This window comes from Cydia amplana, chromosome 21, assembly GCF_948474715.1.
Source record: "Cydia amplana chromosome 21, ilCydAmpl1.1, whole genome shotgun sequence".
NCBI classification, from domain to species: domain Eukaryota; kingdom Metazoa; phylum Arthropoda; class Insecta; order Lepidoptera; family Tortricidae; genus Cydia; species Cydia amplana.
Genome location: NC_086089.1, coordinates 6,265,619 through 6,373,518, shown reverse-complemented (window position 1 = coordinate 6,373,518; position 107,900 = coordinate 6,265,619). Strand labels below are relative to the sequence as shown.

General features: G+C 40.3%; 7 protein-coding genes and 1 non-coding gene across 10 annotated transcripts; 5 read left to right on the top strand and 3 right to left on the bottom strand.

Annotated features, from left to right (window-relative positions):
* Positions 1-4,720: 4,720 nt before the first annotated feature.
* Positions 4,721-39,129, bottom strand: LOC134657864 (far upstream element-binding protein 3). Its single transcript, XM_063513444.1, has 16 exons — positions 38,924-39,129; positions 38,464-38,582; positions 37,794-37,951; positions 32,901-33,039; positions 32,380-32,560; positions 31,566-31,694; positions 30,639-30,809; positions 28,268-28,398; positions 21,777-21,852; positions 17,742-17,892; positions 16,766-16,926; positions 15,661-15,819; positions 13,816-13,948; positions 10,976-11,160; positions 7,393-7,562; positions 4,721-4,840 (listed from the first exon to the last, which is right to left on the bottom strand). Exons 1-15 carry the CDS (start codon positions 39,005-39,007, stop codon positions 7,395-7,397), a joined length of 2,145 nt encoding a protein of 714 aa, XP_063369514.1. The 5' UTR covers positions 39,008-39,129; the 3' UTR covers positions 4,721-4,840; positions 7,393-7,394.
* Positions 39,130-43,139: 4,010 nt separating this feature from the next.
* Positions 43,140-68,430, top strand: LOC134657805 (protein DEK). Of its 3 annotated transcripts, XR_010097648.1 has the most exons (17): positions 43,140-43,287; positions 45,455-45,605; positions 51,149-51,252; positions 51,532-51,630; positions 52,258-52,364; positions 53,271-53,403; positions 54,365-54,493; positions 57,738-57,900; positions 59,591-59,749; positions 61,042-61,127; positions 61,579-61,743; positions 62,601-62,717; positions 64,448-64,553; positions 65,060-65,235; positions 66,724-66,876; positions 67,396-67,544; positions 68,157-68,425. XR_010097648.1 is itself a non-coding variant. In XM_063513370.1 (16 exons), exons 1-16 carry the CDS (start codon positions 43,246-43,248, stop codon positions 68,169-68,171), a joined length of 1,905 nt encoding a protein of 634 aa, XP_063369440.1. In that variant the 5' UTR covers positions 43,140-43,245; the 3' UTR covers positions 68,172-68,430. The 3 variants fall into 3 exon arrangements, 2 of the variants coding, with proteins under 2 accessions (XP_063369440.1, XP_063369441.1); XM_063513370.1 differs by lacking the exon at positions 67,396-67,544 and having other exon boundaries at positions 68,157-68,430; XM_063513371.1 differs by lacking the exon at positions 67,396-67,544 and having other exon boundaries at positions 45,455-45,524; positions 68,157-68,423.
* Positions 68,431-72,353: 3,923 nt separating this feature from the next.
* Positions 72,354-91,421, bottom strand: LOC134657859 (uncharacterized). Its single transcript, XM_063513438.1, has 15 exons — positions 91,286-91,421; positions 86,801-87,001; positions 85,986-86,160; positions 84,631-84,750; positions 83,426-83,562; positions 82,067-82,157; positions 81,377-81,540; positions 79,928-80,073; positions 79,368-79,456; positions 78,659-78,737; positions 77,711-77,834; positions 75,230-76,047; positions 74,494-74,590; positions 73,161-73,260; positions 72,354-72,523 (listed from the first exon to the last, which is right to left on the bottom strand). The coding sequence occupies exons 2-15, from the start codon at positions 86,972-86,974 to the stop codon at positions 72,387-72,389; spliced, it is 2,451 nt and encodes an 816-aa protein (XP_063369508.1). The 5' UTR covers positions 86,975-87,001; positions 91,286-91,421; the 3' UTR covers positions 72,354-72,386.
* On the top strand, positions 82,601-82,673 carry Trnaa-agc (transfer RNA alanine (anticodon AGC)). The gene has a single exon. It is a non-coding gene; the product is annotated as a tRNA-Ala (tRNA).
* LOC134657992 (protein SREK1IP1-like) lies at positions 87,335-89,301 on the top strand. The gene is made up of 3 exons (XM_063513586.1): positions 87,335-87,514; positions 88,701-88,876; positions 89,093-89,301. The coding sequence occupies exons 1-3, from the start codon at positions 87,404-87,406 to the stop codon at positions 89,247-89,249; spliced, it is 444 nt and encodes a 147-aa protein (XP_063369656.1). The 5' UTR covers positions 87,335-87,403; the 3' UTR covers positions 89,250-89,301.
* Positions 91,369-94,170, bottom strand: LOC134658189 (uncharacterized). The gene is made up of 5 exons (XM_063513798.1): positions 94,128-94,170; positions 93,629-93,834; positions 92,917-93,081; positions 91,949-92,088; positions 91,369-91,741 (listed from the first exon to the last, which is right to left on the bottom strand). The coding sequence occupies exons 1-5, from the start codon at positions 94,168-94,170 to the stop codon at positions 91,615-91,617; spliced, it is 681 nt and encodes a 226-aa protein (XP_063369868.1). The 3' UTR covers positions 91,369-91,614.
* Positions 94,171-103,052: 8,882 nt separating this feature from the next.
* On the top strand, positions 103,053-104,638 carry LOC134657999 (uncharacterized). Its single transcript, XM_063513594.1, has 2 exons — positions 103,053-104,015; positions 104,363-104,638. Exons 1-2 carry the CDS (start codon positions 103,059-103,061, stop codon positions 104,582-104,584), a joined length of 1,179 nt encoding a protein of 392 aa, XP_063369664.1. The 5' UTR covers positions 103,053-103,058; the 3' UTR covers positions 104,585-104,638.
* A 1,405-nt stretch (positions 104,639-106,043) lies between these two features.
* On the top strand, positions 106,044-107,169 carry LOC134658060 (uncharacterized). Its single transcript, XM_063513662.1, has 2 exons — positions 106,044-106,462; positions 106,942-107,169. The coding sequence occupies exons 1-2, from the start codon at positions 106,340-106,342 to the stop codon at positions 107,161-107,163; spliced, it is 345 nt and encodes a 114-aa protein (XP_063369732.1). The 5' UTR covers positions 106,044-106,339; the 3' UTR covers positions 107,164-107,169.
* Positions 107,170-107,900: the final 731 nt, after the last annotated feature.

Genomic DNA, 107,900 nt, shown 5'->3' with positions numbered 1-107,900 from the left:
GCATATTCTATTCCTGCCGTTATTTAAACAGGTAATAAGGTCGTTGTAGATTAAGATTAGTTAGGTTAGATGTTTTTTAGTAGGTGCCTATTTATTTAAGCAACTAAAGTAATAAGTGTATCCCAAAATTGTCTGATCTCAGGTAGAATGAAGGCCTTACTCCAATCTGGCCAATAGGGATGTTGACATTTTTTTGGAACTGGTTTCATTTTGTAGACAGACACGTAATAATTACAGAAAAAATATAAAAAAAATATATTCATTAATTTTGAATAAAAAAACATGTATAATAAGTTTCGTGTTTAAATTTCGCGCCTAAACGCTCCAAACTGTCACGTGACCTTGATGACGTAACGGCGTTTTAAACAAACTGCTGTCAGTAATTTTTTTAAATTCTTTATATGGCAACTGACAATTTTTTTAAAGCCTTAACACACTACCGCATCGGACAGCGACCTTCTTTCTCGCTCTAACTTATAGCTGCGTCCTTAACGCACCACCTAACACACTATCGATTCGTGCGCCGCACCGCACCAAGATCGCGTTTCGGTACGATAATCTGTATTCTGTAGACACTTAGGCAGGTTTTATAACTTGTCTTTGGTGATTCCACTATGATTACGTCACGCGCTCCGATTGGCGTTTGCAGTCACGTGATACTGGGCATTATTTTATAGTAGTTTATGCAACAGTGATATAATAAGGGTTCTTAAAATTCAAGGGTCGAAGTTACAAAACGAGACGTAGTCGAGCTTTGTAAAAAAAGACCCGAGAATTTTAAGAACCAATTATGAGCTGTTGCATACATTACTTTTTCTATGACAGCTGCAAAAAAAAAAAAAAAAAAAAAATAAAAAAAAAAAAAAAAAAAAAAAAATTATTAAAAAAAAAGAGTTATTATTTAAAAAAAATTGAGTTATTATTTAAAAAAAAAAGAGTTATTATTGTAAATGAAAACACCTCTTTCAATCAAGATGATCGGAACTTGTATCTTTATGAGCCTATAGACAAAGCATTCAAATGACATTGCTTTAGATATCACTGTCAGTCATTTAATTGACACATTTAAGTGCTGGAGTAGAAAAAATACTTTTGATTATTTTTAATTAATTTATTACGCATATTTACACTTGCAAAATATGATTTTCCGCGTTCTAATATTGCCTGCTATGGTAAAAACATAACATATTATATATTCGCGATACATGTCAACATCCCTATTCTGTTAATGTAGCGATTAGTACCTAATGTATGCTTAAATCTATGATATTAAGAGTTTCAGTAAGTTATTATTAACAAATATATTTTATCTGGACCATTCTATCGAAATAAAACAATCAATATTATTCACAATATTTTATTCCCCGGACTGCACTGGTAAAAAGTCAATTGGAAATGCAATAGAATGGGCAGCATAATATGTAAATAATGTACGCGAATCAAGATCAAATACATACACTAGATCATAAATAAAATATAAAAAACCAAATATCTGCATAAGTTACCAAACTGTTTCCTGAATGAATTGTTATTTGGTAACTAAATATTTATATTAAATCAAATGAGATCTTAATGTGTTAGCTTCAGAACAAGACATATTTGTCTTTTAGAATCATGGTGTACCTAACCTAAACATGTTGTTAGAAGTACTAAATGTAGTAAACCAATTTAAGTAGAGACCTAGGTATTGTAACCACTCAAGACCAATTAGACTAAAAAGTGACAGAAGGTGACATGGCCACTATGTAGCTATGGTATAATGGCAGTGTCATGGCTAAACTGTCACCATATTCCTTTCAAAATTTGGCCGGGACTTCGCCCACTGTCACAGTAGCTGTGTCGCATTCTCAGGTCGAATGGGTCCCAAAAAATTGGATCGAATCCTCAAGGATTGTTTGACTAGTTACAAAGACCCGTTTCCATATCAAAGATAGGAACTTCACCACGAATATTTACTTTAAAACTAGATTCTTGCTTGAGGTAAGTACTTTAAAAACTTTTCAGGTGATTTAAACTGAAAGTGTTATGAAATCTTTGAAGATTCACCCAGGAATCCTTATGGGATCATTTATTAAAGAAAATGTCTAATAAAATGTAGATTTATTAATTTTCATTAGTTGTTTCCTAAATAAAATGATTAATTTTGTCAATATTAAAAAATTCAGTGGTAACAATTTTCAAGTATGCTTTCATTTCAATTTGTCTTTTGATTGCGTAACTGCAGAATTAATAATTATGTATAATCCTTGTCCAAATAATCAGTGTTTATTTGAAATTGTTACCACGAGATTAGACGACGTTGTTCGCCAAAAGGTTTTACGTGTGCACGAAAGTAATTTGGTTGCGAAAAAGTCTGTTAAATGTTCCAACCCTAATAAATATAATTAACAAGAACATTTTGAAAATTTAGCGCCAAGGGCAGCTAAGATAAAAAAATCTTTATTTTGATGATTGTCAAAAGACGGACAGTTGATTATTTCAGTGATAATTAAATACTTTCAAGCAACCAATGGTGTGTTTTCATAAGACTTACCCGTAGCGGAGTTATATCCATCATTACCACTCGTGTATCTTATCACAGATTCGCGTAGGATCATCAGCGAGATACGATTATTATGTATTTGAAGTAAATAAGGAGTGGCCAGCATCTCCCGACCTTCAACACGACAACAAGACAGTGATGCATCAAGGGATGAAATGCGAAGACATTTTAAAATAACAGATCATATCAAAAATACACAGGCATAACTAGTGATGGTTAAGACTCGAGTCCTTTGACACCTCTGCTTTAAGACTCGACTCAGTTTTTGAGACTGTTATAATTATATGTAAACTAGAGAAAGGAACTTTTAAACTTGTTAAAGTCCTGACACTTTTGTAGATATTTAAATTTTTTTTTACAGAGAACTGTCAATATGTTATAAATTATTTTTAAATGCAGTCTTTATGTAAAATTCATGGGTTATTATTAGGTACATAAATCATGCAATAACGCCTATTTTTATACTGTTAATTTAGATAAAACCTTATGAAGTAGGTGGAGTCTTTATTCGGAGGCTCGAGTCCTTTTGAGTGGCGCTTAAGAAAAACTCGAGGACTCGATTGGGCTCTTAAAAGACTCGAAAGTTTTATAAGCGCCGAGTCTCGTAAAAACGAGTCGAGGTATTTAAATTTAGAATCAAAAGACTCTAGTTCTTACCAACACTAGGCATAACACAAAGAGATGTACAAAAAATAGCAACTAGAATGGTATGTGAGCCTCGTCGACTTGTTGGTCATAGACACCCACAGGTACCAACGGCCGGTCTATTATTTTTGGCTCTGTGTGCGACTTCGTCGTTCGAACCACTGTGAAATGGAAAGAGGCAAATATCAACAAGCCATAGATAAAATAAAGACCATCACATCGTATCGTACACATCGTATCGTACACAGCGTAAATAATAAGTGGCATGGACATATAAAATTAACCGAGCATAAGATGTATCGGCCCTAAACACGTCAGTTCATATAAATGCACACAAATTTCATCAAAATTAAATCGATAATATCAAATCGGAACACACGTCAGGACATATCGAATAGTGCAGAGATTTGGATCGAAAAAGATGGAGAGATCTGTCACAGGGGGACTTACCTCCGAGGTACTGTGGAGAGAAATCATGATTATAAATAAAATGCACACGCATATCAATCAACATACACTTTATATCTTAAATATTAATACAATGACTCGGGGTTATCCCGTGAAGCGATCGCACCGGAGTAGCTCCTTTTGCTGACCGTACAGAACGTTTCATAGCAAACGATTTTACTGGGTTTAATCCATTCACATATAAAATTCATATTTGTGTAATTTGATTATTCCAATAGTGTGCATTTGCCATAGAACGTTCTTTACGGAATTAACGGAGCGCAGCTCACGCAAGTATAGAATTGAACAATTTTATAAAGGAATGTAGTCCAACTTACATTACCTTCGTTACACTAACACCGAATCTCCATTATTCAAAGCTAATTTTTAATCGAAAAATACATAAAATATGTATGTTTATTTTTATCCGCCGACGTGAGCCCTAAATCGAGAGGAGCATTAATTCACAATCGTAACTTACTTGCTAAGACATAATTACGAAATCGAAAGGAGATTTTCCGATTGACCTAAACTATGTAACGCTTAAACGGAGCGTAGACTGAAATTGATTTGAATCTAGAATGTACATATAATATATAACACGTAAAAGACATGAGATAAACATACTATTCAAACTGTTACCTCGTTATCCGCAGCGGCGCGAGGCTGGCGGTTCTTTACGCTTTGCTTTCTCTTATAGCCCCAGCTGTTGTCTCATTTAAAAGGCAGTGTGGGTCTATCCTGGACAAACTGGCACATCAGTCAACATACAAATACACTTCTAGAACGTTCACGTTATAGACCACACAGCCGAAATGTACACAGTTAAATTATACCGGTAATGTAATCTCATGATTTAACATAGGTTGACCCACAAGAAATAAATGCTTGATATGTCTTAGACGTGTTATTTACTGTGCTCTTTTATTTATTGTGGGGATTCTGAATTAGTCGTGGTTTGGCTTAAGGTTATTGGCCTATTATCCCAGCTGAGCGGCAAAAGCGACGCCATTTTTCTTTAAAACACATGGCAATTAGTAATTGTTTATCTTTTTGTCGTTTTGTCACTTTTGGACTAACTCTTAACAGATTTACGCGATCACATAGCATCTGTCACGTGACTTGTGACTTTTGTCGCTCAGTGTGGACAGGCCTTACAGTCTAGAATGAAGTGTCGTCTCGTCGGTGATCGGTGCGCCGCGGCCTCTGCAATCACAAACAAAGAACATGGCAAACGACATACTAAGAGGAACTTCCGAAGCCCGCCGAGCCTATCTGCAACACTACACACACTAAACAGTTCATAGTCTTACAAGGCCGTAACTTTTTGTCTTGAAAGTATATCCGAAAGTTAAGGAAATCGCATATAACCCTCCGACTACAGCAGTGGGCCACACCAGCAGATATACCTCCCAATCCCAACTGTACAAACGATTTGGGCTGTCATCGATCTATCCAAAAAAGGGTTAGAAACTTCACAATTTGATTTACGTATTTATAAACATAGCATGATAGCAGGTTTCCTGACGATTTAAGCAACTCGTTATATCAGGTCGGGGTGACATACGCGGGGTTGACAATGGTTTTTTAATCCCCGTTTATTTTTTTAATTTGTAATATTTGGTGCATTCTTAACTAACGGAAAGTAGGAAGACAAATAGAAGATATATATGTTCACGATCCAAGTGCATTATACCCAAACTTAATTAACAGCTTATATCTGTAATGTATCAAACATATTTCATGCGTAAACTGAAAAAGATGTAGATGAAATTAACACATGCTTTTAGCAAACAACTGTTAATTGTATAATACCAAAATTCCTGTAAAATAAACATATTGCAGCTATTCTTAAAATTCAATAGGTACATCTATAGAATAGACATTCTAGCGGCGAAATTAAATGGGTATAACATAGAAATTGAAATACATATCATGCGTACACTATATTAGTTAAGAAGCAGAATATTTAATTTTGACATGTGTATAAAGTAAAATGATTAGAACACTGTATCGTATTAATATACATTTTTAGTTACGTTTAAACGAACTATTTTTAAATAAATATATGTTAGTGCTGGGTTGCCACTGATTAACTGCCAATGTTAAGATTTAGTTTTTAAATGTCTAAAGATATAAATATTAACGTTATAGAAACTCAAATCCACCTTTTAATATTGAAATTTTGTTATGACGTGTTTTATAGTATGGTTGTTTTTAGGACAGTTAAATGGTGCTGATGTCCTAAATTTACCGTATACCTACTTATTTATTCATTAAAAAAATAAACACAATTTCATAGATATATCGTCGAGAGAGGGATGTTATACTTACACTTTCTCTCACACTTTATTATTAGTGACTAATATCATAATATCTATACATGCTTTAAAACTAGAACATGAACAACTATGTTAATATAATACATATAATATGTGCTCTCGGGGTACAATATATGATAAGCTGTGAAACCGTTGTTGAACAGGCTAAAATTACAGCAAAAAAGAAAAGTAGGATTTTGTTTTAGAAGTAAATTCTTTTTTGCTGTGAGAATCCACACAAGTATATATCAATCCACTGCTAAGTAACTTCCAAATCAGTTAAATTATAAATGCGTATCGTATTTGAACGAGTATATTGACAATTTTGACGTAAATTTCGTATGTGATATCTATTGTATACGAGGCGCATTGTTTTCGTTTGAACTTTTAAAGAGCCTTTTAGGTTTATCGGCGATAAGATTAAATTTTGCAACAATAGAATAAACAAATATAGCTTTATGGGGATAGCAAATGGGCCATTATATTTAAAGTTGCCCCCTAAATTTTTTTTTCACAATTGGCATTTTTTTATTTTATTTCAACTCAGAATCATGAGCTCTTTTGATTCTAATAGAAGAAAAAAAGTGACCCAAGATTTCCATACATTTTTCTTCCCATTCTTTTCAATCTTTCCATTACGAAACCGCCATACAAAGTCTATGAAAAAATGGTAACGGAATGGGACACTTTTTTTCTCCTATTAGGATAGAAATAGAAAGAGCTCGTGATTCTGAGTAGAAATAACATATAAATTCACAAATTAAAAATAAAAGTATAGGGGATAACTTTAAATAAAATGGCCCAAATACAGATCCAGTCTAAATACTACACCGGGAAATGGCTGCCTAAAAACGTAGACGAACGCCATAGCATAGAGAAAAAAATATATAGAGTGCTCACTCCATACATCAGTTTTAATACCAAAAAGACTATTAGCATCTAGCATCGAGTAGCTGAACTATCAGTACTGCTACTTGACAATAGATGTAGCACCGACCGGAAAGTCTTATGCTGTTGAGATAAGACTTTCCGGTCGGTGCTACATCTATTGTCAAGTAGCAGTACTGATAGTTCCGCTACTCGATGCTAGATGTAAACACTGAAATTAATAGTCTGAACTGATGTATGGAGTGAGCACTCTTGTCTTATTATATTTCTCTATGGCCATAGCAACCTTGGAGGATATAAGATATAATCAAACGGAGACGCCATGTCTGTAATTTTCTGTACAAAACAGTCTGCCGATTTTTGCGGGGGAGGGGAACGTCAAATGTATGCGTAACGTAAAAATAGCCATGTCAGATAAACGTCAGTCCATACATTGTGTATGACCGTCGGCCGCCTATTTTCGACAGAGGGGAAAGCCTGTTAATGGCTACTCCGTTTAGTTGTATCCTCCAAGATAGCAACACATCAGGCAACAGGTAGTATACTCACGTTCACTGCTGGTGGTCGGGCTGCTGGTACTGGTAGGGCTGGTAGGGCGGGTAGGCCTGCACGGGGTAGCCGGGGTACTGGTACTGCTGCGGCATGACGGCCGCGGGCGGCGTGGCGGCGGGCGCGGGCGCGGACGGGGCGGCCGCGGAGCCCGGGGCCGGTTGCCCTTGCTGGGGGGTTACACTTTATTTTAAAAACGAAATGTCTTTGTTGTTTGTTCGAGCGCTAGACTAAGCATAGTAACGCAACCCCCTCTGCCACTATATACGGTAGTTTTACTCCATCTTCGAGTCAAAGTGTCAGAATCCCGTGCCGTGATTGGTTCGTGTCTTTGGACGGACCAATCACGGCACGGGATTCGCTCACCTCGTCCCCCGCACCCCCGTATTTTTGGCAGCATCGGCTTCATGAAATAATTGCTCTAAACTCCGTCTAGAGGATTCCTAGTCTATGTTCGAGTGATCCTATGAATTTAGTTAGCAATTGTACGCTTTCGATTTTCTTTGATGGAAACGACATAAAATGATTTTCTCCAATATGCTCGGAAATGTTCACCTTATTGTAGCAAAAATAGTACAGGAAGTTCTACGTTATTGTCAAACTCTAATTTAAAAAATCAAACTATCGCTGTCCTGTTCTAGCGGACGGGAATGAAGAAAACACTACAGTAATAACTTATTACTGTAGTGTTTTTTACTTTTTTTAAATAAAAAACGCAAACAGTCAATTATTAAAGCCGCGAGCCGCGTCTACACGACCCGATCAGCTATCATTTCAAGCTATAGGATAGAGTGAGATAGTAAGGCCCCCCCCACATCTAGCGTCTTTCGAGCGTCGGCGTCTCGTCGGCGTCTACAACTCTATGGCCCTGCTCGAAGCAACGTCGACGCAACTGCGCAGCGACGTCATTTTCCATAGCGCTGACCGACGCCGACGCTCGAAAGACGCTAGATGTGGGGGGGCCCTAAGATAAACGACCTTACTTGTCTCGTTCTTACAAGACCGTTGTGCTCGTGTATGATCGTGCGAATACTGCTTAATAAAATCAAAGATTCTTTTTATATTTTTTTAAGGATCTCATCCGTGTACATAAAGTTTATATAGTTTGTCAAAGGACTTTCTCATTTCAAACATAGACAGAGAGAATCATACTATCTTTGTCTTACACTAGTACTAGTACCCAAAAGAAAAGGATGGGTATAGTTTTCCTGGTTCTTACTGACTGACAAATTGGTTTGACCAACTATATTGCACAATTATATTGAATGAACGAATATTGAATGGTACTGAATGGCAGAATAACTTTGTGCCCTTAACTTTTAAAAATTAATTTTAGAGGGAAATTGTTTTTGACATTTTTGATGTGAAGGTTCGATTTGAGTCATGCTTGATGCTTAAATAATTATTATTTTACCTTATTTCCTCGCATGTTTGGAGAAAAGCACTATATATGCCTCGGCAGGAATAGCAATTCGTGGATTCGTCTTCTTTGTCGATCGAAACTCATCCACGAATTGACCTTTCCCGGCCTCTGCAATAATGTACTATTTCTATATGTAACGTTTTCAATTAAATGGTACCACATTGTCGGTTGTTGATAAGGTTGATTTCAAATTTAAGTTTTATATTTAGAAATAGCGCCTTCTTCATAACAGACAATAAGTACCCGTTTGGCTGAAAATGGCACATATGTATACAAAAATACTATGCACAGAAGTTGACCAATTTTAAAACGCACAATACACACATTATTCCCCTTTTTCGGTTCACATCTACTTTAGTGTTTCGAATTGTATTTTCGGTCGAATAAAATATCTCACTTCGCCGGAATACTTGGCGGAACTATAAGGTAGTTTGAAACTTATGAATCGATTGATGTTTAGGCCGCGGACTGAACGCCTGCGGTGCCAAGTTTGAGGGACGATCAAAATTACGACTTGAACTAACCTATTTTGGTGGATAGCGATGGCGTCTTGCCTCACGATTCGCCCGTATGTTCCCTTTGTAATTTTTTGTGATCAGGTCGGAAAGAACCCGAACTGTTTTAGAAGGAAACGAGTTGGGACTCATTTGGACGGTGCGAGGACTCACATGCGAGTTTCAACACATTGCGTCATTTGATCGGTCGGCTGAATCGATGCAACCTCAATGGTCCGCAATGTAACTAAAATCGTATACGAGTTCGCGCGCCGTTTAAATGAACCCTTAACCCTTAAATGCATAGTGTTGCCAAATTTCTACAAAGCATTAGATAGCTCACAGATTAAGGGTTAAACAAATTCTATTTGTTCCTGTATATTATTTTAATAGTAAAACTAATAAATTTTCCGAATTATTACATAAATTTACGCAGTATTTTGATTTATAAAAATTACATAGTATGTGAATTTTGGGCAGATTTTTCGGGGTTTGTAATTATTTTATATTTACAAACTTCATCATAGGAACATCATAAATAGTGTACCTTTCCGATGGCAGTTAAGATTTTTCCTATAGCCTTTACTAATAGCTATATATTTCCAAAAATATGATTTAGCCTATGCAACTTTTAACACTGATTTCGCAGTGAAAATCGATGATATATTTTTTTTTACTATTTTTCCTAGAAACGGCAAACAATTATGTGATACATATATTAATTCTGGGCAAAAAGAAAAAATCCTGCATTTAAGTGTAAGGCCTGAGTGGACGCTCGAAGCGGAGCGTTCGGCGGGGCGTGCAGCGTGGCGTCCAGCTCCCAAGGGATTTGAGCAGCGTGCACTAAGGCCGCTACTATACGTTTGCAATTGTTTAACATGCACGCCGCACGCCCCGCCCCGCTGCACGCCCAACTCGAGCGTCCACTCAGGCCTTACACTAAGGGTTAACCATGGTATAATAATATACTCCGCCTGGTACTCTCTTCCGAGATTCGCGAATGACCTAACTGTCACTTGCCTACGTCATCGTGCTGTTTACAGGTTCTCAAACTTTAAAATGTGGGAGAATTTTAACCAACGGAGAAAATTATTTTAACGGCATTAATTTTAAGTTATTCATGTAGAAACATAGTAAAATAAAACAAATCTATACTGTCCTTTTCACTCCTACTCTTACAGTTCCGAATAGAACAGCCAACCATTTTCGTAACAAAACATTAATTACCAAGCTAACGACGTGAAAAGTTTGGAAAACACTGCGACTGCTGACACTGAGCGAGAAGGAAATAACAATTAACACGCGTTCGACAAGGATGACGGTCAGAGTCAACATGGCGGATTGTCAAATGTGACAGCGCTATCCTGTGTTGCCAGTAGTGTAAACAGAATTACCCGAACGTCTGAAATTTCTTTCGTGAATCTGAAGATATCGCTAACGAATAATTAAAAATGACGTGTTATTGTAAAATTTAAGATAAAATACATATAAATGAAAATTATAAAGAAATATTTTAACTTATTAACCATAGATATCATTTGTACCCATGTAACATGTTATGTTGAAATAAAGTGGCAATGTTATTGTGACGTAGGCAAGTGACACTCTGGGAAGAGAAGACCATGTTTTATTAGACCATGGGGTTAACGTAGAAAGAGTAGTGTACCTTCATTTTGATCTGCTGCTCGATGGCCTCGGCCTCCTTGAGCTTGCCGATGCTGCGGTAGTACTCGGCCCACTGCGCGCTGTAGTCCGCGCCGGCGGCCGGGGCCGGGGAGGGCGCGGGGCCGGGCGCGGCGCCGGGGCCGGGCGGGCCGGCGCCGGGGCCCGAGCCGCCCGCTCCGCCTCCTCCTGCACACACGATACCTAGGTTAAGCTTTGGATTCCTCCGAAAACGGCGCCGTCGGTGCCGGCTATATAGCGGCCGCAAAAGACGGCCGTCTTTACGGTGGCGACATGTGGAAAGTACCACGGCGTCATAACACACCGTCAACCACCAAGGTCAAAGCGGCAAATTTGAAAAATGTAGGCGCGATGGGATAACGTCCCATATAAAATTTGAATTTCGCGCCTTTTCCTACTGACAAAATTTGCTTGATCATCTATAATTTACTTGGAGGATGAAATATCATCAGAAGAGGAAAATAATCGTAGTACGGAATCATTTATTCAAATTTCGTGTCATTTATTCAAAATGGCGTCACCGCTATCTAATAAAACGTCCACGAAACTATCGACACCGTCATGACGGCCGTCATCTTACGTTACGTTGACAATCAACGTAACGTAACGCCGTCTAGGAAACCGCGCCATCTTGTTTACATAGACAACGTTCTAGTGACGTCAGTCAACGCTATATAGCGGCCGTAATATGACGGCACCGTTTTCGGAGGAATCCAAAGCTTTAGACGCCGGTCTCCAGAGCGAACGCAGCGTACAGCGTAAAGCCGGCCACACACGCTAGGTTTTACGTGTCGGTTTTGCGTGTGCAAGCAATACTAACAGGCACGACCGTTTTTTTTTTTCATTTATTTATTAACACAAAATATTTACATTCAAAAAATTATGACAGCGAACAAAGCCCCCTGAGGCTTAACTGCCGCTGTAATAGCTCTTATATTTACTCTTAATATATTATATTAAACTATGGAGTATTTCATTTCACGAAGTCGGCATTCATGTCTCATATAATGAGGTGTTAGAGTCTAGATTCCGCATGCACCCCGTCTTCGTGATATGAGACATTCCTATAAGTGTGACGTAATATAATTTACTTAACTAAGATAAAGGGCTCCATAGGGCACACACACGTAACGACAAACCTGCACAAACTCTCAGTTCAAACCATCATGGCACCGGTAGCGGTGGTTGACGTCGACGCAATAGCGCTATTAATAGGTTTATATTTCGTCAGCCATACACGCATACAAACCGTGAATCCACTCCACACTTAAAAAAATAATAAAACTGGCCAAGTGCGAGTCGGACTCGCGCACGAAGGGTACCGTACCATTATCTAGAGATCACTCTTTAGCGATAAGACCGCCTGTTGTCTGCCTCTACATTTAATCAATTGTTCTTTTCTTTTGTATATTTTTACTGAGGTGTGCCAATAAAGAGTATTCTATCTAGAAAAATGGCAAAAAAAATCATCTGTTGTATGGGAGCCCCACTCCGACTCGCACTTGGCCGGTTTTTTTAGTATTTGTTGTACTAGCGGCAACAGAAATACATCATCTGTGAACATTTCAACTGTCTAACTAACATGGTTCATGAGATACAGCCTAATGACAGACGGACGGACGTACAGTGGTCTTAGTAATAGGGTCCTGTTTTACCCTTTAGGTATGGAACCCTAAAAATCTACTAAAAATCCTCTCATTTCGTTTGCGAGACGCCATTGTTGCACAGTGACGTGCGACCTATCCCCTCCGCAATCACTGGATGACTGAAGCCTGAAGGCTGCCAGCCACACACATTCAGTTATGCCTTCGCAAGCGAAGTGCGCAAGCACAACCGAGCGGCAAAAAATATAAATTTTCATATTTTCAATTTTGCTTGCGCAGGCAAGGAGTCATGTCGTACACGAGCGTTTTCCAAAAAAAGTGTACATTTCATTCATGTCTTCAAAATATTGACTTCTTGGGCTCATTTTACTCAGAATCATTTGTACATTCACGCCTCATACATAAAAAATGGGTCCAAAAATTTCCTTTCCTGATGGTCACATTCTTGAATGAAATTTTTTTTTATTTGTATGAACGTGACGCACTGGAAAAAATTTTTTTCATACAAAATTTTGGGACACATTTTTTCATGTATGAGGCGTGAATGTACAAATGATTCTGAGTAAAATGAGCCCAAGAAGTCAATATTTTGAAGACATGAATGACATGTACACTTTTTTTGGAAAACGCTCACACACGTTCAGTTATGCCTGCACAAATGAACTGTGCAGGCATAACCATCGGTTATAACCTAGTGTGTGTGGCTGGCTTAAGCGAGCACAAATAGGCAGACACTAGTTAAAAAGGCAGCAAGAATATAACATGTCATTGTAAATTTTATTACAATGTAAGTATGAATTTAAGTTCTAGCTATCCTTTATAAATCGACAGACGATTATTTAGTTACTCAAAAAAACTGAACATCGAAGTGGCTTTCCCCGACTTCGGACGCATTATATGGTGTCCAAACCATGGTTGATCAGACATACATTTTAAAGAAATTGATCACAAGTACGGTGAAAAAAAAACATGTATACAAGGTCAGTTTTGGACCATTAGCCATATTGTTAATTTTTTTTTGGGATTTCGGGGTTAGTCCCATAGAAAAAGTTGTTCAGTATGACCTACCTAATCACCTCGCACAATATGGCTAACGGTCCAAAAATGACCCTGTATAGTAAAGAACACACACATCAGAATGTTTGACAGTGCAAAAAGTAATTGGCACGATCATCAACAATAAAAACTTTTTTTTTTTTTTTATAATAATGAAAATCACCTTGCTGCTGTTGTTTAGCCTGCTGCTCTATCGCCTCCGCTTCCCTCATGAGCCCCAGCGAGCGGTAGTAGTCGATCCACTGTTGTGAGTAGTCGGGCTGGCCCGTACTCGGGTTGATGTTCACTTGTTGCTGCTGAAAAATGGAATTATTAAAGTCTATTTTTTTATTCCGTAGACTGAAATGACAGTTAATTGTATGAACATGAAATGTCATTTCATACTATTAACTGTCATTTCAGTCTACCGAATAAAAAAATAGACTTTAGTTGTTTCTTGACAAGTTCCACTCGGACTACTAACTGTATACATGACGAGGTAAAAATAATAATAAGACCGAATGGGATGGTCGTAAGCGACTTTCAATAGTAATCCAGAGGCCGTGAGTTCAAGTCTCACCCAAGACAGTAATTTTTCCACTTTTAAATTTATTCTAAGCTTAATAGCACCGATCGCAGACGTTTCTGCTTGTTAAAAATTAAAAAATAGTAATAACCGGGTTGACACAGATCGAGTCACCTCTTGAGGAAATTGCCGCGCATAGCACCTCGTCGAGCTTCGGGCGAAGCACTTCTTTCCAGCGCGATATTTTGATACCGATTTAATTCGTTCTGTGTGAACCAGTCTGATGACAGATTTTTTTTAAACAATTTTAACCCCTCGGAGTTCAAACCAATATCAATAAAAAATAACATACAACCGAATTGATAACCTCCTTCTTTGAGATTTGGAAGTCGGTTAAAAATCTCTAAGTCTAGGTGTTAGACGCGTCGCGACGCGCTGACACACGACGTAACCTTTCTTCTAACTGACTAAGTAGTAAGTCAAAATAGAATTATATAAATATAAATTAGATTAAAAATAGTAACAATAACGTCATTGATGTAATTAAGGGGAAACCTCTCACTTAGCTAATAATCTATTATAGTGTAGATTAGGTTAAGTTTCCGAAAATATTGTACATTCTTATTTATAGTAGTAGTAGTAAACTCTTTATTGTACAAAAAGACATATTAAAAATAACATACAATTAGTAAGAAGTACAAAGGCGAACTTATCCCTTTGAGGGATCTCTTCCAGTTAACCTTTGAGTAGATGAGAGGAGAAAGTGAAAAGAGGGTGACAAATGCAGCAAAATGTACAACAAGGTACCAGAAAGATAAAGGATATAAATACATACAAAATGTACAGGATAAACATACATATATTACACAAAAAGGAATGGGGAAGATACACTAAAAATTGGAAAGAATTAGAAAGATATAAAGCAACTATACAATAGAAATATAGACAAATTAATCAGTCAGATCAGATAGCCATATAATAAACAGTATAATTTTTTTTTTCTGTCAGTACCTGTGGCGGCTGGTTGTTGGGCTGGTGCCAGTGCGGGTTGTAGCCATATAATAAACAGTATAATTTTTTTTTCTGTCAGTACCTGTGGCGGCTGGTTGTTGGGCTGGTGCCAGTGCGGGTTGTAGCCATATAATAAACAGTATAATTTTTTTTTCTGTCAGTACCTGTGGCGGCTGGTTGTTGGGCTGGTGCCAGTGCGGGTTGTAGCCATATAATAAACAGTATAAATTTTTTTTCTGTCAGTACCTGTGGCGGCTGGTTGTTGGGCTGGTGCCAGTGCGGGTTGTAGCCATATAATAAACAGTATAATTTTTTTTTCTGTCAGTACCTGTGGCGGCTGGTTGTTGGGCTGGTGCCAGTGCGGGTTGTAGCCATATAATAAACAGTATAAATTTTTTTTCTGTCAGTACCTGTGGCGGCTGGTTGTTGGGCTGGTGCCAGTGCGGGTTGTAGCCATATAATAAACAGTATAATTTTTTTTTCTGTCAGTACCTGTGGCGGCTGGTTGTTGGGCTGGTGCCAGTGCGGGTTGTAGCCCCAAGCGGCGCCCTGCGGGCCTCCGCCGCCGTAGTAGTCGCCGCCGCCGTTCCCGTTGCCGTTGCCGTTGTTGCTGCCGCCACCGTTGCCGCCCTCTTGGATGAAGTTCACCGGCTGGACAACACAATTTAAATATCAGTGGATGAAAGTGCGGAACGTCCCGAAGACGACCGAAAACTTAATGTAAGTAGTAAATAACAAAAACCAAGTAAGTAGTAAAAACCAAGGGATGAAAGGCAGCCATTTCTTAAGCCACGTCTCCATATCGCGCGGCAAACCATCGAACATTGGCTCGCGCGGCAGCCGCGCGCAATGGATACCGGGTTCGATAGCTTGCCGCGCGATATGGAGACGAGGCTTTACATGATATCTCTCATCCCATGCTAGTGCCAATAGTTACGAAGACAAGAACATCATTTTTACGATTTTTCCCGCCTCACATGGCGACCCTGCCAATGTCAGCTAGATGTACAAAGAGTTAACAAAACTTTCTCCATGATGATCAGCTTGCAATGTTTCACAGCGTCTGGATGTCCCCGGTTATAGAAAGTGCGGTTATTATAAGATCCGCTCAATATCCTTTACCTTACATGACGACCCTGCCAATATCAGCTAGATATACAAGGACTCACCATGCCAACTTTCTCCATAAGAAGAAGAATTTGTTTATTGTTTACCGTGTCAAACAAGATGTTAAAATGATACATAGATCCGTAAATGATCCGTTTGCAGTCTTCAACCGCGTCCGCTGGTCCGCGGATGTAGAAGGTGCGGTTATTACGATCCCCGCCCCTATCTATCTAGTTCGCCTGTTTTATTACTACTTCCCGCCTCACATGGCGACCCTACCAGATTGATACTAAACATACAAGGACTCACCATGCCAACTTTCTCCATAATGATCCGCTTGCAGTGTTCAACCGCGTCCGGGTGTCCGCTGATGTAGAAGGTGCGGTTATTACGATCCCCGCCCCTATCTATCTAGTTCACCTGTTTTATTACTACTTCCCGCCTCACATGGCGACCCTGCCCGATTCATACTAAACATACAAGGACTCACCATGCCAACTTTCTCCATAATGATCCGTTTGCAGTGTTCAACCGCGTCCGGGTGTCCGCGGATGTAGAAGGTGCGGTTGTTGCGATCCGCGCCCTGTGCGCGTCGGTCTAGCTCGCAGTGCGCGCCCGATTGCGCGTTAATCTGTTTTATTACTTCGCCGCCTGCGAATAAAATCATAGATAAGTAAATAGAATAAGAACAAATTATGTCAGTTTTAACGTAAACTACAGGTTAAAATTTCTAGAAGTAAGCAGAGATGGCTACCAAAGTTAGTTTTAGATTTTGAATGGTCTACAGCTGATTTTAACCGTCCGATACTCTTTTTTGTTGGGGTATGTCTAAAAGCGTTCTGTCACATTTTCCGATGACGAGTCCAAATTTCAGATTAGACACGGTGGCAGGACCACTGCTGGAAGTCTCCGCGGTCGTCGTTGCACTGCCCTGATCGCACTTCTTGACCCCACTTCAGTAACAACATGTCCAAGGGTTCCCTCACCTCTGCCGATGATGAGTCCACACTTCAGATTAGACACAGTAAAGGTGACTCGTATCTCCTGGTCCTGCCATTGTTGGAAGTCGCCACGGTCGCCGTTACACTGCCCTGATCGCACTTCTTGACCCCACTTTAGTAACAACATGTCCAAGGCTTTCCTCACCTCTGCCGATGATGAGTCAACACTTCAGATTAGACACGGTGAAGGTGACACGTATCTCCTGATCCTGCCACTGCTGAAAGTCGCCGCGGTCGCCGTTGCACTGCCCTGATCGCACTTCTTGACCCCACTTCAGTAACAACATGTCCAAGGCTTTCCTCACCTCTGCCGATGATGAGTCAACACTTCAGATTAGACACGGTGAAGGTGACACGTATCTCCTGATCCTGCCACTGCTGAAAGTCGCCGCGGTCGCCGTTGCACTGCCCTGATCGCACTTCTAGACCCCACTTCAGTAACAACATGCCTAAGGGTCTCCTCACCTCTGCCGATGATGAGTCCACACTTCAGATTAGACACGGTGAAGGTGACGCGTATCTCCTGGTCCTGCCACTGCTGGAAGTCCCCACGGTCGCCGTTGCGCTGCCCGGAGCCGCCGCGACCGCGCCCGGATCGCACTTCTTGATCTCGCCTCTGTTAGGACATGGTTATTAATGTGATGTTTTCATAGTTACTTCAACGTGGCCCAAGTATAGTTTTAGTTTGAATACAGTTACCCGAAGGCCACGGAACGTACGCTCTGAGCGTGCTCGTTTTAGCTGACCGTGTACATTCGCAGCGTGCGTTGCGTGGCAGAGGCGTTCAGCTTACCGTCAATCGCTTTAACGCGTAGTCAAATGATGCAAGGAGCTATACGATAGGCGGTAAGCTTTACTGCGAATCCACGCTAAAGATGCAAGCACACAGACAGGCATTGGCCCAAAATCTGCTGAGAGGCGTCACAGAAACTAATTTAGATATGTCATATTACAAGCGTAACTCCGTCGCGTGTCTGTGCGTCTGTAGTTTTAGTACGATACCGCTTACTTTACTTTATCATCCTGAATGTTACCCTTTTATGTTTTATATTTTACATCATATGTAAACGATACCGTGCTTCGGAACATGTAAGGACACCCGTTAAACACTAACAAGTAGTAATATTGTGTAAAACAGATGAGAACCCGTTATTTTTCAAACGCCACATAACTTAAAAATAACTATTCCTAGAGATATTCCCAAATCTAACAACCCTATAATATAATGGATTGAAAAATAAAATGCAAGAGACCGAAAAAGTATTAATTGCTTAATTACCCACATAGAAAGAAACACACACCTTTGCAAAACATGAATGAAATAATGTCTTGTCTGGTAACCCAGTGGAACGGAAAAATACTTCTTAAATTGAAAGAAAACCAAATTGCGATTTTTATTTGTTAAGCGTATTTATACGCACTGTTTTTTTACCACAGTTATGTCTCAGACCTCAAGTAGCAATGTAAAAATGCCCAGTTTAGTAAGAAGAGCTAAGAACCCAAAGGCCATTGTCTATGAAGGAATAACGAGAAAATATTTTAATAAACTTTTCATTGGTTCAAAATCGACACGATCAGGGCCCCGTTTCTCAAAAGCATGTAACTTGTAATACAAGTGGAAGTCCCTTTCTAACAAATGCTGTCAAAAAGTGACATCCGCTTGTATTACAAGTTACAAACTTGTGAAAAACGGGCCCCTGGCATGGCAATATGCGGGCCCATACAGAACGAGCAGCCTCGCAAGGAAATTGCCGTTCGAAGCTGGAGTCTTGTAAAACTTGCCTCGCCCGAGGCATGGTGGCCACGGGTGCGTTTTGCCTCGTCTACACAAAATTAACGATTCATGTGGTTATTGTTTGTTTCGCGATCTGGGAACCATTTCATGAAAGTATTTAGTACTTTAACCCTTAAATGCATTATTTTTTTGTATAATTTCCTAATAAATTGAAATAGATGGGAAATGTTGTTATAGATTGGGGGGAAAATAAAGAAAAACAAAACATAGTAATTAAAAAATATATATTAGTTTGACAACGTAAAAAGTAATAAATGTCACTTTGGATACCTGCATATTGAGCCAGGGGCCATCAAAATATTTGATGTAGATCTAAATCAATATGCATTTAAGGATTAAATATAAGCGAAGGCCTTTCTCATTAACTTCTTTTATTAAAATGGAAACATGAGCTTGTATTACATGATTTCATAGTATAGTTTTTAATCTATACTTGGTCAACCACATCTTGTCAGTAAAAAAGGCGCGAAATCCAAATTTTCTATGGGACAATATCCCTTCGCGCCTACATTTTTCAAATTTGCCGCCTTTTTCTACTGACAAGATCTGCTTGACCATAAACTCGTTATTCCAACAATGCGCGTCAGACCACAGACTAAAGACAGTGCATGCACAACACAAGTGGTGGACATAAACATTTCTCACTTGCGATTCGCGTTGGTGCGAGACCTGCACACAGTTATTATTACTTTTATTATTTGTAACTCGAAAGAGTACTGAATCAAACAAGGTCACTTTTAAACTCCATACAACACCTGTAAGTGGCGCTATTTTTTTTTTTTCATTTCTTTTCAGCTTTGTGCTTACGAAAACTGACATCTTATGGTTATTCATAATTAGGGCTTGCAAATATTCGAAACTTTCAGATATTCGAATATTCGACTTTTTCTGACGACGTATTCGAATATTCGAATAATTATTCGAATATTATAAAAAATAAGAAAAGGAACGAGAAATCGGTTTATTATCGTTTTATTCAAAAGCTTTTTTCACATATTGCTAAAACTAAGGATATTTGGCAGAAATCCACTTAATTGACTAGATTTTATCATCCTACTATTTATAAGATGCCCACATTTATAAAAACAAGTAAAACGCCAAAATTAGACGTATTTAATATTTCTAGATAAAACTTATTATAAATGCGTCGTTGCGTGAAATAATATAACTTTAACCATCCAAACACCTAGGTACCTATGTAAGATATTTTTTTTAGTAAGTAATTATTTTCCGATTTAAATTAACTTGTAATCACTCAGAGACCTGTAAAAAGGCCTTTAATTTCATTGTATTTGGAATCTTTATTGACTTTATTTGTTTTGGCAAGTTATTATTCCTAATGGTGGCTAATTATATAATATTGGAATATTTAAGGGAAAAAGTTAGTTGAGTACTGGGTGGATTATTCGTCAGCTAAAGGTGCATGGTTAGATTACCAAGTTGGGCAGGTTTGGTATGATTAAATTTGAGAATTGCGATAAGTGCCAAGGTTTAGACTTCAAAAATTCGCTTAACGTACGCTTGTACTGAATAAACAGAATGACCCTTTAACTTAAAACTTACGCACCGTAAAAATAACATACTTTTTGATTTCGTTTTCTTTTAAATTGAGTTAGGTTTCACTGTATTCACGAAGTCTATCGAGAGGAATACAGTAAAAATATTATTTCCTTCGTGTTTGGGTACCTACCGTTCCTCATTCACTGTAAATACCCGTAAAACACACAGAAACTGTAACTACAGCGGATAACATAGATTTTTTAATAGTAATAAAAAATATTCGAATATTCGAAACCTGAGCGGCCGAATATTCGAATATCAAAACAGGTCGAATATTCGACAAATTCGAATATTCGAATATTCGAATTGCAAGCCCTATTCATAATAGGCTACATGACTAATTTTCATTTATGGTATCAATCGATCGGGTTTGTTTTTAGGATCAAATGTCTATATCGCCGCTATACTTACTCAACCTCGTATCTGCAACACTCATTTGATGTGACAAAAACACCCGTATTCCGAATGAAAGAAAAGCGACATTTCCATCAAATGATTGTTGCAGATATGAGTTTGAGTAAGTATAGCGACGATATGGGACCCATTGCACAAGTAACACAAAAGTCATAAATTGTAGTCAAAGGCCGACAAGTCGCACTTCACTCGCGAAATACCCTAAACAAAACGATAAGTGAACGTGACGTCAAGGTCTCTGAGAGCCCATCTTGTAGTATGGACAAAACAAGAAAATTGCGTTTTAGTCGGTGAAATATTGCTTTTATGTATATTGGTGTTATACAATATTTTTTTGGATGAAATGTAAGGAATCGAATGGTACCTTTACTTTTATCGTTTTTGGAAGTTAAAAAAAACTTAAAATTTTGAAACTTTCAGGTCCTGTATTTTTGTAACATTCGCATATTTTATTTTAATATCCACATTATTTTGATAAATTGCTCGTTTGCTATCTATTTTACTAGATTTTGTTATAAAATTCAACATGTGTCATCATCCCTATTCCGAAACGTAAAATTAGACTTGCTAGGTCGCTGTCACAGACACGTTAATAGTAGCTCTCCCATATACACTTGGCAGCATCGGTTTCATGAAATAATTGCTCTAAACTCAGTCTAGAGGATTCCTAGTCTATGCCCATATAACATTAGCATTACATTATGTTATGCAATAGTAAATAGTGTACTTACGTTGACGCTGGCGATTAAATCTTCAATCATTTGACGCGCTTGGTCCACTTGGTGAGGTTTGCCTTGTAGGTAACATCTAAAGGAACAAATAAGTTGTCAAAATTTCATTTTCTACTTCTCTGTTCCTATCATCTACTACTCATTAAGACATCTTACAACCCAAAATTAAATGAGGCTAAAGAGTGCAGCAGGATAGCCTTTGAAAAATTGCCCCCAGAGCTTTTGGTTCGAAACTATAACCAAACGATGGCTTTTAACCTTCTCCACGCCGTGTCAAACACAAAAGCTGTCACTCAGACGCCACATCATTGAAGTTATGGCAGACTGGGGCCAATATTGTTATCAGAAGGTTAGTAATATTCAAACGCTTGTTTGTAAGTACAAGAATAGAATAGCATTTTATTTACAGAATACACGGTATATATACAAAAATCAAAGAAAGAGACATATTTACAATAGAGTGAGACAGAGATAGTTCCCCGCGCGGGGCGCGCGGAAGAGTGTGCGCGCGCGCGTGCCACTGCGCATGCGCGGCGCGAGTCGCTCTCAATAAAACTGAATTCTGCGCCGGCTGCGGTCCTTTCGCTCGCCGGCCGCCGTGGAGTCAACATCGTCTCGTCGTGCGCCGTGTCTCGCTCCGCTGCTACGCTCTCGCTGGTTGAAGACACGACGAGTCCGACGGGGATGCTGCAGGCTCCGGATATTAAACCGTCCTTCTCAGGACGATATAAAACTGCTCTTTTCAGAGCACGCAAACTGCCCTTCTCAGGGCACGTCCTGTTTCTCTGTTTAATCGCAGAGTTGTCAGTCGATCGCAAACTGTTCTTATCAGAACAATTCTGTGTTTCCGTTAAAACACACGATGTCAATCTAGTGTTCCCACAGGGTTCCCCCTCAAGCGAAGCGTACCGGCAGGCGAATAGTGCGGCCTCGGCGTGTTGTGCTTGTAGGTACTTGTGTGGTCGTGGTTGTGTCTGGTTCATTTCTTCGTTTCAGGATTCCTTTTTTCTGTTGTTGGTTGTTGTTGTTTTGTTGTGATGTCGGTAAACTCGGTGATACAATCGGTTGCGTAGTTTTGTTCGATGTTGTAGCTGTAGGTATACTCGTAGTTGTAGCTGTAGGTATTTTCGTTGCGATCGTAGTTGTAGTTATGTTAGGCGTTTTCGTTGAACTCGTAGCTGTAGGTATATTTGTTGCGGTCGTTGAAGTTGTAGGACTTGTAGGTATGTCCGTTGTACTCGTAGTTGTAGGTATTTCTTGCTCGGTGTCGGCGATGATGAAAGCGGGTTTTAGGCGGTCGATCGAAATATTCAACTGGCGATTAGGTAGCTGCAGTGTGAATACTTTGTCGTTGCGTTTTAGTACTCGGTAGGGTCCGTCGTAGGGTGCTTGTAGTGGCTTCTTTACGGCGTCGACTCGTACGAATACTTGTTCGCAGGTTTGAAGGTCGCGGTGGACGAAAATGGGTTTCTTGTTGCCATGCGGGATCATTGCGGTCGGCGTTAGGCTTTGTATGGTCGCTCGTAGTTTTTCGACGAAATCGGAGTCCATGGTGACATCTTCGCGCGTAGGTGTTAATAATTCGCCGGGTAGTCGTACGCTGCAGCCGTAGGTGAGTAGGGCTGGGCTTACACCGGTGTCTGTTCGTAGGGCGGCTCGTAGTCCAAGTAGAACGCTAGGTATTATGTCGATCCATGACCTCTCGATTTGTAGTCTGGCCTTGAGCGCAGCCTTGAGGCTTCTATGGAATCTCTCGCAAATTCCATTCGCCTGAGCATGGTACGGCGTTGTACGGGTTCTTTCGACGCCGAGTAAGCGGGTGAGTGACGCAAATACTCGACTCTCGAATTGCCGTCCTTGGTCGGTCGTGATGGTAGCGGGGCAGCCGAAGCGGGAGATCCAGCCTTCGTATAGAGCTTTAGCGACTTCTTCGGCGGTGATCTCGCATAAAGGTATCGCTTCGGGCCATCTAGTTGAGCGGTCGATCATGGTGAGTAGGTATCGGTGTCCGCTGGCGGTAGTAGGTAGAGGTCCTACGAGATCGATGTGAATGTGTTCGAATCTCGTAGTTGGCGGGAAACTCGAAATAGGGCTTGTGGTGTGTCGTTGAATCTTCGCACGTTGGCAGTGTACGCATACTTTTGCCCATTTGCCTACATCGGCATTTAGTCCGGGCCAAAAGTAGCGTTGAGCGACGAGTTTTCGTGACGTTTTGATTCCAGGATGACTTATGTTGTGTACTGCGTTGAAAGCGGCACGGCGATGCTCTTCGGGTACGTAAGGTCGTAAGTGCGGCGTCGATGTTTCGCAGTAGAGTTTGACTGTAGTTCCGGGAATTGTGACTTGTTTCATCGATAGGTTGTCTTGCTGTGCGAGTGATCGGATGGTGTCGCTATCTCGCTCTTGCGCTCTTGATAGTTGTTCGTAGTCGATAGGAGATGGACTTGCGATGGCTTCGATGCGAGATAGGGCGTCTGCAGCGGCGTTTTGCGTTCCGGGTATGTGTCGTATATCAGTAGTAAATTCACTGATATACAACAGCTGACGGGTGCGGCGCGGTGATTCGTTGTTATTGCTGGTTTTGGTGAATGCGTAGGTGAGCGGCTTGTGGTCGGTGAAAATGATAAGTTCTCGGCCTTCGAACATTTTCCGGAAGTGCTTCGTACTCAGGTATATTGCAAGTAGTTCTCGATCGAAGGTACTGTAGCGAGTCTGGGCGTCTGAGAACTTCTTGGAAAAGTAGCCGAGTGGTTGCCACGTGTCATTGATAAATTGGTTCAGTGAAGCTCCCGCGGCCTTGTCGCTCGCGTCGCTGAATATTGCTAGCGGGGCGTGATGGGAGGGGTGCGCGAGCAAAGCGGCGTTTTGGATGCTCGCTTTGCACGCGTCGAACGCTTCGTCAGCTTCGCCGTCCCAGCTGATTTCGGTCTTGTCGCGCTTTTTCGCATTGTGTAAGTATTTGCAGAGTGGTGCTTGAATTTGTGCGGCGTTTTTTATATTTTCGCGGTAAAAATTCAGCATGCCGAGGAATCTTCGTAGTTCATCGATGTTTTTCGGCTTAGGGTAATCGATGATTGCTTGAACTTTCTCGGTAGGTGGTCGAATGCCGTCTTTGCTGACTTCGTAGCCCAGGAACTTGACCGATGGCTGTCCGAATACGCATTTCGACGGGTTGATTGTGATACCGTAGTCTTCGAGTCTGCTTAGTATGGCACGTAGATGTTTCTCGTGCGTGGCTTCGTCGGACGATGCGACAAGTAGGTCGTCGACGAATGGGAACACGAAGTCGAGGTCGCGCAGTACTTCGTGAATGAAACGTTGAAACGTCTGTCCGCAGTTTTTGAGTCCGGGGCACATTCTCGGAAATTCGAATAGGCCGAATGGAGTTATGATGGCGCTCTTTTCGACGTCTTGAGCTGCTATTGGTAGTTGTTGGTAGGCGCGGTTGAGATCCAAGGTCGAGAATGTTTGCTTGCCGGCGAGTTGGTAGGTAAAATCACGTATGCGTGGGATTGGGTAGCGGTCGGGCTTAGTGATTGCGTTAAGCCGTCGGTAATCGCCACACACACGTAATTCGCCATTCTTCTTCGGTACGACGTGAAGAGGTGATGCCCAAGGGCTTTTGCTTGGTCTGCATAGGCCCTGTTCCATCATGTTGGCAAATTCTTTCTTCACGAGTTCGTAGCGGTGCGGTGCAATCGGACGTGGTCTGCAGTGAAGTGGTGGTCCGGTTGTTTCGATGAAATGTTCAACGTTGTGTTTCGGGCTGAGCTTCATGGAGGTGAGACGAGTTGTACCAGGGTAGTCGGCAAGTATGTTGTGGTACGATTGTTTCACGTCTATACTGCGCACGGTAGGTATGTTTGCAGTACAGAGTTGTGCGTCCGTATATAGTAGGGTCTTGCCGTCGATCAGTCGTCTCCTGGTGATGTCGACTATGATGTAGTGGTAGGCCAGGAAATCTGCACCGATGATGGGCTTCGACACTGCAGCGATGATGAACTTCCATCGGAATGGTCTTCGTAGATTGAGATCGAGCTCCAGCGTCTTCTCGCCGTAGGTAGGTATAACTGTATTATTGGCGGCGTACAGTTGGAAAGGTAGAGCTTGCGCCTTCGTGCCGGGTGTTCTTGGTAGGACGGAGATGTTCGCCCCAGTGTCTACCAAGAAGACGAGTTTGGTAGCTCGGTCTCGTACGAAGAGGCGGTGTGATTTGGTGGTAACGCCGGTTTCCGCCGCAGCCAACGTTACGCTAAGTTTTCCGATGTCGGAGTTGCCGGGATTGGTTTGAAACTGCACGGCTGTGCACATTTCTGGGCGTCCATACCAAATCGACGGTGGTAATGGCAGTACGGCATCGGCGAGCTTCTGCGGCTTCGTGGGCTTCGGTCTTGAGATTGGTTCCGTGAACGTGATGGGAAACGGCGGTTTGAGCGGCTGTAGCGTTGATTATAGTTTTCGCGCGGTCTCGAACGGAGCTCGGCGACTTCAAGTGATAGCCTTCTTATCTCGCCGATGAGGTACTGGGTGTCGAGAGCTGACGTAGACGGTTGAGGTGGTGGTGGCGGTAGCAGCGAAGGTGGTAGGACTGCGGGAGAAGAGACTGCGGCGATCTGGTGCGACGATGTTGGCGTGTGCTCCAACATTTTGTCGGCGAGCAGCGCGAGGTCCTCCAACGTAGTTTTAATTTTGAAAGCTTCGCTGACGGTAAGCACGGAGCGTATGTGTGGCGGGAGATGATCTAGCCACATCATCTGTATGGTAGTCTCGGGAAACTTTTCTTTGTTGAGCGTCTTCATGCGTCGTAACAGCTGACTGGGCTTCTGCTCTCCGAGCTCGACTTGGGATAACAGCTTCTTCGTCTGGGCGCTGTTGCTCTCTTCGTACACAGAGATAAGCCGGTTCTTAATTACGGTGTAGTAGTTCTCTTCTGGCGGGGAGTAGATGAGATCGCTTATGTTCTGTATGTCTTGTTTTTCCAGCTGCGCGATCACCATCTGCGCGAGTTGCGCCTGGCTCCTCTTCAGCTCTGCAGTGGCCGCCTCGAAACTGCAGAACCAGAGTATTGGCTGGTCTCGCCAGAACGGTGGGACACGCAGAGAGAGTGATATCGCCGCTACATCGTGAGATAGGAGTGCTGCTGCCGGAGATGGGCTGGTTTCTTCCGCCGGGGCATCGCTTTTTTTCTTGTCATCGGGACCCATGTTCTTGGTTGTGATCCTCTTCTTTCTTCTTATCCAGAGTCGGTGGTCACCACTATGGCAGACTGGGGCCAATATTGTTATCAGAAGGTTAGTAATATTCAAACGCTTGTTTGTAAGTACAAGAATAGAATAGCATTTTATTTACAGAATACACGGTATATATACAAAAATCAAAGAAAGAGACATATTTACAATAGAGTGAGACAGAGATAGTTCCCCGCGCGGGGCGCGCGGAAGAGTGTGCGCGCGCGCGTGCCACTGCGCATGCGCGGCGCGAGTCGCTCTCAATAAAACTGAATTCTGCGCCGGCTGCGGTCCTTTCGCTCGCCGGCCGCCGTGGAGTCAACATCGTCTCGTCGTGCGCCGTGTCTCGCTCCGCTGCTACGCTCTCGCTGGTTGAAGACACGACGAGTCCGACGGGGATGCTGCAGGCTCCGGATATTAAACCGTCCTTCTCAGGACGATATAAAACTGCTCTTTTCAGAGCACGCAAACTGCCCTTCTCAGGGCACGTCCTGTTTCTCTGTTTAATCGCAGAGTTGTCAGTCGATCGCAAACTGTTCTTATCAGAACAATTCTGTGTTTCCGTTAAAACACACGATGTCAATCTAGTGTTCCCACAAAGTGTCAAAACTGAAATTGAACTTTATGCATATGCATCGTAGGTCTATGTTGCTCTGTGGTCTGTGACCGATTAATCGGTCTTTGGCGTTGAACCTACGGTGCGGATATATCGGTCATTGGCGTCCAAAAGGTTAAGCAGGCCACAATTTTGTTTTGACGTACTCCTGAGGATCACATCGGAACTAGTGCCTCTCGCGATTTTTGACAATTATAATGCGAGATCTCCCTGCCTTTTTAGGGTTCCGTACCCAAAGGGTAAAAAGACTCCGCTGTCCGTCCGTCCGGCCGTCTGTCACCAGGCTGTATCTCACGAACCGTGATAGCTAGACAGTTGAAATTTTCACAGATGATGTATTTCTGTTGCCGCTATAATAATAAATACTAAAAACAGAATAAAATAAAGATTTAAGTGGGGCTCCCATACAACAAACGTGATTTTTGACCGAAGTTAAGCAACGTCGGGCGGGGTTAGTACTTGGATGGGTGACCGTTTTTTTGCTTGTTTTGCTCTATTTTTTGTTGATGGTGCGGAACCCTCCGTGCGCGAGTCCGACTCGCACTTGGCCGGTTTTTCTAACTGCATTAGCTACGGGTAGTCTACTCGCGGCGCTCTTGTGCTAGACCTACTGTTGGATAAAACTACACATTAGTTGGTAGACATACCTCTTATCTCCGGGCCCGTCATCTCTCTCCTGGTGGAATTGAACTCGGCACCCGGTCTCCGCCTGGATTTTCTTGATCATGTCTCCGCCGCGCCCGATCACAACGCCCACGGCTATTTTTGGTACTAATACCTGGACAGAAGCATAGAGAAATATAGTAAGACAAGAGTGCTCACTCCATACATCAGTTCAGACTATTAATTTCAGTGTCTACATCTAGCATCGAGTAGCGGAACTATCAGTACTGCTACTTGACAATAGATGTAGCATGTACTGATAGTTCCGCTACTCGATGCTAGATGCTAATAGTCTTTTTGGTACTAAAACTCATGTATGGAGTGAGCACTCTATGTATTTTTTTCTCTATGACAGAAGTAAGCAAAGTTGAACTGCAGGACTTTTAAGTTTCATCAAAATTATATAAAAAATACATTCCTCTTCTTGAAAAAATCCAAAAGTCATTTATTAGGTATCTCTACTGGAAAACACATGGGTACTATCCCTACATGTATCCCACGCCATTTGTGTTGGGAATGGTCTCATATGAAAGTCTTGAAGTACGTAGGCAGCTTGCAACAGTAAAATACTTCTATATAGGCTAATACGTGGTTCAATATTTAATCAGTTGCTACTAGAATATGTTCATTATAAGGTACCATCACCATTTGTTAGAACCACTCTCCGACCTCGCATTTCACCCCTGTTCGTAATTCCCAAGACCAGCACAATGACACTAGTCACTGACTCTATATGTCGCACTTAACCATATTAATATTAATTAATTTTTGTGATAAGCATATTATAATTAGTTTTAAGTACATACGTTTGTAACCCATAACTTGCATGTTTGGTTTAACTGTCAATGTAAAGTTGGTTAATTAAAATAAAATATCATATTTAAGCTATACTACAAGGGGAAGCTGAAATATTCGCAGCCTAAGCTAGAAAAATTAAAAAAAAAAAACTATGTTACTTTTTTCGCCGCCTCTTTGGCAGTTTAAATATTGCCGCCATTACAAACGATTATTAACGATGCTTCCGGTCTCCAGCGTCAGATCAGCAATTCAGCAATCATAAATACGTTACGTATATTTCGTAAACTCGTTGAATACTCATCCGAAGTGAAGTCAGCACGTCATGAGCGTCAAGATAGTGTGTAGACTTTTTTAACATAAAGGTACACCTCCCTCTGTATATTTTATTGTACCTTTTATATAATCAGTGAATCATTAAAATAACTTACAGGCTTAACTTAACTTAAGGCTCACATCCGCGGATGCGAATGTCAGGATAGGTACATAAAAAACGTCAAATATTACATTTTAGTCATTTTTATTTCAAAAACCCGGCCAAGTGCGAGTCGGACTCGCGTTCCAAGGGTTCCGTACATTAAGTCCCACTCACGCTTGACTGCTAATTTCTAATAGGTTTTTTTGGCTAATGACTAAATTATCTAGCAGTCTAGCACTTACGCCGATGCTAAGACGTTCCTGTACCGACTTGTTCCACATCCGCATCCGCATTAAATCCGCATCGATTTTATGCGGATGCGGATGTTGAAAATAATGCGAAAGTTCCGCGGTTGCGGATGCGGATATTCGCAACATCCCTGCTCTTGAGCACACTCCCCGAAGTGCAACCTGTAGAACCTGTTGGTGTACTAACCTCAGTTGGGAAGAAGAGACTGGGTGTAGACAGTCGAAGATGATGATCAAAGGGTTAGACCACAGGAGAACCAGGTATCTCTTGAAACTAGGTAAGAGCAGTCTGAGACTACTGACAGGTATCATTACAGGTCACAATACTCTCAACAGACACCTTAAGATAATGGAAATTAGTAGAGACGCCTCCTGCCCACACTGTGGTAAGGAGGAGACTAGCTTACATTTACTAGCAGAATGTACTATGTACGCGGCACCGCGATATAATACATTCGGTAGAGACACACTGAAAGAACACGAACTAAAGGACGTCGAACTCAAAGATGTCCTTCTGTTCTGCAGGAAAAGAAGATTCGAGGAGAATAGTCCAGGGAACAGGGCTGAATGAACGCGACACGCGATCGACAGCCCGCCTGCATCCGGCCGGGCGTCCCTACACTACATCTACATCTACATCTACGCTTGACTGCTAATTTCTAATAGGTTTTTTTGGCTAATGACTAAATTACCTAGCAGTCTAGCACTTACGCCGATGCTAAGACGTTCCTGTACCGACTTGTTCCACATCCGCATCCGCATAAGCTCCGCATCGATTTTATGCGGATGCGGATGTTGAAAATAATGCGGAAGTTCCGCGGTTGCGGATATTCGCAACATGCTCTTGAGCACACTCCCCGAAGTGCAACCTGTAGAACCTGTTGGTGTACTAACCTCAGTTTGGTTGCCGCCCATATGGTTGCCCTGGTCTTGGGGCGAGTACACGTCGTCGTACTGGCGACCGCCGCCGCCGCCGCCGGCATCCTTGTCGGCTAACAGCTCGAACACAAGCTGCTTCGCGTGTTCCACTTTGCTCGGGTCGCCTGAGATACGTAGGGGCTTCTCCTGCGAGTAATAAAACAAGATGTTTAACTATTCAGCTCCCACGGCTCATATATGAGCCGCAACGCTTATGGTGACGTCGCATCGTGGGATTTGACAGGTTAAGGGGCTACCTGCGGTTTTCATCGATTTTTGACAAGTTTTGAATCGTATCTCCTACTTTTGCACCACATATAGAATTATAAGACAAACGGCTATCAGTTCTTCAATCTTTTATCTCCATTTTTGTTAACCCGATTTTGAAAGAAATGAATGCTTATTTTTTTAAGTTTTTTTTTTAATCATTGTCTAAAAAAACACTTTTTTCGTATCTAGTTTTCTGTGAAGGATCTTAGATACATGAAATCTACATATTTGGGTTCGTCTTTGACGTCTCGAAAAACGTGTAAAGGATTTTAATTTTAAACTAATTAACACAAAAGTTATGGCCAGAAAACCAGTTTTTTAGCCTAAATTTGAAGTAAATAGGGGATACTATATTGCTCAAAGCCGTTGCTGTTAATATGATAAGCTACAAAAAATATTAGAAAACTAAGGCATTCAGATGGAAGATCATTGGAGTGGGGGAGCCCCTTAAACAGTTTTTCATTCAAAATGAATGAAAATGTATGTTTACTATTTTCTATAAATTTACTATTGGTGTCTCAACGCTTCCGTCATAGTGACATCACTAGTAGTTAGGCATTCGATGTCGGGCCGTGAGCGAGCGCGGTCGTGTCACGTTTGTATTGGCGAGCAGTTATATAACAATAAACTTACATATTCCGTGTTGGGTCCGTCCTGGATGACGACCATCTTGGCGCCAGACTGCTCCTGCAGCTGTTTGATGGTCTTGCCGTTCTTGCCGATGATCAGACCCACTTTGGGACCGGGTAGCATCACTTCTTCCTGTTAACAAAATTAAGGATTAAAACAATTAAAAAACGTAACTTTCACACAGAAAATGCATGGAAAGGGTATGAGAAAATTGGCAAAATCGATATTTTTTATTTTTATTTAATGTTTAACAGGACCTTTATACGTTTGTACATATCAGCCCTAAAAATCGATATTTAAACAGAGGCATTTAAGAGAAATTGGGTCACGATCCATAAGACTTTTAAGAGAAGTGTCTTCTCTTAAAATTTAGGAAAATTTCTACTTTCTTGGGTTTTTGTGGCTTATGATCACATTTCGGTATCTCTATTGCATAATTGTTGTCCCATTCAGAACGATTGATTTTTAGCTGCTGAACTTAGAAGGTTACATAATTACAAGTAACACTTACAGCAAGGTACTTACTTAAAGGTGCGGGACGTGGGTGACGTCATTGCCAAGCTTAAGTGGAGTTGGGCGGGACATGTTGCTAGGCAGAGTGATGGCAGGTGGACCAAAATGTTGACGGATTGGTGGCCGCTTACGGATGAAAGAAGCGCCTGGCGTCCGTTGGCTCGTTGAGTGGATAACGTTCGAAGTATCGCGGGGCACTTTTGGATGAAACTAGCACAGGACCGGGACAAGTGGCGTACAAGAAGAGAGGCCTATGCTCAGCAGTGGGCGACCGAAGGCTAAAATGATGATGATGAACACTTACAGTAATCGCGAGGCCACCACCACCACCACCACCGCCGCCGCCGCCGCCACCGCCGCCGCCGCCCCTCTGCATGGGCGGGCTGCCCATGTCCCCGCCGCCCATGCCCATGCCCATGCCGGGCCCGTCGTGTTGAGGCGCGTTTTCTCGCCCGCGATGGTTCACTATTTGGTTCACCAGTTCCCTGTAAAAAAATCTTGTTAGTGACTAGCATATTATACAATTTCTAGCCCCAAACGTAACGTATGTGGGTGAATCAACTTTTTCATGTCACTCGTTGATTTTTAGGCATTTAAATTCACCACACACGCTTTTTTGTGATACGTATAAACCCTTTCCATTGAGGGTCGTCTACTAAGCGTGTCAGGAGGAGGTGTACAATGTCTTCTAACAAACTATGCTACTATTGTCTCTTGGCTGACCGGACAGAATAACAACAAGAAATAGTTGATCCACCCATGTAAGGGTGTGTCCTTGTTGCAGTATCTTACGCAGGAGCCTGTATTTGTGTAAATGTCACTAACCTGGCGCGTGCGATGGCCTCCCTGGAGCCAGTGAGAGTGCAGACGCGGTCCGGCTGACCACCGGAGCCGGGAGCCATTTGGATCTTGCAACCGGACTCGGCTTGCAATCGGGTGATCTGCTCACCGCCACGACCGATAACTGTGAACAAGTTATATTGTTAACACTGTTTCTTTGGGCGGATAATGACTTTCAATGTCTTTTTACAAGACTATTACTACTATATACCTACTATATATATTTTGTTTGACATGTATTCCGTTATTTATTTACTTATTCTGAAATTTCTGAACTTATCTTATAAATTGTTAGTGTTAATAGTTTGTATTGTTTTTTGATTATCATTGTTGACATTTTATAATCATACGTTTGCATGCTACATTATTGACGACCATAATGTAAATTCATATAGATTAGCGTAAGAATAATTTATACTGTAATTTATCATTATGAAATAAATAAACTAAACTAAACTATTATTAGCGAATAATTTCTTATTTGTGTTATTCAAGCTGAATTTTATTTCGTTGCAGATTTCGGATTTCCATAAATCTTTGGTGAATCTAATAGGTAGATAGCTCCCTATTATGTACAATATACCTAGGCGCAATTTCACCGCATGCCCTAAAACATTTCCCCTTAATATGAAAACGTAAGGATATTTCGTAACCCAATGGATAGACGAAAAAATCGACAACAAAATGCTAATCGACCCATTCACTCAATACCAAATCCAAAGAGTAAAGTACAGTTAAATTGTTATTTGTATCATGTTATGTATTGTTAATTGTATCCGAGATACTAAAATGACAAATTTTTTTTGATGATGTTTGGGCAGTTAATTGGCTAATCGCGTTATTATGGGATATAAACACAATCTATAAGCCATTTTATCCTGAGTAAGAGACTAGACTAGATTATAGTATATCTCTTAATTCAGTGTGCGTATGTGTGTGTATAAAGGCCTCTAAATCTTTCCACCGTAGTCTGCCATGGGCCACTTTATTCCATTTTGGACCCGCCGTTAGTTTAAGATCATCCTTCCATCTTGCTAGAGGCAGGCGTGTCTCACTCCGCGATTTCGTCGCTTTGCTACAGGTAGCTAAAAGTACATCCGTTCGGCCCCAATTTTGGGGAGAGCCATAAGCCGCGCGTGGCGCTGTCGCCACCTAGCGACCATATCTGTGCTGATCGTAACAGACGCGTTTTGTTAGAGAGTGAGTCTTCTGTACTTAGTACTATTATTTATTCTGTGCTAGAGGTCTTCTCTAGCGCCGTTAGCAGATCTTGGATACTAGTGTGTTAGGATTTGGATCCACTTTTCCCGTTTTTCTCTAAACATATGCCCATACCATCTCCACTTCTGCGATTACCTGTCCCTTCAACAAAACATCAATGTCCCCCTTTTCTTAAATCCCTCACAAAATGAGCCGCCTGCTAAATGATTGCCATTTAATTTGATGAATATCTAATGACATTACCAATCTCATTAGTTCATGTCATTAGTCAAGGCAAATTAGTGAATAATTCAAGCATTGAGTGACATTTAGCTCTAGACTAGTATGGCAAAACGCCAGGTGTTGCGAAAACGTGCTCAGGACATTTGTTTGAAATAAATCAATTTCTCCTGCGACTATACGTACTTACGTTTTTAGGGTTCCGTAGCCAAATGGCAAAAAACGGAACCCTTATAGATTCGTCATGTCTGTCTGTCTGTCTGTCTGTCCGTCTGTCTGTCCGTCCGTATGTCACAGCCACTTTTCTCCGAAACTATAAGAACTATACTGTTGAAACTTGGTAAGTAGATGTATTCTGTGAACCGCATTAAGATTTTCACACAAAAATAGAAAAAAAACAATAAATTTTTGGGGTTCCCCATACTTCGAACTGAAACTCAAAAATTTATTTTTCATCAAACCCATACGTGTGGGGTATCTATGGATAGGTCTTCAAAAATTATATTGAGGTTTCTAATATCATTTTTTTCTAAACTGAATAGTTTGCGCGATAGACACTTCCAAAGTGGTAAAATGTGTGTCCCCCCCCCTGTAACTTCTAAAATAAGAGAATGATAAAACTAAAAAAAATATATGATGTACATTACCATGTAAACTTCCACCGAAAATTGGTTTGAACGAGATCTAGTAAGTAGTTTTTTTTTATACGTCATAAATCGCCTAAATACGGAACCCTTCATGGGCGAGTCCGACTCGCACTTGACCGCTTTTAGTCTTTAATTTTTGCGTTCATAGTTTTAGGCATCCATACCGGAAGGGTGACATAGAATCCTATCCTGTATTTCAATCGTAATAGGAAGTCAGTTAAAACTTTCGACGTTTTTAGGGTTCCGTACCCAAAGGGTAAAAACGGGACCCTATTACTAAGACTCCGCTGTCCGTCCGTCCGTCCGTCTGTCACCAGGCTGTATCTCACGAACCGTGATGGCTAGACAGTTGAAATTTTCACAAATGATGTATTTCTGTTGCCGCTATAACAACAAATACTAAAAACAGAATAAAATAAACATTTAAGTGGGGCTCCCATACAACAAACGTAATTTTTGACCGAAGTTAAGCAACGTCGGGCGGGGTCAGTACTTGGATGGGTGACCGTTTTTTTGCTTGTTTTGCTCTATTTTTTGTTGATGGTGCGGAACCCTCCGTGCGCGAGTCCGACTCGCACTTGGCCGCTTTTTTTTGTTTTAGGTTGCTGACTAGGTTGCACGCGATTGGCGGGGCGGTGCGAGCAACCGCTAACGCGACTCGAACAAGATGTATAGACTGAAATGAATCTGTTGTGGACGACAGCTGCTGGCCACTCCCCCATCAACAACCAGCCTGTTCATCATCATAATGTATACTCACTTAGGTCAAAACTTGTTGGGCACCCGGATGGGCAGTCATGTACACTCAGCTTCAGAGAACTGACCCCCTGCACAGGCCCGGATCTAGGGTAGAGCGAGTGGAGCGGCCGCTCTAGGCGCCGGATGGCAAGGGGGGCGCCAAAATGGCAAATGAGAATAAAAAAAGTTTTAAAAGACGTGAGTGTGGCGGGGGCTCAAAATACGCTTGAAAATTTCAAGGAAGGGCGCCAAAACCCGATTTCGCTCTACCCTGATCAAGGCCTCGGGCCGGCACTGCCCCTGCATAAATTTGTTTGCATGGCGGGTCAACTATCTCTGCAGCTGACTGACATGTTGAGGGTCTGGGTCATCAGATGTGACCGGGCCTGGCTCCTGTATGTCTAAGATATGTGTATAATAACTCACTCAGGCCCATCATCTTGTCCGGAACTCGGATGTACTCATTGAGGATTTGGTCTTGCATCGGGCCAGGCAGAGCAGGTGCCTGTATGTCTGTAGTAGAGATGGGCCGAATATAGTATGCCGACAGCGAATATTCCGCCGAATGTTCGGTTCAAATCTTACCGGACCGAATATTCGGCTGAATTATTCGGTTCATCTATAACATTCTGATTAACCATTCGAAAACGCTTCAATTACCTACATTAGCAGCTAAAAATAAGCCGCTTCTTAGGAAACAAAAAGGTCAAAAGTGTAAAGGCAAGGGACTTGCAAACAAATTTTCAACACTCGTCAAATAATTAAAACAACCCATGAATAGGGTATACTCCTACTAGTTAAATCAGTTTCTTAACTGTCAAAACGATTTGCTAATATGGAATTTATATGAAACATTACACAATGACGTCACGATCAACTCGCCTACTTTTTATATTTCTATCCGATTTAATAGACAAGTCTTTTATAACTTAAAAGAATTTTATAACTTTGTAAACCTAAATGTGTATTAAAATTTAGTTTAAGATAGGATATTAAAACTTAGTTTAAGAAAAAAAAAGGGTAAAACTGTTGATACTCACCAAAAAATGTACCTAGTTATACTTCCTGTACCTACACAGTTTATACAATAAATATTTCTGAACTCTGATTTATTAAATTTGTTAAACTTAAACTTGTGTTCAAAAATAACTGCTATCTGTTTTTCAAATAATTATCTGGTGGTTAATTTATTTTAATTACCTACAGTCAAATACCCTATTCAACATGTCTCATCGTGAGTTTTAATTACATACACGTAATCTGGAAGACAATAACTACCTGAAAAGTTTTGGAGGAGTTTACATTTTACAAGACAAACATAATAAAAAGTATTTGCCGAATATTCGTCACTTTAACCGAATTATTCGGCCGAATACGAACATTGTAAAAACTTAAAACTTTCACGATCTTTACTCTTAATTATTTATTACAACGGGACTTAATCGCCTAAAATTAAATTTTACCTCCAGCGTTTCCTGGTCTCCTCCGAGAACGCCGTCCTCGAAACGTCAGAGGTAAATTTAAAACTAAACGCGATTAAGTCCCTTTGTAGTAAACAATAATTGTAAAAGCTTGCCGGATACCGAATAATTACCGAATATTCGGCCCATCTCTAGTTATAGTATGTTTATGGTCACTTACTCAGGCCAAATTTGTTTTCCGGAACACTGAGGGTCTGGTGATGAGCAGAGGCAGATTGCCTCCTGTATAACGTCAAAGACAAAAGCCACATTACAGGCTAGCATACACGGGGTCCAAGATAGAGCGGCTTGGAGAGCACTGGTGAAGTGTCCACAGTCACGACCCACAGCCATGAAGATACCTGTATGATAACTTACTCAGGCAACAATCTTGTCGGGTACCCGGGATTTACTCATTAACCTGTCCTGTCCCACGAGCATTAACTTAAAATGAAAGTTGCTTTAATAATGTACATATGTCCCTATCCTTTTTCACCCAGATTTGATCCTTTGGGAGAGGACAGGTTAAGGGTTCTGCATCAGGTCAGATAGAGCCGAGGCTGGAATTGCCTCCTGTTGTATGTATGACTCACTTAAGCCAACCATCTTGTCCGGCACCCGGATGTACTCGTTCAGGGTCTGGTCCTGCATGAGGCCAGGAGGGGCCGGGGCTGGGGGTGTGGGGTTAGCCGCGGCGATGCGCGCCGCAGCCGCCGCTGCCGCTGCAGCAGCCGCCGCCGCCGATGATGAACTAGTGATTGAATTTTTATTTATTAAGTATGCATTAAAATATAACACTTTACACCCTTATTCATAAACATTTACTAAAGTTGACAAGCCGATAATAATCATATGTCCCTTTCCGACATATTGGTATGATGGAAAGGGACAAACAATTATTATCGACTTGTCAACTTTAGTAAACGTTTATGAATAAGGAGTTTAGTCTTTATAGTAATGTAGGTAGGTGATTTTATTTGCTTTACATTGAATTCTACATATTGGTATTTCAAAAACCCGACAAGTGCTAGTTGGACTCGCCCACCGAGGGTTCGATACTTTTTAGTATTTGTTGTTACATTGGCAACAGAAATACATCATCTGTGGGAATTTCAACTGTCTGCAACTAGGTGCATGAAATACAGCCTGGTGACAGACAGACGGGCAGTGGAGTCATAGTAATAGGGTCCCGTTTTGACTCTTTGGGTACGGAACCCTAAAAAGTGAAGAAAATTAGTTTTTTATTGTAACTTCGATTCTTACCTCATTGCTGCGTGTTGTTGTTGATATGCCGGGTCAATTGAAGCCAATTTCTTTGCGCTCGGCTCAGGTCCGTCTTCCAAAGGTCTCTTGCTACCACCACCCTCGATTTTAGCAGCAACCTAACATCAACACAATTTAGGTGAATTTTCCATTTAAATTTGACGTTTCAACCAACTTCAACTAAATTGACACTAATTCGTGTTAATTAGACGTTTGAATACCTCTTATTTTTTTAAAGGAAGTAAAATCACCACGAGAAAGTTCATAATTTAAGTAGGTTATAGTGAATTTAACGTTTTTTAGCGGCTACTAAAGTCATCCGCCAATGAAAAGAGGGTGGATTATGTCAGGGAGATACGTTACAAGTTGCGAATAAAGGAGGTAAACAGACATTTTTGCATTAACTATACGGACGTTACCAATACACCAATAAATAGGTACAAAATGCAGTTTGTCTTACCAATTTAGCACGTTGTAGAGCAGCCGCAAATCCCGCCGGTTGGCTATTGTTTTGAAGCGTAGCCATAGAAGAATAATCACTCATGTTTGATTTAAGTACACATTCAGTCGTTATACGGCAGCCATTAAAAAGGATCAAATAACCCAAAATAAATTTATTCGGTTGTCGCAACTCGCGTCGCGAGAAAAGACGCGGCGTACCAGAGACACGAAAACTCTAGGCAAGAGTATTTTATAGTTGTGCGTACATTTCGAAATATTTTGCAATACTAACTATAAGATATGTAAAGTTTTATGCTTTTATTACTAATCTTTTCCAATTATCCTAAAATAATACTATATTTGCTATATGATCATGTTTTATGAATATTGTTTAATTTCTAAATGCGATATAAATAGAAATTTGCTCGATTAACGCCTATAAAGAACCTAAAATGCTTGTCTATGCCATTTTTCAATTCGCGTTTAGTTTTTGCATAGCGAAAACTAATTCCTATTAATATTGATAAGTACAAAGGTTGAATAATAAAAAAATATATATCATCATCTTCCTCGCGTTGTCCCGGCATTTTGCCACGGCTCATGGGAGCCTGGGGTCCGTTTGGCAACTAATCCCAGGAATTGGCGGCACTAGTTTTTACGAAAGCGACTACCATCTGACCTTCCAACCCAAAGGGTAAACTAGGCCCTTATTGGGATTAGTCCGGTTTCCTCACGATGTTCTCCTTCACCGAAAAGCGACTGGTATCAAATGATATTTCGTACATAAGTTCCGAAAAACTCATTGGTACGAGCCGGGGTTTGATTTGAACCCGCGACCTTTGGATTGCAAGTCGCACGCTCTTAGGGTATGCGCGCACGGGCAACTTAGTCGCCAGGCGACTTATTTGTCTCTTACGACAAATTAATCGCCTCCTCGCCGTGATGCGCGCACGAGAGCGACAGCAACACGACTTTTTTCTACGCAGTCATCAACATGGATTGCGAAGAGACGGCTGTGGTCGTTGCACTCGTATTAATTGATGGAGTTTGTATAAACAACATCAGCTATGCAGACGACATGGTGTTGCTCACGCCATCTCTCGGCGCAAAAACTTGCTCGGTGTCTGTGAGAGGTATGCAGTGGACCATGGGCTCAGATACAATGCTAAGAAGAGTGAATTCCTAATCTTCAAGGCTGGTGCTAAGACGTACGAGGTTGTGCCACCAATTGCTCTGTGTGGTACCCATTTAAACCGAGTTAAGCATTTTAAGTATCTGGGCCACTGGGTCACTGAAGACCTCTCTGACAATATGGACATAGAAAGGGAGAGGAGGGCGCTGTCTGTTCGCTGCAATATGTTGGCTCGGAGATTTGCAAGCTGTACTAGAAAAGTAAAACTAACGCTATTTAGGGCATACTGCCAGTGCTTTTACACCTGCAATCTCTGGGTCAATTATACGCAGAGGACGTATAGCGCACTCCGTGTGCAATATAATAATGCATTTAGGGCGTTGCTGGGGCTTCATCGGAGGTGCAGTGCTTCGGGCATGTTTACGGAGGCGGGAATTGATGGCTTTCATGCGATCATGAGGAAGCGCTGCGCCTCATTGTTAGAAAGGATGCGGGGGAGCCCTAGCAGCCTTCTAAAGGTGTTCGCCGACAGGTGGGATTCACCCATGCTGAAAAGATGGATCGGCCTTCACTCGACATTGGTAAATTTTAATTGGTAATATTTAAATTTTAATTGATGACATGTTTTTTATTATAATTCATTTTTTATTATCGACCGATTTACATTTATTTTTATTATATTAATGTTTTTATTTATTTCTGTAATGAATATTTCAATTATGTCATTTTATAATTTTACCTATTTCTGAATTTTATTGTACCATTGTAGTTTTAATATTTTATTGACAGTATTAATGAATGTGTGCTCATCCGGTTTGTCTGTGTTTTGTGACTGTATTATTTATTAACAATAGTCTTAAGTTATGCTTTAATTGTAAATATACACTAACACTTTTATGGGCTTTGCCTGAAATAAATGATTTTATTATTATTAAAAAAAACCGATAAAAACGTCGAAAAAATCAATATTGGGTCACATTGGGTGCATCCAATTATGACTATGTTGTTTAAGTTAAATAAAGGAAACTACTTAATAAATAATTATTACAAAATATATAGAGGTCTCCATTCCACTTCTTCAATTAGCCTACTATTATCGATTATCATCTTCTACGACCGGCATTTTACTTCGTATTGAATGCGGGTGCGTATCCGTACATGTACACATACAGGGTTACTTTTTAGTCAGTTAACAAACTTCGTATAAATGATCGCTAAGGTAAATGAAATATACGTTTTGTTTTATTTTTATCCCTTCTCAAATGAGAAAAAAGAAAAGTGCACCCAAATGATTCCACAGAAACAGTAGAAGACTTGGTCACCCTACTTTCTGACGGCCGTGGCGGGGGCGAGGAGTGAGCGGGGCACCCGCTCGCGGCCAGTGGCAGCGCTTGCGCAGGGGGTAAGAGTGGTGGGCGGGCGGGGAGCTTTGCGGTGTGGGCAGAGTTCAAAGATGGCCGCTTTTGTTCTTCGCCGCGCAGGCGGAGGGCCCCCCCCCCCTGTCTTGGACGGGTCGATGCCCGGCGGTTTTAAATTGATTCCAAATCTTCCTTCATACTTTCACGGGCTTAGGACCGTCAAAACCCATGTCGATAGTCAATAAAAAACAAACATTTAACATTTTAAGACAAATTAATTCTCAGATCATAAGAAGACGATAAAGTGAAAAACGACATGTGCTTAGGCGTATTTAAAAATTGGAATCAGCTATTTACAATAATTGTTTAATTTACTTACAAATGGAGTCCATTTCTCCTCACTTTACTCACTTACACTAATTGTATTTTAATAATTGTTAAAAATGCAGTCCATTTTGCTGCAAGCACAGTCTAGCACGTTTTAGGACATTTCCACTAATGTTCCTTAACACGCGTTGTTCATTTTTCACTTGATCAAATGCTAAAATAATTTTGTTTTTCAAATCATCGATATTCTGAGCTTCTTTGACGTAAACTCTACGTTTCACTTCACCCCACAAATAAAAGTCACAAGGAGTTAGGTCAGGTGATCTAGCTGGCCAGGGCACCGGTCCACCGCGCCCTAACCAGCGGTTTCCATACCTCTCATCGAGGTACTCGCGCACGATACGGCTGTAATAAGGAGGGGCGCCGTCGTGCATGAAATAAAACTCGCGTAGTTAGCGCAGAGGCACGTTTTCCTCGATGTGGTCCTCAATTACGCCCCGGTATGTACAACCGGTATTTCTTAACACAGGCAGAATCTCTGCCTCGTACAACCTACGAGCCGCTCGCAGATTGTTATCGGCTCTGGCGTACACTCTCACCATTTCATAAAACTCGCGGTTTGAGTACATCGTTTCGCTTTAGCTCAGCGGCGAGCGAGGAGAACATGAAACGACTGTCCGTCAGAGAGCGCGGCGTGAGACTGAGCGGCGCGCGCGGTGGCTTTTGTGTGGCGGCGCGCGCGCTCCCCCGCCGCGCGCACTCCCCCGTCGCACACACTCATGCGTCGTGCGCCGTCCATGACCAGCTGTTTGGTGTAGGGTGTGCGTAAATTGTAAAAATTATTAGGGATAAAAATAATAAATCGTAAAAATAAAAAGTACATGTTTTTTTATTGAAATGGGTTCTATTAACGATACTGAATTCAGGGTTTTTTTTTGTAAGCTGACTAAAAATTAACCCTGTATAAGCTCTCGCCGCGGCGGTCGAGTGGCATCTGGCCGGCCGGCGACTTATTTGTCGCCCGTGCGCGCACTAGCATTTAAACCAACAGGGAAGGAGACAGTTGCGTCGCGTGCTTGTCTCCGAACCCGCGGACAAAAAAGTCTCCCGCGAGTCGCGTCGCTACGTGTGCGCACTTCCATACTAACCCATAGACTTCACGTGAGAGACAAAATAGTCGCGGCGACAAAAGTTGCCTGTGCGCGCATACCCTTAAATTGTCGAAAAATTGTCTCGTCTGGACATCACTTTAGAGATTGCGTTTGTTATTCAATTCGAAGTTTATTTATAAAAAATCTAATTATCCCAGGTTTATTCTAATTTACTGTTTAACAAAATTTAATCTTAGAATATTTGAAAAATATAATTTCATTTAATAGCATTTAAGAAATGCCGCCAATTCGAAGTAAAATGAGAGCTATATCGATAACTAAACGCCAAAACTTTTTTTAATGGGTGCGTGCATTTGTGTTGTCCGGTGTTTGAAGACGCTTTGAATTCGCTTTCAATTTCTTCGTAGGAAAAATGTCGGGTGATACCGATAAAGCGAAAATCAGTGACAATCAGGTATAGTTGTGAAATATGTTTTTGTATTATATTTCTATGCAGTGGTGCGCGTCTATTAAGAGTATTTTTAGTGGTGAAGTGATGTTATTTCCGTGTTATATCACTAATGTTTGTCTGCGTCTCAACATGGCTGACAGAACGTTTGCTTCCCGCTAAACGCGGGAACTGCGCCACGGAGGGTTGTGATATTAGTCAATATTTCGCAAGAAAAACTGTGAATGCCATCGTGATCGGTTATCGAAACTGATGCTGATGGGATTATTTTCCAGATTTCGCATATTTTTGCCACCCCCGCCCCTTTGCATTTAGGTGCAGGCCTTTGTTAATGTACCACGATATATGTACATAATGACATTGATAGGAAATCCGCATGACCTTGATATTTGGTTTTTGCGATTATTTTTTAGACGTAGAGTGATAATGTTGTCATTCCAATGCCCCGCCGCTTGGCGCATCGCTATTTCGCTGCGGAGCTAGGCCGTCGATGTAAATAAACATGCTTTCTTTCAGGCATTTATTGCTGACCTCGGTCAATTTTCCTACTGTTTAGTTTCCGATCATGTCGTAGTTGTATTTATCGTCTCGATAAAGCAATATGACAGAGGTCGATTGACCCTAAAATATAAGACGAGATATAGTTCCTATACGGCCTATACCTATTCGCTATATGTACACAGCTTGTATATTTGGGTATGTATAGTGGTAAGATTCTAAGTCTGTAACGTGAAATGAGCCTTGCGTGTATGCAATAAGGTTCAAATTCAAATGACGGGAACTACGAACTGACGCTTGGATCTTCAGTTGCAGATTTGCCGACTGAAATTTCTGAATTGTAATTTTACATACGAATTGGAAATAGCGTTTTAAGTTTAGTTGGTTCAATATGGGAAATATTGCAATGAGAAGTTGTATTTTTATATCCAGAACTGTTTTCTTAAACAAACTGCTTATGAGAAATTCATATTTTGTATGAAAAACTTGTCAAAAATTATCCAAATACCATGCCACCATAAAATGTATGTATGAACTGGTGATATTTTAAAATAATTATATAACGGTGTAAGTTAATAAAAGTATTTAGTGTAAAAGTTTTCCTTCCACAGTACATAATAATACCATACAGGAAATATGAAACACTTATTAGCAACTTACAATATCACCAGATTGATATTTTCAATACCACAATCACAACTTCTGAAAAAAATGATGGCATTTTATTAAACAAAAAGTCTAATTTTCCATTTTTAGCTACTATGATTATGGTCAAAAAAGTCAATCTAATCAGAATATCAGATTGTAACTACTACATACTATGATGAATCACTACTTAAACTGCACATTTGAAATAATATGTTAAAAAATACTAAACACAAAATAATTGCACACACAGTCACGATTTAAGATAGATACAAACAATTTATCACAAATAAATTTGTAAACAATTCTACTGCCCCATTATTTATATCATGTATACATATTTTTGGCTAATTTGTTGCATAAATAAGTAAATTCTAGCTTACAACTCTTTTTGTTCCCTGAGATTTAAATTAAAAAGATATTAATTTCCACAGCTAACAATGTTAGTATGTATATACCTACTAGTAACAACTCTTTACATGTTCAAATTTTAGGTATAAAGTAACATAATAATCAAGAAGATCACACTCGTAATTAACTAGGGTCGCCGTTGCCGATTATGGCGGTATCATCTTGGGTCGTCCCATTAGTTTTTCGTCAAGTTCTTAAATTAGTCCTATTCTGTTTTCGTCACTCATTCTACATTCGTCACAATCGTCGGTGGCTTTCAATGTAGAATGAATGACGAAAGCAGAATAGGACTAATTTAAGAACTTGACGAAAAACGAATGGGACGACCCAAGATGATACCATTACGGCATGGATAGCTATATCAAAGTAACATTTGGACATCTTAAAAAAAATCCAACTTTAACTACACATTCTTGAAATATCTCTAAGAGGTATATGTGATATTTGATATACCAACTCAGTACTAAATTATTTTCTATTCAGATTAGTATTACATCTTAACAATTTTTAATTTTTAATTACCAGACACATGTCATTATACAGAAATATACCTTTTACAGATTCAGATGTCCTATTCCTTATAAATACATGCTTATTCTAAACACATTTTCATATACAGGATGAAGACAAGAAGTCCACAGCTGGCGACGGGCATACTACAGAAGATGAGTCGTCCCAAGACTCCAAGGGTGAGTCGGTCCCAGTCCAGGCCGCAGGTAACACCGATGTAGATCAACCTAGCGACGCGCCCAATAAAGATATTATTGAAGGTCAGAGTTGTGTGTTGGGACGGCCTGTTCATCTACATTGCACTTAACCTGTGTGGGGTACTAACTGCGGGTGGTTTTCATTTGTCCAAAATTAGTAGACTAGTTAGTAGTTACTGTTAATGTAAGGCCTGAGTGGACGCTCGAAGCGGAGCGTTCGGCGGGACGTGCAGCGTGGCGTCGGGCTCCCAAATGATTTGAGCAGCGTGTACTAAGGCCGCTCCTATACGTTTGCATTTGTTTAACATGCACGCCGCACGCTCCGCCCCGCTGCACGCCCAACTCGAGCGTCCACTCAGGCCTTACACCTAGGTTTAAAGCTTGGAGCACAGTTGAAAAGGAATTTGTATGAAAACTTAATGTGGTATTTTTCAAAAAGAACTTGCACATCAATAATAATCATTATTAAATAAGTACATTTTAAAATATTGACCTAAAATAAAACATATCATACAACCAATGCGGATGTACCATCTAGGAATTTAATTTCAGTACCACTTTGTACAGTCAAGTGTAAAAATAAGGGTGTACACATGATACTCAAAAATATGTCCCGTAGCTTTTATGTCAGTGAATTAAGAACTACTTATGGGATGGGACATATTTTTGAGTAAGTTATATGCGCCCATATTTTTACACTTGACTGTACCTATGCAGCTATGTCACAATGCCAATAGTATGAGGTCCCGAGGCCCCTAGCTACTTTCATATTGATTGTCACTGTAATAAAGGTACAAAATGGTACTGAAATTAAATTCTTTGACTGTACCACAATTACAGATAACTGCACTAAAATAGGTCAATCCAATTTGAAGATAAATGCTACATTTGTTTGCAACCTCTTACCATACCGTCTCCACCTATCGTGTGTAATGATAAAATAATTTAATCAATCCTTTCACATCAAATTAGTGCACCTAATTGTCCCCAAAACGAGTATATTGGTCACAAATGGATTTCAAGGATTTAGAATAGAATAGAAAAAGCTTTATTCAAAAACGCTTAATTTAAACTTAACTAATAAAAACACTGACATAGATTGGTTATAAAGCGTTCCTGAAATGGTCTCCACTCAGCTTCATGTCAAGGAACCTTTGAAGTCCCCGACGCTGGTCTTCCGTGGAAACCCTTTCGAGAGAGCGCAACTATAAGCTATACAATTTAAATTAAATATAATACTACAGCTATACAAATTAAATTAAATATAATTTAGTTAAATTATTAAGACTATTGATCCACAATAAAACTGTAAAAACTATTGACCCGTACAGTAACACTAAGTCATACTTGTGTTTGTGTTACTTGTAAAATTAGTTTCACAAAGAAGAAAGAAACACATAGGCACACAAAAAGAAGATTTCAGACGAAGCCTCGCCAGATTTTTTCTTGTTAATTCAAATGTGGTATTGTATTAACAGATGTCTCTGCTTAATACGAAATTAAGGTTTCGGTAGTAAATTAACACCTAAGATGTATTAATAGGACAAATGGAAATCACACATTACTCATTATATTTGCGTTTGTTCTAAGGGATAACATTTTTGAATGTTATCATCAGAGAATGTTTGTCCTCTCATTATCATCATTTGCGTTATGAATTGATCACCATTCATTATGATTTTAATACGCCGTGCACATCATTTGCTAATAGCTAATTAGGTATATGTAGCGTGCGTGCAGTGCGCGAGCGGTTCGGAAATGGTGCGCGCGCGGCGGATCCGCTATATTTGGATCTGTACCCTGTTTATCAAAAGCTTTTAACTCTCGCCTTAAGGAGCGCTTGTGCGGTGCACTCCCATAAATAATCAAAATGAAATTATGGTACCTATTTAATATATTACTATTTAAGATCTATCGTAAAAAACTCAATACCAATTAAATAATAAACTTTATTCATTATAAGTTTATAGACAGCTCACCACTACCTACACGGCGTACTCCTATAATTTCATAGAAATCAAAGGTAACGCGCGAAGCGGAGCGCTTTGGATTGCGCTCCTATGGAAAAAGATTTAGTACATTCGATCAATAGGAAATTCAATAAGAGCGAAAGAGAAGAATCGCCATAGCTTCGCACGTGAAACAAAAGATTTTCTATGAGGGAAGAGGCAAAATCGGTGCGGCGCTCCGAGCCCGGTTGATCTGCGCGCGCATCCCGCGCGCCATGTTGATGTTGTTTCTAAACAGACCCTAGCCAATTTTAAAGTATGTGCGGGAATGCAATTTTGGCTTTTTTTCATTCTAAATAATGAAACAAGAGTTTAAACAGTTAAAGCACATAATTTGTTTGTTGTCAGGTGTTTAAAAATTAATGAATTTAACGTGAGAATGTGAAAAAGTTTACAAAATAGACTTGAGTTAAATTATGGACGACCTTGAACTTTCGTAGTAATGTTAGTCAAAAACAAAAACTTATATATTTTTTAAATCAGATCAATATGCAAAAACACCGTGGTTGTGTTGTGTTATTGTGATAAAAGTAATTAGCTTATTTTGTTTTTCGTGTTAACTATATGTTTTGTGTTTGGCGCGGGCGCGGTCGACGGCAGTGCGGTGAGTTTGGACCGAAACAGGTGTGTTAACAATTTAGCACATCTTTCCATAAAATTTAAAAAAAACCTTATATCCATTTGTAAAATGGACTGCAGTTGGCGTCTATCGGTCGTCAAGATATTCGTAATACCGAAAACCTATGAGAGAGTTCAATGACCGGGTGGACGGAAACCGACATCTAGGTACTTTGCGACGGTTAATTGAATGTGTAGGTTTAGTTTTTGTTTTCTATTGTGAGTGAACACCCATAATACATAGCTACCAGCCGTTGCTGGTTCTAAGGGATAACATTTTTGAATGTTATCATCAGAGAATGTTTGTCCTCTCATTATCATCATTTGCGTTGTGAATTGATCACCATTCATTATGATTTTAATACGCCGTGCACATCATTTGCTAATAGCTAATTAGGTATATGTAGCGTGCGTGCAGTGCGCGAGCGGTTCGGAAATGGTGCGCGCGCGGCGGATCCGCTATATTTGGATCTGTACCCTGTTTATCAAAAGCTTTTAACTTGTAATACAAGTGGAAGTCCCTTTCTAACAAAAGCTGTCGAAAAGGGACTTCTACTTGTATTACAAGTTACAAGCTTTTGATAAACAGGGCACTGGGGGCCGTTTCTCAAAAGCTTGTAACTTCTAATACAAGTGGAAGTCCCTTTCTAACAAAAGCTGACAAAAAGTGACATCAGCTTGTATTACAAGTTACAAGCTTTCGAGAAACGGGTCTCTAGACGCACTTTTATCTAGATCTAGACCAGCGGTCGGCAACCTTTTAGCAGTCAAGGGCCACATAGTAGTTAACGAAGTTGACGCGGGCCGTACTTTGTTAATATTTATGACTTTATCAGACATTGTCGTAAGTGACAGGTTCACGGGCCGCAGGTTGTCGACCGCTGATCAAGACGAAGAGAAGGTGCCTAAAGTATTAAAAACGTTAACCTGATGGTTTCGAATTAAAAAGTTTTTTTTTCTGTGTAGGTTTGGGTCACAATAATGTGGGTTTCAGTCACGGTGTGGTTTGTGTCTATGTGTTCATTTTTGTGTCGGCTAGAGTTTGTCGCAGTTCATCATTCTGTATGTTTTCGGGCATTTGATCAAAAAAACCTAATCAAGTAATCAGTGACATGTATAAGGAAATAATGGGTTTTTGTAATGTGCATATTGCATTATGGGTAAGTGGGAAAACCAAGGGTTTATTGATTATTGTACCATTAACTATCATACTGTATTTTATTGACTTTCCTCTAGTCTATTGTACTCAGTGCTATATTTGTCTACCGTTCTTCATCAATCCTCATCTACTCAAAGGTTAACTGGAAGAAATCCCTTTGTAAGAAGTTCGCCTTTGTACTGCCTATCCTGTGCCATAAATTTGTGTTTAGTGTTTTGTACAATAAAGAGTTTATACATCCATACATACATACTACACACAACGACTATAAATACAATATGTGTTTTACTGAAGTCGTCTAAAAACCATTTCATTAAACCGGTTTCAATAAAGCTGGCGTGAATTTGCTATTTTTATAAAAAACCCTGACATTCGCCAAGCCTCCCCGCAGTTCTGATAAAGGATCAAAAATCCTGACATGTCAGGGGAAATCCCTATTATACTATACCCGGATACGAATCTCGTTTCCTTCCTACCACTAGGTCACAGACAAGACATCCTCTAGACTGAGCATAGTAACGCTACCCCCTCTGCTACTTATACGGTAGTTTTACTCCATCTACGAGTCAATCCCGTGCCGTGATTGGTCCGTGTCTTTGAACGGACCAATCACGGCACGGGATTCGCTCACCTCGTCCCCCCGCACCCCCGTATTTTTGGCAGCATCGGTTTCATGAAATAATTGCTCTAAACTCCGTCTAGAGGATTCCTAGTCTATGCCACTAGGTTACCAGTGTGCTGGGCACTACCGGTTTCCTTTATGACTTAAATTATTTAAAATCAAGGTCAGTTGTAGAAGAATATTTATGAGGTTATTGAATATGCCGATCGTTTTCAATTTTACATAGACAGCTTTATTATTTCGTAAGTTCTAAATGTAGACGTGATGTCAATTTTCTTTTTAAGTTAGGACACTTAGGGCTTAGGTTTAGGTATTCTACCGTAATGCCTGAGGTTCCTCGTTTTAATCGATATTAAATGAACGGAAACGTGTTGAAAATATCGAAAGTTGTTTGTTACGGAGATTGATATGGTTAGGCCGTCTCAATATGACTCCTAACGACAATTTGCACAGTAATCTTTAACCAACTCGCCCGCTCCGTGGAACCGCGCCAGCCAGCGGACGCCCTTAGGGAATGTACAGTCACGCTCCATGATTGTTACGCCATTTAGGGTTCTAGCTAAATTGGACATTCCATAGCGTAAGTATGGAAAACCAATTTAGCTAGGACCCGTAACAATCCCGTGTGGTGAATGTATAGCACTATATGACTATACTAATGTAGCGTCACAGACAAGACATCCTCTAGACTGAGCATAGTAACGCTACCCCCTCTGCCACTATATAGTTTTACTCCATCTTCGAGTCAAAGTGTCAGAATCCCGTGCCGTGATTGGTCCGTGTCTTTGAACGGACCAATCACGGCACGGGATTCGCTCACCTCGTCCCCCGCACCCCCGTATTTTTGGCAGCATCGGTTTCATGAAATAATTGCTCTAAACTCCGTCTATACGTCTTTTTAGCATTAGAAATAAGGTAAACAATCTTGATGTGTCTTTTAATTGAAAAACACATTTTAAAAATAAGTTACTGTAAATATGTAACAATTATGAATCTAATACGATCTTTTATAGTCTTCTGCTTTCATAAGTAATAGTTATTGATTTTTAAATAGTGTTTTTCAATTAAAAGACATGTCAAAATCGCTTACCGTCTTTCAAGTTCTTTCTAATGCTAAAAAAAACTCCGTCTAGAGGATTCCTAGTCTATGTGTAGCGTACATTGACATATGTCTTTATAATGGTTTCCTTCGGCGCAGGTGACGGCAAAAGCACAACGGCCAATGGAAAGGAAGATGACGCGGGCGGTGATGACTCTAAGGACGAGAAGAGAGACGCGAAAGCAGAGGGCGATGTAAAAAAGGTATTATCATCAATTTTTATTTTATTTCATTCATTTATTTTCTTCAGAGCAATGTTCTGAGCAATCTGAAGATAGCGGCATGTAACTGCTTCGAAATATCGGGAGCTCGAGAATAATACAACAGGTAATCACGGTTCATATCCCGGTCGAAATAAGTCTAGTGTAACCGACCGTGAATCATTCAAAACTGTTACGTGAGTTAGTCGTTTTCATATTTTTAATATGGCTCTGTAATCTGGAGTCTATAGAGTAGAGTTGACGATATAATGTTTATCGCAGGAAGAAAATGGTGAAACACACGATGACGATGAGAAGGATGACGTGAAAGAAAACAACAGCACTAAAAAACCGCCGCCCAAGAAGAAGGCTAAGAAAGAGGTATGAATTTAAATACACGATTTAAACTAGCGACCCGCCCCGGCTTCGCACGGGTTAACAAATTATACATAAACCTTCGTCTTGAATCACTCTATCTATTAAAAAAAACGCATCAAAATCCGTTGCGTAGTTTTAAAGATCTGAGCATACAGACAGACAGACAGACAGCGGAAGCGACTTTGTTTTATACTGTCGTGATATTCCATCCTTCAGGGTCTACCTGATAGATCTTTGTCCCCACAGCTTATAATTGGGTGGATCAATTATTTCTTGTTGTTATTCTGTCCGGTCAGAGAAGACAATAGTAGCATAGTTTGTTAGAACTGTTAGAAAAGATTGTCCACCACCTTCTGACACGCTTGGTAGACGACCCTCTATGGAAAGGGTATATAAGTTACACAAAAAAGCGTGTTTGGAGAATTTAAATGCCTAAAAATCAGGTTTTAAAGTTTGACCCAGGGGAACGTAACCATGGCAACGAGTGACAAGATAAAGTTGATTCACCCAAGTAACTGGACTTAATATACTTGAAAATTTTAATACTTGCACACATAACAATAATGTCTGCTATTTAACATATTTATAATTACTACAGGACTTAGTTTAACATATTTATAATTACTACAGGATACGGAAGAAGAAGACGAGGATGAGGAGGAAGAGGAGGAGGAGGATGAGGAGGGAGAGGAGGGCGACGAGGAGGGAGATGAGGACGAGAAGAAGCCCAAAGAAAAGTAAGTCTAATAATTATTTAATTTTTATCTTAGCATGTATAATTTTATGTGTCTTGTTAGATAGCACCAATTTAAAAGATGAATTTTCAACCGAATTATTCTGAATAGCAGAATCCGGCACTCCTCAACGCAATAACACCTGAACAATTTAAATATCGCCCGTGTCACAAGACAAATACCTTGTCATACCACCATTGGATATAGTATAGTACAATATTTTATTTTATTTTTATTTTTTTAATATACTTTTAAGCCTTCATTAAGGCAAAAAAAAATACGACAAGATTTTGAACTTTATTTCAAAGTGATAGGGTTATTAGGGTTCAATTTTGCATATTTCCTGACACCCTTATGCCTTGTAAGAGAGTTTTTATAATTTCTCCTTATAACTATGAATTTTAAAGTAAGACTTATTTATTTATAATTTAACTGGAGAACTCGAGTTGTAGATGTAGGTGCCAAGACCGCTAAGCTTAAGTGGGACTGGGCGGGACATGTCTGCCGCATGCACCCTGAAAGGTGGGCCAAAATGGTTACCGAGTGGGACCCACGGGACACCATCGATGGTGCAGGCCGGGGTTCAGGCAGACCAAAGAGGAGATGGCGGGACGACTTGGACGCATTTAATCAGGATTGGCGGGAAAATGCAAACGACAGGATTGAGTGGAGGAAGGGAGGGGAGGCCTTTGCCCAGCAGTGGGACACTAAACCAGGCTAACAAAAAAAAAACTCCTATGTTAGCACGATTTGGTACTTTAACTTACAATTCTTACAAAAATCTCTGGGGAATAGGCAATATCGGCTCTTACGCCCTTTACACCTGGGTCCTAGGCATCTTCGTTGGAGTTTAACAGTACATTAACACCTTTAATTAGCAACATGATAGAATTGTTTCTTGTTCATCAGGGTAAAGAAGCCAGCAAAGAAAGCCAAAGATGGCGACGACGAGGGCGATGAGGAGGAGGGCGACGAAGAGGGAGAGGAGGAGGAAGAAGAGGAGGAGGAGGAGGAGGCGCCCAAACCTAAGCCCAAGAAAGAGGTAAGATTTTTCATAACTTTGTTTTTTTTTATGGGGAACGTGCGTGGACGGCAGTGACAGCGCAAGAAAACTTCATTGGCATGTTAACACATTCATTGCCACCCAGCCAAACAAGACGTCCGCGCCAGGCCACAAAAATTTCGTCATATAAAGCTGTAATGCCACGATCCCGACTATAGGGTCGTCCGGCCTGGGAACGAAATAATAAAATACCCGATATTTGGACGGCCTATTAGCGTGGAGCGTTAAACCCTTAATATGGCAGTGTATTTCCTGACGTACATAACTTTTGACCATCTTTTTGTTTTTTGGTTTTTAAATCAGAATCATTAGAACTATTGAGTGTGAAGTTTTGAACTAACTACCTTGGTATTTTGTACCAAATTGACCGCTCGAGTCCCAGCACCAAAAATCTCTAGTCTCTGGATTTTCAGGATCTGGAGTTACAGTTTGTAACTGCCTTCATAACTCATTTTCGCCATTTTGTCCCTTACGCCCTTTGAGCCTACGGTAGTCGATATGTAACTTTTTACCGACACCATATCGCGTTCGCAGCACTCGGGGTTAAGGGTTAATGTTCAGGTTAAGATAAAAAAAAAATTACCTGGGCAGACTCGTTTGTACGTGCACCTATAACTTGTGAATATGATAACCAATTGACTTCTATCCAACTTCATACATTTAAGAACAAATCTTTCAATCAATCATCACTTGTAGCCAAGCAGTAAGGCTTTCTAAGTATACAACAATACACAACACTGATTTAAACTTTCACGATTTTTACACATTATTAAATTATACAACGGGACTTAATCGCGTATCTAAGTTTTAAGATTTACCTCCGACGTTTCGAGGACGGCGTTGTCCCCGTGGTCGTCGGAGGTAAATCTTAAAACTTAGATACGCGATTAAGTCCTGTTGTATAATTTAATAATATACAACAATACGTTTGTTTGATCAGCCCACGGAACCGCCCGTGCCGCTGCCGGCGGGTAAGGGCATCCCGCTGGGCCACATCAACAACGTCGAGATCTCACTGTCGCGCTTCAAGACCCAGGATCAGAAGATTCTGCACCAGTTCCTATACGGGGTAAGTCCAACCTTAAGACGATTGGAAGGCCCAATGCCCTTGAGCGTCAGGGCGGAGCTAAGCGCTCTGTACCCGCACCACCCGCTTACCCCGCTCGCTGCGATCGTACGTGAATTTTGTATCGCTGCACCGCCACGAGGTTCAAAGAATAAGATACAGCCCAGAGGCGTGCAGTTGGCGCTATACTCGTATACCTTTTGTTTGCAGATATTTTGTTGTTTGAGTATGAGTAGATAATGCATTTAGTGGAGGTCGTAAATTACATTTCACGGTTAATACGACTCGCGTCCTGTTTAAAACGCCGTATAAAATTATATTATTATTATATATTACTTACCCATCCCGTTACGCACCATGCTGCACGTTTGTATAATTGACATAACCGTCGTATTGAATTGGTAGAGTGTCATTCGATGGAACTTGCTAACTATGTAAGTAATCAAACTTGATGAATGAATTTACTAATGACTTTTGTTGACATACCTAGTTAGTTCCATAGAATGATACTTTATGCAATACGCCGTCAGCCAACATTTTTTAATGTGTTTATTACCTACCTTAGGTTTTTTGTTTTGTCTAATATATACACATATCATAAAGAAACACATCTTCATTCATACTCACATCGTACATCGTAGTGTACCTTTACTTTACTACCTACTATTTGTAGGAACTGCAACAGTAACTTTGTAATAGCAAATATTTATATGGGATTACAAACTTACTTATGCAGTTCTTAGATCTTTAAAACGTGACTGATATTGCAATATTTTTAGGTTTTCTATGGCTTGATAAGCTGAAAACTACTTATGTTTAAAATTTGAAGCTTGTACTACTACTACTGCTACTGTACTGTTTGCTACTGTACTGTGCTGTTGTACTGTTTGTGCTTGTTATACTAGAAGTACCTTAGAATTATGATGATCGTAGATGAGTGAGTGAGTGAGTGTGTCAGTGTCGAAAATAAGGAACTTTGACGTACAATCATTCTTAAACTACTAGTTCAAATTGAATGTTTTTGAGAATATATCTTAAGCATGTTTAGCCCTATATATTACTGAAAATTCAGGGTTTTAGCTTCAGCCAGCACAAAATTACAGGACGTCGAAAATGGCCTGAATCGCTTCGAGAAAAGGATGGTACGGCCGTGCCTCTTTTTTTTGCTCGACTTGGCGGGGGCACTGCCGTGCCCTCAGATTTACTTAATAAACTAACATCATTTTAATGGGTAACAATCCTAAAAATGTTTCTGAAATGGTTTCTGAATCAAACTATATAGTATATACCTACGACATAAATTGCCAATGTTGATCAATTTTTTTTAGAAATTGAACTTTATTAAAAACGTTAAATTTTAATGGCAATATGTCGGCGCATGTTCGAAAACATTTTTTATATATTTCAAATGAAGCTTTCTCAAACATAAGTGGAAATATTGTCATTACGTTCGTAATAATAGGCTGCGAAACACCGTGTTGTGCGCGCTAAAGCGCGTCACAACCAAATCAACATTCTGCAGTTATTTAATCTTTGGCCACAATAACTCCAATTTTATTGCGCCTCGGCTCAGAACAAGCATGCAGAATACAAGGAAGGCACGGAGCGACGAGCGACACAGCCTCCTCGTCTCAAAGCTAGCACACGACTGCCGGCCACGCCTTTTTCGAGCTACATACGCACAAAATGTTGAAAAATATTCGATTTCTTAAAAAAAAAATTATTTATTAACATTATTCTACGTTGCATTTGTAGTATCTGTTAAAACAATTATTCTAGTTTAAAAATAACTTTAATCGAATAAACCGTTCACTAGAAATAGGCAAAGTTAGTCGCAAAACGGCCTGTCGTAATGTTCCTTTTTTGGAAAAACTATAAGTCATAGGGAACAAGTCAAACGTTAGAAATGTTGTACATAAAACGTAAAATCATATATATTTTTTTCATATTTTTTTGTTGAACCGTTAAGAAGATATAGACTCTAGAATGTTAGAGTTTTCGGCCAAAAACGGCGTCTAGCGCCTTAAACTAAGTCAACCTCTCAACTTCCAGTGGTCTAAGTTGGCCAGACAATAGGGTATTTTCCTGTATTTGAAATAAATTATTTCACACCATCCATGAAATAAAGCATCAGATAATTATTAGAAAAACATAGATAGTAGTTATTTTTAATCACAAGTCTTATTTAAAAAATTTGTGGTGAGTTGACCGTGACGTCACGATGTAATGTTTCATATAAATTCCATATTAGCAAATCGTTTTGACAGTTCTAAAAAAGAAACTGATTTGACTAGTAGGAAAATACCCTATTCAATAACAACCTTGAAGATGTTAAATTAAAATTATTATTTTTTTCGGTTCCCGAACTCCAACACTGCGTGAGACTTGCATGTGTCTTGTATCTTTGTATTCAAGTTCAAGGAAAAAGTCAGTTCCAACACAAACTCTCGTGGTTTATTTCGTTAACGCGAATGGATATCGCGAAATTGACACCTGGCTGTCTAGCATGAGTTGCGTACACGCGCGCGACTTCAAGCTCATTTAGACGGCGCGAGAACTCGCATGCGAGTTTCATTACATTGCGTTATTTGATTGGTCGGCTGAATTGTTATAACCTCAATAGTGCGCAATGTAACTAAAATCGCATGCGAGTTCGCGCGCCGTCTAAATGAGCCTTAGGACCACCCCACATCTAGCGTCTTTCGAGCGTCGGCGTCTCGTCGGCGTCTACAACTCTATGGCCCTGCTCGACGCAACGTCGACGCAACTGCGCAGCGACGTCATTTTCCATAGCGCTGACCGACGCCGACGCTCGAAAGACGCCAGATGTGGGGTGGCCCTAATGCTATACCGCCTGAGCCGTTGACAACATTTCGTGCTAAAAATACGTGGGTAAAATCAATTGTTAAAATCTCGAATTAAGAAATTAAGAATTACTATTTAAAAGAGTTGTTGTTAATAAAGGAGAGATACATTTTAAATTTCTGTAAATCTTGTAGAGTCACGCTCCGTGATTGTTACGCCGTTTAGGGATCTAGCTAAATTGGATATTGCATAGCTTAAGTATGCAACAACCACTTTAGCTAGGACCCTAAATGGCGTAGAGTATGTGCGGAAAGAGAAGTCGTAGAATGTATTAGGTTCCATACATTTCACGACTCTTCTCTTTCCGCACAGACTCTAACAATCACGGAGCGAGATAGTACAACGAGATAACAATATATTTATGGACATGGTTATTCTGCAGCAACTATGCCTCGACCGCAACGTGAAGCGCAACATCAAAAAGTTCCGCGGGTACGAGTGGGCGATAGGCTCCGCCGAGTACAAGGCCAAGCTCGAGGAGACCACCAAGATGGAGCCCAAGCAGGTGCGCACCATGTGCGAGATGCTCGACTTGGACAAGAAGGGTAAGCTTTACTTACTTACTGGCGCGATAACCCAAACGGGCTCGTCCATTAACATCACACGTTTTGGGGGGGGGGGGGGTTAAGAAAATGTGACATGTTGTGACAAGGGGGAGGGGGGACTCACAAAATTTGTGACGTCATTTTAACTAAATCTGTAACCGAAAAGGATTTTGAGTTAAATAACTAGTTGTTGCTATGATAATTGTTTTTATGGATGTATTTTTATTCCTAATCGGATTCGTGTTATAAATTTCTAACAATGCTTTTGTCAATAATGTTTATTTATTAGTTGAAAACGAAATAGCCAGATCAGAGATGGGCATCATTCGAATAAACTTTTATCGGAATAATCATTCGAATAAACAATAATTCACGATTTTTTTATTCGCGGATGATTCATTCGCGAATAATTCATCCGCGGATGATTCATTCGCGAATAATTCTTCCGCGGATGAATCATTCGACCACTTTTCAAATGACGAATGATTTATTCGTTATTTCAAGCGAATAAATCCACGAATTATATTTAAGTTTTTTGGCTTATTCCATTCAAATAAACAACATGAATAATAGCACGTTTCATATGACTTGTTTTTACTGTATGTTCAGAAGTTAAAGATTGTTAAGGGTTAAAAGATAAGCCCAGGTAGTATAATAAAAAAAGGATTAGCGTGAACAATGAATTACTCACACACAAAGTTAGTAACTTTCTGGCCTGACCTAGAAAGAGATAGCTGTATAATAAAAGAGTGATAACATCAAATTTTCTTAGCAGTTGTTTGCTTCAAAGCGAATCTCACAATGTATTATATACATACATAACTATTTAGGTAGTTGCATTGCGCATCACAGTTGCTAATCTTTCTAAACCGTGAAAAGTTAATAAGGTATTCGAATAAACTAATTATTCGCGGCAAATCATTCGAGGAATAAATTATTCGCGGATAAATTATTCGACGAATAATTTATTCAAATAAGAATAATCTTCCGACATTTTTATTCGTCATTCGCGATAAATTTTGTTATTCTTATTCGTTATTCGTCATTCGAATGAATTTTGTCCATCTCTGAGCCAGATATGTGACTCCACACCATTAAAAAAAAGGGGGGGGGAGGGGTAACCCAAATGTGACCAGGTGTGACAAAGAGGAGTCAAAAAATCTTCAAATTCGTGTGATGTAATTAATTATTATAGTGGTAGAACGGAACGCATACACTTGCGACGGCTGCCAGCGGCATCTGGCCTACGTGTATTATAAGTGAATGTGTATGCAGGGTCTCAGGCGGACCTTTACTTACCTGGCTTTTTTTTTTTGCTGTATGTAAATTCCATATTGACGTGTAAAAGTGCCCTTGTGGCCTATTTGCTGAATGAAAAATGAAAATGAAAAATGAAAAAAGTTTATTGTATAAATTTAGACATACAGTAAATCACGTCCCTGTGTCCTGATCTAGGAAACCCTGTGTTACAGGACCCAGTTTCGTTACTTATACTAGTTTCTTAATCTATATATTGGTAGGTACAAATTGTACAGAGAGTTACACTGTGTGTGTGTGTGTGTGTGTGTGTGTGTGTGTGTGTGTGTGTGTTAGTGTGTAAAAATGCATACTATAATATTTATGATAAGGAAGTATTATTTCAATGTTATTATTATAAATGTTGATATTTGATATTTGAATGTGTATGCAGGGTCTCAGGCGGATCTAGCGGCGCGGCTAGTAGGGTTCCTACAGCAGCCGGTAGCCAACTCGGTGCACGCGCGCGGCGTGGCGCGGCCGCCGCCCGCCGCCGCCGCCACGCCCGGCGGCCGCCCGAGACGCTCCGCCGCCGTCAAGGTGCACAACCGAGGTAAACACACTACACAAACTCTTAACCCTTAAATGCATAGTGTTGCCAAATGTCTACAAAGCATTAGACAGCTCACAGATTAAGGGTTAAACAAATTCTATTTGTTCCTGCATATTATTTCAATAGTAAAACTAATAAATTTTCTGAATTATTACATAAATTTACGCAGTATTTTAATTTATGAAAATTACATTTGGGTATAGACGAAATGTCGGAAAACTTGGAAAAACCTGGAAGTTGATGATTTTTAGTAGGGATGTTACGGAGCTCCGTTTCCGTTAAGTCGGAACTCCCGTTTGGTATTACACATCCGTTTCTGTTCCGGTTCCGTTACTTTTGAAACGGAAGTTATATCGGATGTCAATGCTTAGCGCGGCGGCGGGACATGAGCGGTGTACATCAAAAACAAACAGGTTTATACCAGTCATTCGCTCATAGCCCCGCTTGCCACGTGCTGCAGTAATTAAATGTTCTGGTTTATCCGTGTTTTTGAATTTAAAGTACGTATTCGTATGTGTCGTGTTGTGTAATGTATACCTACTGATAGTACTGACTTAGGCTCCGGTTCTGGTTCCGGTTCCGTTTTCGGTTCCGATTCCGTTTCTGGTTCCGATAAACTAAATTTAAAACATCTGGTTCCGCTTTCGGTTCCGATAAAACCACATCCGTTACATCCCTGATCAATACTACATTATAACCAGCCTTAGACAGCCTCTCACGTGATGTTGGAGTGCAGCGGAGCGGCCCGATACAGGGCAAAAACTCGGATGCCCGAGAGATCTCTCCGAGGTTCTACTCAACATCAAAGGTTTGGTGGGATTCCTCGAGGAGTTGGTCTGGCAGGACTAGCCTCTATCTCGCAAAATAGGCGCCAGACGAGTTGCGGAAAACCGTCCGTACTACAATACAATAGTATATTATTATGGGGTCCCTTGGTTTCCCATAAAGTTTTAAGTCATAATGTATTGTTCGTCATATTATCACTAGTCATAAAACTGAATCCGTTAACTTTTCAGGATTTTCGTCAGGTTATCCTATAGATGGGTTAGGTTAGGTTAGGTTTGTTTTATGGCAATACTGAAAAGTGACGCGTTTCTGAACCAAATGAATTATGAACTAACGAAAATGCGGGCAAACAATACATTATGACTTAAAACTATTTGTGAAACAATAGATACCCATATTATTATAATATATGCATTATAAAACACAAAAAAAATAATAATAATATGTTTTCGATCATACTGTATTTTTGGTAAAATACCTAGTAAGTAATGAAATATTTTGTGTAGGCTATTCCGATGAGGAGTACGAGACGGACCCGGAGACGAAGGTCAAGGGTCCCAAACCAGCAAAGGATGGCTCAGAAGATTCAGATGTAAGTATCATTGAATCGTATTTTTTTATTTTTCTTAAAAGTAGGTGTAGGTGTGTTGTGTGTGAATACAATTCATATATTTTTAACAATATCAGGAACTGTTCGAACTTGAAAAATAAAAATATGTAACAGTGTATACCATTTATATATAACAGACAGTGTATCAGAATGAGTTTAGTACAATATAGATTTCTACAACTCTGTCTTTCCCTGGGACTCCATTTCCATACCAAATATCATCTAAATGGAAGTCAGCGCTATGGAAAATGGCGGCGCTGCGCAGTTGCGCCAACGTTGCGTCGAGCAGCTGCCATAGAGTTGACTAGACGCCGACGCTCAACAGATCCGAGTGTGGGGGGGCCCTTAAGCGTATACATAGGTATATGCATACTCTTCACGCTTCACTATTCTATAATTGTGGCAAATTGTGTAGAATAACGTTTGTCCGTAGGGTTCGTTCAACCCTAGCGGGTCCGAGGAGGCGGACTCTGACTTCGACCCCGAGGGCGGCGAGAGCGCGGGCGGCGCCACGCGCAAGCGCAAGAGCACCGGCCGCCGCCGCTCCAGCGGCAAGCCCGGCAAGCGCGGCAAGCGGCAGCGCGGCAAGCTCACCAAGGTGACTAACACTTCGCACTGTAGGGATGATGACACATGTTGAATTTTATAACTAAATCTAGTAAAATAGATAGCAAATGAGCCATTTATCACAATAATGTGGATATTAAAATAATACAAAAATACAGGACCTAAACTGAAAGTTTCAACAACTAAATTTCTATTTTAACTCCCAAAAAGGAAAAAAATAGGGATACCATTCGGTGTACCAAAATGTAAGGAACATTTTATCCAAAAAAAGATTATATTATGGCAACTATATACATAAACGAAATATTTCACCGACAAAAACGCAACTTTCTTGTTTTGTTCATACTTCAAGATGGGCTTCAGTGACCGTGACGTCACGTTCACTTATCGTTTTGTTAGAAGCGTTTCGCGAGTGAAATACTACTGTCGGATTTTGACTGTCATTTCTGACTTTTGTATTGCTTTAATGCAGTGGATCCCTTAAAGACATTTGATCCTAAAAACAAACATGAATGAAAATTTGTCATCCAGCCTACAGTTTGGTGACCCCTTGTTTCATTGTCAGTTCTAGTCTGTCAAGCTGGATATGTCAGTAGCAATGTAAAGCAAAGCAAAGTATGGTATCCCTAGGAAACGAACAAAAAGCAGCAATGTACATCGAACAACGATGAAATGTAAACAAAACAGTTCCACAGATAAGATATAAATGACACGCGATTTTCGAACAATTCAAACGTAGTGTTGCTAACCCGCGATTTTTCAAATTTGCCGCCTTTTTCTACTGACAAGATTTGCTTGACCAAGTAAGTATAACTATGTTAATCCATCCTCGACTAATCTACATCATATTTGGGGCATTCAAATGACTAATAACCAATTTGTTACCAGGGCAAGAAGGGTCGCGCGGCAAAGCGAGCGCGCTCTGAAAGCGATGAGGAGAGTGAAAAGTCGGAGAGTGAAAACGAGTCCGAGTCTGGCGGCGGCAGCGACGGAGACGAATCCGATGTGAGTTGCTTCCCCTCATTCTACTACTTCCTTTCTTGCCAAACTAAATTGAACCTTATCACCGAGCAAGACAAATGATCATAGGAGACTAGAGTAAAGCTTTGGATTCCTCCGAAAACGGTGCCGTCATATAGCGGCCGCAAAAGACGGCCGTCTTTACGGTGTCGACATGTGGAAAGTACCACGGCGTCATAACACACCGTCATCCACCAAGGTCAAAGCGGCAAATTTGAAAAATGTAGGCGCGATGGGATAACGTCCCATAGAAAATTTGAATTTCGCGCCTTTTCCTACTGACAAGATTTGCTTGATCATCTATAATTTACTTGGAGGATGAAATATCATCAGAAGAGGAAAATAATCGTAGTACGGAATAATTTATTCACATCTCGTGTCATTTATTCAAAATGGCGTCACCGCTATCTAATAAAACGTTCACGAAACTATCGACACCGTCATGACGGCCGTCATCTTACGTTACGTTGACAATCAACGTAACGTAACGCCGTCTAGGAAACCGCGCCATCTTGTTTACATAGACAACGTTCTAGTGACGTCAGTCAACGCTATATAGCGGCCGTAATATGACGGCACCGTTTTCGGAGGAATCCAAAGCTTTAGGGCTCATTTAGACGGGGCGAAAACTCTCATGCGAGTTTCATTACATTGCGTTATTTGATCGGTCGGCTGGATTGATGTAACCTCAATGGTCCGCAATGTAACTAAAAGCGTATACGAGTTCGCGCGCCGTCTAAATGAGCCCTAATAGTTTCGAAGGAGAGCGTCAAACCAGTACGGATATGATGGTCGTTCTTGTCTACGTGACAGCGTGATAAAACGGTGTCCGTCACTTTCTTTCCCACGGTGTTAAACAGTGACAGTTATTTTATCACGTGGATAAAGATGGATAAAGCTATCCATAATAGGCTGGCTGAGCGCTGTGACTCACTTGGACAAGTTACCGTATGAGATGTTTAATTTCATAATCAAATGGAGATGCAATGGTTTAGTTTGACTATTACTAAGGTCACTTTTTATCGTATAGCTCCTTTGGCCAAGGACAGTCTTTGAACACTAAGGCAGAATAACACATTCATTGCCACCCAGCCAAACATGGCATCCGCGCCAGGCCAATAATAAGCCAATAATAAATAAGGAAGAAAATTTCGTCGTAAAGCTGTAGTACCACGATCCCGACTATCGGATCGTCCGGCCTGGGAACGAAATCATAAAATACCCGATAGTCTGGTTTTCGGTGCTGAATGTGATAACAAATGGTTGCCTTCTGGGCTTTACTATAGTTCGTATTTTTAGCATTAGAAAGAACTTGAAAGAAAGTAAGTGATTTTGACATGTCTCTTAATTGAAAAACACCGTTTAAAAATCAATAACTATTACTTATGAAAGCAGAAGACTATAAAAGATCGTATTAGATTTATAATTGTTACATATTTACCGCAACTTATTTTTAAAATGTGTTTTTCAATTAAAAGACACATCAAGATTATTTACCTTATTTCTAATGCTAAAAAAAACGAAGTATAGGGCAAGAAGATACGTAACTAATTGCATCCCCTTAGGGATAAATTCCGGGAGTAAAAATGTCCTTTGTCTTATTCGAAAATATTGTATCACAAAAATCCGTACAGCCGTTTTAGCGTAACTTGATCGACAAACACTATTATTTCTCATTTGTAGGGTTTCCACTTATGTTAAACTATGTTCCGCAGGAGCCAAAGTCCAAGCGCGGCCGGCCTGTGGCCAAGGGCCGTAAGGCAGTCGTCACTAAGAACGCCAAGGCGACGCCGGTTAAGCGAAAAGCGCCTACGCCACCAGGTAATTTCAAAATTCCTAACAAAACCCACAGAGACAGAGTTGCTGAGACGAAACTGTGATTTTAATTTTTCCTCGTGTTTACGCGCGACACGCACACATGAAGACTGCAGCGGTATCATGGCCGCGTTTTTATCACCTGTCATGTCATGCGTCACTTTCGCACTTAAATACTTGTTAGAATGTGACAGACATGGTGACAAATGATAAAGAGCCCTCAGTGAATGACTCAAACCCAATAAGTGTCTTGAGTATGTGTGTGTATGTGATCGGCTAGTCATGATGGCATATAGTTTGGTCAGGAACTGTCTCATTTTAAACATAGAGAGAATACTGTCTTTGTCTTACGCTAGTAGTAGCACTCATAAAAAAGGGATTAGTATAGTTTTTGTGCTTATTTACTGATAAATTTGGTTAGCCGGACTAGTTTTGATTGAGCTATCCCTCTGTCTATCTGTCAACTTTGTGCTATATTAGGAATTCTTATAACGTTCAAATTTTTCTCTCAGCCAAGAAGAAGCCAGTGGGTAAAGCGGCGGGCCGACCGGCCAAGAAGCCAAACAAGAAGGCCGCGTCTTCTGAAGAGGAGTCTGGAGAAGGCAGTGAGGAGGAGGAGGAGGGGAGTGAGGAGGAGAGCGCGGGAGACAGCGACGCGCCCGTCGACAAGAAGAAGCGCCCGCCCACGGTATGTACCATAGAGTATCGCAATCAACTTGTAGGCCACTGCTGGTATGTCCAGCCAAACAAGAAGGTCGCGTCTTCTGAAGAGGAGTCTGGGGAAGCAAGTGAGGAGGAGAGCGCGGGAGACAGCGACGCGCCCGTCGACAAGAAGCGCCCGCCCACGGTATGTACCATAGAGTATCGTAATCAACTTGTAGGCCACTGCCGGTATGTCCAGCCAAACAAGAAGGCCGCGTCTTCTGAAGAGGAGTCTGGAGAAGGAAGTGAGGAGGAGGAGGGGAGTGAGGAGGAGAGCGCGGGAGACAGCGACGCGCCCGTCGACAAGAAGCGCCCGCCCACGGTATGTACCATAGAGTATCGTAATCAACTTGTAGGCCACTGCTGGTATGTCCAGCCAAACAAGAAGGCCGCGTCTTCTGAAGAGGAGTCCGGGGAAGGAAGTGAGGAGGAGGAGGAGGGTAGTGAGGAGGAGAGCGCGGGAGACAGCGACGCGCCCGTAGACAAGAAGCGCCCGCCCACGGTATGTACCATAGAGTATTGTAATCAACTTGTAGGCCACTGCTGGTATGTCCAGCCAAACAAGAAGGCCGCGTCTTCTGAAGAGGAGTCCGGGGAAGGAAGTGAGGAGGAGGAGGAGGGTAGTGAGGAGGAGAGCGCGGGAGACAGCGACGCGCCCGTAGACAAGAAGCGCCCGCCCACGGTATGTACCATAGAGTATCGCAATCAACTTGTAGGCCACTGCTGGTATGTCCAGCCAAACAAGAAGGCCGCGTCTTCTGAAGAGGAGTCTGGAGAAGGAAGTGAGGAGGAATTCTTGGCCGCTCCTATACGCTTGCATTTGTTTAACATGCACGCCGCACGCCCAACTCGAGCGTCCACTCGGGCCTTACACTTACACTTATTGGACGCAAAAAATACGCTTGAGAGGTCCTAAAAACTTTGTTAATAAGTATTATTTGTATTTGTATTTGTATTTGTATTTGTTTTGTATTCATTTAAAACGGACGATATGGGAGTACGATTATTTATAAAATCATCCGAATTCCGAAAGCATTCAGTTATAACTTACATAAATACAACTCGTTTCCTTTAAACTCATGAAAATATTGTTTTCATCGTTTTAAGTCCATGATTATTCTTCTAAGCATTTTTGATCCTTTGTCATGGAAAAAGACATTCATAGCTGCGAGTCATTTGCGTTTCACATCGTTACAGTGTTACTGGACACTATGTATTTAAATGCTGGTATGAAATAGTGAATAGTTAGTATAGTATGAATTATCTCAGATGATTTTTTCGGGCTCGAGCACTAATCTGTTAAACAAAAGCCTTTGTTTCTTTTAAGAGCGGTCTTCAGCACGTGCCAAAGTAACCATTAAAAAGCAGTACAGGCTTTTATTAAGTTAGGTTAGCCATCTGCAATTAGCAAATTGCAGTTTTAACTCCATTGTGTATCCATAAATAGCCGTTTAACTCTCTAATATTGTGACAGGACGACGAGATCAAGAAGTACGTGAAGCAGATCCTCGAGGGCGCAAACCTCGAGCAGATCACCATGAAGACCGTGTGCAAGCAGGTGTACAGCCACTACCCAGACTTTGACCTGGCGCACAAGAAGGACTTCATCAAGGCCACAGTCAAGTCGGTCAGTGTCATATACACTTTACATTAACTGCCTTTACCATAGCAACCTTAGAATAATACATTTTTCACCACACACACTGGTAAAAGGCTCTCTTGATTGTCCAAAAACTGATAGCAAAGTTGCATTTTATTCACATGTGAGGCAAAGTAATCAAATGCAAATTTTGAGTTGTTTTCTTGTTTTTCCTGGTAGTATTGACTTTTAAATGATTCATATTTAATAACATTAGTTTGGATTTGATTTGATTTTGTTTGATATCTTACAGTTAATATTTATTTCGGGTTGGTGTGGTGAAAATTTTTGTATTTCACTCAGGGGCAAATTTTGTTTAACCCTCGTAACGCTCAAGATTCCATTTTTCGAACCACTCTCTACACTCGTGGTTCAATTTTGGAATCTTTCGCTTGCTCGGGTATCAATATTCGCACGAGCGCTTAAAAAACTTTTGTGACAATAAGTTATAGTAGTAATTAAGTTTTTTTTTTTTATTTGACTGGTTTGTTTTCTGTTTTGTTGCAGTGTATTTAAGATGTTAGGAGTTAAGGCGGAGTGTAGATGTCTTCATAGTATACCTATAGTTTATAAAAGGACATATTATATATTATTACAATAATAATATATTATGAGAAATAAATATCTGAGGCAGTGGAACACCCGCTTTATCAAAGGTAGACTTTGCTTTTTAAGTTTTTTGCATGTTTATATTATTATATTAATATTTATTTATTAATACCCTTTAAAAATAATAAATAATTTACTGTATTATCATGTTTTTGTGTTGATCCAGTTGACATTATTGCAGTTTATGAACTATTATATGCACATAGTTTAGGAAAAAGGATGCAACCCATAAAAACCAGTTAATAAAACTTTCTATCAAATAGAAAAGTCCTTCATTGAAATGACACGTTTTTGAGAATGGATCTATTCGCTAAACTAAAAGTCTATTTTTTTATTCGGTAGACTAAAATGACATTTCATAGTATGAACATCATGTGTCATTTCATACTATGAAATGTCATTTTAGTCTACCGAATAACTGACCGAATAAAAAAATATACTTTACGTCCATTTTAATGTTAATCTAATAATTTGTTGCCGGTCCCATATTGGGATACCCTCCTCCAATTGAGATGGGATTTAAATCTTCTCAGGGCAGAGGTGTAGGGTTGGAGTCGGTGTAGCTTTATTTGAAGTTCATAAGCGCATTGTAATATGCCTACTTGAATAAACTATGTTTTATCTTATTTTATGTAATCTTTATTCAATTTGTATTTCAGCTCATCTCTTCGTGAGCAGTGAGTACTCGGCCGCAAACACATTCATAAAAGTTAAGGTACACCACTTAAACCTAGACTAATGCCGCGCCGCGGCCCCGCTCCTACACCGGGGCTAATCATCCATTCATACAATTACTATCGTCAATTTATCGCCTATGGGGTAAATCACATCCACCTTTCCTATGCATGCTCAATCAGTCACATTAGAGCCAATTTCGCACTTTGAGTTTGCCTATAAATGGGTCATTTACCTGGACGAAAACGGATTTTAAGGCAACTTTGAGAAGCCAGTCTAAGTAATCAGGTACCCTTGCTTGACGGGATATTATTTTAAATTAATTCGTGCTCGTTTGAGCCATGACATTTTTGAGGCGAACATTAAGATAATCATATGTCAATCAATTTGCTTATCTACCGTATTGTACTAGATCAGCCATACTCTAAGTGTTCCGCAGAACCCTAGGGTTCCGCAAGAATTTAGAACACTATGCTTTAGTCGCCTCGAAAAATTTTACTATGCCGCCACGTATTGTAGGGTTCCATCAAGTATTTCGCTTTCCAAAAGGGTTCCGTCAAAAAAAAAGATTGAGAACCGCTGTACTAGATAAAATGGACGAACTATAAAATGTCAATGAATTATACATATTGTTTTGTCTATATATATTTAAATCTGGCCGTATTAGTGCGTCGATTGGTCTATACCCCTTGCTCGGCCGGGCAGCGTCGCGGCGCGGGCCTATGTAATTTTATGTTCTAGGAATAATTTCCACTAGAAATAAGTATAACGAAATAAGCAGCTCTAAGTTTTTACATGTTGTTTTCACTGACCTGTAATTATTATTGTGGTGTTTCGTTTACGCCGTTTACCGTTTTGTTGATTATTGTAAGCGATCCTGCCCAGTCGGCGTTAAGTTCCACAAAAATAGATATCCAGTACGTTTTTAACCATATTCAGAAGAAAAATAGCATTTTGGGACCATTTTAAGTTATGACCTTAACGCGCGAGATATCTAAGTCACTCATTTAAGTACTGTTTATTTTTAACATCGAAAACATTGTACAAAGTTCAGATATCCCAATTTGTCTTTATGTTAAAAGTTGTTATTGGTTTTTATGAAGAAAAATAATCTCTCGGAACGTAAGTTTATTTTTTTAATACGAACGTAGATTTAATGTCGAAATTTCTCGCAGTCTCGCACTATCGCAAAAGTAAAACTATTTCGGCTAAGAATTGATTAAGTGTACTTTTAGAATGTGTAAATATACACAATGGTTTGGGACGTGTGATTAAATATATATTATGTAATCTGAATGTAGTATGTCATATCTAAGAGAAACTCGCTATTATATAGGATATTTAAAGTCGAAAATATTTTGGCCTTGACTATACCTGAAATCCATCGGTCTAGATCTAGACGGAAATTATAACAATACATAAGATATGTAAGAATTAATTTATGCTTTCGAGTCCCGTCGCCGTCTCCGTGTATTTACACTGACATTTACTAATCACTGTTCACTATGGAACATAGTGTTGACATGCATTTGAAATCGGTATGATTTATTTAAGTTTGTCAAATAATTAGTACAATAATGTTATAAGTAGAAACTTGTAAACGGAACGTTACTAACCGGGGACTCGGCGCAGCGCTAATAAATGTACAATATTGTTCTCAGTTTATAAAGTTACGAGTATAACGCCACGAGCGTCCTTCAATGTTGTCGTACACAGAAATGTGTTAAGTGAAGTCATAGAGAAATATAATAAGACAAGAGTGCTCACTCCGTACATCAGTTCAGACTATTAATTTCAGTGTCTACATCTAGCATCGAGTAGCGGAACTATCAGTACTGCTACTTGACAATAGATGTAGCACCGACAGGAAAGTCTTATCTCAACAGCATAAGACTTTCCGGTCGGTGCTACATCTATTGTCAAGTAGCAGTACTGATAGTTGCGCTACTCGATGCTAGATGCTAATAGTCTTTTTGGTACTAAAACTGATGTATGGAGTGAGCACTCTATGTATTTTTTTCTCTATGGAGAAGTGAGGACTTGTTTGAGCGTTGGCGTCGCGTCCCCGGCGTTCGCTGGATGTTATGTAATCGCCTACAGGTACACTACGGTGTGCAGTCTCGCTTCGTGTTGTTGGGTGCTCCAGCAGTAGTTGTGTGTGGCCGACGTCGCTCCGCGGGTGTAGGTGCGGACGCTCCGGGACGCCTACATCGCGATATACAGGGTGGCGCATTTAGATCGGTCAGTATGGGAAAATCTGAAACTATAAGACATACGACGATCTCTTCTTAGGAACCATGTCATCGATTTTAGTAACAAGAAAAACTGCATTCATACATTTAATTTTTTTTTATGTAAAATGTATTGAAAAAAATGGTGGCCGTTTCGAAAACATACTAAAATAAATTAAAGGATATGAAAACAATGCATTTTATTCATTTCAGACATCATGTTTCATAGTAACATTTACTGCTTAAGACCTACACAATCGATATCTAAATAGAAATAATTTTAGATTTTTTTTTTTCAAAACGTCCGGGTTCGATTCCCGAGCTGAGTACACATTTTTTTAAATGTATGATGCAGTTTTTCTTGTTACTAAAATCGATGACATGGTTCCTAAGAAGAGATCGTCGTATGTCTTATAGTTTCAGATTTTCCCATACTGACCGATCTGAATGCGCCACCCTGTATAGGGTCTAATGTGGCATCCTCTATATCACGATGTATTGGACACATCTAGATCCCTATTCTGTTATTTTCCCCGCCTCCCGGCGCGCTCGCATCCTTATTAATAAGCTAGCTCTAAACGACATTAAATGTGTAACTGTGAATTTTTAACCTTATTTGGTTGACGTTTTTTTTGTGTAAATGGCTAAAATGGCTGATCTGTAGCGCAGTAGTGACACGGTGTGAGCGAGCGATTGGTTCCCTTTTACAATTGGATTATAGATAATAAAGTAAATAAAAAGTTTGATATGTCTGTTTTATTTCCATCCTTGACGTCTCCTGCTGTATAAAATATACAATATCTTACAAAATGTTTAATATAATTTACATAGCTTATCTATTTGAATATGACACCGTAAGATTGTGAACCCGTTAGTTTACAATCTAACGTAGGTTAGGTTAGGTTAGATTATAATCTCCCTACCGTTCGTTTATAATGTAACTAGCGAGATTATAATATGACGAGTGTTTACAATTTTACGGTGACATATACACTTAATGGCGTTATTCAAAGTAAAAAAATTCAAATGAAGTAGGTACATAAATACATTTAATTAATAGAGATTAGACAAGTAACGTAAACTTATAACTACAAGGCGTTTTGTGACTTGAGCTTTGCCATTCTTTACATACTAAATACATAAGTACAAAGTTTACATCAAAAATAATCCATCGCTTATTGACGTGGTAATTTCTGTACAATTATAGTATGTATGTTAAAACTTTAACTTACTCAAGAGTTACAACTTTGTAAAATACCTAATACCTATTTAAGATTCTACACGAATTTGGCATAGAATTACTATGGAATGTTATTAGTCTACGTATTCGTTTTCCTTACAGGGGCCCATTTCTCGAACGATATTAGACTAATATAATTATTAGTCTGTCAAATCGCACGGGTTGCCATGACAATACACAACATTAGACGTTCGAGAGATGGGCCCCAGCTCACACTAAGTACCTATATTCGGATTTACGGACGAAACATCGGAAAGCTTGTCAGTAATCGGATTCAACTGCTGTTACTGAAAAAGGTTTCAGCAAGCACAGTGAATTGGGGTCCACAGAGGTATGAGAGTGTGCGTTTGAACTCTACAGCCTGGTCTTCGGCTTGGGTTTCCGTCGATGGTCGTCGAGCGCTAGTGTCACCCAGTAGCTCTGGCCGATAAGTAGCGATCGCTGCATTCACTAAAGCTTGGGAATGGATTTCCGCCGCCGGCGATGGTCGCCGAGCATTAGTGGCGCGCAGTAGCGCTGCCCGCGTAGTTGCGTCGCTGTATGACTTGGTCTGCGGCTTGGGCATGGGTTTCTGTCGCCGACGACAGTCGTCGAGCGCTAGCGGCGCGCTGCAGTGGTGCCTAAATAGTTGGAGCGGTCGCTGTATGGGCGGCTACCGCTTGGTCTCCAGCGTGGGCATCGGTTTTCGTGCCGATGGTTGCTCAAATAGCGCTGCCCGAGTAGTTGGGTAGCTCTATGACTCGCTACAGCTTGGTCTCCGGCTTAGGTATGGGTTTCCGTCGCCGGCGATGGTCGTCGAGCGCTAGCGGCGCGCAGTATGGTTGTCGCGCTGAACAGTTTGAACGGCGGTCGCTGTCGTTATCGCCGCTGTCTACGTCACCTGCGGATGACAAGATATCGTGTATCTTAGGTCAGAGATCGCCAAACCACGGGTGTGGTTATAATCATAATCAAAATATAATTAGGGCTCTTCTAATGTCTTGGTTCATAGCGTCTGAAAATGGAGGATAGGCTTTCCATGCTACGTGAGTTAAATCGTAAAATAATGTAGGACAGGGGTAGGACATAGGGTAGTTTTTATCCCAGAAATCACCATTTAAGGGGGTGAGAAGGGGGGGGTGGAAATTTGTATAGGAAATCGATAAAAAGCAGAATGGGTAAAAATAAGCTGCCCAAATTACTAACTCCACGCAGACGAGGTCGCGGGCAAAAGCTAGTACTGTATAGCTTGAGCATGACACGACAATCACTACATAGTATAAAACAAAGTAGCTTCCCGCTGTCTGTCTGTCCCTATGTATGCTTAGATCTTTAAAACTACGCAACGGATTTTGATGCGATTTTTTTTAAATAGAGTGATTCAAGAGGAAGGTTTATGTTTATGTATAAGTTGTTAACCCGTGCGAAGCTGGGGCGGGTCGCTAGTTTAGAAATAAAGGGTAAGGTTTATTGCACCAACTTTTTCGGTATTTTTCTAACACAGCAACATGATATGTATATATTTAGGATATGCTTACCGTCGCTACTGTTGTTGCTGGGCGCGTGGTCGCGGAGCCTCGGCCGCCGCCGCCAGTAGCGGAACTCGCGAGGTAGCGTGTATGAACGCGGCAGGGAGATCTGCATACAACATTAAACCTTAACACATTCAGTGTCGCAATATTCTGCCGCCATAGTGCAGGACTAGCCTATAGTAAACCATAGAGTAACTTACATAGCTGGTCAAGCAGATCTTGTCAGTAGAAAAAGGCGGCAAATTTGAAAATGTAGGCGCGAAGGCATATCGTCCCATAGAAAATTCGAATATCGCGCCTTTTTCTACTGACAAGATTTGCTTGACCATCTATACACAGTTTTTGACAAGTTTTCACAGATAATAAAATATGACATTGATGCATCAAGGCGGTTTGTTTACAGAGGGCCTACCGGGAAACGCGAAAATCGAAATTTCATAATCTGCCTTTATCGATCGAATAAGCAAGAGTGATAAAGGTTAGTAGTAAACTCTTTATTGTACAAAAATACATATTAAAAAATAACATAAAATTAGTAAGAAGTACAAAGGTGAACCCTTTGAGGGATTTGTTCCATTTAATCTTTGAGTAACGAAACGACTTTGTTAGATAACGAAATTTCGATTATCTTGTTCCGGTTGTGGTAGTGGCGCCCCCTACGCAGAGTTTCGCGTAATATTCCCTATTAGCATGAATCTAGTATTCGCTAGATGCACGACTGATGCTGCCCTCATTTTGGCGGACTTTCTACGTTAAATCTTATGGAGTAAAATTAGTTCAAGCGGCTGCCGCTAGTACTAATGGCGGCCATTCCATAAGATTACCTGTGTTTGTGACGATCAGCGCCACTTCCCCCTCCACCGACTTCGCACCTTGCCAATATAACTGGATCAGACATGAGGGGTGGGGGGAAATGACCGAACGGGATAGTCTTATGTTTTCAGTGGGAGTAGCAGCCAAAGGGCAATTTTTTATTCCCCACCGTAAATTTAGTATGTATTATGGTGGGCAATAAATAAATTCGACCAATCATAGTGTCGCATTGCCTATGATGTAATTATTTTTGAAAAGATGTGTCCCGCCGAGTTTGTTGCCGGTCCCGTATTGGGATACCCTCCTCCAATTGAGGGGGGATTTAAATCTTCTCGGGGCAGAGGTGTAGGGTTGGAGCCGGTCTACCTAGCTTTATTTGACGTTCATAAGCGCATTGTAATTATGCCTACTTGAATAAACTATCTTTTATCTTATCTTTTATGTTTTGTCCCTCACGGAGGCACGCATAGTGACGCATATACCACTTCTATAGGATCCTACCTTTTATGCCTATTGTTCAACTGACCTGGCTGTCGATATCAGAGGGCGCTCGCGGGGTGTCCCTGGCGGCGGACTCGTCGCCGCTACTCGCCGCCACCAGACCCTCTTCCTTCTTTCTGTTCCTGTACGGCAAAGGACGATTAGCCTCAAAACATTCAGTGACAGCATTCAGGGTGCTTAACCGTGAAAATGGGTTATTCCCACTAGTTACCACCAAGTTGTTGCCAGTGGTAACTACTGGGAATTTTTTTCCCACCTTTTACCACTGGTAACTACTGGGAAAAATTATTCCCAGTAGTTACCACCAAAATTTTGTTAGGGTTAAATACTAATAAAAACAGTACAAAAAGAAAAAAAAATATAGAGTGATTTAATAAATCATTATTAAGTCGATTAGTGTTTTAGTAAACTGCCTTAAAAGTGACGAAAAAATATTGAAACAGTTTAACCGGTACTAGTACAAAAACTATAATATATGCAAGGATAAATTTAATAATCCATTTAGATTATTTTTAAGTGATTTTATTCGGTAATTCAAAATCACTCTATATTTATACTATACTATTTTATACTGTTTTTATTAGTATTTAAGTGTAACAAAATTTTTAGTGGTAACTACTGGGAATAATTTTTCCCAGTAGTTACCAGTGGTAAATGGTGGGAAAAAAATTCCCAGTAGTTACCACTGGTAACAACTTGGTGGTAACTAGTGGGAATAACCCTGAAAAACAGTCTTCAAAAATCTTGTAAAAAACACTCACGGATAAGGCGCGCCCCAATGGCAACACACTTGTCGATTACACCCCTCTAGATAGTGCGGTGCGAGCAGTATCTCCGGCGTCCGACACCGCTGCATCTTCCGTCTCCCTTCCTCCTTCTTCACGTACGGAAACCGGTCGCAGTTCTGCCCGTAACACTCGTATCTCGCGTCTATGCTTTGGTTAAGCAAATTTGACACGTACTCATCCTTATTATAAGGTTGATTTTCAAACCCGGAATACTCGGGCGCGTCGCTGTATATGTTATTAGGTATCCTAGATTTATCTAAAGACACTTCGTAATTGCTTTCCGTGATGTAATTCCTAGGGCTATTATTTATAGTTCTAGGGCTAGCCCGGTTAGTTTCGTAGCTTCTATTCTCTGATAGAGCTAGATAATTAGGTGAATGGATGGGTCTAGAAATGTTAGGGTTTTCGTAGATGTCGTATCGTCTATGGATTTTGAGGTCGTTTAGGTCCGTGTTGTTGTTTTGGAAGGGTTGGTTGTAGTTTTTGATTTCTGTGTAAGTTGGGTATATGTTGCAGGTGTGCGGGACGGGGTAGTTTTGGTACGAGTGTGTCATTTCTATGCTGGGCCATGCTGGTTCGGCGTGTGTTTTGGCCCTGGGTATGGGTTGTCTCTGTAGGCTGCTGTATATTTCCTCGGCGGCCACGGGGGTGGTTTTGGCTAGTTTTCCCTGTTTGATCTCTTCCTCTATGACTCGGAGTTCGGCGAGTTGTTTTTGTTTCTTCTCCTGTAGTTTCTGTTGGATGTTGACGCGGGAACCTACGCTGGAGCCTTCGTTTTCTGAAGAACCTCCCTGTAAATAACGTAAGTACTCATATTTTGTGACACCAAAGTGTTGGGATATTAAACTAAGTACCTAGGGATAGTTTGGCTTTTCAGTGACTTGGAATTGTATACCTTCGGTTTGAAGCCCTTAATTTGGCAGAGTACGTCGGCTCATATATATTTAACCTTTGACTCTCTTCTCACTAGGAAAATTTCCTGTGATGATATAGAAAAAAAAACTCAAAATAAATTATTGTTATTAATTTTAATTTAGATATTATATATATTTGGCAGGAGCCAGTCATAAACACAGCTAATAATAACTACATACCAGGGATGTTGCGGATGCCGATTTTTTGACATCCGCGGATGCGGATTTTTAAAGGCTCACATCCGCGGATGCGGATGCGGATGTCAAGATAGGGACATAAAAAACGTCAAATATTACATTTTAGTAATTTTTATTTCAAAAAACCGGCCAAGTGCGAGTCGGACTCGCGTTCCAAGGGTTCCGTACAATAAGTCCCACTCACGCTTGACTGCTAATTTCTAATAGGTTTTTTTGGCTAATTACTAAATTACCTAGCAGTCTAGCACTTCCGCCGATGCTAAGACGTTCCTGTACCGAACTGTTCCACATCCGCATCCGCATTAAATCCGCATCGATTTTATGCGGATGCGGATGTTGAAAATAACGCGGAAGTTCCGCGGTTGCGGATGCGGATGTTCGCAACATCCCTGCTACATACACTTATGTGTGTGAAGCTAACATCGAGTGTACCCTGATCCAGTGCACGGAAAGTCGTCTGTTAAGCTTGTTAGGAGATTGTTGCGGCTGTCCCTCAGCGCAATAATAATACAAGCAGTTCTAATAATTTTGTCGCTGGCTTTCGAGTCTACTATCACGACGATTTCATCAAAAACATCATAGAAGGGAAAGTTGAAGCAAATAGGAAGGGAAGACCAAGGAAAGGCGAAAGCGTACATGAATCAAATAAAGGAAATAGTTATTTGTACAACAAGAGATCAAAGTTTGATATTTCTCAGAGTGCTTATTTTGAGTCCCGTGCAAGCGAAAGATTCTATAATAGATTCACGAGCGTAGCGAGTGAATCTAATTTAGAATCTTGAGCGTAGTAAGAGACTCAAAAGCGCACGAGATGTAAATAACTTTGATCTCGTGTAGTTCACAAAACTTTTCACCTCAGCAGTGAGAACATATTAGAGAACCCGAAAAATGTATTCCTTCTTCATCACTTACCTCTATTCACTCATGTTTTCTTAACATATACCAACAATTAAATTTTCACCTCAGCATCTCGAACAAGGGTACTTTGCTATTTAAAAACAGTGAGCAAAATCGCATTTTGCTCATTTTGTCTCACTCAGTGAGCAAAATGCGATTTTGCTCACTGTTTTTAAGTAGCAAAGTACCCTTGTTCGAGCTGCTGAGGTGAAAAACTTATTGGCGTGTCGTATCAGGCTGTCAAAGAGAAGGCAGAAGACCGCCAAATAAAAATTGTTCCACCGACAAGTCTTACTCTTAAATATATGATGATGATGATGACAGAGTCACAGACTAAACAAACACAGTGTCACGAAATGTTTTTTATGGCTGGGTAAGCCGCGGGAGTGGCAGTTTTATGTGTGTTCCACACTATCCTCCCCGTGCGCATGCGCGTGTGACTCACGTGGTGGTTGTGCGGTAGGGGGCGCCTCCAGAAGGCGGCGGTTGGCGCGGCGGGGGCGGGCGGCGCGGGGGCGGCGGGGGGCGGGACGAAAGATGTCGGCTTCTTCTTCTTGCGTAATGCCGCGCTAAAAAACAAGCGTTGTCAATGTTGTCATTCCCTGGACGTATTTTTCTCTTAAGCTTTGGATTCCTCCGAAAACGGTGCCGTCATATTACGGCCGCTATATAGCGTTGACTGACGTCACTAGAACGTTGTCTATGTAAACAAGATGGCGCGGTTTCCTAGACGGCGTTACGTTACGTTGATTGTCAACGTAACGTAAGATGACGGCCGTCATGACCTTGTCGATAGTTTCGTGAACGTTTTATTAGATAGCGGTGACGCCATTTTGAATAAATGACACGAGATTTGAATAAATGATTCCGTACTACGATTATTTCCCCCTTCTGATGATATTTCATCCTCCAAGTAAATTATAGATGATCAAGCAAATCTTGTCAGTGGGAAAAGGCGCGAAATTCAAATTTTCTATGGGACGTTATCCCATCGCGCCTACATTTTTCAAATTTGCCGCTTTGACCTTGGTGGATGACGGTGTGTTATGACGCCGTGGTACTTTCCACATGTCGCCACCGTAAAGACGGCCGTCTTTTGCTGCCGCTATATGACGGCCGTCATATATCGGCACCGTTTTCGGAGGAATCCAAAGCTTTAGGTCCTGTTTTTCAGTTTTCATCGTCTCTCAAACGTCTCCTCCGTTTGAGGCAGGAATCATAAGTTAGAATGGCAGCAGATTTCGATATTTTTTTTTTATAGAATTTAAAATTGAAGCTTGCTGCAATAGTTAAGTTATTTATACTTTAATTGAAATAAAGAAATAAATAGACATTCTTCTACAGATTGATGAAGTAAGCTAAAGGAGGCTTGTGTATAACTATTCAATAGTACCTGCTATTAACTGGATTTGTAAAGCGACAGTTGAACACACCCGGAATAACAGGATTGTCCGCATTGTTAGCCTGTTTCCCTAGAAAACAAAACAAACAATACTTATGTAAAAGTCTAAAAAAATGACATGAAAAGCTATATTTTAAGGAAATGCGATCTATTTTCTTCTGCATGATTACTGCAAATAATAGTACATTACTGCCGAGAATACTACATTAGAGGCCGTGAAGTAAGGGATTGCAGGACGAGATTGCGGTAGACGGCCGAGTCCGACGAGTCGGACGAGACCGGATAAAGCGAGTCATGCAATCCCTGTTCCGGCCAAGGATTGTATAGTGCTTTTCTCAAACAAAGTAAGAAAATAAAAATGTAAATTTTTTAAACTTGACATTTGAAAAAGCTATTCGAGCACCATGTTTAAACGCTTATAAATATAGTACTAATATTTCCTTTGTCAGTCTAATCTTAGTGAGCAAATTTTAAAAGTTAGAGCAGGGAACAATAATGTACGTTTCATACTAACTCCCTACATTACCTACTTCTTGGCCTAGGTCAAGAAGTAATGTAAGGAGCCATAAATAAGCAAATTCATGTCTTCATTTCGTGACATTAACGCATACATTTTGGAGTATGTTTGAGAAAACAAAGTTTAATTTATTGAAAAATCATTATATTACTAGTGCACATATTACTAATGTTTAATTATTACCATTTTTGTTATGTGACGATGCATTTGTACTATTCGTGCCCTGTTGATTTTCTCCTAACATGTAACCCAATCTTCGCACGTGGAAATATCTGGAACATCGAGAGGTTTAGTTATGCGTTAAGATATGTTCATAACATAATGTTTGATATGTGACGTATGCTTATCAGTTCCAGGGGAACTAAAAGGTTAACTGGAAGAAATCCCTTAAAGGGATAAGGTCGCCTTTGTACTGCCTATCCTGTGCCATATATTCGTGTTCTGTGTTTTGTACAATAAAATGCATACTACATCATAACGTTGACATAACATAATTTGCTGAATAGAAACAACATTTTATTTTTCACCACACCAGCTCGCTTCAGAAATTGATAAGAAAGTTGCATTTTATTCACATGTGAGGCAAAGTAATCTGATGCAAATTTAGAGGTTGCTCATATTGGCTGATAGAATTGACTTTTAAATGATAAATATTTATATAACGTTCATTTGGATTTGATTTAGTTTGAGGAACTAATACTCGTAAATTTTGCAGTACATAATGTACTATTAGTGTAACAGACCTGTAGTAGAGCAACATGCAGGCCAGGCCAGACATATAAGCGGCGGCGGAAAACCCCACCACAGACATATTCGCCCGCGGCGCGGCCCACCACCACGCTACCAGCAGCAGAGCGTTCTCTACCAACATCACGATGTAAAACGCTACCTACAACAATAGGGATGATGACACATGTTGAATTTTATAACAAAATCTAGTAAAATAGATAGCAAACGAGCAATTTATCACAATAATGTGGATATTAAAATAAAATATTGAAAAATTACAAAAATACAGGACATGAAAGTTTCAAAATTTAAGTTTTTTTTAACTTCCAAAAACGATAAAAGTAAGGGTACCATTCGATTCCTTACATTTCATCCAAAAAAATATTGTATGGCAACTATATACATAAACGCAATATTTCACCGACAAAAACGCAATTTTCTTGTTTTGTCCATACTACAAGATGGGCGATGACGTCACGGCCTCTGGCCGTTTTGTATAGGGCGTTTCGCGAGTGAAGTGCGACTGTCGGACTTTGACTACAATTTCTGACTTTTGTGTTACTTTAATGCAATGGGTCCCATATAGACATTTGATCCTAAAAACAAACCCGATCGATTGATACCATAAATGAAAATTAGTCGTGTAGCCTATAGTACATTTATTGTAGAAGTGTATCATATAATATTTAAAAAAAATGAAATTATGTGAATAAATTTCGCGTTAGACCCGTCTATAAATGTGAGTTAAGAAGTGTATCATATTAGTACATTACAAGTGCGAAAAATAGGAAATTCGAAACCAGTGGCGAAAAAATCGATAAGAGATGCGAATTATCTATTCGCACATGTATCGTATAACGTTTTACAGTACATATGGCCCTTTAAATTTTTGACATAGTTGCGTAATGTGCTAATTATCGCACTAGTGCGGTAAAGTAGCTCCATATGTACTGTAAATGCATTAATAGTAGTAGTGCGAGGTGTACAATGGTTATGTACATTTCTTATGCCACTATGGCATTCATATATGGGGCATATACGTATTTCTGACGTTCACAATATCACTACATATAGTTCGTTTTTTTTAGCATTAGAAAGAACTTGCAAGAAGGTAAACGATCTTGACATGTCTTTTAATTGAAAAACGCTTTTTAAAAATCAAAAACTATTACTTATGAAAGCAGAAGAATATAAATGATCGTATTAGATTCATAATTGTTACATATTTGCCGTAACTTATTTTTAAAATGTGTTTTTCAATTAAAAGACACAAAGATTGTTTACCTTATCTCTAATGCAAAAAAAAACGAAGTATAGTATAAAACTTCCCGCTGTCTGTCCTGTATGCTTAGATCTTTAAAACTACGCAACGGATTTTGACGGAGTGATTCAAGAGGAAGGTTTATGTGTAACTTGTTAACCCGTGCGAAGCCGGGGCGGGTCGCTAGTGTAAAATAACTTACCATCTTTTGCTTATGCCTATGCTCCTGCAGATTGACATAAGCTAGCACATAGACGGCGGCTATTAGCGCGGCTAGTAACGCTTTCCGGCCGCGACCGACGCGCTCGCCGTCGAACACGTTCTTGGGCGAGATGAGCCACAGGAACATTGAGACCCAGTGGAGACCTGAAGCGGGTAAATAGGTTTACTGTTAGCAGTAGAGATGCCACGAATATTCGGCAACTATTCGGTATTCGGCCACCTTGCCGAATACCGAATCTGTTGCACCTATCTTAAAAGAAAAAATACACAAAAAATACCAAAAATTAGGTATATTTAATATTTAAAATGTATTACTGGAAAGTTGTTAAATATGAAGACCCTTTTTTGATCATTTGTTGATTATGAAATATTTTATTTTTATCATGGGTCTGATTTGACTGACTCTAACTAAGTACCTACATTCATTAATTCTGTTTTAAAAAAATATATATATGTTAGCAAACGTTGTGTTTCGTTGGCGAACAGTTTTCATAATAATTGTGACTCACAATGTTCGCATCTCATGCCGAATATTCGGCGCTTCGGCTGACAGAGCACACACACACACACACACACACACACACACACACACACACACACACTGACACACACGCTGACACACACGCTGACACACAGCTGATACGTGATGATAGGTGTTAGCAGGTCTTACCTATAACTAAGAAGACCCAGTATTCGTAGACTAGAGCGTACGCGGTGAGCGCGCATATACGCGCGGAGATAGTCCCCAACCGCCAAAGGAACTGGACAAACAAGACAAACACACATCACACGTGTGTGGGTAGCACATCGTAACTGGTGAATTTCCAATGTAACACTTTTAACTCTCGCGTTTTGTACACATATTTAATTACACAAACGGGTCTACCGCGATATAATTTAATTGTTTTTACCTTTAATTCCGACGTTTCAGCTGAGTTGCACCAGCTGCGGTCACGGAAAGACTGACGTCCCAACAAATGTCAACGGAGATATTAATAAAACACCACTAAACTACCCGAAATTATTTATAAAAATGTTCGGGGTAGACAAAGAAATTATATCGCGGTAGACCCGTTTGTGTAATTAAATTTCCAATATGACTTGGAACTCCGGTAGCCGTCTAAGAAGTGTAACGCTCTTAGGGTAGATGTCGCTAAGGTCCCCTAGACCTTTATGTTGGAAAAATTCGCTGTCTATAGATGAGGTCTTGGTGGCTCAGTTGGCAGAGCGCTGGAGTAGCGATCCAGAGGCCGTGAGTTCAAGTCTCACCCAAGACAGTAATTTTTACTTACTAGACTTAATAGCATCGTACGCAGATGTTTCTGCTTGTTAAAAATAATCAAGACAAACACATTCGTTATTAGACTCTGACCATGCTAACTTTGCACAAACTTGGCCATAAGAATGCATACATATCCCAGCTCCATACTTGACGTAGCACTAGGCATGAGAAATTAGCGTGGCCCGACTCTAAATTTTACAGAAACTATGAGGGAAATAATCTACGAGTTGGCAGTAGAATTGAGGTAAGTAAATTATTACACAATTTACACAAACAGCTACATTGAGTATCAATTGAAAAAAAGGCGAGTGAATGTGATTTCAGTGCAAGATATGTGTTAAGCTACCCTGATGATTATAATAATTAATATAATTATACATATTTTGCGTTTTAAAGTCGGAGATGACAGTTGTCACCGTACCCAATCTTTATGAAAAATTATATAGACCAGAGTGGAAGATTAATGTAATTAAATTACATGTAATTTTTTTGAAAAGATGTGTCCCGCCGAGTTTGTTGCCGGTCCCGTATTGGGATACCCTCCTCTAATTGACGGGGGATTTAAATCTTCTCAGGGCAGAGGTGTAGGGTTGGAGCCGGTGTAACTTTATGTGACGTTCATAAGCGCATTGTAATTATGCCTACTTGAATAAAATATCTTTTATCTTTATCTTTATGAGAGGACTCGAAGCAAGTGAGACAGAAAGCAAGAATAACGAGTGAAGGAGAAAAAAGATATAGCCATACCTGAACTATAACACCGAGCCAGGTAAGGACCAGGCGGTGCACGTTTCGCAGACGCACGTTTTTGCTGAAGCTGGCCAGCGCCCAGCACACGGAGAAGAGAGAGAGGGACGCCGATATCACGTTCAGCTCTGCGAATGCTGCGTTGCCAGCTATAAAAAAGAAAAAAAAAAATTAACGTCATCCACATAACCCCCAGCAACATAAACTGTCTCTTTTACCCCACGGTAAAAGAGACAGTTTATGTTGCTGGGGGACTAAAGAAACAGTATGAGGATTCCCTACAAGTGCTTTTACCCCACCTAACCAACAAATAGACAAAAAAAAATTTAAATAATATAAAAAAAAATAGACAATAAACAAGATAAAGCGCTTGTTGGTTTCCATCAAAACAATAATGAATATTATATTTCACTACAACGTTGCATAATGAAAATTATAGTTTGTTATTTCAGTTCAGTTGAAAATGTCATAGAGGATCCAACATTAAAAAAGTATGATTATTCAAAGGTAGACGACTAAAAATATGACGGTAATGGGGTTGGCCGAAGTATTTACCAGGTGGCGCCATCATAGCTTGCCCTGTCAATCCCTAGAATTGTGTCAAATTTTGGTTTTTAAATGCCTGGATTTTTTAATGCCCTTTAAGCCAAATCTCATAGAAAAAGGGGCACGCTATGATGGCGCCATCTATGCCTTTGACAGTTGCCAACCCCATTAACTTGCGTCGTAACTCAAAAACGATTAAACTACCCCATTACCCGGTGAGATCCCCGGGGAGTCGAGCGGCTCAGGCTCGGGCTCCTCTCGCAGCAGCACGTGCAGCTGCAGCAGCAGCATGGGCGCCGCCTCGCAGAACGCGTGCACCAGCCGCAGCATGCCTGCAAAAACGATTAAACCACCCCATTACCCGGTGAGATCCCCGGAGAGTCGAGCGGCTCGGGCTCGGGCTCCTCTCGCAGCAGCACGTGCAGCTGCAGCAGCAGCATGGGGGCCGCCTCGCAGAACGCGTGCACCAGCCGCAGCATGCCTGCAAAAACGATTAAACCACCCCATTACCCGGTGAGATCCCCGGAGAGTCGAGCGGCTCGGGCTCGGGCTCCTCTCGCAGCAGCACGTGCAGCTGCAGCAGCAGCATGGGCGCCGCCTCGCAGAACGCGTGCACCAGCCGCAGCATGCCTGCAAAAACGATTAAACCACCCCATTACCCGGTGAGATCCCCGGAGAGTCGAGCGGCTCGGGCTCGGGCTCCTCTCGCAGCAGCACGTGCAGCTGCAGCAGCAGCATCGGGGCCGCCTCGCAGAACGCGTGCACCAGCCGCAGCATGCCTGCAAATAACGCACGTCATGTCATATATCAGTTTCATTTCTCCACTACCTAAAGGCCTGTGCACACCAAGGCTGCGTGTGGCGTTGTAGTATATAGATCCTTATGAGAGACGGCACACCGCTTGCGTGACGTGTGCGTGTGCGGCTCCAACATCCAACAGTGCACGTCACGCACACGCAGCCGGTGTGCACAGGCCTTTAAGGTTGTCTGGAAGAGATCGCTCTTTAGCGATAAGGCCGCCTGTTGTTTACCTCTGTCTTCATTTATTATTTGTGTTTCCATGTACATTTATTTTGAGGTTGTGCAATAAAGAGGATTTGTATTGTATTGTAATGTCTAAGATAACTCGGCACCCACTTGGCGCTTTGACATCCTCTAAGGGCCTGCTGCGAATCTTAATCGTTCGTTAGTCTGTTCGCAACAGCGACAGGGAGACGAAGGGACGACCGAATGTTTGCGGTTGATTGTAGACACCTATATTATATGTCTTGCATAAGGCCCCTGATACGCTCTCGCGGCGTAAAGTCACAGGCTTTATGCCATAGAGTCGGGTGAAAATGTGCTCCGCTCATCCCAGTTAGCCTCATGGTCTTTTGGGAGAATCCTGACATGTAGGTCGCGCATCGCACGCCACTGGTTTGGACGCCTACGGCGATAACATACCTATCCTCCTAAGGCCCAAGGTCCTACCTATAGTCATCTATAGTACCTATTCAGTTCGATGTAATTTAACCATGTTCAATTGGAACAGATTCGCTTTTGCTTTGTTTCGTTCAATTTACAAACAACGCAAAATCAGCTCCATTTCCTACAGTTCAGATTCAAATTTCAGTGGCATATTTTGGATGATTCGTTTGTATGGCTGACCCTTGGGAGGCTATAACCACAGACAATATTAAAGAGGTTAGAATGGCTATCGCGCGCAGTTAGTATTGGAACCGGTGTCGCCGCTCGTTCCTCTCCACATTTACTAACACTCGCGCAACGGTAGTAAAAACTAGCTAGCGCCTTGTGTGCGTGGTGAATGGATACGCCTCCTTTAGACAGATTTGACGTCTGGCTTCTTAATCTGAACGTTATTGTGGCGCAAAAAGGCATGTTTACTTCATTTTCGGTTAGCGCGGGCGAGTAGCATGCGAGCGTTTGCTCAAAACCCCGCGGCGAGACGTACCCTTCTCGCATCGCCATTCTAACCTTGTTCCTTGTTCTGTGGCTATAACGCAGAACCACTTACACAGATCCCGCACTTGATGTTTGACGCGCGGCGTGCTTGTGTCGACGGGGGCGAGGAGGCGCGCGTACCGCCACAGCACGCCCAGCTGCAGGCAGTGCAGCGCCGCCACCGCCCACGGGCGCTGCGTGCGCCCGTCCGCGCCGCACACGGACAGGTACCAGCGGAGTGATAGGACCTGGCAAAAAACATTATTAGGGCTCATTTAAACGGTGCGAGAACTCGCATGCGATTTTAGTTACATTGCGGACCATTGAGGTTACAACTATTCAGCTGGCCGATCAAATAACGCAATGTATTGCATCGCATGCGAGTTCTCGAACCGTCTAAATGAGCCCTCTAGCAAGTCTAGCAGACCAATTTTGTCAGTAGAAAAGTTCAAAATTTAAAAAATTTAACGCCGTTTTCTACTGACCAAATTGGTTTGTCAAACTATATTTTAAACTAGTGGAGTGTAGAATCCGTCTAAGCTCTCTGCACCGACGTTGAATTAATAGAATGTAAAAAATAATAAGTAGTCTGGCAAACCAATTTATAAGGGAAAATATAAGTGTGTTGAAATACCTAGTAGACGCGAATAGTTGATACTATCATAATTATATAAATTTTGAATTTAGCTCCTTTTTGACGCTTATGGTGGCACCGCCACACTTTATTGCTGCCAAGTGCGTGCAGTGTTATAGCGGTAACACACTACCGCACCGAACCGCGACCCTGGTGCGGTGAGGTAGTGTGTTACGGCTTTTAGCTTAGGATAGACAACTCCAGTTACGGGTTAACGTGTCCGTCTCTTTATCAAGGGTTTTTTGTACACTCACCTGCGTTATAAGAAGCGATGTGACGACAATAGAAATGGCGGCCGCGAACGTGGCCTTATAGCCGCGTTCGAGCAGCGCGTAGCTCATCACAACATCGAACACGACGTCGCAGAAGTAGCCGGCCAGCGAGATCACGTTGAACAGCACGTCGCAGAGGGGCAGGAACTCCGCCATTTCGTAACATTTCTCTTGATTGGCTAGCTGTGAAATAAATGCTGTTTTAATTTTTGTTTGTTAACAAACGTGAATGGAGAATGCGTAGAACGGAACGTTTCGTTTGTGCGTTTTGTTATCGCTGCCAGGAAAGCGTAAAATCAATACCATGATTTTTCAAATGTAGTAGTAAAAAGGAAAATTAATTAATGGGAATAAATGCACAATACAAAATCAGAATAAATCATTATACCTTAATAAAAAACACATTAAATTTCTCTCAAAAGGCCGACGTTCAAAAACTAAACGACACTAAAACCATCGAACGAAACGCAAACCAAACGTTGACGTTTTTATTTTCGACGTTACGTTGACAAGAAATTAGGTTAACTTTGGTTGTGAAATTGGGCTCACTGTTTACTATTTTTCGACTGTTTGTTGTATTAAACAATGTCTAATTACCCTGATTTTGGTAAAATCGGTAAAGACCCATCGAGGGCGGCGTGTAAAAAGTGTGGTTATGCTGGCCACTTAACTTTTCAGTGTAGAAACTTTATTAAAGTAAGTATTTGTTATTTAAGCTTAATTTTCTAGTATTACTATCGTTTGCAGTCATATTAGGTGGGACATGGTCATATTTATAAGTCTATTTATTCTTTAATGATCTCTTTTTGGTGCCTTAGTAACATATACACATTAAAAGTATTCAGAACATTGTCTAGATGATTCTATGCGGTATTTATAAACCAATAAAGTCAAGTATAGTAACAACATAAAGATTTTATTGAAAAGCATTAGGAGCATTCTCCAGAAATGTCTACATATGTTGTATTTGTAAAACAATCAAGAAGAAAAACTGCCAAGTTTTATCATCAACTTTATTTATTTTGCATGACTAATGCAAAGGTCAGAAGGAATTGATTTTAGCAGACTATGTAACTACTGAGCTGATTTTGAAGAATGAGTAATTGTCAATAACATTCCATTAAGCCCCACTAACTCGGGGTTAAGAGGTTAAACCAGTAACCCATTGTCAAATTGTACTGGTAACCTGGTTTAACCTGTTCACCCCGAGTTAGTGGGATGGTACAAATGGCGTTTAGAGAGCTTTGACACATTCATAGCAACCCTTCAACTTTTCTATACAAAAATTAAAGAACCTATGTTTCACTGGAACCAAACATAATCAACACGCTTGCTGCGGTATTAGTATAACGTATAACTCGTAACTAAGCCTAAATTTTATTGGTGCAATAGGCCCATTAGACAAACCAGTGCTGTTCAATCAATCATTCACTCTGATAAACAAATATACATGCTAAATACCCTTTTTTATTTAACACATTCATTGTCACCCAGCCAAACAAGACATTCGCGCCAGGCCACAAAAATTTCGTCATAATATAAGGTAGTACCACTACCACAGAATAAATAATAGTACTAAGTACAGAAGACTCACTCTCTAACAAAAAGCGTCTGTTACGATCAGCACAGATATGGCCGCTAGGTGGCCACAGCGCCACGCGCGGCTTATTGCTTTCCCCAAAATTAGGGCGGAACAGATTTACTTTTAGCTACCTGTAGCAAAGCGACGAAATCGCGGTGTGAGCCACGCCTGCCCACTACCACGATCCCGACTATCGGGTCGTCCGGCTTGGGAACGAAATCATAAAATACCTGATAGTCGGGTTTTCGACACTGAATGTGTTAAATAGTAGAAAATTGAAAACCATTATTTGATTAACAGGTAGACCCAAACAAAGAGATAGTCCTAGACGTAAGCAGCACAAGCAGTGACAGCGAGCAGGACTACGCCACTCCGCTGCAGAGCCTTCGCGAGTCAGAGTTACGTAAGAAACTGGAGGAGAAGCTAAAGAGGACTCGGGAGAAAAAGAGCAAGAAGAGTAAAAAGAAGAGATCTAGGTAAGTATTTAACCCAGTGGTGGGCAAACTTTCTTTATGGGGGGCCAGAAATTTTAGTAAATTTAAGTGGAGGGCCAGAATTGTAGCCAATCTTTATTTTGATTTGTGATAATCGTTGGCCAATGCCATATATTAATTATTTCGTTCCTATAGATAGAGAAAAATACAGATGGGATTAAAGATTTATTTTTTAATAACTTTCATTATTTATTTTAGATCATCAAGTTCATCAACATCAAGTAGCTCATCATCATCATCATCAGATTCAGAGAGCAGTGACTCGGAAGAAGAAAAGAGGAAAAAGAAAAAAAAGAAATCCAAAAAGAGCAAAACTAAGAAGTCTCACAAAGAAAAGAAAAAGAGTAGGAAATGATATTACTTTTTAATGTGTAGTATAATAAAATTATGACCAATGAAAACAGGTACGGTGTTTGGGTGATTCCGAATGCTTAGGAATGTTGAGTAATTCCAAAAAAGGATTCTGACGATGGAATTATTGGTGTATTTTAGACTTACCTGGTATTCTTAAGTATTTGGAATTACCCGGAATACCCTTAGTATTTTGTGTATGAATTGCACAAATTGATCTGTTCTGTTTTCTATAATGTATGAGGTGACCTCTTTAGTCCATTGAAAACTAATTAACAAGAATATTTCTGTGGCTAGTGTAGCTCTAGTAAAAAAAGATACCTATGTTCAGATGTAGTGCATAATCCCTTTTTTTGTCTCATTACAAGTTTTAAGGGACTTTGTACCCCTTCTTACTAGTGTCACAGATTTGTATTTAGTTCATTGTAATTAAAGGCTGAATATATTTTGTATATTATGATATAAAGTATATTGATAAGTATAAGTATATTTTAAGTATATTGATAATTGTAATTGTGTTATAATAAAATAAAATGTATTTAAGTAAAACATATGTTTACTTTAAAAAAGTTAGGGAGGTCTCCTAGGATCATTTTGGCGTAGCGGTATGTGATCTGGTAGCTGCCCTAAGTGACCATTTAAAAAATCCACGTGTATAACTAATTTAGGCATAATTAGTTAGGTAACATAGATATTGATGTGAAAATACGTGAACCTCCATGTGTAAGACACTGATTTCAGATGTACATATGTCAAATGCATTCACAAATCCATTCTTAGACCGACTTGTGCTTCCTTATGTGTGCAAACCATAGATATATATATGAATATAAGGAGATCAGACATGCTGGCTGATTTGTATTGGGTTAGCCCGTCGCAAGTTCTTTACATAGACAAACATAGAGCATGCTCATTGAGCTGACAACTGTGACGCGGCCACCGGCGGCTTGTACTCTGTAGTATTCTATGCTCTGACTGAGCTGCAAACCTTCACACAAATTTGAAGTTTTACGACAATTCATAATCACAAAATGTCAGTGGACCCTTCTAAAATGTTACACCATTAACCACCGTCGTGAACGCTACTCGCACTGTTAGTGCTTGAGAAAGGAGACCTAGGCTCTCCGAAACATGTCGCGCTAGTGACTTAAAACAAGTGAGTCTAAACCGTTAAATTATTCAATGTTACACCATAAAATTTGCAAGATCAAAAAGTGGCTACGCAAAACATAGGTCACCCCAAGTTGGCTGCTATCTTGTGTATTGACATGTATGTTGCATATGTTGGCTATTCTATGTTAAATGGGCAATATTTATAACCAGGTTCTCCAAATTGCCTAAAACATAGAAATTTACAATATTCCTTAAAATTGACAATCTATTTGTAAAATGTTAAACGTAAAATTACTGAGGCTAAGCCGGTTAAACTAGGTACATATGTACTAACATTATGCACCCTACCCGGGTGTCATGTACTGACTACATTCTACTAACATCTTCTGTAATGCACATGACTTTTAATGTTAAATAAATGAAATGATATACTGAGAAAATGGGGACTAGACCAACTAGTGTATGTTTTACGAATAGGGGAAAGTGGACAACCACACTATGTTTGTATAGAGAAGCAGTCATAAACTATCCTCATAAGAAGGCCTTTGGTTAGGTGAGTTGGGACAATACAGTCAGCTTTTTCAATAGCTTTTCAAAAGGCATTTTGACTTATCTATAACTAGTGAAATTTAGTAGGTGAAGCATGTATCTTATTTTTTGTATGACTGAGACAGTTGAAACTCTTTTCGTGGTTGTAAACAAGGCACCACGACTATGTATGCTTAAAAACGTATAAAGTGGGCTATGGGAAAAATTAAACGTGTTTACAAATAACTACTTACAAACGAAAATAGAAAGTTGTGCTACTTTCAGAAATTATCTACACGTTTTCTTTACAAAAATGTTGTTTTATTAATACCAGATCAATATCTAAACAAAATAAGGTAAAAAAACTAAATCTAATTTAAAACAACACGGAGTACTTACCTTGGTAAAACTAAATTCCTTTGGCAGCTTAGGATCATGTTATTCACAAGGAAGGTTTTTTGTAAACTGTGGGGCAAAACATAAACACTTCTCATGCATTGTATTATAATTTAATTATAGTTTTTGTTCACATCCCACGATCACTATGCACATTCCGCTAAAAGCTTAGCTAAGTATTTTGGTTAATTATTCTAAAAACTTTCAGTCAAGTTCACGTCAAAAGTTCATACATAGTGGCGCCATCTAGTTTGCGGTATGCGTACTATCTGTGAAAGCTCGATTCATAGTTATAGGTGCGTTCAAAACGGACGTGTTCATTTTAAATCCATTTAAATTTTATATTGTTGTTTGAGTTGTTCATTAAAATTCTTTTGTGTTAAATAATGTCTTATTACAAAGTTTTGATCTGTTAACTGCGCATTGCTTGGATATCCATTCGGAAGCTTCAATCGGGTACTGAAAAAAAAGAATTTTTTATACCAATAAGTATACCAATACAATACCTACTTCTTACAAAATGCCTGTGATGTGATCCAACCTTATAAATCTTATTATTGTGTTGTTGGAAAGTAGGTATTTTAAGAATTTTCTTTTATTGTATTAGAGTCACGCTTTAATTTAGATTTTCACCTTCAACTGAGATATTAAAATGGCTGAACGTACCCCGGACAATGCCTTGTGCAAGCGTCGAGTTGCCTGAGAAAGTCGGGCAGGGCAAATTCCAGGGAGACCTTCTCCGCGGCTAGAATCCTAATCAGGTGGATCGGGTCGATGCTCAGGGCCGAAATATTGCAGATTTTTCCCTGTGAAGATTATGTTAGACATTTCATTATGTGAGAACTGGTGAGAAGCGGTTAAGAATAGTTGTAGTTAAGTAGGTAGGTACCATTGTTTTACGAGGAACGCATTGAACTATGTACCTACTGACGTCAAGAAGGATAAAGTTACCTGTAAGAATTGAGATCCTTACGGTACATACATTTGAAAATAATTAGGGGTCCCAAAAAATCGCTGAGGGTGCTGATGTGATGCCGTGCGGTCTCCAAGGCGGTGACCATCAGGCTCTTGGTGGTGAACCCAGATCGGCCCAGCGCCGGTTCAAGCTCGGTGGGAGTTGGTACTCTTTGTATACCTACCTGCATGAGGGTGCTGATGTGATGCCGTGCGGTCTCCAAGGCGGTGACCAGGCTCTTGGTGGTGAGCCCAGATCGGCCCAGCGCCGGTTGAAGCTCGGTGAGAGTTGGTACTCTTTGTATACCTGCATAAGGGTGCTGATGTGATGCCGTGCGGTCTCCAAGGCGGTGACCAGGCTCTTGGTGGTGAGCCCAGATCGGCCCAGCGCCGGTCCAAGCTCGGTGGGAGTGGTACTCTTTGTATACCTACCTGCATGAAGGTGCTGATGTGATGCCGTGCGGTCTCCAAGGCGGTGACCAGGCTATTGGTCGTGAGCCCAGATCGGCCCAGCGCCGGTTGAAGCTCGGTGAGAGTTGGTACTCTTTGTATACCTGCATAAGGGTGCTGATGTGATGCCATGCGGTCTCCAAGGCGGTGACCAGGCTCTTGGTGGTGCGCCCAGATCGGCCTAGCGCCGGTCCAAGCTCGGTGGGAGTTGGTACTCTTTGTATACCTACTTGCATGAGGGTGCTGATGTGATGCCGTGCGGTCTCCAAGGCGGTGACCAGGCTCTTGGTGGTGAGCACGCTCAGGTCTCCGACCCAGCGCACACAACGCCGGTAGTGCATCAGCTCGGTGGGACCGCGGCAGAGCATCTTGCGCGACCAGGATGCTCGGGTTGCCTGTAACATTAGGTTTTGAACTTTTATTGCACAAAATACAACAATGTACAAATGGCTGACTTAATGCCAAAATGGCATTCTCTAGTTCCCCCTGGTAGAGAATGCCTTGACTGGTTGACGTAATCATAGGGCCAAACGTACCTTCAAATTTTTCTGACTACCTACCTACCTAGGTATCGTACGGAATCAAACGGAGCGTGCAGGTATGCGTCTTGATACATATATCTTCTGCCACGATTATATACGAAAACATCTATTGATGGTCAAACCAATTTGTCAGTAAATAGGAACAAAAATACTATAGGCATCCTTTTCTTTTGGGTGCTAGTACTAGTGTAAGACAAAGATAGTATGATTCTCTCTGTCTATGTTTGAAATGAGACAGTCCTTTGACAAGAGCGCGAGGACAAATCTATAGGTGCAATTGGGGGACACAATGGAAGTCTTTGACGGATAAAAAACCTGGATAATTACATATGTACCTAAACCTGGATATTTCGGTGAACCAGCTCTGCTACTATTTTGCTAAATTATTTTAGCACTTTACCTCTTTAACATCCTTAAGGAAATACATAGCCTTAGCATGGAAGCCACGGTACATGGCTAAGAGATGGTTCCGTATATGTAGAACTAAGTCTCTTTGTGTAGGCACTTCGTAGGGCCCAATATTAGCTGGGGTCTCTTCTTCAGGGCATGAGAAGGGAATGGGCGGAATTGTGTAGGATGGTAGTGTGACGCTCTGAAAGGAAAATACTGCGGATTACAGCTCGCGCACCATACTCGAGACTCGAGTCAATTTATTAGAAAAAAATCAAACATTGAACATTTTTGGCAATTAGAGACAAACTTAACTGGTTTTCACTCATAAAACAGATCTACTGAAGTAGCAATTTATAGTAGAAGAGCCGGCCGCAAAATTTCTAACCGACTTGATACCACGATGAAATGCCTCTGGTGGTATCAGATGGGTTAATTTAGGGGTCCCGATGGTCACCTTTGAGAGCGTCTGCACAAGCACTTCCGGCAAAAAAAAAATACTGGCAGACTTCGCTTTTCTGTGTCTACATGTAAATTTCTAACTGCTGCCATAACTATTATTTCGGTATCAGATGGTTAAATCAGCCCCCTTTTTTCGCACCAGATGTGGCCTTCTTTTTCGTACTTTCGACAAGTTCCGCCGTGGCAGACTAATCGAATTCGGACTTAGGACATAGAGAAATATAGTAAGACAAGAGTGCTCACTCCATACATCAGTTACACTATTAATTTCAGTGTCTACATCTAGCATCGAGTAGCGGAACTATCAGTAGGTACTGCTACTTAACAATAGATGTAGCAGTACTGATAGTTCCGCTACTCGATGCTAGATGCTAATAGTCTTTTTGGTACTAAAACTGATGTATGGAGTGAGCAATCTATGTATTTTTTTCTCTATGCTTAGGATCACTTTTATGGGAAACCATTGTGCATTTCATCGTGGTATCAAGTCGGTTAGAATTTTTGCGGCCGGCTCTTCAATTATTAATTTAAATAAATTAATTACCTCAGTAAACTCTGTTGTTTTGTTTGGAGTATTGTTAGTAAGGAGGGTTATGTTTTTATCTGTTGTTTCATTGTTAGGCATCATATTTGTATTTTCGGATGTGACTTTTGTAGTGTTGTTGTTATTTATGTGTTGGTCAGGGTCAGTATGGACGGATCTTTCACACTCGCCGTTCCCCGCACATGCCTGCAAAAACCATACTTAATGTTTACTTTAACAACATTTTGATCGCTGCGATTATATTACACAACTTTAGATAGGTTAACTCGTACAGTCTCGCTCTGTGATTGTTACGCCATTTAGGGTTCTAGCAAAATTGGACGTTCATAGCGTAAGTATAGAACAACCAATTTAGCTAGGACCCTAAATGGCGAAACAATCCAGTGTGGTGACTGTAACATAACGATTAAGAAGCTTTAAAAATCTTCCATAATTATTTCATTACCTACGAATGGAATGAATTTGTTTTTGTTGATTAGTTTTCTCATTCCATTCATCTTTGTTATACTCATGTTAAACATAAGCTTGTCTCTTTTTATTTCGGTGTACGGGAGCTCGTTATTAGCACGTGCACATTTTTCGCTTGCCTAGGCGCGACTAAAGGCAACTTGTACAATTTGTATAAGATAAGCGCTTTAATTTTGGAACGCCTATAAGTTATCTGCAGATTTGAGATAATTAGCTTCATTTAAGGTTCTTGGCATTTTCATAACTTACCGTAGCATTTTCGATTCCCTCAGCCTCTCTGCGAGCCATGGAGTCTTTGTCGACGGTATCAATTGGCATCTCCAGATCGATGTTGTCGTCGAACAGATCGAATATTTCGATTGATGTCACGCTCTCGCAGGAGCATAACTTGGCGAACAGTATTGCGAGATCTAGAGATAGAAATATAGTAAGGTCAATACGGATGAGTGTAGTTGGCTTTCTCGTTTGTGTTTATCCTCTAGCCGCCCATACGTCAAACCTTGCCAAGCAAAATGAAATTTTATTTTGTCAACACAAAGTTCAAATTAGAATGGAACAGGAGACCTTTTTATAGGTCTCTGGGCGGCTATGGCTAGTTCATACAACAAGTAGCAAATGTATGAACTCGGCAATAAACATTAATCAATGTGTAATAGACACGCCCCAATATGAAGGCCAGTTACACTTATCCCTATACCACTTTACCGGTATCACAGCGGTATTATTGACCTTTTAATAAGCCATTTTACTGCTTTTTCAGCGTATTTCCGTAAATTTAAACCGCTTTGAAAACTTAAATTGATCTATAGGCATAGGTTGACACTATAGGAAACTACCAACTTTGTGGTTTCTTCGCGTTGCAACCATTGATATCTATAACACTTTGGTTACCATATTCAGTGGCGGTCGGCGGATTTGCAGTCTTGGCCGCCCTAGGCCCCAGGCCCTGTAGTAACTCCTAGCCGCACCTTTGTCAGCGCCCATCATATATAGACATCATCATATATTGCTGTCTTGCTGCCCCTAATGCCTTTTGCCGCTCTAGGCCCGGGCCTACTGTGCCTTAGGAAAAATCCGCCTCTGACCATATTAGAATAAGTATGTTCCTATATATTTGGCCACTTTGGCCGTTACTCTATTTAAAGCTGACTGTACTGTATTGTGTACGTTGCTAATATGAAACTCTTTAACTAACATAACCACTAATGGGGAAAGTAAATTTAAACTTACACAGAAGCATGTCGACGCCGTTTACTGAAATCCGACCCGGCGCGACGCGGGCACGCGCGCCTGTAACACGACACATTTGTGCACATCGCTATTGGTGGGGCAATAGAAACTAACGGCGTTATTCATAAACGGCTGCTAACTTAATCAGTTGATGATCGTCGTTTGTCCCTATCTGTCGTTATGTCATAGAGAGGGAGAAACGATGATCATCAGCTGATTAACTTAGCAGACGTTTATGAATAAGGGAGTAATTCTGCACAGACTTTTCAATGACAATGTCAAAGACTGTGCAGAGGTCTGTGCTGAGTACTTGAAAAGTTTAGATGAACTCTAGTTTGCACGCGGTTGGTTAATCGGCGACCGCCCGGCTGTTGTGGTGTCTAGACTAAAGTTGCGAGTTCGAATCTGGTTCGAAGCAATTCATTTCTTCCTCCCTTAGGGCTCATTTAGACGGTGCGAGAACTCGCATGCGAGTTTCATTACATTGCGTAATTTGATCGGTCGGCTGAATTGCTGTCACCTCCGCAATGGTCCGCAGTGTAACTATAATCGTATACCAGTCGTATACGAGTTCGCGCGCCGTCTAAATGAGACCTTATACTATTCTGATATTCGACTGTCTGCTCGTATGTCACAGACATTTTACTCAAAACTATAAGATTTTTGAAGTGAAAACTTCTTTAGCGGCGTTGGGCACTTTTTGAGGTGGGGAAAAAATGATAAACTCGAGCAGCGTAAGGCGCTCACTTGACCGTAAGGGGCGAAAGGCTATCACGTGACCGTAAGCCCCGTAAGGTGGCCACTCATAATTTAAATGGCATTTAAATCAAATCAATAAAGAAAAACTCAATGTTATTCGACATTTATGTTGCGGACTCCTTTTCAAGACTCTTTACCTATGTTCAAATAATTTGACGTTGTCATGGCACACGTAAATAAACATGTCAATGAAAAAGTGTGATCTTATTTGAGAATGATAATAATATATAATAAATAAATAGAATACCTCCGCTAAACGTATGTATCGTGCAGGGATGTTGCGGATGCAGATTTTTTGACATCCGCGGATGCGGATGCGGATGCGGATATTTAAAGGCTAACATCCGCGGATGCGGATGCGGATGTTAAGATTAGGTACTTAGAAAACGTCAAATATTACATTTTTAGTATTTTTTTATATTTTTTTATAACGAAACGTTTAGTATTTGAGCAAGAATATAGGTGCGTTATATTTAATAAACAGTAACTTGGCCGACTTTTCTGGATCTAGACGATTTCGTTATAGGTAACTAGCTGTTGCCCGCGACTTCGTACGCGTGGATTAGTATATTGGTGGTTATATATTATACATTTGCTTAGAATATTATGCAGCAAAAGATAGCAGTAGGGATGGTTAATCATTGGTTCATTATTATACAATGCATGAGATTTGTATTTCACAACCTGGCTAAGAAGTTTCAATAAACTGAATAAAATTGTTCTCGATATAATCCCTCTCACTCTCAAAACCCTTAGAAGATTTTTAAGTCCACTATTTAATAAAACCTACTAAATACATATTACCTACCTATACTACTACCCATTTACGAAGTTTGAAGTAAGCTTTAAATAAAATTCGAACCCTATACAAATTTTCAACCCCTTATAACCCTTTTAGAGGAATAATTTTTAAAAACACTGAATGTACTTTACTTGTCTTAAAAATAATTTATGTTATGTTATAATATGCCTTTATACAACGATTCAAACCCCGCACTCAAAAAAATGTTTGACCTACATACAAATTTTCTACCCCTTTTTCACCACCTTGGGGGATAAATTATCAAAATCTCTGAAATTATTTTTCTTCTCTTTTAATAAAATAGCTTTTTATGAAGGTTCATGTTTCTAGCTTTAAATAAAATTTGAACCCTATGTAAACTTTCCACCCCTTTTCGACCCTTTTAGGGGATGAATTTTTTAAAACGCTGAAATTTGTATCCTCTTATTTTAATACATAATATGCCATTATACAAAGATTAAAGTTCCGCGCTCACAATAATATTTGATCTCCATACAAACTTTTAACCCCTTATTTACCAACTTGAGGAATGAATTTTCAAAAATTCTGAAATTACTTTTCTTGTAATCTAATAATATGCCTTTAAACAAAGATTCAAGTCCCGCATTCAAAAAAATGTTTGATCTCCATTCAAACTTTCAACCCCTTTTTACCAACTTGAGGGATGAATTTTCAAAAACGCTGAAATTACTTTTTTTGTATCCTAATAATATGCCTTTATACAAAGATTCAAGTCCCGCAGTCAAAAAATGTTTATTCTCGATACAAACTTTCAACCCCTTTTTAACTCTTTTAAGGGATGAATTTTGATAAACGCTGAAATTATTTTTCTTGTATTCTTATAATATGCCTTTATACAAAGATTCAAGTCCCGCACTCTCAAAAATATTTGATCTCCATACAAATTTTCAACCCCTTTTTCACCACCTTGGGGGATGAATTTTTAAAAACGCTGAAGTTATTTTTCTTGTGATCTAATAATATGGCTTTATACGAAGATTCAAGTCCCGCACTCTCAAAAATATTTGATCTCCATACAAACTTTCAACCCCTTTTTCACCACCTTAGGGGATGAATTTTCGAAAATGCTGAAATTAGTTTTCTTGTATTTTAATTGAATACCTTTTTGCAAAGTTTCAAGTTCCTAGATTAAAATAAAATTTGCACCCCAAGACGAACTTTCATCCCCTTTTTAACCCCCTTAGGGGCTGAATTTCCAAAAACGTTGCAATTACTTTTTTTTTGTAATCGGCTATTATGTCTTTCTAAGAAGTTTCAAAGCATTTGTAATGGATTCAAACTTTCAACCCCTTTTTAACCCTGTTAGGGGATGAATTTTCAAAAACGCTGAAATTACTTTTCCTGTCTTATAATAATATCCCCATATACAAAGTTTCAAGTCCCACACTCACAAAAATATTTGATCTCCATACAAACTTTCAACCCCTTTTTCACCACCTTGGGGGATGAATTTTCAAAAACACTGAAATTAGTTTTCTTGTTTTTTAATATAATATATTTTTACAAAGTTTCAAATTCCTAGCTTAAAATAAAACTTGTACCCCATACAACCTTTCATCCCCTTTTTTAACCCCCTTAGGGGTTGAATTTTTCAAAATCGCTTCTTATCTCTTGTACACTTTATAAATGCAACCTAGTGTGCAAATTTCAACTTTCTATCTTTTGTAGTTTCGGCTCTGCGTTGATGAATCAGTCAGTCAGTCAGGACACTTGCATTTATATATATAGATGACGAAATTACCTAGCACTTACGCCGCCGCTAAGACGTTCCTGTACCGACTTGTTTACCATCCGCATCCGCATAAGCTCCGCATCGATTTTATGCGGATGCGGATGCAGATGCGAATGTTGAAAATAATGCGGAAGTTCCGCGGTTGCGGATGCGGATGCGGATGTTCGCAACATCCCTGGTATCGTGTTACCGAGCGTCAGTAACATATTAAGGTGAGTTTTCACTTCTATCGGCACTCCCGGAGTGCAACCGTTGTTGCTTGTTTAAATGAAATTGGAAACTCAGGAACTGTATTTTGATTTAAAATAAAAAAAATTGTTTAAGCAGTGGGACTCTACATCTATAATATAATATAACTTAGTGTGTCACGTCATCCATAGATCTTTATGAAAAAAAAATCGGATCATTTGAACCGTTAATAAATGAGCTTTTCCCAAATATCTTCTCTTCTTCTTGAAAAGACGCAAATGTCGCGAAGTTTTTGCTTGTTTAGCTTTTATTAGTAAGTATATATTGCTTATATTTTTTCTTTCGTATCCTATGCAGGTATGGAACCCTTCACTATGCGTGGTCCGGCACGTACTAGGCCGGTTTTAATCATTGTTTATAAAAATAATTTCGTATGAATATTGTTTTGCTTAATACAGATAATAATATAAGTAATGACTATAATTAGTGCATTATTCTTCTTAATCAGTATATTAATTATAAGTTGTTTTTCAACCTTGAGCGACCCCCGATTCTCCGCGGTTTGTATCCCGTAGGTACCTGTTGTTTTTATTGTTTGTACAGTCAGCAGCAATAGTTGCTAAAGCGGGCGAGGTGTTCAAATTGTCTTGACGCGACTTTATTGTTAAGTGAATAAGAGCGCGTCAAGGTAATTTTGAACCCCTCGCCCGCTTAGCAACTTAATCGTGTGTCGATAGATGGCAGTAAATTTACTGTGACTACAAAATTTACTATGACAGGACCCCTCTATACTATCTATTCTCTTTGTCTATACCTTTCGCATCGGATGAAGGCCCCTATGACAGTTCCTTAATGTCTCTTTGCGTTGGGCTTAGTTAAAAAAAAATGCGAGACAGTTAATATAAAAATGCTGCTATAATAGGGACCATAATTCGACGCGAGAGGTATAGTGTTAGGATTAGTGTTCAACCTCAATGTGTCTAGTTATAGCCAATTGTTCTGAGAGTGTTGTTTGGTCAACAAGCGATAACGCCTGCATTCGTGCGCTTTACTTGAAATCATTACCGCTCAGGAAACCGTAATATGTTGAATATAACTGAAATGGAATATAATATCTCGGCTCTTAAGCGTTTTTAGGGTTCCGTAACTGTAGTCAACTACTTCATCATCTTCCTCGCGTTGTCCCGGCATTTTGGCCACGGCTCATGGGAGCCTGGGGTCCGCTTGGCAACTAATCCCAGTAATTGGCGTGGGCAATAGTTTTTATGAAAGCGACTGCCATCTGACCTTCCAACCCAGAGGGTAAACTAGCAGAGATGTACAAAATGGTTTTAAAAAAGCATTTAAATACAAAATGCAAAATACTTTTCAGATTTACTATTTCAAATGCAAAATACCAAATAGTTTTGTGTTTTGTATTTCAAATGCTAAATGCAAAATAGGTATTTTCAAAATACTTTTTCAAAATAAAATACCTTTTGACCAAATCTTAGATATTTTTATTTATTTTAGGTATTTATCATGAGAAATAGAGACACAATGCCGAGCCGAACAAAAACGTCTAATAACATGGCAACTTATGCATGACATTTTGGTCATATTTTATCAGTACGCGTATCAATGGGCTCGCGGCTCGTCTCGTGGCTCGCAAGCTCGTCGAGCTAATATAATTTAAACACTAACGGCACGGCATAAGGTTTATAACCGAATGACAAGCTGAACGCCAGTGTGTCGAGGCGAGCCACGAGTCTAAACCGGCTATAAGGCGCGCACTCTGACCAAAGAAGAAAAAAAGGGCGCGCATGGCTAGCAGGCGCCTCTATCGGTCAAATTCGGCAATACAAGCGTCATTCGTTCATTTCATTTTGTTTGACTGTTTAACATTTCATAATGTTGGCTAAACTTAATCACAAAGTATTTTGCATTTTGAAATGAATATTAAAAATGCAAAATACATCACTAAAAGTATTTCAAATAAAATACAAAATGTTTTTTACTAAAAGGCATTTAAATGCAAAATACAAAATAGGTATTTTGCATTTTGTATTTGCATTTTAAATAGAAGTATTTCAAATAAATCGCATCTCTGTAAACTAGGCCGTATAACAAATACGGATCGTGATTTTTATAAAATACAACGCAATAAAACCACATAGCACCTGTATATAGTCAGCTGTAATCTCACTCCAATCTCGCCGTAATCTGCCGCGACAACCTCGTTACGTTAACCGACCCGTTACAATTAACCGCTTGATTATACCCTTACAGGGTGTCTTGTGGCAGGGGCAAGATTGGGGTACCATCAAATGTATGTACGTCATTGTACGTATACGTATTAACTCTTTATTGTACAGAATATACAAAAACACAAATAGTTATGCTATAGAATAAGAAGTAAAAGGCTGGTTTTAATTTTCAATAAATGTTATCTTTTTAAGGATGAGTTACGCTAGAACGGTCTGGGTCCTGGGCAAAGTGTCCTTCGTTCTTCGTGTCTTTGTTTACGGAATATTAGTATATAGTAACTTCGAAGCTTCGGTGATCACGTGATGCTTGCTTGGGTCGGTCGCCTCGGCCCGGACCCGGACTGTTCTAGCGTGAGTCCTCCTTTAATGGGACCTCTTACAGTAAACCTTTGAAATTAACAGCTGTATTCATAATATCAATAGGTATCACCTACACACTGAACTTTAAATTGTACCTAAATATAGGTAGGTACGTTTTCGTACTACAGTCAAGATCAAGAGTTATCATGAATTCAATTAATGTGACATTTGCTATTTAGTGACGAAAGTTTTACGTGGATAAGATTCAAATTTATTGAAAAAATGGAGGATATTATTGACCGAGGTGTTTGAGAAGATGTCCGTATTCATTCGGGATAAATGCTTTTGTTATGTCTTGAAAATTTGTGACCAGATTCTACGATTAAATTAGGTAGGTACCAGTGGCGGCGCGTCAAACATATCCATAGGCAAGCCGGGGCTAATTTGGCTTACATATTTCTTTTACAACTCTGCTCAAACGTCCAAAAACAGGAAAGCCAGTGGGAATCGGCTTTTAAGGACGCGCCGCCACTGGTAGGTACGCTTTGATTGTAACTTTTTATAATCAACAAACCAATCCACATTATTCTTCTGTTACCGATAGTGTTAATAATATTAATATTAATTAATGATAACAAAATTTCAGTCTATAGCCGTGGACGTGTAAACAAAATGAACACATACGCAATGTCAAGGCAAGTGAAAGCATCTCAGCGGGACTTGTTTAAGAAGATAACAGAAGAACAGGAGTATGACGACTACCTGGTCACGGAAAGGGACGCTGATGGCTCCAGCATCATGTCGTCTCTCTCCTTCTTAACACTCCGCGCTAAAGGGAAAAAAGACATGAAGCTATTCGCAAAATCTGCCGCATGGAGTGAAAGAACAAGATTGAGTAACGGTAGTTTTTGTCCGTATAGCGTCGAGCTGTACTTCTACGAAACATTGTGGAAGAAATACGAAAAGTTAGAAGAAATGTGCAGTGTTCCACAGGAGCATAGATTCCGTAAACCGAAACTGTATGGAAGCAGCTTCGAATATCTGGACGAAACTCTAGTAATAGAAGACTTGGTTGCAAAAGGCTATGAGGATTCTGATCGACAGAAATCGGCGGATTTTGAGTATATGTCAACGGGTATCGCTTTGATTGCGCAGTTTCATGCTCTTTCCTTGGCTTACTCCCAGTATGCGCCAGATGCTTTTAAGAAAACCAGCGAATATTTGACGATGAACGAATCTAAACTAGAAATGTGGTTGGCAAGCGTTTCGCCTAAAATGCTGGCTAATGCGTTCTCATCCGCTGAAAAACATAGAGAAAAACTTGAAAACTACTTTGAGACACCGAAGAGATTCCATCAAATACTTATGGGTTATTATTATTACCGAAGAAGAAACAGCAACGTTTTGGTTCACGGGGATTTCAAGCCAAGCAACTTAATGCATAGGCGTAGAAATGGGAAATTAGAATTAGCTGTCGTTGACTTTCAGTTGGTTCACGATGCAAATGCTGTGGTCGATCTAATGTACTTCATTTATACTGCTACAGACGAATCATTTCGCCGGGTCCACTATCGAGAATTACTGGATCTGTACTATGAGCAGCTGAAGGCGTCCTTGTTTAGACTACGCGTTGACCCAGAGCAGGTAAAAAATAACAAATACATTGTTGAAATCGGTTCACCTGACAAAGAATTATCCTTGAAAAACAGACATACCTACATACATTCTTCTCCTCTGTCGTTATACTCTTTGCGGAGTGTCGTGGACGTCGTGGTCAACTGCTAATATCAGGCACAGATGTTGCGTTGCCGTACAATTCTCGCCATTTCTCGCGGTTAGAGGTCATTCTGGCAAATCCGTTCAGGGGGGTCCTTCCAACGCATATTAACATGCAGATTGCATGATATTAGGTCCCGTAAATTAGTGAGCCGATGTGCCGATAAATGGCAGTGTACACAATTATTTCTGCTCAAAAATGGTTCGTCTTTCAGGTATATCCGGAGAATACTTACAGATCGCACGTGGCAGAGTGTGCAATGTTGGGGCTAGCTATAGGCGTGGGGTTACTGCCTATGGTGTTGGTGGATAAAGACGAAATCCCTGCTTTTAATGAGGATGCAGATATGGACGATATTGCGGTGGCAGGTAACGCTCTTTTTAGAGAGCGTTTTAATGGTATACTCAATAACTACGTAGAGTGGGGACTGCTGTGAGGAGAGTTAACATAACTATGGAGCCGTTGTCGACAATTCTCCACGTCATGAGATACCTACTTGCAATAAGTATTTACTAGTTCATACAACAAGTAGCAAATGTATGAACTCGCTATAAACACTAATCAATGTGTAGACACGCCCCAATATGAAGGCCAGTCACGCTTACCCCTATACCACTTTGTGTTAAGTAGTTACATTTTTGTACTATACATATAGTCAAGATCAAGAGCTATCAATGTTATCATGAATTCAATGAAAGTTAAATAATTTGCTATTATGTGACGAAAGTTTTACGTGGATAAGATTCAAATTGATTGTTCGATAAAAGTATTTTTAGTGACAAAAATGGAAGACATTACTCATTAGTGACCGAGGTGTTTGAGAAGATGTCCGCATTAATTCGGGATAAATCCTTTTGTATGTCGTGAAAATTAGTGACCAGATTCTACGATTAAATTGGGTGCCTACGCTTTGATTGTAACCTTTTATAAACGACAAACCAATCCACATTATTCTTCTGTTACCGATAGTACCTATTAATAATATTAACATTTTAATTATTGATAACAATACTGCCAATTAGCGGTATCTCAAATCAAAATTTAATGCAAACATATACTTTAAATTCTTTATCTTATAATTCCATTTTCAACATCATTTGTTTTTGAGATACCGCTAATTGGCTTAAGGGGGCAGAATAATTAATGTTAATATTAGTGGACGTGGAAACAAAATGAACATTTACGCAATGTCAAGGCAAGTGAAAGCATCTCGGCGGAACTTGTTTGAGAAGATAACAGAAGGAGTATGACGACTACCTGGTCACGGAAAGGGACGCCGATGGATCCAGTACGGTTACCATCAGTTTGTCACTGACATAAACGCCGTCGAGAACGTAATTTACTTTCTATACATCCCGTTTGCACGAATATGCGAGTGCGAGCGAGATGTATAGAAAGTAAATTACGTTCTCGACGGCGTTTATGTCAGTGACAAACTGATGGTAACCGTACAGCATCATGTCGTCTCTCTCCTTCTTGAGTTTCTCGACACTCCGCGCTAAAGGGAAAACAGACATGAAGCTCTTCGCAAAATCTGCCGCGTGGAGTGAAAGAATACGATTGAGTAACGGTATTTTTTGTCCGTATAGCGTCGAGCTGTACTTCTACGAAACATTGTGGAAGAAATACGAAAAGTTAGAAGAAATGTGCAGTGTCCCACAGGAGCATAGATTCCGTAAACCGAAACTCTATGGAAGCAGCTTCGAATATCTGGACGAAACTCTAGTAATAGAAGACTTGGTTGCAAAAGGCTATGAGGATTCTGATAGACATAAATCTGCGGATTTTGAGTATATGTCAACAGGTATCGCTTTGATTGCGCAGTTTCATGCTCTTTCCTTGGCTTACTCCCAGTATGAGCCAGATGCTTTTAAGAAAACCAGCGAATATTTAACGAAGAACGAATCAAAACTAGAAATGTGGTTGGCAAGCGTTTCGCCTAAAATGCTGGCTAATGCGTTCTCATCCGCTGAAAAACATAGAGAAAAAGTTGAAAACTACTTTCAGACACCGAAGAGATTCCATCAAATACTTATGGGTTATTATTATCACCGAAGAAGAAACAGCAACGTTTTGGTTCACGGAGATTTCAAGCCAAGCAACTTAATGCATAGGCGTAGAAAAGGGGAAATTAGAATTAGCTGTCGTTGACTTTCAGTTGGTTCACGATGCAAATGCTGTGGTCGATCTAATGTACTTCATTTATACTGCTACAGACGAATCATTTCGCCGGGCCCACTATCGAGAATTACTGGATCTGTACTATGAGCAGCTGAAGGCGTCCTTGTTTAGACTACGCGTTGACCCAGAGCAGGTTAACATATAAATTGAAGGGATGTTTACAAAAACAACATAACTGCTTAGAGCGGTTGATACTTTTTTAAGAACATTGTTAATCGTTGCAGGTGTCAACCAGTGTAGTCAGTTATGTTGTTTTTGTAAACATCCCTTCAATTGTTGAAATCGGTTCATCTGATAAAGAATTACCTACTACATAGGTAGGTAATTCTTTCATGTCTACATACATTATTTTCCTCTGTCGTTATATATACTCTTTGCCGTGGTCAACTGCTAATATCAGGCACCACTCAGGCACAGATGTTGCTTGCCGTACAATTTCTCGACATTTCTCGCGATTATAGGTCATTCTGGCAAATCCGTTCAGGGGGGGTCCTTCCAAGGCATATTAACATGCAGATTGCATGACATTAGGTCCCGTAAATTAGTGAGCCGATGTGCCCATAGATGGCAGTGTACACAATTATTTCTGCTCAAAAATGGTTCGTCTTTCAGGTATATCCGGAGAATACTTACAGATCGCACGTGGCAGAGTGTGCAATGATGGGGCTAGCTATAGGCGTGGCGTTACTGCCTATGGTGTTGATGGACAAAGACGAACCCCCTGCTTTTAATGAGGATGCAGATATTGACGATATTGCGGTGGCAGGTAACGCTCTTTTTAGAGAGCGTTTTAATGGTATACTCAATAACTACGTCGAGTGGGGACTGCTGTGAGGAGAGTTAACATAACTATGGAGCCGTCTTCATCGTTGTCAACAGTTCTCCACGTCATGAGATACCTACTTACAATACTTACTATCTATACCCAGTAACATTTTCATGTATCAACTAGGAATCATGTATTTTTATGTTTCATGTAACTTCAACAGAAAAATTATGTCGAAGAGTATTTTCAGAATTATTTTAATTATGTGCATTTATTTTCCTGACATATTTTAGACATCTCTGTTAATTCTACAAAAAAGTGTGATTTCAGAAATGTCTCCTTTCAAATGTGTTTTTGCTTTTATGCTTCTTGTGAATGTTTTTTTTTAACTGAAAATAAATATGTTTATTATTGAAAAATTCTTGGCTGACAAAATACACCTAGGTAACTACCTATGTACATATATCTCAAGTTGCAATACCAAAACCTGATAGTTTTTGAGTGGGTACCTGAGGCTGTGGGACGGTATCAATGGGTGGACCTGGGCATTGATGAAAGCTGGGACAGAGCAAAATGGCGTGCTCTTGTGTCGGAGGCCAAAAAAATTATGTAGTTTTTGGGGCATACCAAGTAAATAATAAAGTTCGTCAAGGACTAGTATAGTCCTTGAGTTCGTCGACTGCACGGAGTAACTTAGTGACTGAAGCTTTGAATAAATAGCGATTGCAACTGACCGTGATGCCATCTTAGATTTAGGCTGTTCCCGATGCGTACTGACGCCGAGCGGTCCCCCTTTTGGCCGCCG

What these genes read in the sequence shown, in the direction of transcription:
- LOC134657864 (XM_063513444.1), bottom strand. Translation starts at nt 39,007, where the DNA reads ATGAGTGATTATTCTTCTATGGCTACGCTTCAAAACAATAGCCAACCG. An exon ending in ATTTAATCGCCAGCGTCAAC is followed by an intron (nt 17,893 to 21,776) that starts GTAAGTACACTA and finishes ATGTCCTAACAG; the next exon opens with AGGCGAGATCAAGAAGTGCG. An exon ending in AGCAGCAGATCAAAATGAAG is followed by an intron (nt 7,563 to 10,975) that starts GTACACTACTCT and finishes GTAACCCCCCAG; the next exon opens with CAAGGGCAACCGGCCCCGGG.
- LOC134657805 (XM_063513370.1), top strand. Translation starts at nt 43,246, where the DNA reads ATGTCGGGTGATACCGATAAAGCGAAAATCAGTGACAATCAG. An exon ending in AGAAGAAGGCTAAGAAAGAG is followed by an intron (nt 51,631 to 52,257) that starts GTATGAATTTAA and finishes TAATTACTACAG; the next exon opens with GATACGGAAGAAGAAGACGA. An exon ending in CGTCAAGGTGCACAACCGAG is followed by an intron (nt 59,750 to 61,041) that starts GTAAACACACTA and finishes TATTTTGTGTAG; the next exon opens with GCTATTCCGATGAGGAGTAC.
- LOC134657859 (XM_063513438.1), bottom strand. Translation starts at nt 86,974, where the DNA reads ATGGCGGAGTTCCTGCCCCTCTGCGACGTGCTGTTCAACGTGATCTCG. An exon ending in CTCTCCGGGGATCTCACCGG is followed by an intron (nt 83,563 to 84,630) that starts GTAATGGGGTGG and finishes CTGGCAACGCAG; the next exon opens with CATTCGCAGAGCTGAACGTG. An exon ending in ATCGTCACATAACAAAAATG is followed by an intron (nt 78,738 to 79,367) that starts GTAATAATTAAA and finishes TTTGTTTTCTAG; the next exon opens with GGAAACAGGCTAACAATGCG.
- LOC134657992 (XM_063513586.1), top strand. Translation starts at nt 87,404, where the DNA reads ATGTCTAATTACCCTGATTTTGGTAAAATCGGTAAAGACCCATCGAGG. An exon ending in AGTGTAGAAACTTTATTAAA is followed by an intron (nt 87,515 to 88,700) that starts GTAAGTATTTGT and finishes TTTGATTAACAG; the next exon opens with GTAGACCCAAACAAAGAGAT. An exon ending in AGTAAAAAGAAGAGATCTAG is followed by an intron (nt 88,877 to 89,092) that starts GTAAGTATTTAA and finishes TATTTATTTTAG; the next exon opens with ATCATCAAGTTCATCAACAT.
- LOC134658189 (XM_063513798.1), bottom strand. Translation starts at nt 94,170, where the DNA reads ATGGCAGCAGTTAGAAATTTACATGTAGACACAGAAAAGCGAA. An exon ending in TGTAGACACAGAAAAGCGAA is followed by an intron (nt 93,835 to 94,127) that starts GTCTGCCAGTAT and finishes TGTAATCCGCAG; the next exon opens with TATTTTCCTTTCAGAGCGTC. An exon ending in TGCACAAGGCATTGTCCGGG is followed by an intron (nt 91,742 to 91,948) that starts GTACGTTCAGCC and finishes CTTTTTTTTCAG; the next exon opens with TACCCGATTGAAGCTTCCGA.
- LOC134657999 (XM_063513594.1), top strand. Translation starts at nt 103,059, where the DNA reads ATGTCAAGGCAAGTGAAAGCATCTCAGCGGGACTTGTTTAAGAAGATA. An exon ending in TACGCGTTGACCCAGAGCAG is followed by an intron (nt 104,016 to 104,362) that starts GTAAAAAATAAC and finishes TTCGTCTTTCAG; the next exon opens with GTATATCCGGAGAATACTTA.
- LOC134658060 (XM_063513662.1), top strand. Translation starts at nt 106,340, where the DNA reads ATGTACTTCATTTATACTGCTACAGACGAATCATTTCGCCGGGCCCAC. An exon ending in TACGCGTTGACCCAGAGCAG is followed by an intron (nt 106,463 to 106,941) that starts GTTAACATATAA and finishes TTCGTCTTTCAG; the next exon opens with GTATATCCGGAGAATACTTA.